This window comes from Coenobita brevimanus, chromosome 22 (assembly GCF_032717465.1).
Source record: "Coenobita brevimanus isolate Jiangsu-jjx chromosome 22, ASM3271746v2, whole genome shotgun sequence".
Classification (NCBI taxonomy): domain Eukaryota; kingdom Metazoa; phylum Arthropoda; class Malacostraca; order Decapoda; family Coenobitidae; genus Coenobita; species Coenobita brevimanus.
In genome coordinates, this window is record NC_136975.1 from 16,483,279 (window position 1) to 16,627,457 (window position 144,179).

Here is a 144,179-nt window from a genome sequence, read left to right on the forward strand (position 1 = left end):
GCAGAATACCGTATTCTTAGGTTAAAAGCAATGGCCGAGCATAATTCCTTTGCTGGGACCTCCAGGGGCAACCCCCATCCCCATGAGGGGCAGTACTCAGTGGTTCCACTCTTTCCAAAGCGTGCCGTGGTGAACGTCTATCAATATGCAAAAATTCACGGTCTTCAGTTAAAGAATTTTGTTCGTGCTTAACAACTTTGGCTGAGACCACAGGGGGCTGCTCTCCATGTGGGGTGCAGTCCTTAAAGTCCCATGCTTATATCTGGCACGATTGAAGCTGTAGTACTGAGCCAGAGTTCCTGTTCGTAGGTAAACAGTGAGCATGGAACTGAAAAAGTTACTACATGACAGTATTGTGATACCAGCTCTAACTCATGGAAGTGAAGCTTGGACCTTGTTGGAGGGACACAAGTCAAAATTGAGAGCTGTGGAAATGAGTTATTTGAGAGGAGCACGTGTAGTCATGTGGGGAGACAGATTGACAAATGAGGATGTGAAGGTTTTGTGGTGTGGATGTGGATGAGATAGGAAGTGTTAAGAGAAAACACACTGAGGTGATTTGGCCGTGTGGAAAGGATGGAGAGTGAGAGACTGACGAGGAGAGTGTATGTGAGCGAGGTGGAGGTGGAGGGGGAGAGGGGGAGGGGGAGGCCAAGGATGAGATGGAGGGATGAAGTGGAGAGGTATATGAGAAAGGGGGGTGTGAGTTGGGAACAGGACAGTGAAATGGCGGGGGACAGAGCGACGTGGAGGCAATTTGTTTGTGGCCACCCCGTATGGGATTAACGCATTAGGCAGTGGATGGATGAATGGGAGGTTAAGAAAAAAGAAGGTGCCTCGGAGGTCCCACCCTGTCTGAAACATGGCCCGTGGAAGGTCTGCCAATGTGTAAATTTTCGTTTTTCTAACACTCCTCGCATATAGCTTCCATCCCAGTTACTCTAGAAAATGCAGTTACGCAGTGAGTGAGCCAAGCCACTTAGACTGAAACCTAAAATTCCACTCACTTCCCACATTTCTAGATAGCTTGGGACTACTGAAATATTTACTAGAAGCAAAATTTTCCACTGATGTAACCGGGAGGTGAGCTAGACGTTTTGTTGACGTCCCTCAACTTTCCCATATCCTCCTAAAGGAAAATGGTGGACGGTGGGAAAAAAACAACATCAGCCTGCAGCACCACCTTGTTCACGTTCAGATGAGCCTGGGCCACAGCAATAGCGTCTGCACGTACTGTATCCCTTTTAGTTCTTGTACATAATGTACATTACATTATTATCATCAGACTACTTTGTTTTTAAATATTCTCATTAGACGTAATTTTAAGGCAATATATAGCTTTCATTAACCATTTCATTGCGTGAAACCCGTCCAAATCGAATAAAATTATCTGATGATGCAAGAAAAAGTCATAATCGTTCCAATCGCATTCCACAATTTATTAAAACCAGCGTTTGAGAAATATTCCTCCCAGGCTAACTTTTGCATTGATATCAGTGAAGTGATCGTCTCTGTTTGGTACCGTATCTTCCATTTCCTTCACTTGAATATTCCTCATTCAGCTTAATTTCTTCAGTACCCCAGCATTCTCGTTAATCACACAGAATTAGATATCGGCAAGGAAATTAAAAAAAAGAAAGAAAATGATCTATACCAAACTGGCTGGCAGCAGGATGTGCCCAGTACAGTGTGTTCCCGGCAATGTGTCCTAGCAACATGTCTTAGCTCCTTCACTCCGTGGACTGATCAAGCTTCGCCATATACTAGTATACGGCAAAGCTTATTGGTAAGCATTATTTTTATTTTTACTTGCACTTTTTTCTTAGATCTTGTTGATTTTATACAGGAAGGTACCTATGGTAATCCAAGTACTCGTACCAAATATTAATGGCCTTGTCCAAATTTTGAAGGTCATATTTTTGAGGGTCACACACTCATTTATGGTGCAAAACTTTGCATGTTTTATATTGAAATATCCCAGACACTAATTGAGATACAGCTATCTGGTTGAAAAGCCTATAATAAAAAGGTTTGTTGAGAATTTTGTCTGAATATTTTGCCATTCAACCAGTTGGAAAGTACCAAATTCAAATCTGCTCAGTGTTTTCTTTGTAACGTCTTTTAGAGAAAACCACATAAGCTGTGGCCCCTCTTGTTATCTGAAAGGAATATAGGCCTAGCTGCAGTTAAGCATAAAGTTAACCAGTTATTAAGACAAATGTAAAATCTATCCAAGCTTCATTTATATCTTCCACACCATTGTCTTCAGATCTTTTTGATATGACACAAGCTACCTTAGGTTAATCGGAGAACATTTTCCAAATATGATTGACCTTGAAGGTTGTAGACTTGTTTATGATGATAAAATCTCATACCTTAAACAATATAACAGTTGTGGCGAAGCTTCCTTATTGTGACTACACAATAAGAAAACAGGTAACTAGTTTTTGCTTTATTCTTGTAACTGTTATCATTATATTCAGATTCAGATAAACTCTTTAAACTGGTGGGGTATGATATAGCCCTCATTAACTCCTTCTCTATTAGGCTATGGGGCTCTCCTCAACTAGAAGCGTCTTCTAGGAGCAAGAACAAAATATATTACCAGAATGAAGGATTATTATTATTATTATTATTATTATTATTATCATTATTATTATTATTATTATTATTAGTGGTGGTGGTGGTGGTGGTGGAAGGAGTTGCAGGATGAGGAAGTGGGAAAATAAAAACAATAACAGCAGTAGCAGTAACAACAACAATATAAACACCTCATGCATGTTTAAGAAGTCTGCAAATATTCTGACCTCTAAAAACGGAAAGAAGACACATCCTATCAGCTTTTCCTGCCATTATGCGGTAATAACAAGCTAGTTTGGAATTGAGCAACTAATCTTAATAAATTTATGATGACATTTCGCAGAAGCACCGACTTTCTTTTGCAAGCTTAGTGTGGAAAGACATTGCATCTACTTCGGCTATCCCGGCAAAGTTACCTTTACATAATTTATGGAACGTGTAGATCAAGTGACTGGATAATACGCTGAGGTGTTGCCGGGAGCTGAATATTTGCCTATGATATTGCTTAAAACTTTTATGGTGAATGCTGGGTTTCGATGGCTTGGAAAGTATGTGAACGATTGTCTGTGTGTATGTGTCTATCGGCCCATCAGTCTTCCTACCTACCTACCTATCTGTCTATCTATTTATCTATGTATCCATCTATTTATCCATGTACTCAAGCGTCATTATCCAGGAGGGGGTGGCCACAAGCATTATGGCTTTCGTGTCATATTGTTCTCTGTCATCAGGTTATGTTCCATTAACTCATGCCAAACACATTCATACACCTCTACACCCCAAAACTATCGGACAAAGGTCAAGGTCACAGAGAAAGTTCAAATGTATAGGTGACTGAGAAAAGATAAGTAAAGCAGTTTTGATCTAATTTGAAACAATGTTGGTGGAAGGATTATGGGTTATGCAAGAATGAAGTAATTTGATTTTGGGAATAAATTATCGAAGGTCAGGGTCGCTGGACAGTGTCAAATAATAGACCCTTAAACCAGTTGGTGCTCGAAAGTTGTTGTATCCCTCTTCTTTATCATCGTCGCTATTCTTCTTCATCATCTTATTATTGTTATTAAGTTTTGCCATCTAAATTGTGTAGCTTCCTTTTTCGTCGGCATGATTAAGTTTCTCCATATGAATGCCAAAGCTTCATGTTTCTGCCTGTATTATTTTTATGCTTCTCCATATAAATGGCAAAACTTACTTTTTCGTAAATATTATTATTCTTGGCACTTGTATTCTTAGATCTTGATATTATACAGAAAGGCAAATACTTGTGCCATGTTCAAATGACCTTGGCCCATTTTTTGAAGCCCATATACTCATTTTTGGTGCAAAAATTGCATTTTTGAAAAAGAAGTATCTCAGAAAGTAACTGAGATACAGCTGTTTAGTCGAAAAACCCATGTTAAAAAGATTTGCTGAGAATATCGGCTGAATATTTTGCCATTTACCCTAGTCGAAAGTACAGAATTCAAATCTGCTCGGTGTTTGTCGCATATTTTAGAGAAAACCACAATAGCTGTAAAGCTGTAATTTCACCGAAATATAGCCAAGATCTCTTTTATCTGAAAGGAATATGGTTAAAGATAAGCATACAGCTACCCAGTTATTTGGACAAATGTAAATTGTACCCGTGCATTCTTCCACACCTTTATCTTCAGATCTTGTTGATATTACACAAGAAGCTACCTTTGGTTAATCTAAGTATATGTTCCAAATGTGATTGACCTTGAACTACTTTTAAAGGTCACAGACTTGTTTATGATGCCAAAATTTCATACTTTTTACCATAAATGGTTATGGAGAAGCTTCCATATTGTAGCTAAACAATACGCTGGCTAAACTGGTAAATAGTTATTATTCTTCTTTGCTCTTCTTCTTTGATCATCTATCTATCTATCTATAACCCGACGACCTAATCCCGCAAAGGATGGCCGAAGACAAAACGCCTCCATGTCGCTCTGTTACCCACCATTTGACTACCTTCCCCCCAACTCACCCCCCCCCCCTCCCTCATATACCTCTCAACTCCAGCCCTCCACCTCATCCTCGGTCTACCCCTCCCTCTCCCTCCCTCCACCTTACCTACATACACCCTCTTCGTCAGTCTTTCATTTTCCATTCTCTCCACATGTCCAAACCACCTCAGTGTATTTCTCCTAATCTTCTCAACCACATCCACATCCACCCCGCAACGTTCCTTCATTTCTTCACTCGTCAACCTGTCTCCCCATGTCACTCCACATGCTCCTCTCAAGTAACTCATTTCTACTGCTCTCACTCTTGACTTGTTCCCCTCTTGCAAGGTCCACGCCTCGTTTCCATATGTCAGGGGTAGGGATCACAATACTATCATGCAGTGACTTCTTAACTTCCATAATCACCTCCCTATTTCTCATCACTGCTTTCAGTGAATCAACAACCTTCCTTCCCTGCTGTACCCTGTCATGCACTTCATCTCCCAAAGTTCCAACCTTACTCATAACACTACCCAAGTACTTGAATGCACTCACTTTCTCCATATCCTCACTATCCAACCTCACTGTACGTTCTGTGACTTCATTCCTCTCAAACACCATAACTTTACTTTTGTTTACATTAACTTTCAGGTTCCTCGTCCTACACACTGTCCCAAATTCATTCACCGAACCTTGCAACTCCCATTCATCTTCACTCAACAATACTGTATCATCAGCAAACAGCAACACTGGAATCTTCCAAATCTCACCCTCATTCATTAGAGCCACCCCCACATTTACTGCCCTACCTTGCACCTCCTTGCCCAACCTTGCACCTCCTTTACAACCCCATCCATGTATATATTTAACTGCCATGGAGACATCACACAACCCTGTTCCAGTCCCACATTGAGATCAAAGAACTCACTCAGCTCACCATCCACTCGAACCGTAGCCCCAGCTCCTACGTACATACTCTTCACAGCACTCAACAATTTCCTCTCCACTCCATATATTCTTAATACCTTCCACATACCTTGCCTATCTATTGTGTCATAAGCTTTCTCCAAGTCCATGAAGGCAGCATACACTTCTTTCCCTTCTCTAGATACTTCTCCACTAAACATCTTAGAACAAATATCTGATCTACACACCCTTTTCCCTTCCTAAATCCCCCTTGTTCTTCTCCAACTAGCTCCACTGTCATATGCCTAACCCTATCAATGAGTATTCTACCATATATTTTACCAGTCACACTAAGAAGGCAAATACCCCTATGGTTACCACATACTTCTCTCTCCCCTTTTCCTTTGTATAAAGGAACAATTATACCTGATTTCCAGTCCTCTGGAACCCTTCCCTCTTCCCAAGCCAGTCTACTCATCTTCCATATCCACTCCACAACAATCTCACCCCCATACCTCAGCATTTCACCACACACTCCATCAATTCCTGGGACCTTTCCCAACTTGATCTTCTTTATTGCTTCCACTACTTCCGCCCTACTGATCTCTTCCTCCCTCCTCTCATCTCTCCTTCTCCCAGCCATTCCCCAACCACTTATACTCGCATTGCTTTCACTCTCTACATTCAACAAATCCTCAAAGTGCTCCTTCCATCTCCTCAGTTTCTCTCTCTTCTCCACCAACAATCTATTATTCCTATCTTTCACTCCCCTACTATTTCCCCATTCACACTGCCTTACTTTCTTTACCTCCTCCAAAACAATTTCTTACTCTCCCTCCATTTCACACTCAGATTCCTCCCAAACTCTTCATCCACTTTCTTCTTACTATCCTTCACCAGTCTCTTAACCTCCCTTCTCCTGCTCACATATACCTCTCTCTTCTCTCTCTCATCTTCTCCTCTTCCTCTACTCGCTAACCATTCACTATATGCCTTCTTCTTTTGTTCCACAGCTCGTTTCACCTCATCATTCCACCATGCTGTCCCTTGCACACCCTTGCATCTCCTCCTCACTTCACAAACCGCCTCACACGCTACTCCTATCTCTTCCGTGAATATCTTACAGACGTCTTCCACCCCTTCCATCTGCTCTAGCTCATGTCTTCCCAATCAGTCTTCCACTATGCTCTTATACTCTGCCATTTTTTCACTATCTTGCAAATTCTCCACTCTTTTCACAGGAGCTGTTTCCTCCTGTCTTCCCCTTCCTCTCCTCAACCATTTTCTTTGCAGCTTTACCTTGGCCATCACTAAGTGATGGTCCGAGACTCCATTCCCCCACCCACTCCACACTCTTGCATCCAACACTTGTCTTCTCATTCCACACACACGTAGTCTATCATTGCCTTTCGTTCAACAAGTTCACCATCCATCCTCCTTATTACTTTCCATGTATACCAGTGGATCATCTTATGCCGAAAGTAGGTGTTGGCTATTGCCAACCCCTTACCAGCACAGATGTCCACCAAAGCACTACCATTCCCATCTACTGCAGCTGGCACACCCCACTGACCAACCACTCCATCCACTCGTACATTCCCAACTTTGCCATTTATGTCTCCAATCAAAAGCACTCTTTCGCTCCTCTCAAATTTATCCATACATGCTTCTACTCTCGCCCCAAACTCATCTTTCACTCTTGCCACTCGGTCCTCTGTCGGAGCATACACACATACAATCGCCTACGCTTGTATACCTTCTTTCATCCTCACACATTCAATCCTTGCACCCACTGTTCCATACTCTCTTATATTCTCCTTCCACTTCTTGCTTATCATCAGACATACTCCCTCTCTTTGATCATGAGTATATTATATATGAAAGTGCCCAAGGGTAACCCACGTGCTTGTGCCAAATGTAAATGAACTTGACCTATTTTTGAAGATCATATTCTCTTTTTTATTAAAAAATTACATATTTTAAATTGAAATATCCCAGAAACTAATTAAGATAGAGCGATTTTGCTGAAAATCCTTTGATAAAAATGTTTGCTGAATAATTTTGGCTGAATATTTTGCCATTTAGGCTAGTGGAAAGTATCGAATTCGTCTGATCAATGTTTTGAAAACCCTAAACAGCTTTGTAGCTGCAACTTTCCGGATATATAGCTGTGATCCCTCTTATGATCTGAAAGGAATATGGTTACAGTTAAGCATACATTTAGGCAGTTATTGAAAAAAAAAAAAAAAAAAAAAAAAATTTACACATGCGTTCTTCAACACCTTTATCTTTAGATAGTGTTGATGTTACATAAGAAGTTCACCAGAGTCTTCAGATCATGTTTATATTATACATACCTTGATTACCATATTTCGAAGCGTCCTTTTTCTGGCTAAACAAGTGAAATAGGTAACTAGTTGTTATTTATAATTATTTTTCTTATTATTATAAGTAGTAGTACCAGAGGAAAACCATCTCTACTGTCAGGCCCTGCTGCAGATGTCGCTGATTGGACTGCGCAGTTGACCCACGTGCACTTTGGTGTGGTGAGGATCTGTCCCTTCTGCCCTTGGGGCTAAGATGCTAATGAATGTGTGTATGTGGATGAGTACATTGGGAGTGTGCCGTCCTGTCTCGTCTACCCCTCTTTTTTTGGGGAAGCAGCCTAGGTATATAGACAGATAGATAGATAGTAGTAGGGGCAATAGTAGTATGTTGTTGAGGCATGTTGAGAAATAAACTTTCTTGTGATGGCGTTTGTCACGTAAGAAGATTGCTAGGCTTCAGGGAATGGACAGTCCAGTTTATGTACATTCAAAGTATGATGTGTTATTATCTAGTTTCGCCATACACTGTATATGGCGAAGCTTATTGTTTTGGTATGTATCATTAAGCTTTGCTGTTTAAATGGCGAAACTTACTGTTTTTGTATTGTTTTAATTTTTGTACTTTTTTGTATGGTTCTTGACGATATTACACCTGAATGTATCTAAGGGTAAACCAATTACCGTACTTGTGCCACATATAATGTGTGTATGTGGATGAGTAAATTGGGAGTGTGCCGTCCTGTCTCGTCTACCTCCCTTTCTTTGAGGGAAGCAGTCTAGGAATATAGATAGATAGATAGATAGTAGTAGGTGCAATAGTAGTATATTGACAGCTATTTCGTTGAAATTTCTATGATAAAAAAGTTTGCTGAAAATATTGGCTGAATATTTTGCCATTGAGCCTAGTGGACAGTACCGAATTCAGATCTGCTCAGTGTGTTTCTTGTCGCACTTTTTAAAGAAAACCACAAAAGCTATAATGCTGTAACTTTACAGAAATATAGCTGTGGTCCTACTTATTAGCTGAAAGGAATAGGGTTACAAGTAAGCCTACAGTTAGTTATGTAGACAAATGTAAAATGTACCCATGTGTTCTTCCATACCATTGTCTTCAAATCTTGTTGTTATTACACAGTAAGTTATGTTAGGTTAACATAAGCACATGTACCAACTAGAAAGCACTCGGAGAGCGCATATCTCCGCCAATGCCATTGTTAGTAAATAGGATCTGGATCTAAATCCACGGAAACTGTGTGGAATAAGTAGGGTCCGGGTCCACCCCAAAATTTAATAATTTGTTCCTTGACCCTTGGTCCACTCTTCCACAAATGCTTTCATCGATGTGACACAATACGAGACGTTCAACCTTCTCCATGGGATATCCTCTCCACGGAACTATCCCTGCCCAGTCACTCGGGATGTAAGAACTACACGACTCATCAGGAGCTCAGGGGCTATTTCTACAGACGACTCAACACCCATGAGATCAAGGCTAGGCATCATTACTACCCAGATGGATCACTCAAGGAGGATGGTAATGCAGGCTGTGGCATATTACACTATGTGCACAACACTGAGGTCAACAAATGCCCCCTCAGGTTATCAAACGACTGCTTGATGACACAGGATAAACTACTGGGAATCGCAGCTGCCCTTGCCCTTGCAAAGAAACAGGACCTCCAGTCATCATCACAGATAGTCTCGGTGCGTTATAGTAGCTCACCTCCAAGAGACCTGAATGCACAAGACTCACCGAGAGGGCTAGCGTTTTCACAAGAAGAATGCAGGAAATGGGCAGGCAACTCCTAATATGGGTACCGTCACACACAGGCATCTCAGGCAACAAGAGAGCAAATCAAGTGGTGGACGAGGGTACCAAGAAAAGTAATGTAGACTACAAGTTCCTACTGCCTATCAGCAATCTGCAGGAAGCCACAGGGGTACTGAACCTTAACGCACACAGGGAACACATTCAATAAATGAAGATTCACCATTCCTCCGTATCAGGGTACTATGATAAGACAAAGGGTGTACCGCCTGAATACAAAGAAAGCGGCCTCAAGATGAGAAGACAACAGACAACCTACAGCCAAATTAGACTACAGTACAGACACCACTGGGAAGTGGCCTGGGAAATTGAACAGTTAGATACCAAGTGCAGACTGTGTCGACAAGACGATGCACACAATCTCTTCCACTACCTATACAACGCAGGGAATTACCGAACTTCAGATCGAAGTGCGCAGGAGCAACAGACACAGAGGCAGTGCACCATTTCACCGATCCTTAGAGGCTCAAGGCAATACTTGACAAACATTCCAGATTTGCACACTCAAGGTGAGTTAACTGTACTACAGTACATGTCATGTCAAGACTGTAATGTTGTTTACCCTATACCTGCATAGGTGACCTAGTACCTTATTAGCTGTGTACTTCCCTGTATGGGTCAAGGAATCAGTTGAATGGTCACCACTGATATGCAGGCAACCTAGTACCTTATCAGCTGAGAACTTCCAGTACGGGTTGAGGAAGCAGTGGAACGGTCACCACTTTTTAATGTAACCTGTCAAACAACAGTCTAGCAAACCACACATGTTCAAAGTTAGGAACACAGTATCAAGGCAACCCACTGAGGTAATATTCACCAGGTTGTGTGCCATTTGTGTACCCTGTTTACCTTGTGTATTAGCACTACACAATAAATCTACTGAATTCCTCAATAGAAATTCATTGGAAACTTTTGAGGATATTATGCACAGGATCCGGATCTGGATCCAAACTAATATTTAATCACCTTCCTTGGCCTTTGATCCAATGTTCCATAAAATTTCATTGAAATTCTCTGAGAACTTTTGGAGATATCATCTGGACAACAGACATACATAACCTCCTCCAGCTTCATTGGCAGAGGTAATTATGAATGACCTTGTACTACTTTTAAAGGTCACAGACTTCATTATGATGCCAAAATGCCATACCTTAAATACCATAAATAGTTACAGTGCAGCTTCCGTATTGTTTCTACACAATAAGTAAACAGGTAAGTAGTTATTATTTTTCTTTGCACTTTTTTATCTTAGATCTTGATATTATACAGGAAGATACCCTCGGGTAGCCCAAGTACTTGTACCAAATATAAATGACCTTGACGTATTTTTGGTCAAATACTTATTTTTGGTGCAAAAATTGGATATTTGAATTTGAGATATCTCAGAAACTAATTGTAACATAGCTGTTTTTTGTTGAGAATCCACTGATAAAAAAGTTTGCTGAGAATTTTGACTGAATATTCTGCAATTTAGAATTGTGGAAAGTACCGAATTCAAATCTGTTTAGTGTTTTCTTTGTCAAACGTTATAGAGAAAACCACAAAAGCTGTAATGCTGTAGATATACAGATATATAGCTGTGGTCCCTCTCGTAATCTGAAAGGAATATGGTTAAAGTTAAGCATACAGTTAGCCAGTTCTTGAAACAAATGTAAAATGTGCAAAGTTCAAAACACTTTCCTCCTAGTGACTTCGCCACTGGCTTATCAATTAATGTACAAATTATATTAAATGTCTGAAAAACACCTTAGCATAGTTTTGTTATTTTGTACTACTGAGCTAGCCTATATTTGTCAACAACAAAAATGAATAATTATGAATGTTGTGTTCATATGAAGTTTTTAGGCAGTGAACACCAAAACAGCATTTGAATAACTACAAAGACAATCAGTACCATAAATACTTATGGTGAAGCTTTCTTAATTTGGCTACACAATAAGTGAATAGGTAACTAGTTACTGTTATCATTAAGCTTTGCCAGATACTGGGTGTCCATAAATTTACTCTGCAGTAAAGTGCCACGTACCATGTTGCAATTCGTTCTACAGCAGATGCTGGAAATGTTCTCCAAGGGCCTGATGACATGTCTGGATACATTTCTTCATATTGTTGATGATCTTCTGCAGTGTGTCTGGTATGATCTGTTGAATGTGGCTGGAGATTGCTGCCTTCATCTCATCAACTGTGTGCAGATTGCTATCGTAGACCTTTCCTTTCAGTGCACCCCGTAGGTAATGGTCCGGAGCAGTCAGGTCAGTAGAACGAGCAAGCCAGATTCCACACGAGTTTATGCAATTGCCAAAGATTTCCTCCAAGAACTGGAGTGATGAGAAAGTTGTGTGTGCAGTTTCACCATCCTGCTGGAACCAGGCTCCATCAATTTCATGCTGAGTGAGGTGGCCTAGAAATGGTTCGAGAATATCGGTGTGGTAACGTTCTGTCTTTATGGTGTCACTGAAGAAAATGGGCACAGTTATGCACATACGAATTATGGCACACCACACCCCGATTTTATGATCATGGAGAGGCATTTCCTTTATTTCATGGAGATTTTCACTGCTCCACACACGACTCTTCTGGCTGTTCATGTACCCGGAAGGGTGGAACCATGCTTCATCTGAGAAGAAGGTTACATCAAGGATTTCCTCACATTCCTCAACAAGAAAGTTCTGAACCCAAGTACAATAGCTGACACGGGTCTGGTGATTTGTCTCCTTCAGCTGATGCACAAGAGATTCCCCTGTGTGGATGCATCTTCAACTTCGTCTTCAGAATCCTATGAGCTGTACTCTTTGACACGTGGGACTGTTGGGACAACCGTCCCACAGACTTACTTGAAGTCTGAAGTCCTGGATGTTGAAAACTGTTTCTTCTGAAGTGGAGGGCATGCTAGATTGGGGATCATCTTTTTTTTTTTTTTTTTTATGTGTCCGACTGTGGGCAAAGGCTTCAGGGCCTATATCTTGGGGGCAATAGCCTATCCCAAGGCCCAGTATTCCTCTTACACCTCCACATGTCACCACTTCGGCGCTAACACCCACCGTCCATATTGAATACATGCTAGGGCTGTCTCATACAGGACTGGTGGATTGGTATTAGCGGAGGTATTTTTACGACATGTCGGTGGGTCATCTGGTAGATCAGGAAAGTCTGCTTTTTATGAAATTCAAATCCTTAAACTGTCCCCTGCCCCAGCCACAGCCAGGATTCGAACCTGGGTCCATCAGGACTGCAGGCTGCCTCTCTACCGATTCAGCCACCGCCTCCCCCAACTGCCCTTTTGCAAAACTTGTTAACCCGTGGAGAGCGACCATGCTTCCGTAGGTACTGGGGCCAAGCGACGATTGGGCTGAAATTTCGAGTCTTATAGAATTGAATGAAACACATATCATAGTCTTGCACATGTTTGTGCGCATCGAGCAATATATATATATATATATATATATATATATATATATATATATATATGACCACATAAAGTCACGTGGTGGTGAGATAAAATGGCCAGAAGATGAACAGCTGGTGGCGCGAGCAACCCGCCCACCACCCGTGGTGATTGAGGTAGGTCATTGTCTGGGAAGAACAGCCTATATTTACCAAGGCATTGGCAAAGATCACGTGATTACTGTATCATCAACTCTCTCTCTCTCTCTCTCTCTCGAACTACGACAAACTACCTTTATCTTACCCACTGCCAACAAAGCATACATTATTATGCAATTTAGGCCTACTCGTAACTCTCTCTCTCTCTCTCTCTCTCTCTCTCTCTCTCTCAGAAAAATGCCCCTTATCTCTCTCTCTCTCTCTCTCAATCGTGTGTGTTTATGTGTGAGTGTGTGTGTGTGTGTGTGTGCAGATCCCATTTCTCTCCCCCTCCCCCCCTCTCTCTCTCTCTCTCTCTCTCGTGTGTGTGTGTGTGTGTGTGTGTGTGTGTGTGTGTGTGTAGATCCCCTAGCGCCTGGTGCAGGGTTGGCGGCGTCACGGTAAGAAAATTAGTGCACGCTCAATGGTGTCTCTACGTTCGCGCGTATTGCTAGCGTTATGGGGCAGTGCGTGGGTGGTGTCGAGAGTTGCCACCTGCCCCTATTTCCCACACAAATTTCAGCCACCTACTCCTAGTGACGAGGTTTTGGTACGCCTTTGAAAAACGCGCTCATTTGAGGCCTATTGCTTTTGACTCTGATAAGTCCCAAATGAGGCCTTTGGTTCTCAACGGGTTAATCAGAGATCGCACTGCATTACGGTGGGGAACTCGTCCATATGGAAGCTGATTTGCAAACGCTGAACATCTTCCATGATTTGATCACCGTTATGAAACACAAGCTCTGCCACAAAAACTCTCTTCAGTCATCAACACCAGTATCGTTCGGCCTAGACAGCTGACCCTACTGACACTTCCAATGCTATACTTTGACTCATTCTACGCACCAGTGCTTTGATGACTGCATGAACAGCTGCAAGAGTCTTGCCATGGTCACGCCGATCATCACGCCAATGTCTCACTAAGGTTATTATTATTATTGGGTATACTGTATATTGGATATTCCAGTGCACAGAAACTTTTGGGACACTCTGTATATGGCGAAGCTTATTGTTTTGGTATTTTTATTTTTCTTTGCACTTTTTTCTTAGAACTTGATGATCTTATACAGAAAGGTACCCTACGGTAACCCAAACACTTGTGCCAAATATAAATGACCTTGACCTTTTTTGGTCATATAGGCCAATTCAGTTTGGTGCAATTGCATATTTGGAATTGAAATATCCCAGAAACTAATTGAGATAGGCCTGCAACTATTTGGTTGAAAACCCTGTGTTAGAAAAGCTTCCAGAGAATTTTGGCTGAATATTTTGCCATTTTGCCTACTGAAAAGTATGACATTTAAATCTGCTCATTGTTTCCTTGCAACACATCTTAGAGAAAACCACAAAGGCTGTAAAGCTGTAAATTCACAGAAATTTAGCTGTGGTCTCTCTCATTATCTGAATGGAATATGGCTACAGTTAAGCATAAAGTTAGCCACTTATTGAGACAAATGTAAAATGTACCCATGGTGAAGCTTCCTTATTGTGGCTACACAGTAAGTAAATAGGTAACTATAGTCGTTCTGTTTTATGAAGGCAGTTTGGGTGGGGCACCCTAAGACCTCACACCACTAGCTCTGTTGCCACATCACCGACGCCACACACGTGTAATTATGCCTGCTCACCTCTGTCTCCCTCTCTCTCTGTCCTATTTTAAGTTAGTAACGACTTATGAATGAATTTTAAATACTCTGTATAGATGTAATTAAAAAAATCTATAATATAGTATAAATCTGGTAAGACTTGTCAGTGTTCCTTTTGCGACATTGTCAAGTGGAGTGACACGGGAGATAGCCTTGTGTGTGCGGCTCATACTCGGTCAGTCTCCCGCCATGGAAGCTTGCCCATCAAAATTCAAAACAAGGGAAAAAAAATAAAGGTAATAAAAACAGAAGTTCCGTAGTTAATATAAATATAAATATGAGAGAGAGAGAGAGAGAGAGAGAGAGAGAGAGAGAGAGAGAGAGAGAGAGAGAGAGAGAGAGAGAGAGAGAAGCACGTGTGTGGCGGCGATGTGGCAACAGAGCCATCAGTTTGAGGTCTTAGGAGGCCCCACCCAAACAGCCTTCATAAAATAGAAAGCCTATAGTAATTATTATTATTATTATTATTAATTATTATTATTCACAGATGCCCCCACTCCACATCTTTCACGAATCACATTATTTCATATCCTATCCATTCTCTGTACTCCACATACATTCCTCAGCAGTCCCATCTCCACATCTGTCACTCTTGACTTTTTATTTTTATGTCACATCATAGTCTCACCTCCATATGTTAAAACTGGCACCAACACACCTTCATGTAAGCCTCGTGCAGCTGCAACACTCAAGCCTCTTTTTCTTATCAAGGCCTTCATTGCACCGGCTACTTTCCTTTCTTATGTCACTCTATTTTCCACTTCTTTTGCTCATTTTCCTCTCTATTTTATCACTATAACAAGGTATCTGAACTCTCTTACCAATTCCAGTCTCTCTCCATTCATTGTAAAATCACACTGGGAGTCACCTTCTCTCTCAGTAACCATTACTTTACTCTTTTCTGCATTTACTCTCAATGCACGACGCTCACAGACATCAGCAAAATTCAGCACTAGCATACCAAATTCTTGTCTGGTATTTGTAAGTAGAACTGCATTATCAGCATACAACAAATATGAGATGTCCAATCCATCACCATTCATTACCAACGCCATCCCCCTCTCCATTACTCATGTTCTCTCATCACCCCACTTATATATATTGAACAACCATTTGGACATCACACAACCTTGTTGCACGCCCACACAGATCGTGAACCATTCACTTAGATGCCAATTTACCCTTACACATGCTTCACTTCCACCATAAAAACTCTTGACAGCACCTAGCAGCTTACCATCTACACTGATCATGCCCAAAACCTTCCAAAATCCGACTCTGTCTACTTTGTTGTATGCTTTTTCCAGATTCATGAATGCCATAAACACCTTATAGTCCTACTCACACGCCTTCTCCACTATCTATCTCACTGCAAATATTTGATCTACACATCCTTTGGCACTCCTAAAGCCACCCTGTTCATCACTCACTAGGACTTCTGGTATCTCTCATACTTTATAATAATTCTTCCATATACTTTTCCTACCACTCCCAATAAACTTATGCCAAGATAATTCTTGCACTCACTTCGCTCACCTTTATTTTTGTACAGGGGTACAATCACAGCCTTTTTCCACACTGCTGGCACAGTTTCACTCATCCATGCCTCCTTACAAATCTCCAACAAGCACTTCACTCCGCATTCTCCACGATACTTAATCATCTCTACATACACCTCGTCCACCCCAGATACTTTCCCATTTTTCAGCCGCTTCACAGCACTCTACACCTGTGCAAGTGACATGTTTCCTACCACTGCATGCCTTCTCTGTATACCCCCCAAACCAATCATGTTTACAGTGGCTCTGCTCTCTCTCCTCCCATTCATCAGGCTTTAAAAATATTCTTTCCATCAGGTCCTTACTTCATCCCCATGGGTTAATACTAATCACATACATCCTTCACACCTTCACAACTCTTTCAGTGTTCAGTTCTTCACTTCCGCATCTCTTTCCAGAATAACTTCGTATTTTCAGAGTGGTTTGCTTTCATTTTCCTTCATAGATCAGCATTTACCTCCTTTTTCCTCTTCACTAGTCTCTTTACGTGTTTCTTGCTCTCAATATATTCAGTTCTAATTTCAATTGAACCCTTGTCCTGTAACCACTCTATCCACTTCTGCCTCTTTTCTTCCATGCGTTCTTAACCTCTTCATCCAACCATAATAATAATAATAATTATTATTATTATTATTATTATTATCATTATTATTATTAGCTGTGGTAGGTGGGGGAGCTCACCATCCACTCTACACTAAGTAACAAGCCAAATGGTTTCCTGTACACCAGGAAACCATTTACTACGCTGGGTGGTAACCATGTAACCAAATTTGGCGCCTGGTGGTTTAGTGAGTAGTTTCGGTGCTCCAATCGGATTGAGTTGGTGAAGGGATGGTTGGGGTATATTGCTCACGTAATATCACTCAGGGATGAGTGAGGCTGGTCACTCTTATCTTAACCCCTGAAGTATTACTCTTATCTTAACCCCTGAAGTATTAATTTTGTCGATCGAGCTTTCTGCGCAATTTCTTAAAAGGACGAGCACAGCCGATCGTGCAACATCCACAAAAAACTGGTGGCAGTTGGCTCCACCCAGGCTGTGACGTAGATGGCTTCTAACCAATCAAAACTAAGTGTTGGACACACCGGAGGGGAGACCCAGGCCCGTATCCAGGCTGTGGGGGGTGTACCCCTCACCTCCCTCTAGCCACATCCCTCTACCCCTCTACCTTGTTGCTACCCTACCTCCCACCGTTTTTACCACCACCACAACCCCTCCCACACCCTTCTCATGCATCATCCCCTCCCATGTGGTTCCCCCCATGTGCTCCCCCACTCATGTGGGGGGAGGGTATTTTCCCCCCGCCCTCCCTCGATGTCCCTGTACTCCACTGGAGCCCTTCCTTTGTGTCTTATGGTGGTCTCCTCCCATCCCCCCATCCCCATAAACCCCCTCCTGGCCTTACCACCTCCCACCACCACCCCCCACCCCCTAGAACGCAGTATCTTTACCACCCTGGCCTCGAATATTTTGCCTATTTTTTACGCTTTATGGCGCGTGTTTTTGAATCATTACCTGTAATTTATTCGTCTCTTTGCATACATATATGCACACCATAGTTATTTTAGCTGTCTTTATTCGAAACCCACTCGAAAATATATATATTTTCTCATAGCTAGATTTGACAGCTCGGAGGGGAGGGGAGGGGAAGGGGAAAGGGGAGAGGGGAGTTAGTCGAGGGGAGGGGAGGGAATGGGAGGAGAGAGGAGAGGGAAGGGAGGGGAAGGGAAGGGAGGGGACTGGAGGTATGGGGAGGGGAGAGGATGCGAGGATAATTTTTACTATTTATCATATTTTTATTGGGGGAGTTCATGACCATTTTTCCTATCTAGATTTGACAGCTCTGTGGGGAGGGGAGGGGGGAGGGGAAAGGAGGAGGGGAGGTTGGGCGAGGGGAAAGGAGGGGAGGGGAGGGAAGGGAAGGGAAGGGGAGGGAGGGGATTGGAGGTGTGGAGAGAGGAGAAGAGAGGATAATTTTTACTATATCATATTAATTGAGGGGGTTTGTCACCATTTTATTTTTTCCAAACTCATTACAATGGTTTGTAACATCAATACACACCAAGAAAAATTGATTTTGGTGATTTTTATGTCTTTTTGTGAAGAAAACAGGTGAGAGCGGGGTGTTTTCTTTCTTGCCAGGGCCATGACGGGTAACTATTATCAACTATGACTGGCCATGGCTACTAAGGATTTCATGGGCAGTGTCCAACTGTTTTTTTTAAATAACGTCTCAACAAAGCTTGGGACAAGGATTTAACTTTGGCAGTGCATGTTTGAGACCCCGACCTAATTTGTAAAATTATGCTTTTGTACCAAATGTGTATGATTAAGGCATTTATAAGAGTAAATGTAGGGTAAACTTAGCTAAAATCGTCAGAGGCATGTAGCGAGACTAGCTTCGGTCACGATACAAGCCCCGCCCACAATTCGGAACGTGACGTCGGTGTGACGTAGTAGTAATCACCGACGCAAGTGGCAGTTCTGTCTTTATGTAAGCTGCTTCAGATTCAGTGCCTCAGGGTTACTCATATTTCTGAGCTGCGGCTGATTTTTAGAGTGACTGTACATCCCTCCAGACTCCCTATTAGTACATAGTATATGCATCGCCCTCTTACACATATTGTGACGTCAATATGACTTATTCACTTCTGAAGAGTAGTAATCACTGCCTGAGCCGGCACCGCTAGACGAGGTGATGTGGCGGCCGCCGACAGGCGAGACGTTACCAAACCGAAACTTCAGCGATGGCAAGCATAGATAGATTTCGCAAACATTCTTCTCATATAAGGACCATACTGAATGTATAGTAGGGGTGAAATATTACTTCGGTGTGTGTGTGTGTGTGTGTGTGTGTGAGAGAGAGAGAGAGAGAGAGAGAGAGAGAGAGAGAGAGAGAGAGTACAGTATGTGGGGGGGGGGTTAGAAAGATAGAAATGCCACTTGCGTCGGTGATTACTACTACGTCACACCGGCGTCACGTTCCGAATTGTGGGCGGGGCTTGTATCGTGACCGAAGCTAGCCTCGCTACATGCCTCTGACGATTTTAGCTAAGTTTACCCTACATTTACTCTTATAAATGCCTTAATCATACACATTTGGTACAAAAGCATAATTTTACAAATTAGGTCGGGGTCTCAAACATGCACTGCCAAAGTTAAATCCTTGTCCCACGCTTTGTTGAGACGTTATTTAAAAAAAAACAGTTGGACACTGCCCCTGAAATCTTTAGTAGATAACTATTGAGTCTAGGATGGTGGGGTTTGCGTTTTCAGCTGTGTAAATTCAACCTTTATATATCGGGCATAAAACTTTTAAACACTGAGAAAGTCGAAAAATAGGCCTGTTTTTGCGTCTTGGGGGTAGTCGAGGCTGGAGAATTGCGTACCCTAGGGTAAATGTCAGGACCAACTTGCCTAGCCCTGGGCTCCTACGCTCCTCATGGGGCGATGTGGGATTGGATGGTGATGATGATGATGATGATGATGAATTTTATCATTATTATTATCATTACCCGTCCCCACCCCGGAGAAGCTCAGGGACGAGTATTGTTTTTATTGTTTATTTGTTTGTTTGTATGTCTGCTAATAAGTGTAAGCAAAAACTACTGGTGCGATTTTGACTAGAATTACAGGGATGATAGGCTATGACCTTCTGATCACCTGACTATGTTATGCGCCAAATTGGGCCAAGGCCTAGGCTGTTGGTCCAAAAAAAATTATTAAAAAATTGTTTTCCCCCCATAACTTCTTTCAAATTCATCACATCAACATGAAACAACAACCTAAAGGTGAATCTTTCAAATCCGCATTCTATAACATGCCTCATTACATCAGGAGGGTCACCCCCCAGTTAGAGGTATGGGATCAGTGTCAGGTGCGTTGGGCCTAAAATTTCAAATGGGCATAAAATCATCAATTTTCACTCAAAATTACTCCATCTCTGACTAGATATCCTGTTGTGTTTTTACGTCAGCGCTAAAATGACTGCCGGGACGGGTTTGCTGCGCTATGGCACCGCTTCATGTTGTTATTGTAAGGAAGTATCTCTATGAACAACCTCCACATGTTTCTCATCTACGGTCTCGGGAGTCAGGTTCTTCACTTCGATATACCTCACCGAATTTAAAGTTGTGACACAACATACCACACAACACAAAATCAGCATCCAGCAACATACGACATCACTCTACAGTACACTAAGTCTCCTTTGCATACCATACCACACCACAACACACAGAATCACCCATCCACACCACTCCACACTAGAGTATAACAAATCACCCTCCCCAACCAAACCACACCACATTACACATGTGATTACCCTCCTACACCAAACCACATTATATCGTTCTCCCCACCACACCACACCACACCACATATAATCACCCTCCCACACCACACCACATATAATCACCCTCCCACACCACACCACATATAATTATCCCCCCACACCACACCAAATCATTTTCCCACACCATACCAAGGACATAAACTGGTGAGGCCTGAGACTCATACATCTAGTGCTCTTTATACTTTTTTTTTTTTTTTTTCAGAAGGAATGATAAAGAAATGAGGAACGCAAACTTCAATGGCTGCTGGTCCTCCTGTGAACAATAATTTGAGTCAAAGAATGAAAGGTTAGTAATTAGTCCCATATTATCCCTTTCAAACCAAGGGGTTAAGGTTAGCCCAACGTAATCCAGTACATTTAATGATAGATTTATAACAGATCTGGACTATTAACGATTCTACATGATTGACAGTCCTCGAGTAAGCATTTGGTGTTCGAACCTTTACAAGGCCGTCATTCCCACCGGGACATTCTAACCAATAGTCCTACATCAGGCCCCTCTGTATTACAACAGGGAATTCGTTTGCAAATTATGGTCTAGTTTTGTATTGCAGAAAACAGTGTGACCTTGTATGATGCACTATTTTAACTTGTATGCACTGCCTCACTTCATAAATTAAAGATACACTTGGCTAGAGAAGTTCGCGACCATGTACTTTGTATGTTTGTGTCAACTGAGCTGGTAATACTGTGTGGTGTAGGAGTAAGAGTAGTTGGAACATAGTAGAGTGACCTGAACTGTTAAGTAGATAGTCACTAATATAAGTCAAAAGAATTTTCACAGCTCAATTGACACAAATGTACTTGGTACGTGGTCGAGAACTCCTCAGGCCCGGTTTATCATAGTACACTAATAACCCAAATTTTACTGTGCACTGAGAATGTTCTAACTTGATTTCCATTCTTACCCCCATCAAAATATACAAGCACACACACACACACACACACACACACACACACACACACACACACACACACACACACACACACACACAGAGAGAGAGAGAGAGAGAGAGAGAGAGAGAGGAAGTTATTCTGAAAAGAGGTGTGGAAATGTGGAAGTGAAAGCGGAAAGAAATGTGATGGTGTGAAGGATGTAGGTGGTAGATTACTAGCCCATGGAGTTGAAGTAAGGACCAGATAGAAAGAATATTTCTAAAGCCTGATGAATGGCAAGAGAGAGAGCAGAGTGGCTGTAAACATGATTGGTTTTGGGGGTGTGCAATGAAGGAATGCAGTGCCAGGAGACGTGACTCTCGCACAGGTGCTGTGAAGCGGCTGAAAAATGGGAAAGCAGCTGGGATTGATGAGGTGAATGCAGATATGATTAAGTGCAGTGGAGAGAGTGGAATGAAGTGTTTGTTGGAGATATGTAAGGAGGCATGGATGAGTGAAACTGTGCCAGCAGAGTGGAAAAAGGCTGTGATTGTACCCCAGTACAAAATTAAGGTGAGCGAAGAGAGTGCAAAAATTATCATGTCATAAGTTTATTGAGTGTGGTAGGGAAGGTATATAGAAGAATGATCATAGAAAGTGTAAGAGAGATCTCAGAAGTCTTAGTGAGTGATGAACAGGGTGGCTATAGGAGTGGCAGAGGACGTGTGGATCAAATATTTGCAGTGAGACAGATAGTAAAGATAGCGTATGAGAAGGACCATTAGGTGTTTATGGCATTCAAGGATCTGGAAAAAGCATACGTCAGTGTGGACAGAGAAGGATTGTGGAAAGTTTTGCGCATGTACAGTGCAGACGAGAAGCTGCTAGGTGCTGTCAAGAGTTTTTAGGATGGTGATGAAGCATGTGTAGGGGTTCATGGGCATCTAAGTGAATGGTTCACGATCGATGTGGGCGACAAGGTTGTGTGATGTCCCCATGGCTGTTCAAAATATATATGGATGGGGTGATAATAGAAATAAAAACATGAGTAATGGAGAGGGGAATGGCGTTTGTAATGAATGATGATAGTTAAAACATGAGTAATGGACAGGGGGATGGCGTTTGTAATGAATGGTGATAGTAAAAACATGAGTAATGGAGAGGGGGATGGCGTTTGTAATGAATGTTGTTAGTAAAAACATGAGTAATGGAGAGGGGGATGGCGTTTGTAATGAATGGTGATGGATGCAATATCTCAAATTTGTTGTATGCTGATGATGCAGTACTGCTTGCAAGTACCGGACAAGAACCTGGTAGGCTAGTACAGAGTTTTGATGATGTCTGTGAGCGTCGTGCCTTGAGAGTAAATGTAGAAAAGAGAAAAGTGATGGTTATTGAGAAAGAAGGTGACTCCCAGTGCGATGTTACAGTGAGTGGAGAGAGAGACTGGAATTTGTGAGAGAGTTCAAATACCTGGGTACAGTGATAGAAAAGAAAGGAAAATGCGCAAAACAAGTTGAAAGTTGAGTGACACGAGAAAGGAAAGTCGCTGGTGCAATGAAGGCCTTAATAGGAAACAGAGGCTTGAGTGTTGCAGCTGCACGAGGCTTACATGAAGGAATGTTAGTGCCATCTTTGACATACGGATGTGAGACTATGGTGAAGCATGAAAATGAAAAGTCAAGAGTAAGAGCAGTGGAGATGGAACTGCTGAGGAACGTATGTGGAGTACAGAGGATGGACAGGATACGAAATAATGTGTTTTGTGAAAGATACGGTGTTAGGAAGTCGGTGGACACCAAAATCGAAGAGTGTACTGAGATGGTATGGTCATGTGGTGAGAATGGGTAACAATAGATTGGTGAAAAAGGTATATCTGAGCGAATCTGAAGGAGGGAGGAGGCGAGGTAGGCCAAGGAGAAGATATGGTGGATGAGTGTGTGAGGAAGAGGGGTTTGGAAGTCGGTGAGGCTAGGGAACTGTCAAGAAATCGAGCTGGCTGGATGAATGTTGTGAGGAGAAGTGCATGATCAGGTATTTGGCACCCCTTTTTAACGTGGCAGCGTCCGGACTGACTCAACCGGATATGTTTATGTGAAGCTAAACAACGTTGTGAATGTTGTTTGTGTATCAGGGGGCTTGAATGATGAGTGAATTGAAGTGTGGCCCATTGGATTGGGCACATTTGGGCTGTCTGGACATTGCTACGTCTCACCCTACCTTAGGGTGGGAGAGGAGATCCGGATGATGACATATATATCTATATCTTTCTATCTATCTATCTATCTATCTATCTATCTATCTATATATATATATATATATATATATATATATATATATATATATATATATGCAAAATAACCACAGGCGCTTTCGGAAATTTTTTCTTGGTATTTTTCTGACACTCCTTGGACTTACCCCAACCTAATGAAAAACAAAAAAGTCGACATCTATTACCGTTATCGTGAAAGCAACGAACAAACTCACAGACACACACACATACCCAGCTTGACTCTGTTGTTTAAATTAACTGATTAATTGATTAATTAATTTATTTATATTCCCTATTTTTTCCTACTTCTCCACCGTAGCAACTATTGCCAACCACAACTCAAAGCCTATTGTGCAGGGAGATGAGAACTCAGATGTAGAACTTTCTTGTATTTGGTCGAAAGATCTTTTCATTTTGGACATTCTGCAATTCTGCACATTCCTTCTCCTTTTAAATGAATGCCGTTCCTAAGGAGAAAAAAAAAAAAAAAAAAAACTTGTGCAGGAAGAAGAAACTCATAGTTATCTGATTTCTCGTTTTTGTTGTTAAAAGAAAATGTCCTAACATATATATTTTGCAACTCCTTTTGCGTGCTGCTTCAGTTTACAAACAACTGCTATTGATTTCTTGTTTTTGTTGTTCTCAGAATTTTCTTTTGTCATACTCTCATCTTAAATGTCAGGACCAACTGCCTAGCCCCGGGCTCCTACGCTCCTCATAGGGCAACGTAGGATTGGATGATGGATGGATGGATGGATATTTATTTTCCAACTCCCATTGCGAAATTCAGCATTTTACCAAGTACAACCATTGACATCATGAAGCTCATTCCACCGGATGAGCTACTTTAATTTTTTCTTGTTTGTATATATAGTTGCGATAGTTTAGCCAAATAAAGTTTTACCCTTCTAAAATATCGACAATTTACTTCACATCTGTACTCTTTCCCCTTCATTTACATCATTTTGCACAAAAGCATTTCTTTATCTGTTACGAGATGTCATTATTAGAGAGGGAACTGACCAAAAACAAATAGCTTCTTTGTCATGGTTGGCATATAATTTTCCTTCTAAGTCATCACCCACCTATCTCCTATTCCGCAAACATTGCCAGTCACAATAGAAACTGAGTCTGTTGCTGTCGTCCTGCATGGCACTTTTTTTTTTTTTTTTTTTTTTGCCTATCAACCATTGGGGCCGAAGCCCCTGATCATTAAGGCCGTATATATATATATATATATATATATATATATATATATATATATATATATATATATATATATATATATATATATATATATATATATATATACAAACACACATATTTTCATGCATACATACAGGCACACTTTCATGCACACGCACATGCTGTATATATATAATTTTTATTTTATTTATTTTTTTGTAATTTTATTTTATTTTTTTTCTTTATTTTACATTTTTTTTTTACCTTATAAAGAAAAACTAATCTAAAGACCCTAAAACTAATCACCTAACAGACAAATCGCTAACCTATACTAAATCCTACAGAGACAAATAGCTAGACCTACACTAATGGTAAAAATACCTCGACTAACAGAACACCATCGACTGCAGATATGTAATTCCTTTCTACATGACATACCTGCACTCATCATCTGGTGACTGCTGGTCAAGGCACAACCTAATATAGGGGACATCAATATATGAAAGGGAACCAGACGAGTCAGGAACATTTCCATATAAGTCAGCTGTCGGCCCTAATTAGAACAACTTAAACAAGGTGGTATAAGGTATTTACATAACATGCACAAAAAGAGAAGGACCTCTCCCAACAGACCAACATCGACTGCAACTGCCCAATATCTTTCTATATTGCACACTTACACTCATCAGCTGGTGACTGTCATTTGAGGAATGGGGTTTAATGTAGGGGACATCAATATTAGAGATGGATCAGTGGGAAGGAGGAACTATTTCAAATATGTCAACTGTCAACCCTAATTAATAGTACAATTATACATAATTACAATCAATAAAAACAAATCCATATAGTAAAAAAAGTCACATCACATCACTCTGATCAGTCCGGTCTCTCTCAAGAAAGCCATCAATTTATCAATCATAACAATGTCCCCATCACCCAGGATGGTGGAAAGGGTGAAGGGGACATCTGCTGCACTGCAGTAATTTATAAGTGAAGCGCGTTCATGAATAAATTGCCGACAGCGCAGGATGATATGACTGATAGATAACACCGCATCACAGATGTCACAGTGCGGTGGGAATTGTTTTTACATATAAGGTTTCATGTGTGTTAGGAAGGTGGCATTAACCCGAGGCGTCCCATCGACGTATGGGTACGATGCAACATTTTGCATTTGCCAGTCCCGACGATGTACCGGTATGTTGCGCAATTGCAAGGTTCATAATTTGCACAATTTTCAATTTTTGTGCATGATTTATCGTTCGTATACACGGGACACCTTCCTTTATTCCTCTACAAAATGCCAAGCAGGAACAATGCCTTACACTGCATAACCCCCCCCCCTGCACGCCATTGTCTCGGCAATTCACCTGTTACCAGTGACCTGGCCAATAAAGACATTCAGGGCCAGAGTGATTCCCCAATCGATGACAATGTGGAGGACAAAGTTTACACAGCATTAGAGGAAGAAACAGTCAGAAATGATGATCAGGAAATGTGGCAAAAAAAGGTCAGGTATGGTCATGAGTTAGTGAGTGAAACAATGCTTATAATGCCTATATTACTGTTTGAAAACCAATATACTCTTGTACTACATATAAATTTGTAACAAGTAAATAAATAAATACCGTTTATGAGTGGTGTGAAATAGTTACCCTCCCATAGAACTCGTTTTCTTTGGTGCCAGCCTGCTAGAAAACCCAGTAAGGTAAGGAGGTACTGCTACCTTTTTCCTCTTTTCATTTCTCTAGGGGAATTACTATACCTGACTTCCACTCATCCGGAACTCTACCTTCCTCCCAGGCCAATGTACGCATTTTCCACATCCATTCTACTACTATCTCTCCCTCATGCTTCATTATTTCACCACACACTCCATCAATTCCTGGGACTTTCCCCATTTTGACTTTCTTCATTGTTTCCACAACTTCTACCCTACTGATTTCTTCCTGTCTTCTCACCTCCCTCCTTCTCCCAGCCATTCCCCAGCCACTTATACTCGCATTGCTTCCATCCTGTATGTTCAACAATTCCTTAAAGTGTTCTCTCCATCTGCTCACTTGTTCTCCCTTCTCCACTAGTAATCTACCATTTTTATCTTTCACTCCCCTGCTAACTTCACTTCCACCCTGTCTTACTCTTTTTACCTCTTTCCAGAACATTTTCTTACAGTCTCTCCACTTTACACTCAAATTCCTTCCAAATTCCTCATCCACTCTCTTCTTACTCTCTCTTACTAATTTTTCACCTCTCTTTCTTTCTTCATATAACTCTCTCTTCCGCCTCTCAACTTCATCCACGCCCCTATTTCTCATCCATGCATTGTATTTTTTCTTCTTTTGTGCCACAGCCTGTCTCACCTCTTTATTCCGCCACGCTGTTCCTTGCACACCCCTCCGTCTTCTCTTCATCCCACACACCACATTACGTGCTCCACATATTTCTTCCGCAAATATCCTGCACACACGTTCCACGTCCCCCATCTGCTCTAAATCATATTTGCCCAATCGTTCCTCCACTTCTCTCTTATACTCTGCCTTTTTCTCATCCTCTTGTAACCTATCCACTCTCCTTACAAATACTCCTTATTCCTGTCTTTCCCTTCTTCTATAACCTCTATAAACTCTTGCATCCATTACACATTTTTGCTTCCTTTCATCCACACACACATAATCAATCATTGCCTTCCTTTCATTCAGTTCACCACCCACCCTTCTGATCACTCCCCATGTATATACCTGTGGATCATTTTGTGTCTGCAGAGGGTATTGGCTCTCACCAACCCCCTCCCAGCACAAATGTCCACTAACGCACTGCCTTTCTCATCTATCTCAGCAGGCATACCCCACTCACCAACTATTCCATCCACCTTCACATTCCCTACTTTACCATTCATATCTCCGATCAAAAACACTCTCATTCCTTCCAAACTTTTCCATGCACACTTCCACATTTGTCCAGAACTCTTCTCTCACTCTGCTTGCACGATCTTGCGTTGGCGCATACACACACACAGTCACCCAAATTTGTATTCCAACTTTCAATCTTACCCACACAATCCTTGACCCAACTGATCCATACACTCTTATGCTCTTCTTCCATTTTTTACTTACAACTATACATACTCCTTCTTTTGCCCTCTCATTCTCACATACTCCTGCACATATACCCCATCCATACTCCCATTCTCTCACACTCTCACCTCTCCATTTAGTTTCAGTTATTCCGCATACATCAACTTTCGCACCCTCAAGCACCTGGACAATCTCCCTCTCTTTCACCTCATCATTTGCTCCCCTTACATTCCATGTTCCAGTTATCATGTCCTTTGTCCGGTCCTTGGTCGTGATCTTTTAGTCAGTCCTTGTCCGAGGCTTATTGTTTGTCTTTTCAGTTAGTTGTTTTCCGGGGAGGGGCACTAACCATCTGCCAACCCTTTTAGTCGCCTTTTACGACAAGCATGGATACTGGGGGAGTATTCTTGAAAAAAACCCCTACCCCCAGGGGGTATATATATATATATATATATATATATATATATATATATATATATATATATATATATATATATATATTAGATATAATCTCTCTCTCTCTCTCTCTCTCTCTCTCTCTCTCTCTCTCTCTATATATATATATATATATATATATATATATATATATATATATATATGTTAAAGCTTTGTAGCCAGCATTTTTATATATGTAACTGTTAATTCTTGAAATAGGTGAGTCGTGTTAATTGAAGAGCAGGAGGAATTAAAGATGAATACAAGGAGTTGATCTTGATTTATTATCTTCAGAGAAAGTCTAAGTTGAGCAGCGTATGTATTACAGAGACTCAGTATTACTAAGTAAGCCTAGTTGGACTCCTCTTCTTATTCACTCTCTCCACTACCTGTCGATTCTATGGATAACCTCCTTCTGAGCTCTGCTTCTTAAATTCTGGTGTAGCAGGGGTCGTGTCACGTGTGTTATACTGTTGTTGACATGTTCTAGAAGCCTGTGTGTGAGTATGTGTGTGTGTGTGTGTATGTGGTCACGAGGCATTGTTCGTGTGCCTATCAAGCATTCCTTGAGTCAGAGTGTGTAAGCATGTTTACCATTGCTCGATTCTCACAGACACACTACCTATCTCATCCCCTGACTTGCTGCTTCTATCTGTTTGTCTATATATCTATCTATCTAACTATCTATCTATCCATCATGCTATCTATTATGATTTGTATTTATAATATGGAGTCCTGTCATTGCTTGGTTATGCCACTGGAGGTCCTCCGACAGCAGGTCGAACAAACCGCGCTTTTGGCGAGTACGTGTGATGTTCTTGAAACTCAATACCTCCGTTCCATGAGATGGGAGACCTTGGATCATGATGAGCATAGTTGACTTAGCCTGTTCTATTTTCCATTTCGCTAACTTCACTATTTCATCCACTTCCTTTGTGTTATGTGCTTGTGAAACATAGCTTCCTATCATGAAGTCCAGGGTTCTCATTGGTCTTGCGATATTTTCTAGATAAGAAGGTAATTCATATAAGTAATCCAGACTTATTTCAGTACTAATGACATCTTTCATGATTGACGTCGTGGCCTTTGGAGATATGAGGCATCCTTGCCGTACTATGTGTTCGGGGTCTAAGTGCCCATATCCTCTTGCTATGTAGAGGAGAATCCATAGCATAAGTCCCTTCATTGCTACCTACCGACAAAAAAATCTATAAATTTTTTAATACTGTATGGTCGTGCTGTGGTCGATGATAGTGATGATGTGCGTTACGGTTGGCTAACGTAGAACAATAACTTGACTATCATTCAGTTATAGAAGGAGTTTAAATCGATATTTAAATCTCATAAATGATGTACTGTAGATTTTATTGGAACAGTTGCACATATGTTTGATTGTTTGGTATATGACCTTAATTTATTTTTGTAATGATTGTTGTTTTTTTATTGGTTTCATGAGTTACGTTCGCTTGTTCGGTTGTATCCGAGGCTGAATAATTATTGGATAGTTCCCTTGAAACTCGTTTTAAATGGTCAATATGAACTTGTTTCTCTTCGCCACTTGACAGTGACTTAATTAAAACTTTGCTTTTATGTTAATTACTCTGTATGGGCCCTCAAATTTTGGGGATAATTTATTGTCTCTCGTATGAATGATACCATAAACAATGTCTCCTAAGCTGATATGTGAATCTCTTGCCTTTTTATTAAATGCCTCCGTCATTTCTTCCTTGGACATCGTCAATTGTTTTTTGACTCTTCTGTGCATGTCCTGGAATTCACGTAAACGGAGTTTAGAGTAATCATCGTAATTGTATATGGGCAGGCTGTCACCTTCTAGTGTTAGGACTCCATATTATAATTACAAATCATAATAGATAGATAAATAGACAGATAGACAGCTCTATGCGATCCTGGGAATGGGAAATGATCTTGCAAGTTACACTGAGGAAAAGCTGATGACAGATTACGAAGTAGCCAGTCAGGAGATGATGCAGTTCGTTTGTCAGCGATACACCAGGTGAACACACATACACACATACTCACACACAGGCTTCTAGAACTTTCCAACCACAGGGAACACACGTGATACGACTCTTGTTTCACCAGAATTTAGGAAAGAGAGCTCAGAAGGAGAGAGGCCATAGAAGCGGCAGGGAGTGGGAAGAAAGGCTTAGCAACTTGGAAGAGAGAGAGAGAGAGAGAGAGAGAGAGATAGGGAGATAGCTAGCGGGACTTTACTTTATACTTCGCCCTGTGTGAGACTTGTTAATATTTCCAAGACAAATAAAAATAGTCCCATACTATTCGTTATCTCTCCTTTGTCATTGCACGACAAATGGGAAAGAAGATTATCTACTTACAAAGCTACTCAAGTATAACAACCGCTCGTCCACAAGTCTAATATATATAACTTCTCTACAAGTAACTACAAAGTCTTTTTATGACATTTGGTGGCAGCGAACGTATACGAACCTCGTCTACGAATCAACAGTGAATTCCTACAAAATATCAAGATTGAAAACAAGAATACCTCTCACAACCAACAACTTACAACCAGCTCTTAACAGTATTCTCTCCAATCAGCCCCCTCCGTTTCCACGATCATCACGCTGATTTAGAAGTGATCACACGACGCCTTGCAAGTAGTTTAACAAAGTACTGATACAAACAATCTTGAAATTTCTATGACGAACCAACGAACTACAACCATCTACAATCATCCACAAGTAACAACTCCACGAGTCGTCTGTATAATCTTCTACACGCACCTACAAGTAGCGGCAGTCTTCATCCCACAACGAGTAAATCACAAGAGAAAAGGACCGAGAAAACATCGACAAAGAAAAACAAAACAAACAAACGAAGAATGAGACACGACTCATAACTCACAACCACCAGACCTCACCCTCCTCTCTCTGCTACATCCACCCAACCTCCACCGCTGACGCAGGAGTGAAGAGGTCAAGACAACGAAGCAAATACCAAGTCCATATTCACAACTCATCTTACTCACTCATCTTCACTCAAGTTACTCATCGTTACTCATTCACTCACCACACCTACCAGTGTGGGAAGTCGACGTCATCATGCGTGCTTGCTGAAAAGACGCCACGTCAGTCAACTCACCACCTGCACCATCACTAACACCATTCCCACCACGGTAAAAATTAGTGAGTTACATAGTTACTTCATTTATACAATACACAGTGATAGACAATAAGCTTCTGCACAAACATATAAAATGTGCTGTATAGTTACAGCTTAAATACACATACTTACTTCAGTTATCTGTATAACTCAAACACGAAATAATCACCAACAATAAATATTCTACACTGTATATATTCATTCATTTATTATAACATTTATTTACTACCAACGAGTGTTACCATTTATACCTACATAAAATACGTGTTTCATACATACAGCTATACATTATTATATCTACAAAGTGATAAAGAAAATATACCATCACAGTTACTCAGTGAGCGATTAAAAGAACTGTATTAAACATTTATTAATTAAAGCTACCTAGTGGAAACATATAAATTAAGTTACAAGGTAAACTAGAAAAAGAAAATGGCCAACACAAATGACGTTAGCAAGAGTGAACATCTTCAACACAATCGTGAAGACAATGATTTCCACACAGTGCTGACACATATTACCCACGATAGGTACAAGTGAACAACAAGTCAGTGTATATAGTTAATACTGTATATAGTATATATATATTTTTTTTATATAAAATAACAAAATATGGGGCTATATAATATTATTTTCAGTATTATCTGTGCAATATAAACTAAACTTTAAAAAAAGTACCCCAAGGAAATTAGCCAGTAATTATGCAACCATGAACAACATAGAAAAAGCGTACACAAGCAAAGAAAAACAAGCTATAGAAAATCAATACATACAAAAAAAAAAAAGAAAGAAAGAAAAAGTAAGAAAGGAAAAAGAGAGAAATAGAGTAAGATCACATATCAAACAAATGAAAATAAGTGTAAGTGTTACTACATATGCCAAAATACCACATAAACTACAAACAAAAAAGCAAATTGTTGACTCCACAAGCAAATGGCATGGCACATCATCACTTTCATCGACCGCAGGATAACCGGATTCATATGTCAGAACTGCAATTATTAAAATTATGTAACGACAAACGATTGCATTATGTTACACTTGCTACAATTATGTAACTATAAACGATATGTAACAATTATGTAACTCCATATTATAATTATATATGTAACGACAAACGATTGCATTATGTTACACTTGCTACAATTATGTAACTACAAACGATATGTAACGATTATGTAACGACAAACGATTGCATTATGTTACACTTGCTACAATTATGTAACTACAAACAATATGTACCATTTATGTAACAGTTGCATTAACAAGATGTAACTTTTATGTAACTTTAACTACAATTATAAGGCCAACACAATTATGTAACAGTTGCATTAACAAAATGTAACTACAATTATAAGGCCAACACAATTATGCATTACCACAATATTTTGTAACAATTCATAAAATGTTACAATTATGTATTACCACAATGCTACTACAATGTTATAAGTCATACAACTATACCACAATTCTGTATTACCAGTATCATCATACAAGTTAGGTGAAATATTAGACATTACTAAAGGGATAACTCAATATGTAATGTGTAACCTAGCACTATTGCCATTGCACAATTATATGCGTACGTCTGTTGTACATGCACGTCTTACAAAGTGTCATACAACAACCATTACATTTATTCAAATATGTATACAACTTGTTTAAAATGTAATATTACTGAATAATCACTATTTACTATAAATATTATATGTATATAATATTATAATCAATATTATGTACTAATAGATTAGCATGTGTTAATGATAATTGCTGTCGGAGGACCTCCAGCTGCGTGTCCCGAGTATATGTTAGGACTCCATATTATAATTACAAATCATAATAGATAGATAGATAAATAGACAGATAGACAGCTCTATGCGAGCCTGGGAATGGGAAATGATCTTGCAAGTTACACTGAGGAAAAGCTGACAACAGATTACGAAGTAGCCAGTCAGGAGATGATGCAGTTAGTTTGTCAATGATACACCAGGTGAACACACATACTCACACAGAGGCTTCTAGAACTTTCCAACCACAGGGAACACACGTGATACGACTCCTGTTTCACCAGAATTTAGGAAAGAGAGCTCAGAAGGAGAGAGGCCATAGAAGCGGCAGGGAGTGGGAAGATAGGCTTAGCAACTTGGAAGAGAGAGAGAGAGAGAGAGAGATAGGGAGATAGCTAGCGGGACTCTACTTTATACTTCGCTCTGTGTGGGAGACTTGTTAATATTTCCAAGACAAATAAAAATAGTCCCATACTATTCTTTATCTCTCCTTTGTCATTGCACGACAAATGGGAAAGAAGATTATCTACTTACAAAGCTATCCAAGTATAACAACCGCTTGTCCACAAGTCTAATATATATAACTTCTCTACAAGTAATTACAAAGTTTTTTATGACACTAGGAGCTCATATGGTAGTTTTTTATCTGTCCCAAATATAATGAAATGTGGTGCGTCACCTATGGATTTAGTTATACCACCTAATTCCTATATGAAAGTTACCATAAAGAGCAAATTATGGAATAGTACTGTTCTTGTCTTAGAAGAATTATGTAAAGTAAAGGGATTGTCAGTAGAAAACGCATTATGACAGATGAACGACAAAGGGCAAACTCAGATATTCATAATTAATCACATGTATGGGGAAGTACAGTTGAAAAAGGGGACTTGCATTTCTCCTTAACATTAAATGGTGGCAGCCTACGAGCCTACGCGCCTACCAGTCTTTGAGTCTACTAGCATACAGTAGCAATGACGAGTTGAGTTAGAGTGTGTAAGCATGTTTACCATTGGTCGATTCTCGCAGACACACTACCTATCTCATCCCCTGACTTGCTGCTGCTATCTGTCTGTCTATCTATCTATCTATCTAACTATCTATCTATCCATCATGCTATCTGTTATGATTTGTATATATAATAAGGAGTTTTCTACTGACAATCCCTTTACTTTACATAATTCTTCTAAGACAAGAACAGTACTATTCTGTAATTTGCTCTTTATGGTAACTTACATATAGGAATTAGGTGATATAACTAAATCATTGGTGAGATGGGCGGGAAAAACTGATGTATCAGTACTGTTACCTGGGTCTCTAATCATGGAGGCTGGGGCTGGTGGTGTGAGTGGATCTATACACTCATCTGTTTGTGTATGTTTGTTTAAGCTTTTAATATTACCAATTCTTTTTGGTTCTCTTTTACTAATTGGTGAGGGCTCTGATGGTATTTCCTCTATGAATTCAATATCAAAGTCTATTCCATTCATTTGTGGGAGTAAAGTTTTCTCTGTTCTCATGCATCTTAAGCCCAGTAACATATGAGCTTTAATTGCTAAGTTTTCAACAATATAGAAAAATGGAGAAATTGCTCTTGTAGTCTCTGTGAAACTGATGTTTAACCTTATCATACCTTTTACTGTGATTCTTTTTTTCCATCTACTTTATATAAATCTAAATCAGATTCTTCCAGAAAAGTTACTTTCTTCTTATTTCTAAAAATTCGATTTATTTCTTCTTGTGTTATTAAGTTCACTGGAGAGCCTGTGTCTAAAAATAAGGAAACGTTTTGATCCTCACATACAGCTGGTATCAAGATACACTCATTTCCCAGCATGCCTCCTATGTTAATTTTAGAATTGCTTTTCTTTATGTTTGTTCGTTTTTTGTCATGACTTGGTCTTCCCGCGACTTGAACATAGACACTAATTTTTCTACTGTTTTGCAGTTACTAGTCCAGTGCCCTTGGCACCTATGATGTCTACAGAATGGACCAAATCCTTGTGTCTTTTGTCTATCCTCTTTTGTTTTGATAAAGCATTCATTCCTAGTGTGTTCTGGGTTTGCACAATAATGACATAGAATGGACATATCTCTTGACCGTGATCTACGAGGTGACTTCCCATATTTAGTGGTTTCTGAGGCGCGAGATCTGCTTGGGCTGCGTAGAAACTTATGAAACTGCCTGTAGCGTGGTGTTTGTGATCGTACCCTTGACACATTTACTTGTTTGCTCTGCCTGCTTTCTGTTCGCGATCGATTTTGTTCTCTGTTTGGGGTAGTTGTAGCTGTTTTCACAGCTGATGCTGTCTCGACACTCTCATTCTACTTGAATTTGATTGAGTTTCAACAATCCCTGCTTTACTACACTGCATCTCTGCCTCGTTCATTAGGTCTAATAAGCACATGCCTGGGGTGTACGTGATCGTCTTGGCGATCTTAAGGATCCTATCAGGAGACATCAGCCATTATTTCACTGAGCACATGATTTGTAGTGTGCTCCCTTACAAGATCTACAATCTTATGTAATTCTGGAATTATACCTGGCAAGAAGTTCATACCTCCAGAAATTTTTTCCAAAAATTCGGTTCTAAATTCATCATATGTCTTAGCCCTGAGGAGTTTACCTGACCTGAATAAATCTCTTGCTGGGCATCTTTCCTGGCTTATGCAAGATGAAAATATAGCAATTTTCTCTTGTTCTTCTTTGACATGACGCTTGATGTAGATTTGTTCGTACTGATTGACCAATGAAATGACGTCAATACGATCTTTCTCTGTGCCAGAGAATTTTGGGGCAGTTTTATCTTCATGATAAACAAATATCTGAGCCTGATTTGTGGTGTTCATTTTCATTGGTTGCTCTGTTAATTTAACTTGGACTTGTTTATCATTGTGTGAGGGGATGGTGGAAAATGATTTGCCGGAGCGATGAACCCTGTTAAGTATATTTTCATAGGTATGCAAGTCAGAGACAAAGTCCTCACACGCTACATCTGAGGGGGTTTTTGCCACTCATCATATAGAACTGGCGTGTTTGTTTCTTGATCTTTAGTTTGTGTTGATGTTTGTACAATGGGTGTGTTGCCTTGGTGCTCTCCTAATTGTGTATCATCTGGTATTGACACGGGTGGGGGCAAAAATATCCCTGTCATATCATTTAGCTAAAAAGAACTCATGTTGCTAAGGTATGGTGTTATGAAATATTTTTTTTTGTTTATGTCCTGTACGAAATAGATGAGTAAATGAGTTGTAATAAATGATAGATAGTGAGTGTATAGGTGTATATATAGAAATAAGTAAAGGAGTTGAATATACCTAATTATAGCACTCAGAAGAAATGAGTAAGTATAATTACACCCACTTGATACAGATCGGAGAGGAGTGTCGATGCACTGTCGATTTCGGAAGATATGCAGGGTTGAATGAAGATCTCCTCTCGATAATTCTAGGGCTGTGTTGATGGACGATATTACTCAGGAAATTCCATGGCCTGGTGCATGTAGTGGTTAACAGCTGTAGTCACAGGCGAACCTCATCATAGAACGTCGAATTTCCAACTCAATACTGTGGAAATAAATGAGTATGAGCAGGAGCTATGTGAGTAATGAGTAGTGGGTGAGAAGTGCCTGGTGTCAGTCACACGTTGATTGGTGTGGCATTGTCTCAGCAAAACTTGCGTGGTGATGTCGTCTCAGCTGATACACATGGTGACATCGGCTTCCCACACTGGTAGCTGTGGTAACTGAGTAGCGATGAGTAACCTGGGTGAGGAAAGATGAGTAAGATGCGTTATAAATGTGACTCTGGTGTTTTGATGTGTGTCTTGACCTCTGCGTCAGCAAGTGAGGTAGGCGGAAGAGAGTGTTGTTGTTTTTTTATGCTTGTTGCTCTGGTCTTTCTTTTCCTTTACTTGCTTTGTTTTTTATTCTTCTTGCTGTTGGTTGAAGTTGCATGAAGATTATAGAGTTGTCTTGTAGACTTGTTATTTGTAATTAATCGTAGAGCTTGTTGATTCTCACTCGTAACTCGTCGTTGCTACTGTATGCTCGTAGACTCATAGACTCGTTGGCTCGTAGACTGCCACCATTTAATGTTAAAGCTTTGAAGCAAACATTTTTATATATGTAACTCTTAATTCTTGTAATAGGTGAGTCGAGTTAATTGAAGAGCAGGAGGAGTTAAAGATGAATACATGGAGTTGATCTTGATTTGTTATCTTCAGAGAAAGTCTAAGTTGAGCAGTGTATATATTACAGAGACTTGATATACTAAGTAAGTCTAGTTGGACCCCTCTTCTTATTCACTCTCTCCACTACCTGTCGGTTCTATGGCTAACCTCCTTCTGAGCTCTGCTTCGTAAATTCTGGTGTAGCAGGGGTTGTGTCACGTGTGTTACACTGTTGTTCAAATGTTCTAGAAGCCTGTGGGTGTGTATGTGTGTGTATGGTCATGAGGCATTGTTCATGTGCCTATCAAGCATTCCTTGAGTTAGAGTGTGTAAGCATGTTTACAATTGCTTGAATCTTGCAGACACACTACCTATCTCATCCCCTGACTTGCTGCTTCTATCTGTTTGTCTATCTATCTATCTATCTAATTATCTGTCTATCCATCATGCTATCTATTATGATTTGTATTTATAATATGGAGTCCTGATATATATATATATATTTATATATATATATATATATATATATATATATATATATATATATATAGATAGATAGATAGATATAGCACTCGTTCGCTAATTTTTCCTGTTTATTTCCCCTTGAAATATGCCGTGTGACCTGTTCTCATAATAAAAATATATGTAAGAAAGGAAGGGAGAAGCCTAAGTGATTTACATTCACCTGGAACTGCCTAATTTATTATGCATTGTCTAGATATCCTGCCAATCATTTCATAGTGTATATATTAGCAGCTGTCACCATGCTGTCATTGGCAACCCTTCACTGCCCCTAGGCCACAGCATTCAGTTTACTGTCGTCTTTCAAGATTAAACCACGTTGGATTCGCGCCTGTCCAATTCCGCCACTTTTTAGCCCCATGCAAAGGGCCCTGTGACCTCTACCCCTACTAAACCTAGTGTGTAGGGGTAAAGGGCTAAGTGACTCTGCTGTGCAACATGAACTGGCTAATGTATCAATGATAATGATGGACAGTGACTATGATCTTTCTGGTTACTCTAAAACAGTTCAAGTGGAAATGTAAATAATGTGTAAACAACAAGTGAAAGCAATGAATGTAAATATAACTGAACAATGGAAAATAGTTTTATAAGTTACTGCAAGTGACAGTGCATAACATAGTGTACATAAAATAGAAATGTAAATAATGTAATTAAAATAAAGAATATAAATAGAAATGTAAATAAGTAGTAATTTAAGAATATGAGTATATATACTAGGAGTAATGAAAGTGAAAGTGAAAGTTTCGCTCTAGCATGTATGATTACTAGGAGTTTGAAAGTGAAAGTGACAGCTTCACTCTCTAGTATACAGAACGAGAAAGTGAATGCCTGGAGTGAAAATAAACTTCTAGTACTGAAAGAAACTTATAGATAAATATTGTATATATAAATAAGTGTAATAAAGTACTAGAAATATAAAGTGTGAGTGTGTTTATAAATAATAAATGACAGCTTCTCCTCAGAATACCATTGGGAAACCAGCACGGGAGGAAAGCTCGTATGCATTCATAATTTACATTGCTTTCAGTTTTTTTTTTTTTTTTGGGGGGGGGGAATATGGATTCCAAACTACTTGAAATTCATAGAATAGTGTTTGTAGTTATAATATCAGGCAGTGGTAACCATATTACCGGATATCGGGAAGTGTAAGGTGGAGACTTCATTACCCAACTTCAGAAGTCTCCACAAGTCCTACGGTTGTCGATGAAGGCTCGAAAAACATCCCAGGGGAAAGCGGAAGGTATGTGCCTTAGGCATGTATAATATTAATTTTCTAGGACTGATAACTGATATTTGTCAAATATTTTTTAAAAGTCAGTCGGAGAGCAAATATCCTCACGGGACGCGCAAGGAGCACAAAAACAACCCCACGGTGTAAGGGTTAAAGACTACCTGTAACGAGAAATTACACTCTGGTGTCATCCTCTAAATAATCATCATCTACACCATCTGCTGCCTGTTAAGCTCCTGTAGAAATGTCTACTTCTAGCAGAAATAAGGAAACGGAGATCAATCAAGTCGTTCAGCTTTTTAGGTGCAAGTTTCCGTGGTCCGTCTTCTAGTTGTTTTATAGCATCCTCCCTAAGACTCTGGCGACATTGGCCTTTGTAGCACTGAAAGACCTATATTTTACAAGCTCCCTGGTACCCTTACCTCCATATGAGCAATTTTTGGCATTGGCCCTTCTCGCACTCAGCCCTATATACTGTATATATATATATATATATATAACAGCAGCAGCAGGCATTTGAGTGTTCACTGCAAGACCAGCCTATCCCGACCGAAGTGGGGATGATACAGCCAATGTACAGTAACTCTACCTAGTGGTTGGCTTAGCCTGTCTCGTAGAGATTGTATGTAGGGTAAGAAATGCTTGTAAGTGTAATTATGGCGTTGGAGTGGCTTTGGATATGTGTGTAGTCTGTGAACCACGTGTAATCGGCCCATGCAAGCCGACTGGGTGCAAGTATACCTTATAGTAAGGACTGGTTACACCACAGCACCCCTTGTGTCCGCCAAAACAGTATATGCCCGGAAGAACGGTCCCAAAGTTTATTACCCTGGCGGGACGCGAACCCTCGTTCTTCCATGTACAAAAACACACTTTACCACAGAGGCTACATATATATATATATATATATATATATATATATATATATATATATATATGTGTGTGTGTGTGTGTGTGTGTGTGTGTGTGTGTGTGTGAAGAAGAAGGAATCAAAGGCAACGAGCCTGCAAAACTGTTCCTTCCAAGAGATAAACAAAATACAAGAGAGAGCCAAATTCAAGATCCATTTATTTCGAGATGCCTGGACACACTGCGTTTGAAAGACTGGAGATCATAGGAAGCAGGAAATACAGACAGAGGGAGACAGTTCCGGAGTTGACCTGTTACATAAATGAAGGACTGGGAGTAACAGTAAACTCTTGCTTTAGAGAGCTGGACAGAAAAGGGTTGAGAGTTTGCCGCTAGACGGGTGCTGCGTGTCCGTCGTAGAGGTGGAGGAATGCATGCAGACAGTTCAGAGGAACAGTGACCATTGAAGTAGCGATAGAAAAAAGATAAAGATGCAATAGTGTGGCGAAGAGACAGAGTTTGAAGGGAATCAGTAAAAGGGGGAGACTTAATGAGACGAAAAGCCTTTGACCCCACCCTATTGAGAAGAGCTATATGTGGGGAGCCTCCCCACACGTAAGGGTTGTACTCCATGCGGGGGCGAATAAAACCCCTATATAGAGTAAACAACTGTGCAACGGTTAAGAAGGAATGGAGTCAGTTTAGCATACCCAATCTCTTGGAAACAGATTTTACAAGAGATGTAATATGATCTTTCCAAGATAAGTTCTGAGTAAATGAAACCCCAAGCATGTTCAACGATGATGTAGGATTAAGCTGAATATTATTAAACATTAGTGGGTATACCTGTGGAAGATTTTGTCAGGTTGATAGGTGCAAAAACTGAGTCTTTGATGCATAAAAAAAAAAAAAAGATTATTTTTGCCCCAGAGATACAAGCCAAGTCAGACATTTGGCATGCCATAGCCTCATCCCTTGTTTGTTGAAGTAACTGTTGAGATGGACATTGTGGGAATCGAATGGAAAGGTGAAGGGTGGAGTCATCAGTGTATGAGTGCATAGGGTTATATGTAAAGCTTAGAAGGTCACTGATGAATAAAAGGAAGAGTTGGTACTAGGACAGAGACCTGAGGAACACCACTGTTAACCCGTCATGTCCTGAGCTATTTCGCACCTCCGACACCCCCCCAATCCAAAGGTATTTTCGATGTTTTTTTTTTTTTACTAAAACCTCCGCTTTTGATAAGAAACATCAAAATTTCATAGAGAAATCGCTCACCTGAGGTTTAAAATACTCGATCCAGGTAGCAGTACCTCCTTACCTGACTGGGTTTTCTAACAGGTTGGCACCAAAGAAAACGAGTTCTATGGGAGGGTAACTATTTCACACCACTCATAAACGGTATTTACTTATTTACTTGGTACGAATTTATATGTAGATGAGAGTATATTGGTTTTCAAACAGTAATATAGGCATTATAAGCATTGTTTCACTCACTAACTTATCACCATACCTGACCTTCTTTTGCCACATTACCTGATCATCATTTCTGACTGTTTCTTCCTCTAATGCTATGTAAACTTTGTCCTCCACATTGTCATCGATTGAGGAATCACTCTGGCCCTGAATCTCTTTATTGGCCAGGTCACTGGTAATAGGTGAATTGCTGAGACAATGGCGTGTGGGGGGAGGAGGTTATGCAGTGTAAGGCATTGTCCGTGCTTGGCATCTTGTAGAGGAATAGAGGAAGGTGTCCCGTGTATACGTACGAAAAATCATGTGCGAAAATTGAAAATTGTGCAAATTAGGGACCTTGCAATTGCACGACATACCAGTACGTCGTCGGGACTGGAAATGCAAAATGTTGCAACGTACCCATACATCGACGGGATGCCTCGGGTTAATAGATCTAGGAGAAGAACTTTGGCCGTCTACAACAGCAGCAATAGAATGACCAGAAAGGAAGCTAGAGATGAAGGCACAGATAGAGGGATAGAAACTGTAAGAGGGCAGTTTTGAAATTAAAGATTTATGCCAGACACGATCGAAAGCCTTTGAGAGTCAAGTGCAATGGCAAAGCTTTCGCCAAAGTCCCGAAAGGAGGTTGACCAGGAGTCTGAAAGGTAGGTGAGAAGATCGCCAGTTGAGCATCCCTGACGGAACCCATACTGACAATCAGAAAGAAGGTTGTGATAGGAAAGATGCTTTAAAATTTTTTTATTAAGAATAGACTCGAAAACTTTTGAGATACAGGATGTTAAAGCAATTGGGCGATAGTCTGAGGGTTGGGAGTGGTCACCCTTCTTTTGGACTGGCTGAGTGAGAGCAAACTTCCAGCAAGAAGGAAAGGTACAAGTTGATAAACAAAGGCGAAAGAGTTTGCCTAGGCAGGGTGTAAGCACAGAAGCACAGTTCTTGAGGACAACAGGAGAGACTCCATCAGGCCCATATGCCTTATTAGTATTGAGGCCTGTGATGGCAGAAATTACATCACCTGAAGAAATTTTAATGTTAGCCATGAGGAAGTCAGAGGGGGGAAATGATGGAGGAACAGCACCGGAATCGTCTAAGGTGGAATTGGAGGAGAAAGTCTGAGCGAAGATATCTGCTTTATCAGTAGAAGAAATAGTTGCAGAGCCATCAGAGTAGAAAAGAGGAGGGAAGGATGATGAAGTAAAGTTGTAAGAAAGGTTTTTGGCAAGGTGCCAGAATGAGCGGGAAGAATTCGAGTTAGAGCATTGAGAGCATTTTGTATGGATGAAATTATTCTTAGCAGAGCGAAGAACAGACTTAGCATGATTCCGGGCAGAAATGTATAAAAGATGTGATTCAGGGGTGGGTTGTCTCCGGTACCTTTTATAGGCCCTTTCCTTGTTGCGGACAGCATTAGAACAAGCGTGATTAAACCAAGGCTTTCGTGCATTAGTCAAAGGGTATGAGAATGGAATGTATGCTTCCAAGCCCGAGAGAATAACCACCGTAATGCACAAGGCACACCCAGATGGCTCCCGGCCATGGAAGCAATAACTATTCCAGGGAAAATCAAAGAAGTACTGGCTTAGGGCCTCCCAATCCGCAGCTCCAAAGTGCCACAGACAACGTTTCTATGGAGGGTCCACAGGCCATACCGGAGTGATAGGACAGGTTAAGGTGATAAGGTTGTGATCAGAGGAGCCCAACAGAGAGAAAAGATTAACAGTGTAAACAGAAGGATTAGTTGTAAGGAAGAGGTCAAGTATGTTGGAGCTCTCTCCAAGGCGGTCAGGGATACAGGTAGGGTGCTGTACAAGCTGCTCTAGGTCATTAAGGATAGAAAAGGTGCAGGCTTGATTATCAGGTGGATCAGTGAAAGGAGAGGAGAGCCAAAGGTGGTGGTGAACATTGGAATCTCCAAGAATGGAGATTTCAGAGAAAGGAGAAATGGTTAGAATGTGTTCCATCATAGAAGAATGATAGTCAAATAATTTTTGATAGTCAGTAGAATTAGGAGATAAGTAAACAGCACAGATATATTTAGTCAGTGAATGACAGCAAAGCCGAAGCCAGAGTGTAGAGAATTCAGAAGAATCGAGTTCAGGAACACGAAAGCAAGATAAGTTGTTGCGTATATATACACAACAGCCACCTTTGGCTTTGAAATGAGTATTAAGAAAGTAGGAGGATACAGAAAAGGGTCTGCTGCCAGTTGCCTCAGACAGCTGAGTCTCAGAAAAAGAAAGTGGGGTTTAGAGAAGGAAAGGTGGTGCTCATCAGAGCGAAAGTTAGAGGAAAGGCCACAAATGTGGTAGGTGGAGGTGCTCACCATCCACTCACTTGATGTAGTGCTGCCCTTGGGTGTCTGTCCTTTCCTTTCCTCCTTCCTTCTTCCTTTCCTTCCTCTTCTGTCGTTTTTTACTTCATTCTTTCCTCGTCTTTCTGCCTATGGGTGACTTTACACTTCTATCTTTCCTTCATTCTTTCCTCTTCCTGCTGCCTATGGATGACTCTACACTGAGTAACAAGCCAATTGGTTTCCTGTGCTCCAGGAATCCATTTACTACGTTGGGTGGCAACCATATAACCAAATTATGGCGCCTGGTGGTTTAATGGGTAATTACGGCACTCCAGTCGGATTGAACAAGTGAAGGTTCATATCCAAGGGATGGTTGGGGTGTATTGCTCACGTAATAGCACTCAGGGATGAGTGAGACTGGTTACTCTCATCTGAAATGTCAGGACCAACTCGCCTAGCCCCAGGCTCCTGTGCTCCACATGGGGCAACATAGGAATGGATGATGGGTGGATGGATGGAATATATATATATATTTATATATATATATATATATATATATATATATATATATATATATACACACACACACACAGAGAGAGAGATTGATATGTGTGTGTGTGTGTGTGTGTGTGTGTGTGTGTGTGTTCTTACCTAATTGTTCTTACCTAATTGTATTTTTACAGGAATGAGTCAAGCTCGTACTCCCGTGTCTTAAACCATATTTATCGTACATATCCTTAAATTTGTGAATTTTTTGGCACACACTATTTCATTCGGTAGTGCATTCCATTGATCAATTACTCTGTTTGGGAAACTGAATTTCCTTACGTCTTTATCACCTCTCTTCTTATGCAGTTTTTTTCCAGTGTCCTCTTGCTGATGCTTCTCCATATGTTAAGTAATCATTTATGTCTATTTTCTCCTTCCCTGATATGCACTTATATAGCATTATCATGTCACCTCTTTTCCTTCTCTCCTGTAGTGTTGGTAGATTCAGTTTATTTAGTCTTTCTTCGTAGCTTAGGTCCCTTAAGCTTGGTATCCATCTTGTAGCGGCCCTTTGAACTTTTTCAATCTTGTCTATGTGCTTTTTGAGATGAGGACTCCAGACTACTGATGCATATTTCAGGGTTGGTCTAATGAATGATGTTATTATCCTTCTTAGCATGTCTTCATTTATGTATGTGAATGCTATTCTCATATTTGCAAGCAGTGTATACATGTTCCGTACCTTCTCGCTGATGTGGTCAGCCGGAGAGAGTCTGTTATTGATAATCACACCTAGGTCCTTCTCTCTTTCTGATGTGTATAGGGTTTTATTTCCTAACTTATAATCCCAATCAGGTCTTTTTCCACTTTTACCAAACTTGATTACATGACACTTGTCCACATTGAATTCCATTTGCCATGTATTACTCCATTCATGAAGTTTATTTAATTCTTCTTGTAGCTCTTTACAAGAGTCTGTTTAGCAATTCTCCTTTGTATTTTTGCATCATCTGCAAACATATTCAGATAGCTCTCATTTCCAGTGTTACTGTTTATATCATTTATATACACTAAAAACATGATTGGTGCCAGCACTGAGCCCTGTGGTACTCCACTAGTCACTTCTTTCCATGATGACTAGTTTCCTCTTAGTACTGTTCTCATTTCTCTTTTTATGAGAAAATTTTGCATCCAACAAAACAGTTTGCCTCGAATTCCTCCTTGATGGTACAGTTGCCATAAAAGTCTTTGGTGTGGTATTGTGTCAAAAGCTTTCTTGAAATCTAAATAGATACTGCCCACCCGTCCTTCTCTTTCCTGTATTGTGTTTGTTACTCTGTCATAGTAGCTCAACAGATTAGTAACACATGATTTTCCTTTTCTGAAACCAAACTGTCTTTCTGTTATCATACCGTGTTCTTCTAGATGATTTACCCAAGCTTTTCTTATAAGCTTTTCTAATATCTTGCTTACAACACTGGTCAGTGATACTGGTCGGTAGTTGAGTGGATTTTGTCTATTTCCTTTCTTGAATAAGGGGACAATATTTGCTTTTTTCCAAATATCAGGTAGTTTACCTTGACTCAAGGATTTCTTGAAAATTAAAAATAATGGTTTACTTAACTCCTTTGCACATTCTCGTAGTACCCAACATAAAATTTCATCAGGACCACTTGCTTTTCCTCTGTCTAATTTACTTAACTCCTCCTGTATTACTTTTTCTGCTATTTGTATATCTGGTAGTATGTGTGGACATGCATGTTCCACACAGTCCCTCTCAAAATTTTTTTCTTCTGTAAAAACTAATTTAGTGCTTCACAAATATCTTTCTCTTGCGTATAAGTGATTCCCTCGTCCGTAATGGACTGTATTATATCCTTTACTTTTGTTTTGCTTCTGATGTAGGTGTAAAACAGCTTTGGTTGATCACTACTTTTATTTATTATATCCTCCTCAAACCGTTTTTGGGCTTCCCTCCTTATTCTTGTATAATCGTTTCTTGCCTGTTTGTAATTATTATACGCCCTTTCACTATTGTGTCTTCTGTATCTATTCCACAACAAATCTCTTCTTTCTTTTGATTTTTTACATTCTGTATTAAACCATTTCTGTATTTTCTTATCTGCTTCTTTGTGCTGTGGGATGTACTTCTGGACTCTTATTTCATAAATTTCACAGAATTTTTTATATACAGCATTTAAATTTTGTCCTCAAAGCTCATTTTCCCAATCAACTTCTAAGAAATACTTCTTTAGGACTTGATAATTTCCCTTTTTATAGTTTAGGCTCTTTTTGTAACTTTCATTGCTGTTAACTATGTCATATGCTATCCTGGAGTTGTAATTTAGTACTGCATGATCGCTTTTGCCGAGTGGAGGGTGATATATTAAACTGTCAATATCATTTTCTTGCCTAGTAAATATTAGATCTAGCACTGAAGGTACATCGAGTCTTCTTTTTCTGGTGGTTTCCCTCACATGTTGCGTTAGGAAAAACTCTTGCACGAGATCGAAAAGCTTTTGGTCCCAACAGCTTTCTTGGCTAATTATATCTAGAGTATTCCAGTTGATATTTGTATTAAAATCTCCAGTTAGTATAATTCTTTCCGATTTCTCTTCCATTTTATGTAGTAATGATCTTAAACTCTGAATTGTACTCTCTGCCAGGTCTTCATATTCGTCTCTTTCCCATGTGTTTGATCTGGGTGGCATGTACAAATTGGCTACAATTACTTTACCTTCGGATGTGTTGATCTCTACTGCAATCAGTTCTACTTATGATGGTATATCTAGTTTTATTTCATTGACTTTTAGATTTTTCTTAGTTAATATTATAATTCCTCCTCCTTTTTTTAAATTTCTATCTCCTCTCCATATATTGTATTCCTCTAAATTCAGTATGTTATTGGATATCCTTGGTGTTAATTTTGTTTCAGTTAGGCATATTATTTGTGGTTCATTTTCTCTGACATCATCATTCATCTCTAGTAATTTAGATACCATTCCATCCACATTTGAGTACATCAACTTTATCATCTTGTTTATATACTTGTCATGACGGTTTTACTACCTTCCTCCTTTTTATTCCATCCTGTTTGTGTACCACTTTCGTACCTGCAATCCTATTACTTTGTAAAAAAAATTTGTTCTTCTCCTCTTCTGATCTTCCCTCATTTTTTGTTTTTGCTTATTCCCTCTTCTCTTTCATTAATTCCAGTTCCTCTTGTGTTAGGCATCTTTTTATCCATACATTTTTGAACTCCTCTTTTTCCATAAGATTCTTTGCATTTTTTAGTATCTCTTCCACAGTGTTTACACTCTGGAAAGTCACCTTTAGAGGTCTTGTCTTGCTTTTCTCGTATTTCCCTAACCTTTTGTGTTCCTCTATGTCTTTACTACAGATTTCCTCTGATACTTCTTTCAGTAAGCTCATTACATTTGCCATCTCCTTTTTGTCTCTTGTGATCTTGTTTTTTTCTTCTTCCTCTTCTATACCAGTGATTACTATAGATTTGTTTATATCTACTGAATCCCTGACTAACTTTGGATTGTTTTGGATTATTCTTTTCACTTCCTGTTTATTGCTTTTTTCCTCCACCCTTGTTTCTAAGTCTTTCTTTACTTTCACCATTTCAGCACACGTGGTTTCCACATCATTTTTGTAGCTTTGCACAGCTTCATTCACCTGTGTTATCTTTTCCTCAATATCACTGCTCTGGTCTATCAGACTGCTTACTTGCCTAATTGTCTCTGTATCATTTTTGAACTCTTCCATAACATTCTCGTGATTGACTACTGTACTTGCCATTTCACTCATTTTCTTCCTAAGTGTACTCAATTCCACTGTTAGTTCACTGATGTTTGTGTTTTTCTTGTTGGCCTCCCTTCCTAGTTTTTCTATTTCTTCCTTTTGCAAGTGCATCTGCTTCTTTATTTCATCATTTTCATTTTTGAAAGCCATTACTAGTTTGTGTACACGTTCAACCAGTGTGTGTGTGTGTGTGTGTGTGTGTGTGTGTGTGTTTTACAGGGAATTTTTATAACCAGTGATTTCATGAAATCACTAGTGAATTTGTGAAATGAGTTTAAATTGGGGTGGGTTACTTTAGGTTAATTTAGACTGCGATTAGGTTAGGCTGGGATAATGTAGGTTAAATTTAGGCTATGTTCGGCTAGGTTAGTTAGGTTAGGTTACATTAGATTGATTTAGATGATCGTTTAACACACCTAAGCGTTCATCAAAATTAATCTAACCTAACCTAACCTAACTAACCTAGCCTAACATGAACTAAACTCAACCTAGAGTGACCCAGCCTAACCTAACCACGGCCTAAATTAACCTAACCTTAATTAATCCATTCCAGTTTAAACTCATTTCATGAATTTACAAGGAATTTCATGAAATCACTGGTTGCACAAATTCCCTGTAACATATTAACGTGATATTGGCAAAATGATATTGGCAAATAATGTATCACCCTCCATTCGGCAGTATTAATTGTAAGTTCAGTGAACTGGCAGGGGACAAGGCGACATGGAGGCGATTTGTTCATAGCCACCCCTTACGGGATTAAGGCGTCTGGCAATAGATAGATAGATAGGCAAAACACTGTCAAATTTTTAAAGAATTTTAAGTAGTTGTATTAGATCCTCTAAGAGTCGTTTAATTTTTTCTTAGAGAAAACACATTTTGTTTGTTTAGTCGTTATTCACAGAGTAAACTTCGCATGAAATGGGCTAATTTTTGTGACTCTTCTTTGCACTCTCTCAAGTTTTCGCCCATAATAAGTTTCGGTGACAATTGTGGCACACCTAACTTTAGCCGAGCATTTTGCTTGCTTAGTTAATACACTGTTTTAAGATTTTCAGATCGTTGCTGGTAATAACTCCTAAAACCTTCTCGTCCTTTACCGCCGTCAGTGGGTTATCGAACATGCGGAGTTCAAATTTACTGGTTTTGTCACCAAAGTGCATTACCTTACATTAATCTACATTAAAATGAATCTTTTATTCATGGGTAATGCATTACAATAACAGTGGTTCATAGACTACGCTATTGCGGGTAAATGTAATTCCCTGGAAGAAGTCAAGAATCAGTAAATTTCAAGAATTAGCGAGGGGCTTTGGAACATAATCTTTGCTAATTTGGGGGGGGGTGTTCATTATTTATATATTAGTTTTACTTTAAATATAATTTTGTATATCCCATTCAGTACTACAGACACTTTCCAAACTTCATAAAATCACCAAGTGTTAATTGGAATTAAGTAAATAAAGTTATAATTGTAGTGAAAGAGTAACTAGAGATGATTTCTGTTTATCTCCTTGATTACGAAAAATATCACTCTAAACTTATTAAAATCCTCCCATGGTATCCAGAATAAAATGAAACAGATGCTGTGGTACTGAAAGGGATACAAATGATTTGCGTTTGAACTGGTGGAACCGCAAAGTTCAAGTAGTTTGTGGATTTCCAGTTGCTGAAGGTAATGGTGTGAGTTTGCAGATATGCGTTTGCGGACGTGAATTTTCGTTTGCGGTGCCCAGCTCTGATTGCCGAACATGTTCTGCATTTAGGTGTCAAAATATTCGTCCGGGAGGAATTTTAAAAATTCTCCAAAAGTCCGGAATTTCAGCTTCCATCACTTTTTCTTGAAAAATTAAATATACAGTGGAACCCCGGAATTCGTACGCCGCTCTACTCGTACAACTCGGTTTTCGTGCAGCTTTTTCGTCCAAAATTCTCTCCAGTTTTCGTTCGGCGACCCGCTATTCGCACTAACACGGCGTCGTAGGTGCCACGTGGTCACCAGTCACGCTTTGTCTTCAACCAGCTACACATCAGTCATACAGGCTTCATTAAACTTTGTGATAAATTATTTATTTTCATTAGAAAATTGTACAGAATCATGGGCCCTAAGAAGATTAGTGAGTCAGCTGGAGCTAAAAGAAAAGCAATGAGTAAAACAACTGAGCTGAAAAAAGAACTAATTGCAATGTTTGAAAGTGGAACCCATGTCTCCGATCTTGTCATTCACTATGGTATGGCGAAATCTACCGTTTTCATCCATACTAAAGAACAAAGAAGCAATAAAAAGGGCTAATGTGGCGAAAGGAGTGACTACTCTAGCTGTGAATAGGTTACCACTTAATGAAATGGAAAAACTATTGCTAGTGTGGATTATCACCACTCCTCCTCCTCTCCACATCCATCCACTTAAACCATCAGTTCTCTTCACTACAGGTAAAATGAAGTAAAATTATCATTTATATCATCTACAGGGTATATTTCTTTATTTTAAAGGTTTTATGTACGGATTAATGCAAAAATCATTGTTTCAAATGGAAAAAAAATGATTCGGTTTTCGAACAATTCGCAACTCGCACAGCCTCCACGAACGAACTGTGTACGAATTCCGGGGTTCTACTGTATATATATATATATATATATATATATATATATATATATATATATATATATATATATATTAGGGTTTCATAATGCCAAACCCCCAAAGTTTGTGTGTGGGGGGGGGGGCATGGCTTTTAGAGGAGCTATCCGGTATTTTGACTGCTCAGGCAGTGGCAACCCTAGGTTTACAGCCTGATTCTTGGCATCAGGGGGACAAATCTGACCTAACCCCACCGTGTACCCGAGGTACTGGAAATGGGCCTTCCCAAAGTCACACTTTGTTAAGGTGACCAGAGTCCCGCTTTTTGGACGTCCGTCCCTCTTTTTTAATTGTGACTAGAATGTCACGCTTTTTGAGCAAATTAGCTTTACTGTCCCGCTTTTAGAAACTTACTATTGCATTAGATATAACATGACCTTCTTTTATGAAATTAGGATGAATTAGAAGAATTATGCATAGTACTAACTAAATGAAACACCGAATTATTAAAATAAAATCTGTAATGCTCACTAGCTGGTAACTTTGGTCGACTCATTCACTGTACTGTACGGTATGTTTGGAGTTCATAGGAGACGTTAGTGTTTGATTAGCAGCCTCAGTTTGAGGTGTAAAGTAGGAGCGGTCGCTGTCACATTATCAGTATCTATCTGTCTATATATCAGTCTGGCTATATATCTATCTATATCTATCTATCTATGTCTGTCTGTCTATCTTCCCCTCTATCTATCTATGTATAGACACACACACACACACACACACACACACACACACACACACACACACACACACACACACAGAAAGACAGTTTGGTTTCAGAAAAGGAAAATCATGTGTTACTAATCTGTTGAGCTACTATGACAGAGTAACAAACACAATACAGGAAAGGGAAGGATGGGTGGACAGTATCTATTTAGATTTCAAGAAAGCTTTTGACACAGTACCACACCAAAGACTTTTATGGAAACTGTACCATCAAGGAGGAATTCGAGGCAAACTGTTTTGTTGGATGCAAGACTTTCTCATAAAAAGAGAAATGAGAACAGTACTAAGAGGAAACTACTCATCATGGAAAGAAGTGACTAGTGGAGTACCACAGGGCTCAGTGCTGGCACCAATCATGTTTTTAGTGTATATAAATGATATAAACAGTAACACTGGAAATGAGAGCTATCCGAATATGTTTGCAGATGATGCAAAAATACAAAGGAGAATTACTAACACAGACTCTTGTAAAGAGCTACAAGAAGAAATAAATAAACTTCATGAATGGAGTAATACATGGCAAATGGAATTCAGTGTGGACAAGTGTCATGTAATCAAGTTTGGTAAAAGTGGAAAAAGACCTGATTGGGATTATAAGTTAGGAAATAAAACCCTATACACATCAGAAAGAGAGAAAGACCTAGGTGTGATTATCAATAACAGACTATCTCCGGCTGACCACATCAGCAAGAAGGTACGGAACATGTATACACTGCTTGCAAATATGAGAATAGCATTCACATACATAAATGAAGACATGCTAAGAAGGATAATAACATCATTCATTAGACCAACCCTGGAATATGCACCAGTAGTCTGGAGTCCTCATCTCAAAAAGCACATAGACAAGATTGAAAAAGTTCAAAGGGCCGCTACAAGATGGATACCAAGCTTAAGGGACCTAAGCTACGAAGAAAGACTAAATAAACTGAATCTACCAACACTACAGGAGAGAAGGAAAAGAGGTGACATGATAATGCTATATAAGTGCATATCAGGGAAGGAGAAAATAGACATAAATGATTACTTAACATATGGAGAAGCATCAGCAAGAGGACACTGCAAAAAACTGCATAAGAAGAGAGGTGATAAAGACGTAAGGAAAATCAGTTTCCCAAACAGAGCTATTGATCAATGGAATGCACTACCGAATGAAATAGTGTGTGCGAAAACAATTCACAAATTTAAGGATATGTACGATAAATATGGTTTAAGACACGGGACAGTACGAGCTTGACTCATTCCTGTAGAGATACAATTAGGTAAGGTAAGAACACACACACACACCCACACACACCCACACACACACACACACACACACACACACACACACACACACACACACACACACACACACACACACACACACAAAACGCGCGCGCGCGCGCGTCCCGCTTTTAGCTCCAATAAATCTGGTCACCTTACACTTTGTCAGATTAAGATCTAGGTTGGCAGAGGACAGTCTCTGCAATACAGTTTCAGTGTGTTCAAGGTGTCTTTCCCATAAGTCACTAAAGATTACATCATTAATATAAATTAAGCATCTCTTAAGACCCCTGGTAACATTGTTCATCAACCTCTGGAAGGTGGCAGGTGCATTTTTCATTCCATTGGGCATAACTTTGCACTTGTAGGGATTGCCACCAACTGCTAAGCAAGAAATTTCGTGAGCCCTCTCAGTCAGGGGGACCTACCAGTACCATTTTAGCAGGTCAAACTTAGTGATGAACAGGGCACTGCCCATACTATCTATACAGTCGTCCACCCAAGGGACAGGAAGGGAGTCTGACTTGGTGAGTTCAGCTTCCTATAGTCAATATAGAACCAGTAGAACCCACCGTGTTTCGGGATCAACGTGATGGGGGAGCACCACTCGCTTTGGCATGGCACCACTAACCCCTGTTGCAGCGAGTAGTCCAGCTCTGCCAGCAGGATGGACTGCTTGTGAGAGCTGGCACAGAGTGAAGATTGTTTCACTGGCTGGGAGTCTCACACATCCACGTCGTGTTTGGCAGCCTCAGTCTGTCCTGGGATGAAGCCTCTGAAAACTTCCGGAAACTTCCCAAGGAGGGTGATGACTGAAGCTTGCCTTTCTTCTGTCAAATGAGTTTTTTTTTTTTTTTTATGCAAGAAAGAAGGAACCAAAGACCAGGAGCCAACAAACCGTGCCTTCCAAGAAGAAAAACGAAAACAATACAACAAAGAGCCAAATTCAAGATCCACTCATTTCGAGATGCCTGGACACAGTGCATTTTAAAGACTGGAGATCATAGGAGGCAGGAAATACAGACAGAGGGAGACAGTTCCAGAGTTGACCTGTTGCATAAATGAAGGACTGGGAGTAACGGTTCACTCTTGCATTAGAAAATAGGACAGAAAAGAGATGACAGTTTGTTGCTAGACAGGTGCTATGCAGTTGTCGTAGAGGTGGAGGGATGCAAGCAGACAGTTCAGAGGAGTAGTGACCATTAAAGCAGTAATAGAAAAGAGATAAAGATGCAACAGTGCGGTGAGGAGACAGAGGTTGAAGGAAGCCAGTAGCAGGACAGTTAGTGAGACAAAAAGCCTTTGACTCCACCCTATTGAGGTGAGCTGTATGTGGGGAGCCTCCCCACAGTTGTGAGTTGGACTCCACACAGGGGTGAATAAAACCTGTGTATTAAGTCAACATCTGTGCAGGGGTAAAGATGATATGGAGTTGGCTTAGCACACCTAATCTCTTGGAAGCAGATTTTACATGAGATGTAATATGATCTTTCCAAGATAAATTGTGAGAGAATGAAACCCCAAATATGATGATGCAGGATTGAGCAAGATATTATTAAATATTAGTGGGTACTCCTGTGGAAGATTTTGTCGGGTTGATATTAGTAAGCATCCCCCATGTACTGGGGTTGCCCTCCAGCCAGTAGGCTAAAACCCAGAGGGCCACCCTCGTCCTCCTTAGTCTGCATCGTAGGTATGACACATACTGAGCTCTGGGAGTCTATGCCTTCTCGTTGGTGGTACTCTCACCATAATCACATGGTATAGTCTGCATCCCCTCTGCTGTTTTGGTTTCCTAACCACATAACTGACTTCCTCTGCTCTCTTCTCTATAGTGTAAGGGCCTGAAAATCTAACCGGCAGAGGATGACCATGGGTCAGGATTAAAACTAGTATCTGATCTCCTGGGGAAACTCTCTGATTGCTGCTTTATGGGAATGATCATACCACCTCTTCACCTTCCCCTAGGCTGACTCCAAGTGAGTCCTAGCTACCTCCAAACTACAGGCCAGCCTTTCTTTGAACTGTGTAACTTATCCAAACAAATTAACTTGATCATTAGCTTGGACCCACTGATCCTTCAGAAGCTTGAGAGGTCCTCTGACTTCATGTTCGAAAATTAGCTGGAAGGAAGAGTAGCCTAGGGATTTATATGGGGTCTCCCGGGCGGTGAACAACGGCAGAGGCAGACCCTCATCCCACTTCCTGTCTTGACTAATACAAAACTTCATCATGGATTTCAGAGTTTGATGGTATCTCTCCAAGGCTCTCTGACTGTTGGGATGGTACACTGAGGACGTGATCTGGGAGATTTCTAGCTTATTTTGGGGACTGAGGAAACAGTTGGGATAACAAAGTTACTCCCCTGGTCCAACAGGACTTTCTTCAGAAGACCAAATCAAGTAAAGAAATTTCTCATCTCCTTAACCACTGCTTTGTCTGAACTGTTCCTTAAGGGGATTGCTTCAGGGTATTTGGTGGCCATGTCCATCGTAGTGAGATACTGGTGTCCCGAGAAGGTCTTAGGCAGAGGCCTGATAATATTAACAAGGACTCTGGTGAATGGGGCTCAAACACTGGGAGAGGAATCAAGGGTGCAACAGAAACAGAATTACCACCCTTACCCACCAAGTGACAGGTGTGACAAGACAGGTAATACTGGGAGACCTCTCGGCAGATTCCCAGCCAGTAAAAATGTTGCCAGATGCGGGACAGCATCTTCCTCACTCCCAAGTGCCCTGCTAACGTAAAGACATGAGCAAGAGACAACATTTCCTGTATACTCCTTGGGGACAAGTACTTAGTGGCCAAACTCCCACTCATGATTATGCAGTACATTAGGGGGTCTCCAGCAATGCATTAATATGTCATTCGCTGAGAAGTAATAACATGCAGACAATTCAACATAACTTTCTCCCTTATTCACAGCCGACTCAGTTAGAGCAGAAATCTCTGGATCCGACCTCTGTAAACTAACCAATCCTACATCATTAGCAGCAGGGGTAATCTGCCTCACAGTCACTCAACCTAGTAAATAAAGTATCTCCAAGGGAAACATCATCCTGGATTACAGTACCAGGTACAACACTAAGGTGACTAGCCCCATCACCTTCAAATTCAGCCTCATGGTTGGACTTTGCCGGAATGGACCTCGTCACATGACAGGCAGGGAAAAGTTTTGAACACTCTAGCTCCTGACTTTGGGGGTTCTGCAATACACAACAAATGGCGCTCACTCGTCCTCCCTCCAAGTCGTTACCTAAAAGAAAAGTGACCCCTTCCACAGGTAGCCAGTCTACAACACCCACAAGCACTTTTCCTTTAACTAAGTCTGGCTGGAGGTGCACTTCAACTAGGGGAACAGAAACATAATTAGCAATATCCTGTAAAGGCACATCCTCAAAGGGATCAGCTATATCTATTAAACCCAGTAACATAAGAGATTGTGAAGCACCAGTATCTCAAAGAATAGTGACTTCCTTGCAATGCCCATCAGCTGAAATAAATCCTTTTGAAATATAGTTATCAAATGCAGCATCTGGGAAGGAGTCACATCATTCAACACTTAGAGGGAGACATCCTGAAGGGATTTCATTATCATGGTCAACCACAGGCCGCACCACCTCAGGCATGCTGTCGTCAAACAGGGGCTCCACAAGAGTCTTGACATCAACTACTACCTGCTCCTCAGAGGCTTCACTACAAACGTGCAACTGCAAACACTAAACACCAGTGAGGGCACTCTTCCCACCAGTGTCCTGAAAACCCAAAGAATTCACAAATGCTACAGGCTTCGGCTTGAGCCTGCGCCCAGTCTTTTTCCTGGAGAACTCCTCAGTATGACCCTTCCTATTGCAATAGTTACAAAAACGTGTCTCTTTCCCTGACCTCTTATCTACATTGTTCACCAAAACTTTAGAAGCTCTGCTATACTATGGGGAGGAACACTTCCCGGAGTTGCTAAGAATCACTTTATCATTGTAAGAAAGGTTCACTAATTGCTTCGCTCTCCATCCTCATACAGTCTAAAGGGGCTTACAGTCAAAACAATTGACCACCGTATATATAACTGTCAGCAACACAGCAGCTTCAGCAAGGGAGACTACCCCTTTCCCAACCAAATGGGTGGCTACATCCCTAGAAACACTAGTGAGCAAGCTTTCCAAGATGGTAAGTTCCCTCAACTCAGGGAAGCTATTGATTTTCTTCAAGTGAAGCCACTGGTCTAAGAAGTCTGTGTCCTAGAATATCCCACATGTGTCTGGTCCCTCTGCCTGCTTGTGGTTTTAAACTTAATCCAGTAAGTATCTGGCACAAGCACATATGCCTTAAGATTTGAATCTTTACTAAGTCATAATTGGCACACTGATCTGTGGTTAATGCAATATAGTCCTCCTGAGCATTTCCTTTAAATACACTTTTAATAACATTCACCAGGAACTCTTTGCTCAAGAGAGGCAGTCTGCTACTCTTTCAAACATATGAAAATATTTAGTGACATACTACTCATTAAAAGGGAGAATAAGCTTGTTGTTTTTGGCACATCAATGACCTCACCATCTAAAACACATGAAGGAGAGGAACTGCTGAGCTGCTTAAGATGAAACTCATGATCCATTTCCCTCCATTTCATTTGGGCGTGCAACTCCAACTCTCTTAATTGAATTATTGACTAATTCAAGTCTTGTTTTACTACCAACAATGGGACATGGTTGCACTCCTAAAGAACTACTGTGAGCCAAGGTCCTCAATCTAAGGGCTCAGAGTCAACATTTAAGGCACTGTCATCAGGGTTATATAATACCGGCATTTCAGAGCTCTCTATGGCAGAGTCAGCATCTAGCAGCTCCAACTCAACTTCATCTTGTTCTCCAAACATAGTATGTAAGACTGCATTGAGTAGAATAGACTTGCTGACATTCCAATGGAGTCTCAGCTGCAGAAACTGAGCCATAATTTTGTATTCGGGTTTAGTGAGGCTTTCCACTGCACTTGGACTAGGCACAGATTCCAGAAATGCTCTAGCATCACTGTCACTAGATAGAACTATGATAGCATTTTTTAGGTTAGTATCGAAAGCTGTGTATCCTGACAAGTGGTCCACCCTGAGGAGGACAGAGACTTCCCCCTTTCTACAGGTTATAAAGAGGCTTGGCTCCGCCTACAACATGCACACTAGGGCACAGCCAATGTTGCCTCACCAGGGCAACCTGTCTATCTCATTGGCTCCTCACTAATCTAAATGGAGACGGGAATCAGTGGCTGGCAGATTTGCTCTAAAGGGGCTGAGTTTGACAGAATTCCCCCCTCCATGAACTGGTCACATGCTGTTCCCACTGACTCACACACCTGGGTGGCCTAGACCTGTTCCAGTAATGGGTTTGGCACCCTCATTAACCCCTTAAACGCAGATCGTCGCGTTTGCGACGCTCGCCAAAAAGGACATAACAGCGGAGCATCGCGTTTGCGATTCGAGTTAATTTTGAATAAACGCGGGCAAGGATGTTCCAGCTGGTATTGTCTATCAGTACCACCACCCTTTAGCTACAATTAGCATACTTTACCTTTGTACTACTGACCGTTGTTGCCAAGTATTGCGTTTTTTCCCCCTCCCCCCCCACCACGGCCCGGCCAGCCTGGCTGTGATACATGGCAGCGCTCTGACTGCTCAGAACTGTAAATCTGCGCTCTCCTTTCACAAGCAGTTTATGCTAATAGGAAACGCTTGTTTCCCCAGTTGTAACACTAGCTTTTTTTCGCACGGTTTGCCCCTGTTTAGCATCAGGTTACCGCAGGCTTTCAAAGTGACATTATGGCCAGTTCTAGCTCTTCCAAGTCAGTGCGAGCGGCCGACAGGAACGAGAATAAAGTGACGGGCGTAAGGCAGAATAAAAAGCACGCCACGGTGATCTTTTGGGAAGTAATATGATTGAAAATAATGTAGTATACATGGTTTTAGCTGTGAAAATGGAGATGTTTGTTGAGTGACGGGAAGACCGCCGCCGTGCTGCATGTCGGCTGTACGCTCCGTTGATATTAGCCTTATTTTCAGTGCTTATTGTACAAATACGGATTCCAAACTACCTGTACGTTGTAGTATAAAGTTTACTGTGACAGAATGAGGCTGTGGTAGAGGGGAAACCGGGTTGCTGGAGGTGTGACTTTGAAGATTTTGTTACCCAACTTTGCAAGTCTCCACAAGTCCTTGGGTAGTCCATGAAGGCACAACACCTCTCTCTGGAGAAAGCTGAATGTAAGTACTATCTGCCATACCAAGTATAATGTTCTAGGGTTAATCTCTGATTTTTGGCTAATATTTTCCTACAGGTATTCAGACCGCGATACAACCCCGCCACCCGGGGGGGGTCGGCTGTCCATGGCCGCGCATTAGGGGTTAAAAGGTGTAGTTCCCAGAGCAGCATGAAGATGTCATCATGCCTACCCCTAATTACTGGCTTAGGGCTGTCACCAAGAATCCATTCAGAGACAGGCAGTCCAGCAAAAGTCATCAAAAAAGGTCACTCCATAATCCTAAGATAGACAGGGCCACCAGTTACAGCCAGTTTGTATCTGGGAACCAGTCCATAGGGTGAACATGACAATATACCAAATAAATAAGTGGGAAGCCTGTTTTGTATGTCTACTTCTGCATCTAACAGCAGATCTGCTACCATTCCATTTTTTCTGGGGCTTTCCCTCTTTTCATACTGTTAAGAGAAATGTTTATTTCATTCGGTGTTACCTCAGGTATTTCACTTGTGTCAACTGAGAAGTTAGCTATTGCTACTATTGTCATTGTTGCATACAGTTCTTTGTAAAATTCTTCAACTCTTCACCATCCAATCTCTCCATTTGATGGCTTCATCATTCTTGTTTTTCAGTAATATAATTTGTTGCTTTCCTAGTGGTAATTTACTTTGGACCTGTTTCAAACTTTTTCCTATTCTGATGTTTTCTTTGATCTTATCAATGTTTCTATTTCATTTTTGTTCCCTGTATCACTTGTTTTTCCGTTACATCTTTCTTTGTTTCTGTTTTCGTCTCCTTTCTTTTCATGAGATCGAGGGTTGGTTTTGAATATTTGTTGGCTTTGGTTGTATTAGTTTTCCCTACTGCTTCTGTTGATTCTCTTAGCACTTTTATTAGTCAGTCATTCAACTAATCATTGTTGTGTATACGGTATATACGCAACGACTTATCTTGTTCTCGTGTTCCTGAACTCGATTCTTCTGAATTCTCTACACTCTGGCTTCCGCTTTCCTGTCATTCTCTGACTAAAAATATCTGCACTGTTTACTTATCTCCTAATTCTACTCAATATAAAAAATTATTTGACTATCTTACTTCTACGATGGAATGCATTCTATCCATTTCTCCTTTCTCTGAAATCTCAATTCTCGGAGATTTCAATGTTCACTACCACCTTTGGCTCTCCTCTGCTTTCACTGATCCACCTGGTGAACAAGCCTACACCTTTTCTATCCTTAATGACCTAGAGCAGCTTGTACAGCACCCTACCTGCATCCCTGACCGCCTTGGAGAGAGCTCCAACATACTTGACCTCTTCATAACAACTAATCCTTCTGCTTACACTGTTAATCTTTTCTCTTCATTGGGCTTCTCTGATCACAACCTTATCACCATAACCTGTCCTATCGCTCTGGTGTGGCCTGTGGACCCTCCAAAGAAATGTCGTCTGTGGCACTTTGGAGCTGCAGATTGGGAGGCCTTCAGGCAGTACTTCTTTGATTTTCCCTGGAAAGATTATTGCTTCCATGGCCGGGAGGCATCTGAGTGCGCCATGCGCATTATGATGGTTATTCTCTCGGGCATGGAAGCATACATTCCTTTCTCATATCCTCTGACTAATGCAAGAAAGCTTTGGTTTAATCATGCTTGTTCTAATGCTGTCCGCAATAAGGAGAGGGCCTATAAAAGGTACCGGGGCCAACCCATCCCTGAATCGCATCTTTTATACGTTTCTGCCCGGAATTGTGCTAAGTCTGTTCATCGCTCTGCCAAAAATAATTTAATCCGAACTAAATGCTCTCAACTCTCCAACTCGAATTCTTCCTACTCTTCCTGGCACCTTGCCAAAAACCTTTTTAACAACTTTACCTCATCATCTTCCCTCCTCTTTTCTATTTTGATGGCTCTGTAGCTATTTCTTCTACTGATAAAGCAGATCTCTTCACTCAGACTTTTTCCTTCAATTCCACATTAGACAATTCCGATGCTGTTTCTCCATCATTTCCCCCCTCTGACCTCCTCATGGCTGACATTAAAAAGTATTCAGCTGATGTATTTTCTGCCATTACAGGCCTCAGTACTAATAAGGCATATGGGCCTGATGGAGTCCCTCCTGTTGTTCTCAAGAACTGTGCTTTTGTGCTTACACCCTGCCTAGGCAAACTCTTTCGCCTCTATCAACTTGTACCTTTCCTTCTTGCTGGAAGTTTGCTCTCATTCAGCCAGTCCCAATGAAAGATGACCATTCACAACAATCTAACTATCATCCAATTGCTTTAACCCCTTAACCACGGGGCATCACTTTCGTGACGCTTAGGAGCAAGGGATCATACTGTGGGGTGTCATTTTTATGATTCTGTGTTATTTTGAATTCGCCCGGGTTTTCAAGTGGTGGCTTGTATCATCTGTCAGTACTACCAGTGTCCAGCTATACTCAGTTCTGCTAATGTCACCTGTACTCCCATCCACTGTTGACAATTTAGCCTTTTTTCTCCTGTCCTTGATTCTCCCCTTCCTTACCTCCCCTCCATTACCCTTTCCTCCCGCCTGACCAGCTGCGCTGCACTACACAAATCCTGGCCGGATTTTTCCACTCATTTTATCCATTGAAATGTGCCCTTTGCCCTATTCTTATACAAAATAATATATAAAAGAAAGAGAAAATGTAATTGATACTGCCATACATCTGGAATGGGCTAATTATCACCTGGCAACACGTTATGTGCACTCGTTCACTAATTATTCCTGTTTATTTCTCCTTGAAATATGAAATATGACCTGTTCTCATAATAAAAATATATATAAGAAAGGAAGGGAGAAGCCTAAGTGATAGTTACATTCACCTGGAACTACCTAATTTATTATGTATTGTCTAGATTTCCTGCCAATCATTTCATAACGTATATATTAGCAGCTGTCACCATGCTGACATTGGCAACCTTTCACTCCCCCTAGGCCACAGCATTCAGTTTCTGTCGTCTTTCAAGGTAAAACAATGTCGGATTCGCGCCTGTCCAATTCCGCCACTTTTTAGCCCCATGCGAACGGCCCTGAGACCTCTACCCCTAATAAACCTCATGTGTAAGGGCTAAGTGACTCTGCTGCGGAACGTGAACTGGCTAATTTATCAATGATAATGATGGACAGTGACTACGATCTTTCGGGTGACTCTAAAACAGTGCAAGTGGAAATGTAAATAATGTGTAAACAGAAAGTGAAAGCAATGAATGTAAGTATAACTCAACAGTGGAAAATACTGTAGTTTTATAAGTTACTACAAGTGACAGTGCATAACATATTGTAAATAAAATAGAAATGTAAATAATGTAAATAAAATAGAGAATGTAAATAGAAATGTAAATAAGAAGTAATGTAAGAATACGAGTTTCTATACTAGGAGTAAAGAAAGTGAAAGTGAAAGTTTCGCTCTAGCATGTATGAATACTGGGAGTAATGAAAGTGAAAGTGACAGCTTTGCTCTCTATGCTAGTATACAGAACGAGAAAGTGAAAATAAACTACAAGTACTGAGAGAAACTTATAGATAAAAATTGTGTATATAAATAAGTGTAATAAAGTACTAGGAATATAAAGTGTGAGTATGTTTATAAATAATAAATGACAGCTCCGCCTAAGAATACCATCGGGGAACCGGCACAGGAGGAAAGCTCATATGCGCTCGTAATTTACATTGCTTTAACAGCGTATATTTTTTTTTGGAATATGGATTCCAAACTACTTGAAATTCATAGAACAGTGTTGTAGTTATATCAGGCAGTAGTAACCATATTATGGGGTATCGGGAAGTGTAAAGTGGAGACTTCATTACCCAACTTCAGATGTCTCCACAAGTCCCACGGTAGACGACGAAGACTCAACAAACATCCCAGGAGAAAGCTGAAGGTATGTGCCATAAGCTTATTTAATTATAATATTCTAGGACGAATAACTGATTTTTGGCAAACATTTTTAAAAAGTCAGTCAGAGCGCAAATATCCTAGCGGGACGCGCAAGAAGCGCAAAAACATCTCCGCGGTGCCTGTATCTCAAAAGTTCTCGAGTCAATTCTTAATGGAAAAATTTTAACACATCTTTCCTATCACAACCTTCCTTCTGATCATCAGTATGGGTTCCGTCAGGAACGCTCCACTGGCGATCTTCTCATCTACCTTTCAGACTCCTGGTCATCCTCCTTTCAGGACTTTGGCAAAAGCTATGCCATTGCACTTGACATCTCAAAGGCTTTTGATCGAGTCTGGCATAAATCTTTAATTTCCAGATTTGCCCGCTTACGGTTTCTATCCTTCTATCTGTGCCTTCATCTCTAGCTTCCTTTCTGGTCGTTCTATAGCTGCTGTTGTAGACGGCCATCGATCTTCTCCTAGTTCTATTAACAGTAGTGTTCCTCAGGGCTCTTTCCTATCACCAATTCTCTTCCTTTTATTCATGAATGACCTTCTAAGCTGTTCATCTAACCCTATCCACTCATATGCTGATGACTCCACCCTTCACCTTTCCATTTGGTTCCTGCAACGTCCATCTCAGCAGTTACTTCAGCAAACAAGGGATGAGGCTATGGCACACCTAATGTCTGACTTGGCTCATATCTCTGACTGGGGTAAAAATAATCTAGTTGTTTTTAATTCATCAAAGACTCAATTTTTACACCTATCAACCTGACAAAATCTTCCACAGGTATACCCACTAATGTTTAATAATATTCAGCTTAATCCTGCATCATCCTTGAACATGCTTGGGGTTTCATTTACTCGGGACTTATCTTGGAAAGATCATATTACATCTCTTGTCAAATCTGCTTCCAAGAGATTAGGTGTGCTAAGCCGACTCTGTTCCTTCTTTACCCCTGCACAATTGTTGACTCTATAGAGGAGTTTTATCTGCCCCTGTGTGGAGTACAACTCTCATGTGTGGGGAGGCTCCCTACATACAGCTCTTCTCAATAGGGTGGAGTAAAAGGCTTTTCGTCTCATTAACTCTCCTCCTCTTACTGACTCCCTTCAACCTCTGTCTCTTTGCCGCATTGTTGCATCTTTATCTCTTTTCTATCGCGACTTCAATGGTCACTGCTCCTCTGAACTGGCTGCATGTATTCCTGCACCTTTACAACGGGCGCGTAGCACTCGTCTAACAGCAAACTCTCATCCCTTTTCTGTCTAACTCTCTAATGCAAGAGTTAACTGTTACTCTCAGTCCTTCATTTATGCAACAGATCAACTCTGGAACTGTATCCCTCTGTCTGTATTTCCTGCTTCCTATGATCTCCAGTCTTTCAAACGCAGTGTGTCCAGGCATCTCGAAATGATCGGATCATGAATTTGGCTTTCTCTTGTATTTTGTTTTTCTCTTGGAAGGAACAGCAACTGCGGGCTCGTGGCCTTTGGTTCCTTTTTCTTCACATAAAAAAAAAACAGTCAGCATAACTTAGAGCCTGGTGTCCCTTGGCTTTTGTCTGAGAGTTTCACATCCCGGTGCAATTGTTAATGATTTATTTTTTTTTTATATTGTGACGGGTGTAGTAAGTTACAGTTTTCGAGTTATTTATTTATTTATTTTCAAATGTGTCCGACTCTCAGCAAAGGCTTCAGGGCCTATCCCAAGGCCCAATAGTCCTCATACAAAGCTTCCACATGTCACCACTTCGACACTAACATCCACCATCCATATTGAGTGGTTGTTTGGATTGTCTCATATAGGACTGGTGTACTGGTTTTAGCGGGTGTATTTTTACGACATGTCAGTGGATCTTCTGGTAGATCATTAAAGTCTTCTTTTATGGAATTCAAATCCTTGAACTGTTCCCTGCCCCAGTCGGGATTCGATCCTGGGTCCATTAGGACTGGAGGCTTCCTCTCTACCAATTCAGTCACTGCCTCCCCTGAAGTAGTGTTTTTTTTTTCTATAAAATTACCGGGGGATTCTAACAGTAATATTGGTCTGTAGTTTTCAGGGATCGTTTGACTTTTCCCTGGTTTTGGGATTAAGCCTGTGGTTTCAGGTTTCCATTTAAGCAGGCATCCTATTGAGAGTGCACCATTTAATGCATGCAGTAGTAGTGGGAGTGGTAAGTTTTAACACTTTGCCATTATTATGTTACTAATTCCACTGAACTCATTTAAACAAAATCAAGCTTCGCCATATAAATGGTGAAGCTGGTATTCGTATTACTACTTTTCTTTACACCTTTTTTTCTTTGATTTTAGTGATATTATACAGGAAGGTACCCTAGGGTAACCCAAGAACTTGTGCCAAGTATAAATGACCTTGACATTTTTGGTGCAAAAATATTTGAAATTTAAATATCTCATAAAGTAATTGACATACAGCTATTTGGCTGGGAATCCAATGATAAAAAAGTTTGCTTAGAATTTTGGCTGAATATTTTGCCATTTGCCCAGGGGAAAGTGCCGAATTCAAATTTGCTCAGTGTTTTCTTTGTCACACGATTTAGAAAAAAAAAAAGAAGCTGTAAAGCGGTGACTTTAGAGAAATATAGCTCTAGTCCTTCTTGTTATCTGAAAGGAATAAGGTTAGAGTTGGGCATACAGGTTGCAGGTTATATAGACAAATGTAAAATGTACCCATGCATTCTTCCGGACCTTTTTCTTCAGATCTTGTTGGTATTACTCAAGAAGCTACCTTAGGTTTATATAAGTACATGTTCCAAATATGAATGACCTGTAACTACTTTTAAATGTCACAGGTTTGTTTATGATGCCATAATAATTTCATACCTTATGTACCATAAATATCTGTGGCGATGCCTCCTTATTGTGCCTACACAATAAGTAAATATGAAACTAGTTTTTAATGTTTTATGTCAAATAGGTCATTTTTTTCATTAACTCATTGTTATTCAAGTGGGACGTGTCTTTGTAATGGTATGAAGCTATTTTTTGTAAACTATGCTCCAGGTAGTTGTGAATTTCTGCTTCATTAATATCATCAAAATTTTAATTTTCCTTGTATGATATTCGAAAAATAATTTTTCTGTCTAATTCTTAAAAGGTGTAATTTCCTTAATTTCCATATATTGTCTTTCTCTGTTGATTTATTAAATATGGAACTGCTGGTTCCCTCTCATCTCATGTGCTCAGGTGAAGAGGTGCTTTTGGAGCTATGTCCAAGTCACTATGATGGCGCCTGCCCAAGATTCTCCTGCTGCATGTGTTATGAAGAGTTTATAGGGGATTTCATAGCGAAAGAAGAACGTGAGTATACTTGCTGTTTGTGTTCCGAGTTGACTGGTAGGCTTAATTTTGAAATTAGGAAAACCAGTGAGGTATGTAACAAATTAAGCGACAGGATGAAGGGTTGGGAGATTGAGGCTGGAATGTTGATTGCTAAGGCAATGCATTTAGAGAAAATGGAAGCAGAAGTGTTAGACATGGTAGATAATTCAGAAATTAGGATGGGTAAGGTTGACACCAGGCTAGATAATAGTAATGGTTTCCAGCTTCTAAATGGAAGGTGCAAGGCTAACGTCGATAATACTGATAGGACAGTAACTCTTAGGAATAGGTTTCAGGTTTTAGTTGCTAGAAGATGAATTGCATCATCAACCTAGCCTCAAATTTGTCAGAGATTCGTAGAGCAGGTATCAGGAGGAGTTTTGTGCTAAAGTTTCTAAGAGGGGGGGTTTGCTTTCCTGAGTGTAGGACACAGGGCATGACTTTTTGATGATTTAATGAGGAATATCTCAGAGAACTCAGTCATTCTTACTGTGCCATGGACTAATACTGTTGCTTTACGCAGGTCAGAGGAGATATTTAGGAAATAGGGACCTTATTATGAAGTTCAAGGAACGTTGTAAGAAGTTAGTTATCAGTTTTCGCTGCCCATGTATGTCGTTGGTTCTGTAATTCTCAGTAAAATGACTGGAGACAATTGTAGGCTGGTTGGTCTGTGCAGAAGAAAAGGATGTGATGGTCACTGATGTTTGGGACAAATTTAGTCATCACTGGAGTTTGTACGGTATTGGCAGCCTTCACCCTAATAGAGTAGGAAAAACTAGGTTGTGTAGGGTTCTAGCTTTACAGTAGGTACTGATAGATAGGTGGGAAGAGAGGCAGGTAATGTTGTAGCTGTTAACAATCCAGTCTCTGTTAATTGTGGTAGAGGAAGTGAGGTGAAATCAGATCACCACCTTAGTCTGGTACATCTGACCTCGCCTCTAGTGCAGGTAGACAATCAGGGGATTTGAAGGGGGAGGGGGGAATGTCACAACACAGGCTTGTAGGAGTGTTAGAATTTCGGCTGAGGATGTTAATGACTGAAAAGGGTTCATTTTGGTGTGTCTCACAGTCCTACTAGATCCAATCGCACTACTAGTATTATATATATGAATGCAAGAAGCATTATATCAAAGCAAGGCGAATCAATTAGCCATGCCACTGCCGAAAATCACAGTATATTTATGATTACAAAATCATGCCTAAATCCCAGCGATAAACCCCTTATTGGAGAAGCATTGCTACAAAATTACAATATATTTGAAAAATCGTGATTGCACAAAATAGATGGAGGAATTCTATAATGTATTAGAAACTAGATAAATGAAATACAGATGTTGAAACATACGATTTTCTGTATGTCAAAGTTTTCGCAGTGAGAATTAACCCATTCTTTTCGATTTAATATACAGACCATCCAAGCTGACGAGGAAAACGATAATTACTGTACGACGAAATTATATAAGCCATATAAAAAAGACGGCATTATTTGATGGGAAATGAAAAATTCGAATAATGACTTTAAAGTTAATGTGCATACAAAAAAGGGGACAGGCTGCTAGAACTGATAGACGATTCATTTTCAAGTCAGGCAGTGATAATACAGACGTGTAAAAACAATTTTCTCGAACTTGCCCTAGCAAGGGCAATAAATTGTTGAACGTAGAGGATGGAAGTAATGCGAGTATAAGTGGCTGGGGAATGGCTGGGAGAAGGAGGGAGGTGAGAAGACAGGAAGAAATCAGTAGAATAGAAGTTGTGGAAGCAATGAAGAAAGTTAAGTCAGGGAAAGCCCCAGGAATTGATGGAGTGTGTGGTGAAATGCTGAAGCATGGGGGAGAGATAGTAGTAGAATGGATGTGGAAGATGTGCAGATTGGCCTGGGAGGAAGGTAGAGTCCCGGAGGATTGGAAGTCAGGTATAATTATTCCCTTGTACAAAGGAAAAGGGGAAAAAGAAGTGTGTGGTAATCATAGGAGCATTTGTCTTCTTAGTATAATAGGAAAATTGTATGGTAGGATACTTATTGACAGAGTTAGAGAAAGAACAGAGAAATTAGTTGGAGAAGAACAGGGAGGCTTTAGGAAGGGAAGAGGTTGTGTAAATCAGATATTCATTCTCAGATCTTTAGTGGAAAAGTTTCTAGAGAAGGGAAAGAAGTTGTATGCGGCTTTCATGGATTTGAAGAAAGCATATGACAGGGTGGATAGACAAAGATTGTGGAAAGTGTTAGAATATATGGAGTAGATGGGAAGTTGTTGAATGCTGTGAAGAGTATGTACGATGGTGCGAAGGCTGCAGTGCGTGTGGATGGTGAACTAAGTGAATTTTTCTCTTTGAAACTTGGGTTGAAACAGGGATGTGTCATGTCTCCATGGTTTTTCAATCTGTATATGGATGGGGTAATAAAAGAGGTACAAGGTAGGGTAGTGGATGTTGGAGTGGCCCTGGTGAGAGAGGACAGTGTTTGGAAACTCCCTGTAGCGTTGTTTGCAGATGATACTGTGTTGTTGAGTGAAGACGAAGGGGAGCTGCAAGGCTTGGTGGATGAGTTTGAAAGAGTGTGTAAGAAACGGAATCTAAAGGTAAATGTAGGGAAGAGTAAAGTGATGGTCTTTGAGAGAGGTGAAGTCACTGAATGTACAACGAGGTTGGATGGTGAGGAATTGGAAAATGTGAGTACGTTTAAGTACTTGGGTAGTGTGATGAGTAAGGATGGAGGTTTGGAGGGTTAAGTGCTTGAAAGGGTACAGCAGGGAAGAAAGGTTGCTGGTTCTTTGAAAGCAGTGATAAGAAACAGGGAAGTGAGCATGGAAGTGAAAAAGTTACTACATGACAGTATTGTGATACCAACTCTAACGTACGGAAGTGAAGCTTGGACGTTGTTGGAAGGACACAAGTCAAGAGTGAGAGCAGTGGAAATGAGTTATTTAAGAGGAGCCTGTGGAGTCACATGGAGAGACAGGCTGACGAATGAGGATATAAAGGAGCGTTGTGGTGTTGATGTGGATGTGATAGGAAGCGTTATGAGGAACACACTGAGGTGGTTTGGCCATGTGGAGAGGATGGAGGGTGAAAGACTGACGAAGAGAGTGAATGTGAGTGAGGTGGAGGGGGAAAGAGGGAGGGGGAGGCCGAGGATGAGATGGAGGGATGGGGTGGAAAGGTATATGAGAGATGAGGGTGTGAGTTGGGAGCGGGGGAGTGAAATGGCGGGGGCAGGGCGACTTGGAGGCGATTTGTTTGTGGCCACCCCAAACGGGATTGAGGCGTCTGGCAATAGATAGATAGATAGATACTAGGGAAAATTTTAGCAATAGCGATCATCATATCGAGACTTGAAAATTAACAAAAACTGTAAGACCAGCATAAATAACTTCATAATCCTAACTTTCAAAAAGGTTCATTTTGATATGAGAAACGAAATTTCAAACCCCCAAACGGAATAAGTTACCACGGAAGGATAACGTCAAAGAAACATGGGAAATATTCATTGGTTCATTTAATGTCTATCGAACGTAAAACATACAGAGAATTATCCGAAGAAACAGTCACCCAGTTAAACCGGCCTGCGTATTGGAGAATAATGAAATCATTGGTCGCAAGAGAAGGTCTTATGTAAAATACAATCGTACAAGAAATCGTGATGAGTACTGAATATTTTAATTACGGCGACAATGGACAAAAGTTATATGGAAAATTGAACGTGATTACAAGGCGACAATTTTTCGTGTAGCAGAGTCAAACCCTACAATATTTTTTCATCATGTGAACATCAAGAAAAAAGTAAGAGCTACCACAGGCCCCGTGTTATGCTCGGAAGGCGATCTTGTCCATGAAAATCAAACAATAACAGTGACTCTGAACGACTCCTCTCCTAGTACTTTCACAAAAGAAAATAGTTTAACAATTCTTATCTCACAACCGGATTTCTCAAGACCAGATGGGAAGTTATCAGTCAAATGACAGGGCATGAAATGTTATTCTCTCTTCATAATATCCTCCAATATATATCACATGGCCCAGAGAAGATATCTCCTCACATACTGCGTAAATGTTAGACAGTTTTCCATATAACTAAAATGTTCAGTAAATCATTAACTGGATGTAGAGTACCTTGATATCACCTGTCTTTAAAAAGGGAGAAAAAGCATCACAAATTACCGTCCAAGAATTATTATGTCTGTATTTTCAGAGTTTTTGGGAAAAAATGTTAGTGATAAAATTACCATGCAGCTTAATATGCATAATATTATAATAGGCAATACCATGGGTTTCATAATAATAGATTATGTCTTGCAAATTTGCTTAAATTATTTACAAACATATACAGCAAGTGGGATGCCAAACATACCGTCTACCTAGAATTCCAGAAAGCGTATGGCAAGGTCCTCCATTGCAGAAATACGAAAATAACTACAAGCTCACAGCGTCTCTAAACAAAGTAACCCTTTGATGTTTATGGGTGTGGTGCAAAGTCCATTCACTCGTTACCATTTTACGCAGGCTGCATCTGCGCACATTTCAACCACTCGTTACCATTTTACGCAGGCTGCGTCTGCGCACATTTCAACCACTCGTTACCATTCGACGCCGGTTGCATCAAACGAAATGGCTCCTGTTTTTTTGGTCATGGAATGAGTTTGTATCCATTTCTGGGCGAGAACAAAGCACTACTTGCATCCCCGTGTATCCCTCTGCAGCGCTCAACTCAGTACACAGCATCGTCCCACTCCACCAGTCAGTGTGCTATGAGCGTTGCTCGTGCGTAAGATAATTCTTTTCACATCGCATAAATTTGGCCCTAATTGACCTACAGCAATTCTTTATACACCAAAATGTAGACAAATAAAATCCATATAACTTTCTCTCAGTAACATTTACCGTAACTATTCTATTTGCTTGAGAAAAAAAAAAAAAAAAAAACTGAGGTAAAAAAATAAAGTAAGGCATAATTTATATTCAGCTGATCTTTTTTACACCTCCATAGGCAAGTACATTTATTCAGGATTACGGTGAATTTTTTTTTTTTTCGAAGCCTATATAAGAGTGTAAGGATAAACTGTTTATGAACTATGGAGTGCACAGGAATAGTGCGGTGACGGGGGGGGGGGGGTCGCAGTGTATGGCTTTGGGCGTCCAGGAATGTGTTCCACGTACTCACTCACAGTTGGACGCAGCCTGTGTCGATTGGTAAAAAGTAGGTTAAGTTCATGGATTGGACAGTGATTAACTAATAGCAAGCAGCGTGTACTGATAAAGGGCGAATCTCACATTGGCTAATAGTAACAAGTGGACATCCTCAGGGGTAACTTCTAGGACCAGTTCATTTTACTATTTATATCAGTGATCTAAATGATGGACTCGCGTTTAAGGCAGCGAAATTTGCAGATAACACGAATTTTGGAGGTAAAGTAATTATGGATGCAGACTGTGAATCTATACAGAACAACCTGGATAAGTTAATAAAATGAAATGAATTATGGCAGATGAATATTTAAGTAGTGTGTGACTTTGATATAGGCAGCTGTTCCTGTTCTCTCTCTCTCCACAAGCCTCCACAAGCGACAGCTGTTATGATGCTGGGATTTACAGCTCATAAAGGGCTTAAGAAAGCTTAACTCAAAGCATGATCTGGTAATGGATCAACCCAGTACAAATAGACACAATGTATTACTCCACTGTGGAGGATAAAAGGTGGGTTAAATCTTTTGGTAACTGCTATCTCTAGAGTAGGTACACAGAAAACACACCAACACTATCCCTGAGTTTTGATTTACATCCATGACCCTCACCTTTGAATGATCTGCAGCGAAGTAGAGTCACATCTGCCCATCCCCAGACACGATATAAAAGCGAATTTTCATCTTTAATGGAACAGGCGATCGTGAGATAACAACATACAGTGAATATTAGTCTTGACTCAAGACCTTAGACAATTTATTGGTCTGCACCAGAGCTGAATTTTTTTTGACGCCTTCACATAATTTATGTATCTGTTCTGAGTAACACTGGGCCGGGCATTGAAGATATATATATATATATATATATATATATATATATATATATATATATATATATATATATATATATATATATATATATATATATATATATATATTTTTTGCCAGACGCCTCAATCCCACTTGGGGTGGCCACAAACAAATCGCCTCCAAGTCGCCCTGTCCCCCGCCATTTCACTGCCCTGCTCCCAACTCACACACCCCTCTCTCATATACCTCTCCACACCATCCCTCCATCTCATCCTCGGCCTCCCCCTCCCTCTTCTCCCCTCCACCTCACTCACATCCACTCTCTTCGTCAGTCTTTCACCCTCCATCCTCTACACATGGCCAAACCACCTCAGTGTGTTCCTCATAACGCTTCCTATCACATCCACATCAACACCACAACGCTCCTTTATCTCCTCATTCGTCAGCCTGTCTCTCCATGTGACTCCACAGGCTCCTCTTAAATAACTCATTTCCACTGCTTTCACTCTTTACTTGTGTCCTTCAAACAACGTCCAAGCTTCACTTCCGTACGTTAGAGTTGGTATCACAATACTGTCATGTAGTAACTTTTTCACTTCCATGCTCACTTCCCTGTTTCTTATCACTGCTTTCAAAGAACCAGCAACCTTTCTTCCCTGCTGTATCCTTTCAAGCACTTCACCCTCCAAACCTCCATCCCTACTCATCACACTACCCAAGTACTTAAACGTACTCACATTTTCCGATTCCTCACCATCCAACCTCGCTGTACATTCAGTGACTTCACCTCTCTCAAAGACCATCACTTTACTCTTCCCTACATTCACCTTTAGATTCCGTTTCTTACACACTCTCCCAAACTCATCCACCAAGCCTTGCAGCTCTCCTTCGTCTTCACTCAACAACACAGTATCATCTGCAAACAACGCTGCAGGGAGTTTCCAAACACTATCCTCTCTCACCAGGGCCACTCCAACATCCACTACCCTACCTTGTACCTCTTTTATTACCCCATCCATGTACAGATTGAACAACCATGGAGATATGACACATCCCTGTTTCAACCCAACTTTCAAAGAGAAAAATTCACTTAGTTCACCATCCACACACACTGCAGCCTTCGCACCATCGTACATACTCTTCACAGCATTCAACAACTTTCTGTCTACTCCATATATTCTTAACACTTTCCACAATCCTTGTCTATCCACCCTGTCATATGCTTTCTCCAAATCCATGAAAGCCGCATACAACTTTTCCCTTCTCTAGAAACTTTTCCACTAAAGATCTAAGAATGAATATCTGATTTACACAACCTCTTCCCTTCCTAAAGCCTCCCTGTTCTTCTCCAACTAATTTCTCTGTTCTTTCTCTAACTGTCAATAAGTATCCTACCATACACTTTTCCTATTATACTAAGAAGACAAATGCCCCTATGATTACCACACACTTCTTTTTCCCCTTTTCCTTTGTACAAGGGAACAATTATACCTGACTTCCAATCCTCCGGGACTCTACCTTCCTCCCAGGCCAATCTGCACATCTTCCACATCCATTCTACTACTATCTCTCCCCCATGTTTCAGCATTTCACCACACACTCCATCAATTCCTGGGGCTTTCGCTGATTTAACTTTCTTCATTGCTTCCACAACTTCTATCCTACTGATTTCTTCCTGTCTTCTCACCTCCCCCCTTCTCCCAGCCATTCCCCAGCCACTTATACTCGCATTACTTCCATCCTCTACGTTCAACAATTCCTTAAAGTGTTCTCTCCATCTGTTTACTTTTTCTCCCTTCTCCACTAGTAATCTACGATTTTTATCTTTCACTCCCCTGCTAACTTCACTTCCACCCTGTCTTACTCTTTTCACCTCTTTCCAGAACATTTGCTTACAGGCCACTTTACACTCAAGTTCCTTCCAAATTCCTCATCCACTCTCTTCTTACTCTTTCTCTTACTAATCTTTTTATCTCTTTCTTTCTACATATAACTCTTTGTTCCGCCTCTCAACTTCTTCCACGCCCCTATTTCTCATCCATTCACTGTATGCTTTCTTCTTTTATGCCACAGCCTGTTTCACCTCTTCAGTCCACCACGCTGTTCCTTGCACCCCCTTCTGTCTTCTCTTCCTTCCACACACCACATCACATGCTGCACATATTTCTTCTGTAAATATCTTACACACACCTTCCACGTCTCCCATCTGCTCCAATTCATATTTGCCCAATCGTTCCTCCACTTCTCTCTTATGCTCTGTCTTTTTCTCATCCTCTTGTAACTTTTCCACTCTCCTTGCAGCTACCCCTTCCTCTCTTCTTTCCCTTCTTCTATTCCTCCATCTTACTTGAGTTCTAATTCTGGCCACCACCAAGTAGTGGTCAGAAAGTCCACTCCCCCAACCTCTATAAACTCTTGCATCCATTACACATCTTCGCATCCTTTCTTCCACACACACATAATCAATCATTGCCTTCCTTTCATTCAGTTCACCACCCACCCTTCTCATCACTCGCCATGTATACCTGTGGATCATTTTATGCCTGAAGAAGGTATTGGCTATCACCAACCCCCTCCCAGCATAAATGTCCACTAACGCACTCTCATTCTCATCTATCTCAGCAGGCACACCCCACTCATATATATATATATATATATATATATATATATATATATATATATATATATATATATATATATATATATGTGTGTGTGTGTGTGTGTGTGTGTGTGTGTGTGTCTGTGTCTGTGTGTCTGTGTGTATGTTTGTGTGTGTATGTGTGTGTGTGTGTGTGTGTGTGTGTAATACTCAAGTAATAGGAATAGGAATATATCATATTCCTTTTTAAAGGCCATATCTTATAAATGAGATATTCGTCAGTCCTTATCTATCCTGTCTGTTTCTGACTTCTCCAAATCCATGGAGGCCAGATACATCTTTCCCTTTTCTAGAAAATTTTCTACTAAAGACTAGGAACTTTTCCACTAAGAATATCTGATCTACACAACTTCTTCCTTTCCTGAAACCTCCCTGTACTTCTCCAACTAAATTCTTAGGTATTTCCCTAACACTGTCAATAAGTTTTCAAACAAATCCTCTTCCTGTAATAATAAGAAGACAACTGTCCCTATGATTAACACAATTCTTTTTCCCCCTTTCCTTTGTATAGGGGAATAATTATACCTCAATTCCAGTTCTCCAGGACTTTACCTTCCTCTCAGGCCAATCTGTGCATCTTCCACACCCATTTCACTACTATCTCTCCCCCATTCTTCAGCATTTCACCACATACTCCATGATTTCCTGTTGCTTTCCCCATTTTGACTTGCGTCATTGCTTCCACATCTTCCATCCTACTGATTTCTTCTTCTCTTCTGACATCCCTCCGTCTCCCAGCCATTCCCCAGCGCCTTATACTCTCATTACCTTCATTCTCTATGTTGAACAATTCCTTAACCCCTTAAGCACAGGCTTGTTTTGGCTCGACTTGCGTGTCCCGATGGGTTAATCGCGCTTCGACAGACTCTCTAAAAATATTTGCCAAAAATCAGTTATTAGGCTTAGAATAATAAAAATACGTACGCATATGGCACATACCTTCAGCTTTCTCCTGGTATGTTTGTTGAGCCTTCGTCGAGTACCGTAGGACTTGTGGAGACCTCTGAAGTTGGGTAACGAAGTCTCCACTTTACACTTCCCGACAACCCGTAATATGATTACCACAGCCTGATATTATCACTAGAAACACTATTCTATGATTTTCAAATAGTTTGGAATCCATACTCCCCCCTAAAAAAAACTGTGAAAGCAATGAAAATTACGAGCGCGCACCGGTATGACCTTCCCACTTGCGCTCTTCCCCGCTGGTATTCTGTCATTTATTATTCATAAAAACACTCACATTTTATATTTCTATTACTATATAACACTTATATATATCTGCAGTCTTTATCCATAAGTTTCCTTCAGTAATAGTAGTTTATTGTCACTGTAGGCATTCAATTTCTCTTTCAGTAAAATGCGTAGCATTCACTTTCTCGTCCTGTATACTAGCGTTGAGAGCGAATATGTCACTTTCACTTCCACTCTTATAACCCATAGTATTGATACATGCTAGAGTGACACTTTCACTTTCATTACTCCTAGTATATATACTCGTATTCTTATATTACTACTTATTTAAATTTCTCTTTATAATTATTCTCTATTTTATTTACATTATTTACATTTCTATTTTATTTACACTGTGTTATGCACTGTCACTTGCAGTAACTTATAAAACTATTTTCCACTGTTCACTTATATTTACATTCATTGCTTGTACTTGCTGTTTACACATTATTTACATTTCCACTTGTACTGTTTTAGTCACCAGAAACATTGTAGTCATTGTACATCATTTTCATTGATAAATTAGCCGGTTCACGTTCGACAGCAGTTACTTAGCCCTTTACCCCTTTCCACACGAGGTTTAGGTAGGGGTAGAGGTCACAGGGCCCTTTCATGGGGCTAAAAAGCGGCGGAATTGGATAGGAGCGAATCCGACGTGGTTCCACCTTGAAAGACGACAGTAAACTGAAAGTGGTGGTGGTGGGCTGATGGTCTAAGGGCAGTGCAATGCTGCCATTCTCAGCGTGGTGACGGCTGCTACTATATACACTATGAAATGATTGGCAGGAAGTCTAGACAATACATAATAAATTAGGTAGTTCCAGGTGAATGTAAATATCACTATGGCTTCTCCCTTCCTTTCTTATATATATTTTCATTACAAGAATAGATTATATGCATATTTCAAGGGGAAATAAACAGCGAAAATTAGCGAACGAGTGCACGTGAGGTGTCAGGTAATAATTAGCCAATTCCAGGTGTATGGCACTATCACTTATCTTATTTCTTTTTTGTATATATTATTTGGTATAAGAGTAGGGCCTAGGGCTTATTTCAATGGATGAAATCAGTGGAAAATTCCGGGGGAGGTTTAGTTAGCGCAGCACAGCCGGGCAGGTGAGAGGAGAGGGTAATGGAGGGGGGGGTAGGGAGGGGAGTCAAGAGCAGGGAGAAATGGCTAAATTGTCAACAATGGATGGGAGTACAGATGAGATTAGGAGTGCTGACTAGTGTTGAACATTGGCAGTACTGATAGATGATACAAGCCACCACTTGAAAGCCCGGGCGAATTCAAAATAACACAGAATCACAAAAGCGACACCCCGTAGTATGATCCCTTGCTCCCATGCATCACGAAAGTGACGCCCCGCGGTTAAGGAGTTAAAGTGTTCTCTCCATCTGCTCACTTTTTCTCTCTTCTCCACTAGTAATCTACCATTTATATCTTTCACTCCCCGACTAACTTCTTTGACACCCTGTATAATTCTCTTAACCTCTTTCCAGAACATTTTCTTACATTCCCTCCATTTTGCACTCAGTTCCTTCCAAATTCCTCATCCACTCTCTCCTTACTCTCTCTTACTAATCTTTTCACCTGTCTCTTCCTCTCTACATATAACTCTCTCTTCCGTCTCTCAACTTCCTTCACACACCTGTTTCTCACCCACTCACTATATGCTATCTTCTATTGTGCCACAGCCTGTCTCACATCTCACATCTTAATATTTATCCAATAGCTTTTCTACTTCTCTCTTACATTCTGCATTTTCTCCATCCTCTTGTAACCTCTCCATCTTCCTTGTATGAACTAATTCCTCCTGTCCTTCCCTTCTTCTATTCCTCCGTTTCGATTGAACCTTGACTCTCACCACCACCAAGTGGTGGTCAGAAAGTCCACTCCCTCAACCTCTATATGCTCTTGCATCCATTACACACCTTCTCATTCTGTCATCCCCACACACATAATCAATCATATCCTTCCGTTCGTTCAGCTCTCCACCCACCTTTCTCATCACTTGCCATGTATACCTGTGGATAATTTTATGTCTGAAGAGGGTATTGGCTATCACCACCCCCCTCCTTACACATTCACAAGAGCACTGCGATTCTCATCCACTTCTGCAGACACACCTCACTCACCAACTACTCCATCCACCTTCACATTCCCTACTCTTCCATTCTTATCTCCAAACAAAAACACTCTTTCATTTCTTTCAAACTTCTCCATGCATGCTTCCACATTTTTCCAGAACTCTTCTTCCACTCTGCTTGCACAATCTTGTGCTGTAGCATACACAAACACAATTGCCCACATTTGTAGTCCAACTTTCAATCCTACTCACACAATCCTTGAGCCAACTGATCCATACCCTCTTATATCCTCTTTCTATTTCTTGAACACAACAATATGCACTCCTTCTTTCTCTCTCTCAATCACACCCGCTCCCGTGCATATACCCCATCCATACTCCCAATTTGTCACACTCACCCCCCCCCAATTTATTTTCAGTTAACCCACATAAATCCACTTTGCTGTCGCAATCCGTACCATGTCCTTTGTTCAGTCCTTCATCGTCATTTGTTGGTCAGTCCTGGTCCAAGCCTTCTTGTTCGTATTTTTAGTTAGTTGTTTTCCAGGAGGGGGCACTAACATTCTGCCAACCCTCTTGTTGTAACGTAGGGAACACGTGTTGGTTGGTTATAAGATTACCACCCCGTGTTTTAAATGATTCCATGGTTTACAGGAAATCATTTGGCTTGCCACTCAATGCAGAGCAACCCTACAGACATATTACTGCTACACTGAGTGGATGATGGGCACCCCCACCTACTGTACCTCATTCCCTGTAATAACTTTTCTGACACCTCTTGCTTAAAACACGTAAAAGTCAAAAGGATCGATAGGCCTTGCTTTCGCAGTCTTTGGTACCATAATTATATGGAGTATCAATGCAGTTTTAATACTGTTTTGTTGGCTATTACTGGCATGATTACTTGGCACTATTTTGTGAAGTATATAAGTATCACAATGATCTTTTAAGGAATATTATATCAGTGTCTTGGCATCACTTTTTGGAGTGTTATAGCAATATCTGCATTATTTGGTAGAATATTATGTCATTACAGTATCTAGATATTTTCCCTTAACACCTTTCTAATTCTCTAAAGCGTGGCTGTTAGTGCTCACAGATTTCTACAGAACACCATAATTAGTATCTGAACTATTAACTTATCAATTTAATTCCTCATGCTTTGCCAGATTTCGAGTATTTTTATAAGCTTTTTAATAATACGATTTCTCTTCTTTGATTATATTCGAAAAAGTCCCTTGTGCTTTACTTCCTGTAAATTTATTTTCACTCTATCCATTCCATCAACACTCTGGATATTTCTGTCAGTTTGTAATAGTGCACGTAACTTTTTCACAGTACTGAGTTATAGGAAGACTTATCGGCACTGTCTGCACTTGTCCCTTTCCACTGAATTTTGATACAAGGAAATTCACTTGATCTACTATGCATTATAAAGTTGTGGTACGTGGGGAAAGTGAACACAGTACTAACATACTTCTTTGTAATATAAGGAGAATGTGCGTACAGACAGACTTGATTATCTCACTGTGTCCAGGTTGATTTTTCATCAATGACCCCCCCCTCCAGATCCCAGAAGATTTTCGATTTTTTTTTCTAAAACCTCCGTTTTTTGAGAAACATCGAAAATTCTGAGAGAAAGTGATCACCTGAGCTTAGATATGTCCGGTACAGGTGACCCTACCCACACCTGGTACCGTGTTCTATGGAGCCCCACTCCAGAGAAGACGTTTTCTATGGGAGGGGTAACTATTCCAAACCACTCAGAATAGGTTAATATCTATTTATTTGGTACGAATTTATATGCAGTACAAGAGTATATTGGTTTTCACACAGTAATATAGGCGATACAAGCGTTGTTTCACCCATGAAACACATCAACTTACCACACCTTCCTAGGCAATGTTATCTCCTCCTCATTTCTGATTGTTTCATCCTCTGGCACCATGTAAACTTTGTCCTCCATATTGTCATTGATTGGGGAATCACTCTCGCCTTGAATTTCATACCGTGGTGTGATATGTCTTTACTGGCCAGGTCACTGGTAACAGGTGAGTTGCCGAGACAAAGGCGTGCGGGGGGGGGGTGAGGTAATGCGAGGTAAGGCATTGTCCCCACCTGGCCTTGGGTAGAGGAAGGTGTCCCGCGTATACTTACCAAAAATCACGCGCAAAATTTGAGTAATGTGCAAATGACGGACCTTGCAATTGCAGGGCATTTATATACGTCAATGGGAGTTACAGTGACAAAACGTTCGGACACATATGTATGTCAGTGGGACAGGGTGGGTTATACTATCCTCACTGGGCCTACTGTACAATGAGGCCTTTGGACACTGTCTATTTAGCCAAGCCTGTCTCTACTTGAAACTGACATAGAAACACGGATCTTATGTGTGTTCTTCTTGACAGTCAGCCTCAGTCCTCTAAACACATTCACATCTTTACTAAGGGTAAACGATTCATACGTTTATGTCACATGATGAACAGTTCTGTTGCATGATTCTCTTGATAACCTGCTTTCTACATTTTGCCCCTGTCTTAATACATATTTTTGTCAATTCATCTCTTCAACATCTTTCATATACATCATTAGACAAAAGTCTGAAATGCTTTTACGAATTTCGTTTTTCTTCTTTGAGAAGTTAATAGTTACAAAAGTTGGTGTATGCCTTGAAAGTCACAATCCACATCCGTTCATTTACAAAAACTAAGAATGTCCACGTCTTTCATTATGTACTGTTTGTCACAAATATAAAACCCTGATTCTGAAGACTAATGAACATTTATACATTATTACCCTCCAACTATTGACCATTTGTCCTTGGTTTAAAATGAATGGTTCTGTGAGATTATTCTTTTCTGCATGAGTAAGCTATCACTCAACGTCAGATACAGTAGGCTACTGACCAGATGTAAACAGCAATACATACTCTGGTTACCAATCAAAGTGGAGGTGACTATTATTATTTAAAATCGGTGAACATTTTTTTTTTGTACTAAGGGGAGAAGGTAATTCTATAAACTATATACATGAAACGGTTTTGTATCAGTGGGAAAAAAGTTCAATCTGAATAATTCCATCAATGAAAGAGGAAATTTGTTTTCGAAATATCATAGACAAAACTACTTTGTTATTTGGTTTCTGGTCCATTTTTCTTTTCTACTTACTGGTTTTCTCTGTCAGCCACACAGTTCCATCTCTACTTATTCAGCTAGCTGGCGTGGAGTGTTGGGGGTGAATGTTGGCCCCAGCATGGAGCTTTAGTGGCACCACCTGAAACAAAGAAAATCAGATTGGACATATCATGATTATCTCCATCACTCCATCCCTTATTCCGACCATCAAGACTGGATGAGGTTAATTCAGTAATTAATTTAGATATAAAACAAGCTGTAATTTCAGACTAACCGAGGATACATAATTAAAAATCATTATTACTGGCCACCATTAACAGCATTACGACATCTGGAACGAGGCTGAGAAATATTAGTATCAGCTTTTGGTCAAGATATTAAAATGTTTACGATGAACACCTTCACAGTCTTTAGAATACCAAGGTTTATATCATTCACTGGTTCACACCAAGGGCCGTACTCTATTTTGTAATAGGTGCTTTATGATATCTCTTCTGCAGCAATTAATTTAGCAATTCATTTTCTGTCTCCTGAAATTTTTATGGCATTAATTATTGCAATATAGTGTCCATCCATAACGTACAACAGGATAATGCGTTATAATGTGTAATTGATCATTATGGAAGAGGTGTTATGAAATATCCAAAGCCAGTCAAAATATGACTATAACATACATTCGGACATTGCTCCCCCAAATTACCTAAGCTGATTAAGATTCGGAAGAAAATGCTTGCATGATTCTGGAATGAAAAGCAGTACCATATATTTTGCTTTGTTTAATACCAATTGTTCTAAAATGCTTAAAAGATGGGTGTGTAGAGTTCAATGTCAAGACAAAAGATGGCAGGAATTTCACACACACACACACACACACACACACACACACACACACACACACACACACACACACACACACACAAACACACATACACACACACACACACACACACACACACACACACACACACACACACACACACACACACACAAACAATTATAACGGAGGTTGTATTGTAAGTTGTGCTCGACTTCATCGGAGATTTGTGGGATATATTACACCTCAGGATCTTGCTTGTTAGTGACAAACTGCATCGATAAAAAAATAACATGCAAGAGAACATCAATAAACACGGGCAAATTAAATGAGATGTTATAGACTGAAGATAATGCTGAATGCAGCCTGGCTGATTATGTGCAGTAGAGAGATGATTCTGAGTCTTGGTGATGCGAGGGTAGGGAGATGAGGAGGCGGAGTTTCTATCTGATGATATGCCACTGGTAAGCTAGGTAGTACTGAAAGGGGAATGGAGAATTAGGAGAAAGATGAGAGGTCAGAGTGAAAGAATAAAAGTTTTAAAGCTAAGAAAGACAACAGTAGCAGATGATTACCAGTTTAATATAGAAGTCAGTGCATTGAAAGGAATTGGATCTGAGATTTGTACAATGCGTATAGGAAATGTTTGGCTAGGGTGGCTAAGGCAGTATGTGGTGTTGCAAGGTAAGCAACAAGTAAGTTGGATGCAGAGCTTATAGGGATGCAGAGAAATAGGGAAAGAGGTGGCTAGAACTGATACATGAAAGGACGCACATGAAAGTAATAAACATATGAAGCGACTAGCAAAGAAAATTAAAACAGAGGTAAAGGAATATCTTGGAAGAAAAAGTAATGAAAATCTCTCTGAAAATAGAAAATTATACTGGAAAATTATATCAATACACAGAAATCAGAGTGAAAAAATGAAAGTAGGAAGGAAGAAAATGAAAGAATAGGCTACCAGCTAATAGACGTGAAACAAGGTGGAGATGGAAAGAATATTTTGAAAGGTTGATAAATGAGAACAGTGGAATAACATTAGTTAACAGGACTAGGTTTAGTGAAGTACTGAGAATAAACTGTTGTGGCGGGAATTTTTACACCAGCAAAAGTGGAGAATGTGGTGAAACGGTTCAAAAGTGGGAAGGCATCAGGCGTTAAAGAAATATATGTAGAGATGATTAACAGTAATGGAGAACCTGAAACTATTTGTAGGAAATACGTAAAACAGGCTGGGAGGAGTGGAACTGTACCATACATGGTGAAGGTTGTGCTTGTGCCCCCATAGAAAGATACTGGATGTCGATGTGAGTGCAATAAATAATCATGGTAGAAGACTGTTGAATTTACTAGGGAAGATGGTATAAGCCGGTTGAATTAACAAGAAAAAATGGTATAAGTCAGTTGAATTTACTGGCAAAGGTATTAGGAAGATTTATCACGGAGGAAGTAAGAATATATCTAGATGACTGGTAAGTAACGAACAGGGAAACTTTAGGAGTAGTACGGAATGTGTGGATAAAATATTGGCAGTGAGACAAACATTGATGAAAGCTTGTGAAAAGTATAGTTAAGATAGTTTAGAGAGAAGGTGACTCACGGTGTGATGTTCTGATTAATGGAGAGACTTTAACTGGTGAAATGGTTTAAATACATGGATGCAATGATGCCTCTGGAAAAAAATAAGTGGAAAGTACTGGGACTCAGAGAAGGAAAGTGGCTGGAAGAGGATTACATGAAAGAGTTTTAATACCCAGTGGCGTATGGGTATGAAACTCTGCAGTGGCATGAAAAGAGTCAAGAGTTATAGCAGTTGAGATAAGATACTTGAAAATGATGTGAGGATTGAGGAGAGTGGAGATGAAAAGAAATAATGTGATACGTGAAACAGCTGAAGTAAGGAAGTCCATGGACAACAAACCGTTATTAGATAGTTTGGTCATATGGAGAGAATGGATATAGATGAGGTGGTGAAAAGGGTATATGGAAGTGAGTTCGAAGGTGGAAAGCTACGTTATAGGCCAAAAAGTAGGTGACTAAAATAGGGTAAGTGAGTGTGTGAGAAAGACGAGTATGGACGTGATGAGGCTAGACAACTGACACAGGATCCAGTGTGTTGAATGAACTTCATACAAGTGCATGGGAAGGGCTTGCCATCCCCTTTTTATTCTGACATGCTTCCGAATGACTCAGCCTGATAGGTAAATATCAAGTTAAGTGTAGACAGTGGTGCCTATTAGGTGAAAAGAGGATTCCAGGTGCTAGAATAGTAAATGAATGAGTGTGGAGCCATTTCATTGGCCAAGCTATTGAATAATTCTCTCACCTGTGTATTTTTTCCTTTCCCTGCCTTTCTGTACCATACCGCACCTCACATGCTGGTGGAAAAATGAAGAGGGACGATGACGATAATGATAATGATGATGATGAAATCGCAAGGAGGAGGTGATGTGAAAAGTATATCATCCAGGATACGGACCAATCACTCACATCACCACCACAAAAACACGTTACACGCACACACACTATCACTCATCATCACGACAATCATGTCAATACAAGCACGCACGCACCCACACCACATTTACCACCATCACCATCACACAATTGTAGTACTACAGTAACATCGAATCTACACTACCATCACACTGATACCACAACCACACCACAACGCTACAGACCATGCTTACACCAAAACCCCAACAACAGTATCATCACACCCACACCATGCAACCATCCACGCTACTAGCACAACCACACCATACTTTTACAACCCACCAGCATCACAGTTTAGAGCCACACCACGATCCCAACTACACACACACACACACACACACACACACACACACACACACACACACACATATATATACTTGCATGACAGGCAGTGTCGCGCACCGAAATCTAAGCAAATTAAAACCTTCCAAAACAGATGACATACTCGGAGATCAGCACACGAGGTTCAGCAAACTGTTATTAGTGAGAGTTACAACAACGAGGCATTGTCAGGTAACCAAACAGCAACACAGTATATTTTCGTGTTCACAAATGGTACGGGGGACTTCGCAGCACCTCCTGTTCAGCGATTTTTGCCTCACTCACAGGATCGACCAAATACAGTGCTTGTCCTTAGCTCTGTCACTCACTCACTCACGGGTTTGTGAACTTTCTTGAAAAATGGGAGCCAGGTCTTACTGGAGGAGTGTTATGAACATGAAATTTTCCCCAGTGGTAGAACTTTCCCTGAGCCAGGGTACAGGCAAGTTGGGACCACCAAGGGCAGCCCGCAGACAGAGGCAGTGGATCAGGGATGTCCCGCCCAAAACCGTTAGGCACGGCCAGTTTTTTACCCGGGAACATTTTTTTTTTTGGGGGGGGGACAAACTGAAGAGTTTCACTCGTGCTAGGTAATAAACATGGTAGGACCTCAGAGAGCCACTCCCACAGGGGAGATGCCAGCCCCCAGTGGTCTCGGCCAAAGTCGTAATGCATGGGCAACTGCCCAATGATTTTAACAGTAGAACATGAATTTTGGATACTGATCATGTTCATCTCAAACACGCTTTGTGAGATGTGGAGTCGTAGAGTTACTATCTGGATTTCAGGTTATCTTTAAAAAACTCCGTATTCTTACTGGATGGTTTATTGAGAAGCCTACAGCATTGCACCTACAGAGTGTACTTGCTTTCTGAGTTTAATACAGTCGTACAGGGCGCAGGTAGAGAGTTTCCTTGATGTGTTGCTCAGTGTCACCCCTCAGCTGTTTACAGAAGGTATGCTGTTCTCAACCCTGACTCACAGATGGATCAGCACATAACATCCAGTTGCTTAGTTTTACATTTCTCCTCCTCCTACTGGTGAATCATATATCTCTCAATTTTTTTTTTTTACTGATATAGAGATTAACAGACGACAATTTAAACAGTAAAATAACACTGATATAAGTGGATGATAAGAAAAATATATGATAATACATTCTTTTAATTATAAGAGTATACTAGTTAACAGGGAAAATATCTACCTAATTTAATTAATGTACATACAAAACATAGAAACAATATTGATGTTATAAGTGAATCATAAAAATATTATATGATAATATATTATATTAATAATAAGAGTACCGGAATATTGGTTAACAGGGAAGATATCTACGGTACCTAACTTAATGTACATGCTATGAAAATGACATCATATTGATATATGTTACAGTGATTATAATTACATAACAGGTGGTCATGCAGGGATCACCATGGTATCATGAGAAAATAAGGTCTCGTCATAACTAAACAGTGTTCACATAATAAGCGGGTGTCCATACGTCTTCACACTAGTCAACACTGTATAGTAAGGGTAGAGTGTACTGTGGTTTGTTCATTTTATCATAATTTATATAATTCTTACAAATGAAATGTTCATATGGATGATATTTGTAAAAGAAAAGAGAGTATGAAAATTATTCCTTGAAGTTGTTTTCAATATAGTAATTTAATATTGTAAGAGATTAATAGAAATATGTATTTAGCTTATTGCTCTGCAGGTAACAGGAACATTATTATTGAATGGCTCTAAATCCCACCTATTTAATAACATGTACTCCAGGACTTGGTGTGAGCTGCAACTGATAGCTGGTGGGGGTGAAGAGGGCACGTTGCGGGTCACCGGGTCACTGGAGGTTTGACAGTCTGCTGGATCATTGGCCGGGACGATCTGATGACGGCAGGGGTGGTGGCAGCAGACAGTTTTAATGGCAGCAGATAAACTTATTGACAAGCTGATTTGGATAATGAACAGGCTTAGTTGGTGACAGATATCAACAGACGCTTTGTGGCAGACAGCAGGGATAGTGGCGGCAGATTGTTTTTAGCAGCAGGCAGTCTTAATGATGGCCTTGGCAGCAGACAGACATACTAACAGACTGACTTGGATGACGGGCAGGCATAAGGATGTCAGACGTAGTTGGAGACAGATGGCAGACAGTCAGTATATGGGCTACTGGATTGAGGGTAGACAGACTTCAAATAAGGTGTGTTCTGTCCCACTACTTTCACCAAAATGTGAAATGTCGGCACGTAGAGTTATTATCAGGATTTCAGGTGATCTTAAAAATCTCCATATTCCCATTATTGAGGGGCCTAAGGTGTTACACCTATGGAATGTAGTTGCTTTCTGACTTTAATACAATCTTATAGGGTCCAGGTAGAGAGTTTCCTTTATGTATTAAACAGTGTCACCCCTCGGCTGTTTACAGGTCTGCCATTCTCAGCCCTGACTCACAGTTGAGTCAGCACGAAACACTAAGTTACTTACTCTTACAGCTTTAGTAAGGGTGGCAACTCCGAGGGTAAACCCTAACAGGGGTGGGTGCAGCCCATCGGGGTCTCAGTAAAGCCATTACGCACAGCCATTCTTCTTAACCTAGTAACAAAAATTTTGCATGGTGGTGATTTTGCATGGTGGTATGCATTTACCCTGGTCAGATTTAAGAAAGGTTGTGACTCCCGATGACCACGTTCCATGGGCTGACGGGGCGGCTCCCAGATGGAACAATGCCTTTTTTTCTTTTTTTTTTTTTTTTTTTTTTTATGAACATGAAAAGTTGAAGAATATTAGTTGCTTATTGGGACTTTTTTTTTTTTTTTTTTTTTTTTTTTTTTATAGACAGGATGAGACGAGAAAAGCTTCCCCCCAAGGGGGGTGGCCCACGGAGGTCCTGGCCAAGGCCTTCGTGTGTGGTCACGATATTCAACATACGAACACGAAATTTTTCATATTGGTAGATGCTTACCCCGGCCACGTTTTAAGCCGGGTGAAACCCACGATGGCTACATTTCACAGGAGTGGACTGCCTCAGAAGGGAAAGCCCCATAGTAATTTACAAAAGAATACAAATAAAAGTAAACATCAGCAGAATTAGTGGTCCTTTTGAAGTTGTTTGATGGAAAGAATATCGTGGCTCTATCTAATTCTAGTAGTTGAAAATAAGGACAGGAAATCAAGAAGGTTTGCCCCCGAAAATTAACCCTCCAGCCAATTCCGGCAGGAAAAAAAATGAAAAGGACCACAATGTACCACAGGAAAACTGCCATGGAAATTTCACAGGAAAGACTGAAGGAAAATTAACATTGATTTCAAACTACTGTGATGTTGCTGCAGTCACCATGAAAAAGAGGAAAACTAATATATGTTCTTTTTTTTTTTTTCATTATTATTCAGCTGTGAATGCATTAAGGTGGGGATTCAAAGCTAGATACTTATCTAAGTGACATTTAAATGTTGTTCCTTTTCTACATTCTACCACATTCCATGGAAACTTGTTCCATATGTTGACAACCCTGTTATACAAAAAATTATTTTTGCTTCGTTTGAATCGAGACGTTTGCTGATGATTTAATACCCAAAACCTCCTGGATAAACAGGATGGTCTACTCTGAAGTACTCATTGACTACCATAGTCATCTTTAAAAACCTTGAATTCATCAATAAGATCCCCTCTCAAACTATGTTTTGATATCTCAAACAGGTTTATCTCTTCCAAACATTCCTCATATTATTTGTTTCTCAGTCTAGGTATCATTCTGGTTCCTCCTTTCTGCTCCCTCTCTATCTTCTCTATATTTTTCATGTAATATGGTGATCAAAGCTGAACACAATATTCCACATGCGGATACATAGGGAAATTGTACAAGAAAAGGATGGTATTCTCCTGTCTGAATTCAAACACGATATATTAATCCATCTATAGCCAGACGCCTTAATACCGTAAAGGGTGTCCACGATCAAATAACGTATATGTCTTTCTTTCCCCTGCCTTTCCGTTGCCCTTTCCCCAACTTACACTCCCCACTCTCATATACCTCTCTACTCCATCCTTACATCTCATACTCGGTCTACCTCTCCCTCACCCCCTCTCCACCTCACTCACATACACTCTTCTAGTTAGTCTCTCATTTACACTTGCTATCCTCTTCACATGGTCAAACCACCACAAGGTATTTCTCCTAATGCCTTCTATCACAGCCACATCAAAAGCACAATGCTCCTTCACATCCTCATTTGTCAGTACAATGTCTTCATGTAACTGCACCTGCTTCTCACATATAACTCATTTCCACCGCGCTCACTCTTGACTTCTGTCCTTTCAAAAAGGTCCAAGCTTTACTTCCATACATAAGACTGGGGATCACAATGCTGTCATGCAGTGACTTTTTTTTTTTACCTCCATGCTCTCTTCCCTATTTCTTATCACTGATTTCAGTGAACCAGCAACCTTTCTTCCCTGCTGTATACTTTCAAGAAATTCATCCTAAAAACTTCCATCCTTTCTTATCAAAATTCCCAAGCACTTAAATGCACTCAAGTTTTCCATTTCCTCGATATCCAACCTCACTGTGCATTCTAGGGACTCCACTTCTCTCGAAGACCACATCATTACTCTTCCCTACATTCCCCTTTAGATTCCGTTTCTTACATACTCTCCCATACTCATTCACCAAGCCTTGCAGTTCCCCTTCCTCTTCACTTAACAATACAATGTCATCTGTAACAACAGAACAGGAAGTTTCCAAACGCTGCCCTTTCTCACAAGGGTTGCTCCAACATCCACGGAACTACTTTGTATCTATTATGTAACTCCATCTATACATAAATTGAACCAGCTTGGAGTCATGACGCATCCCCGATTCATTCCAACATTCAGATAGAAAATTTCGCTCAATTCACCATCAACATGCACTGCAGTCCTCGTGTCCTCATACACTCTTTTCGTGGTATTCAACAGCTTCCCATTTACTACCTTTTTTTTTTTTTTTTTTAAATTTTCCATTTCTTGTCTCGCCACTCTGTCATATGCTTTTTTGAGATCCATGAAGGCAACATGCAATTTTTTTCCCCCTTCTAGAGACTATTCCACTAAAGACCATACAATAAAGTCTTATTTAAACAACCTTCTCCCTTCCTGAAAAATGCCTGGTCTTCTCCAACTAATTCTTCGGCAATATCTCTAACCCCGACAATAAGTGTCCTATCATATGCTTTTCCTATTACACTAAAAAGACAAATGACCCTATGATTACCACACACATTTTTCCCCTTTTCCTTTGTGCAGAGGAACAATAACTATTCCCGACTTCCAATCCTTCAGGACTCTACCTTCCTTCCAAGCCAATTTGCACATCTTACATATCCATTCTATTACCATCTCTCCCCCGTGGTTCAACATGTCACCACACACTCCATCAATTGCTTGGGCTTTCCTCATTTTGACTTACCTCACTGCTCCCACTACCTCCATCGTTCTTATTTCTCCCTCTCTTCTCATCTCCCTCCTTCTCCCAGCTATTCCCCAGCAACTTATACTTGCGTTAGTTTCATTCTCTATGTTCTATCCAGCTGCTCATCTTTTCTCCCTTCTCCACCAGCAATCTGACATTTTAACCTTTCACTGTCTACTAACTTCTTTATCAACTTGTCTTAACCTCCCACCAGAACATTTTCTTACATTCTCTCCACTTTACCCTCAAACTCCTTCCAAACTCATCATCCACCCTATTCTTACTCTCTCATACTAATCTTTTCTCTTCTCTCCTATCCTCTGGATATAACTCTCTATTCCGTCTCTCCACGTTCTCCATGCCTCTGTTTCCCAGCCAGTCACTATATGCTTTCTTCTTTTGTGACACAGCTTGTCTCGCCTCTTCACTGCACCATACTGTTCTTTGCACCCACTTCCGTCATACCTTCACCCTACATACCACCTCTTATGCAGCACATATTTCTTCTGTGAATACCATCCATGCACGTTCCACCTGCCCCATCTGCTGCAAATCGTATCTACCCAATCGTTCCTCCATTTCTCTCTTATATTCTGCCTGTTTTCATCCTCCTGAAACCTTTCTACTATCTGTATGGCCTGCTTCTTCCTGCCCTTTTCTCCTCCTATCCATCAACCACATTTGTACCTTGACTAGCAACACTAATAAATGGTGGTCAGAGGGTCAATATCCTCATCCTCTGTATATTCTCGCATCCAGCACATTATCATCTCATTCTCTCATACACACACACACACATTATCAGTTATTGCATTCCGTTTTTCCAGCTCGTCACTTAATCAGTTATTGCATTCCGTTTTTCCAGCTCGTCACTTAATCAGTTATTGCATTCCGTTTTTCCAGCTCGTCACTTAATCAGTTATTGCATTCCGTTTTTCCAGCTCGTCACTAACCTTTCTCATCACTCGCCATGTATACCTGTGAATCTTTTCGTGCCCAAAGAGGTTACTGACTCTCACCAATCCCCTCCCCTCACACATGTCCATCTGAGCATTACCATTCCCATCCACTTCTGCAGGCACACACCCCTCACCAACTACTTCCTCCACCTTCATATTCCCTTTTTTTCCATTCTTATCTCCTATCAGAAACACTCTCACTCCTCTCAAACGTTTTCATGCATGATTCCACATTTGCGTAGAACCTATCTTTCACTCTGGCTGCATGGTCCTCTGTTGGCACATAAACGACCCAATTGCCTTCGCTTGTATTCTTACAGTCAGTCTTGCCCACACAATCTGCAAACAGACTGATCCATACTCTCTTATATCATCCTTCCATCTCTTGTATGCAACAATACATACACCCTCCTTTGTCCTCCCATTTTCACCTACTCCTGCACCTATACCCAATCCATACTCCTTCTCTTACACACCCTCACCTCTCCGTTTGGTCTCTGGTCTCAGCCAATCCACATGTTTAATCTCTGGTCTCAGCCAATCCACATGTTTAATCTTTTGTATCCCTAAGCACCTGAATATTACCTCTCTCTTTTACCTCATCAACTGCACCCTTCGCACTCAGTGTTGCCATCCTCATCATGTCCCATGCCTGGTCCTTGGTTGTCACCAGTAGGTCCAACCTGGTTCAAAGCATTTTAAACACTACCTATAAATCTAGCTAGTTTGTTAGCTTTCTTTATTGTTTGGTGTATAGTCGACTTAGTTAAAAATCATTATTTATTATTATTCCTAAACTATTTTCTTGATGTTGGCTACACATTCAAGTTCCGCGTTATTTACAGTGTAAATAAAGTTTTCATCTTTACTCCTAATGCTTTGGACTTTGTAATTTGTCAATATTGAACACGGTTTGATATGTCTGAGCCTAACTGAAGAGTTTATTAAAATATCTGAATCATCTGCCAGATGTTTGGGGTATCTGTTATGTTAAGAATTTAACATCATCAGCATATGTGGATATTTTACTCTACACACCATCGTCATTGATATCTATAAATTATACACAGTACAGAACCCAAACCATCCTACGGCACACCACACGAAACAGTGATCCAGTCCATATTCTTCCTGTTAATAAAAACTGTTTACTTTCTGTAAGCCAGCTTTCGGTCCACCTTAGAACACTGATACTGTACACTCTATGTTTCTCAAGAAATATCTTTTGGGGAGCTTTATTGAACTCTTTCTGGAAATCGTGCTAGATTACATTAACTGATTAGTTTATCATACATGTCAACAGTAAAACTAAAGAAAGTCAAACGGATCTGAAAGACATGAGTGTTCTTTCTTAAATTCTTCCTGTAAGTCTTTAATGAGATTTTTTTTGTCCAAAATGCCTAACTATTTTATCTCCAATTATGGTTTCTAACAACTTTCATACAACTGATGTTAAACTAATTAAACGGTAATAGCCGACATGTGATTTGTTGCCTTATTTTGTTATTGTCCAGTAATGTAGTGCAGTGCCATTTCTGAGTGATTTGTTAACTATTTGGGATAACCCGGGCGATATTTCATTTTTCATTTCCTCTGGAAATTTTCCCATATTAAGATGTGTCCTGTGTGATCACGGTAAATGCTTAGCCTTTAAATTAACTGCCATAGAAACACAGGATTTAACTACAAAATGGTGAATTAATAGTTCTAAATGGTTTTGAAATCTAAGAACTCGATCTCGTTTTGTTTGTTACTGGTTCCTTATAAGATCATTAAATAAAATGTTACTACATATGATGTCATAGTATTTTTACATAAAGTGGGATAAATAAGGATAAGTTATAGTTTATGGAACTAATATTCCGTGCGACGAAATGTGCTAGTTGACATTTGCTGACGTGGATTATTATAGTAAGAAAACAGGCTGCAGTCCAATATTATTAATGTTAAAAGTTACTTTAGTTTTTGCATAAATTTAATTTCAGCTCATGCAGTTACGTTTATGTTGTCAATTTCACGAAGTCATAAATCACGGTTTCTGTAATTCAAGTTAATATTCAAAGTATTAGTAGGCAACTTCCATTCTCCAAATAAGGTCGGAGATAGCGGCCATTCACTCACTCACTGTGAATGTGAGAGAGAGCTTGGAAGTGTGAGGACCTAGGGATGGCACCTTTGATCCAGTCTTATACCATCCAGAAGAAACGCTATCATGGGATGCAGCTTGTCCTCATGCAGGGTTCGACTTCTCAACCTCTCAAGTTTAAAAAGCGAAGTCATTCTATGTTCACTGGCCAACAAAGTAGGATACTTGCTTAGAACCTGGAGATATAGAGAAAGGTAAGTTGGCCGTTTCTACTCAGTTCCTCAAGAAAAGTTTACTATAGTTGCTTTAAACTCTTGGAGATATTACTATCTGGCTATGGTGTCATGTTGCTCGTAAGTTTACTGCCTGCAAAGAATACATCTCCACTATTAACCAAGATGTCGACAATTAAGTTATATAGATTTGTCTACATGAAAGGGCACAAGCAATTTTGCACAGTAGTAAGTTCCCGCTCTTCATCTTTTAGTCTTCCTCGGAAATAGTTATTTCTTCTATGTACTATACTGCAAAGGCAGGTGCAGCTACCAAAGGTGTTCTTTGCCTTATTTTTTCCAAATTATACATTAACCTTTACACGACAATGACGTCCTTTTGATTTTTCAATGTTGCTATTGCCGGAAGATTTCATCCCATTTATGTGAGCAATTAAAATGTGTAAGGGATAATGAAAGCTATAACTCACCCACTCACTTCATAAAGTGCTTTGTGGATAGAATAAAATCATCATGAAAGTGCAAGAATAGACAATAAGCAAAGTACTCAGGCAGTGAATGTAAGATGATACATTTGCAACAAACAGCTGAGAATGAGGTTACGAGAGAGAGAGAGAGAGAGAGAGAGAGAGAGAGAGATGGTAATGGTGGTGGTGGTGGTGGTTGTGTTGCAATATTAACGTATTCATCTCGGGAATGGAAGAACCCATGTTCGATTCCTAAACCATTCAGCGGCTGTAGTTGCACACACTACTGGCAGTTCCATGACCCAGAGACTATAGTATGCCTTGACACTATGTGTACTTACTCTGTGTACTCACCTGATGATTAAAAAAGGGGGGGGGGTGATTAAACTGCGGAACACAACGTATGATACAAGCCACACCAGAATTAAAACTAAACGACCACTTAACTGTAAATCAACAATATTATACTGCAAGATGTCACCGTGAGCGCTGTCAAAATAGCAAAAAAAAAAAAAAAAAAGTACAAGATAATTATATAAAACAAAAATATTAATGAAATAAAGCTAAATGATTTACAGAGAAACAACTACACACAAAAGATGAAGATGATAAAACTAATTCGTACAACTAACACGAAATAGGTAAATTACACCTGCACAGTGATACAAACTCCACCGAAATTAAAATCCAAGAGCCATTTACTCTGCCGTGGTTGCCTGAGGTACTCGTTTCCCCTCCTAATATCGCACAAACTCGGGGCTGGAAATGAAAACTCACAGGCTCCTGTAAACCTCACACAAATAAAACTGTATGGGCCTTTCTGGAGTACCATACTATCGGTTAAAGTGAAGGGAATACGATCCTTCACCTGACTGATGATTCTTTGTGCTGAATAAAAATAATTGTAGTCAGTGAGAAAAAAGTAAGACGTAAAGAGTATATTGGAAAAAAAATCACAAAACAATTAAACCCAGCCGAATCCAAATCTGAACTTGATGAAGGCAATAACAATCCTACACAAAATACACTGAGACAGTGATACGAGACATAAACAAAACGGAAATGAACGAAACAGACAAACTATAATACCAAAAGCACCGAAATCAAATCCCTCCAGTCCATTCAATGGACCGCCTCGGGTAATCGCTTCCCCCCTAACATCGAAGCAAACTCGCCTCTGGAAATTAACCATCTGCCGAACTGACCCGAATCTGCACAAGCCACGGATTGCAGATGGGGCCACCGTGTGTGTGTGTGCGTGTATGTGTGTGTGTGTGTGTGTGTGTGTGTGTGTGTGTGTATTTCAGGAGGTACAGATGATTAACCATATGAGGGAGTAATAAATCAGTGTGTGTGCGTGTGTGTGTGTGTGTGTGTGTGTGTGTGTGTGTGATAGCCGATGACTTTGGAGGCCAGGCAAGGGTTCGTGCAGAAAATCCCTCTTCACTTATCCGCAATTTAGCCTGACGTGGGAAGTGAATTAGTGTTGTTTACGGGCACTGGCTGTGTGGTTGGGCCATGTGGAGAGAATGGAAAATGAGAGATTGACCAGGAGACTGTGTGAGTGATGTGGAGGGGAGACTGGGAGGAAAAGACCGAAAATTAGGTGAGAGGAAAGAGTGGTGATTTAATGTATATCATTAAGGGGAGGTGTGGCTTGGAGAGTACGCATCCTGATGGAGAAAGGCAGACTGACATGGTGTCAATTTGTTTCTGCTGGAAACAAGGGAATTTGCTTCTGTCTTTGTATTTTTATGGTCAAAGGACGGCGTCCCTTCAGCCTGGGTAATACGCCTGCGACAGTGCACTGACTAGGACAGACGCTTCATTAACCCGTCATGTCCCGAGCTATTTCGCACCTACGACACCCCCCAATCCCGAGCTATTTTGGATTTTTTTTTTTTTGGCTAAAACCTCCGCTATTGTTGAGAAACAAAGGAAAATCACCAAGAAAGGGCTTACCGTGGTCCATAAGTGGTCGGAACCTGTGAGGTCCCCCACGCCAGGTACCGTATTCTGTCACTGACGTGTGAGGTGCTCACATTTTCTATGATAGGTAATTTTGGGAGACACAACAAAGAACACCTCTGCATTTATTAAATTTGAGCTAATAAACAATAACAATAACAATATAATGGTTTTCAATGACATATATATGAAAAATAAGCATTGTACCTTCGCGTTAGCATAGCGAGTTTGGCCAGAGTGGTAACACGTTATGTGCTAAGTTTCTTGTTTCAGTCAACATATAAATTTTTCTACTTGTATAACACTGTTTCAATGCCATTTTACCATTTGTACTGTATGTAAATGTTTTCAGCTGTTTTCTTTCATTACGATGACATGTAGCATAAACTATAGCGCACATCTGCTTACTCAGTGCACTCGCTATGACTCGTATCTCAACATACCATATAGGTTATCACTTTCATAGTATTGTTTTCTTTACATTGAGCCTTTCCTCCACCACTGTAAATGTTTTCAATTATTTACATTCATTACGAGGGCATAGAGCAAAATGCTACCGCATATTCAAGTAGCATGCACACTCTCTACCACTCGTGTTTCAATTTCTACTTTATTTCTTCACTCCCAATATACTTCCCCCACTTACATTACACCCGTTTCCACCCTATACTGCACTTTACATATTTACGAGCCTTATTTATTCCACTGAGCATCAGAATATCGCACCAAAATACCCTAGCAATGAATGTTTCGACTAAGATAATATCCATACACTTACATACTAATTTTCCACTTATATTACACCCGTTTCCACTTGTATACTCCTATTTACATATTTACAGGCTTTATTTATTCCATTGTCAGAAAATCTTATCAATATACACTTGCTAGGAATATTTGGACTTAAAATAAATATCTGCACTTTCAACTTATATTACACCCATTTGGAATTTTCATACTAATATTTACATATTTACGGGCCTTATTTATTCCACTGAGCGTCAGAATAGCGCATCTACATACACTTGCTGGGAAGCTTTCCACTTACCAAATATGTATGCCCTTACAGATTTTTCCACTTATAATACACCCGTTTCCACTTCCATACTACTATTTGCAGATCTACGGGCCTTATAATTACACTGATCGTCTGTTTGTCACATTTCTTTCTGAGTATCACCGTCATATCGCATTCACACCATATTACAAGTGCATCAAGGTGTGATACTGAAACAAGGGTGAATGCAGAGACCCACATCACACTCAACGCACTGGTAGCAGGTGTCTTTTCTCTGAGTGGTGGGTTTCACCCGGGAATTGCTACACACATGACACCTGCGTTGGGGCCTAGGTCTATTTGGCTGGGGAGGTATATGAGTGGGGAAATGGTGGGCGGATATTCTCAGGGGAGTTTGGGGGGTTGGGCAGTGCGTATGTGGTGTTGGGGCCTTTCAACCGCATAGCGGGCAAAAATCTCACGTGTAAGTTCCCTCACAAACCCTTCAAAGGTTTCCAGAACTCCTGTTGTCATGGCGTGCAGGTGGTGGCAATTCAGGGCAGTTATATCTAGCAGGTGAAAGAAGAGCTTCTTGTACCACTTCATCGTGGTCCTGGCACACTCAGCACTGGATATCATGGAGTCTGACTGGTTCACCAGGCGCATGTTGATGTTGTAATCGAGGACACACTCAGGTTTCCATATGTGGCGCCTGTTCTCATTTCGGTAATCCACGGACTCTGTACGATGCATAAAGGGGCGGTGAACCGTGGACAAGAGGCTGACTTCTCTATTGTGGTTCCACACTGTTGCTAGTATATTGTTCACCTGGAAGAAGACAACCTCATTTTTGTCAAGTTTTCGCCCCACCTTGACCATGTGACGCTGGTTCACCTTGACGGTACCACAGATTCCCGTGTCATGCCTGTGTAGATAACAAGCAAGAAGAGGGCTAGTGTACCAGTTGCCCAGGTAAAGGACGTGACCATGATGAAGGTAGTCTTCTATCATTGTCTTTACCACTGCTCCAGACAGTCCAGTACTCCAATCTTCTATTATTACTGTCTGTGCACCGGTGTACAAGACTATGTCTTGCACATAACCAGTCCTACAGTCACACATAACAAAGATCTTGAACCCAAAACGGTGCCTTTTGCTGGGTATGTACTGCCAAAATGAAATATTGCCTCTCCACAACACGAGACTCTCGTCTATGACAAGGTCTCTATAGGGATACAATGAGGAACGGAATGTTTGTCTTAGGTGATCAAAAACCAACCTAATTCGCCTCATCTTATCTGTGTCATTTGCATTTGCAGGATCATCAGCATCGTAAAAGTGGAGGCGACTTGGAATTTGCTGAAAGTGAATACGGCTCATTATTTGGCCAAATATTGTTGTCAGCATAATAGGGTCCCTTGTCCAGTATGCCGGGATTCTGTTTTTTTGTACAATACCCATCAAAAGTACCAGGGCAAAAAATAAAAACATTTCTGCAAGGGAGACAGGGTAATCATATTTGATAGAATGCCTGCTACTTGTGCCCAGTCTTTCACTCTCACAGCACTGGCTGCTAGCGAAAAGGTTTTTTTGGTACACTATTTGTTCCAAAGAACCCTCACTGAAAAAAAGGTGGAAAAAATCCAGCCTGGTGGAATCAGAGTCAATTCCTGGAGCAGTGCAGCTAGCGTGCCCCTGCTCAGCGAAGGGGTGAATGATGGGAGAAAAATCACTGCCATCCTCCCAATTCCATGACACAAATCCCTCGTCCCCGTCGTCGCCTTCGTCTGGGTGGGGAGGAGATGCTGGTGGGGGAGGTTGGGGAGGAGGAGTGCAGAGGGCTTCCCCACTCGCACTCCTCTTCTCTCGGCCTTTACCCTTTCCCTTTCCCTTACCCTTGTGGCCTTGTGGAACATTAGGGGGCTATAGGGATGAAGTCTGGGAATATTGGGGAGCATAAGACGTGCTGGGGAGTGGTTCCTCCCCACCTTCCCCCTCCATCACAACACCACGTGATTCATCACGCACCCTCACTCGCCCACGTGTCTGGGAATACTGGGGAGCATAAGACGTGCTGGAGAGTAGTTCATCCCCACCTTCCCCCTCCATCACAACCCCAAGTGATTCATCACGCACCCTCACTGCCCCACGTGATACGCCCCACTGCCTCACACCACCACGGAAGAGCGATGACTCACTCCCGCCACTCTCACTTTCTATACTCACTCCTGCACTTTCCATTTCACTCCCCACTCCCTCCACGCCACTTCCGCCCTCCCCAAACAAAAGACTAGGCCCATACTTGCTTGTACAACGTGGTGTGCTCTCGGGGCCGCGATGGGTGATAATCTCTCAGCCGTACCACGTGGCAGCATGTCCCATGGCTCCGTCCTCCTCCTCGTCCTCATCCTCGTCCACGAAATCGGGGTTCACATCACGTAGGGGCTGCCGAGAGGATGTTGCACATTGTGCAGGTTGGCCCTCACTAGCAGCATGATAAGTCACGTAGCGCCACTTCCTTGGGGACAGGACCTCATCATCACTGCTGCTGGTTTCCACCTCCTCTGGTTGGATATAATCTTTGTCCACAACCTCGTCATCCGGTGGGGAATCACTGTCGCCTATGAAGGCATCCAGGGCGGCTTGGATTTCCTCCTCCGAGAGACGTCTGTGCGCCATGTCTGACCAGGGCCACTGCTAACAGGTGAGTGACCGAGCCGAGGGTGAGCTCTAGTCGCGTGGGGTCGCTGAGTGTCCCCGCCTGGTGGCAGGTAGGGGAAGGTCGAGTGACCCTGCGTACCGAAAATCAAGTGTGCATTTTGAAAATTGTGCAAATTTTGCACCTTGCAATTGCGCGACGTACCACTATGTCGACGAGACTGGCAATTACATAAAGTTGCAACGTAGTCATACGTCGATGGGATGCCTCGGATTAAAGATACCCTCTTTCCTCTGTACTGATTCAGCTTGTCGATACTCAGGGCCGAATTATTAAGAATGACAGCACGAAGATATAACAATGCCACTATTGTTTGACGGTAATTTGCAGAAAACCTGTATCTGTAAGATGTGTTGAGCCTGCACCCCACATTACGGATGTGGGATGTCAGCACTGATACAGAAAGGCCAAATGTAGTGTATTATTTAATGTACCTATTTCTTCATAATTTATCATCGAAATCGGGCCACTTGGAAGGTGGTGGTGGTGGTGGTGGTGGTGGGGGTATGATTAAGCGGACAGATATATCGTCTGCTCTCCGAAAGGAAGCTATTTCCTCGCACACTCGAGAAACAAACTGTTTTAAAAATTAAGCTTCTCAAACGCTTATTTTTAGGTGCAGGATATTCTGTAGAAGACACCCTGTTCGTCTATGTCTTACAAGTGATAATCGGATGTGAGATGCTTCACTGCTGTTGACTATAGCGACATAGAGAAGCCACACCACACCACGCCATCCCCTACCACACAATGCAAAATCACTCTCTCACACCACACCACATAAAGGGCATTAACCGAAGGGTCCTGAAGCTCCAGCGTCTAGTGAATCTGCACATGTTCACATGACGTACGGCATTCCATAAAAATACCCCCGTTAATGTCATCACACTATTCCTAAATGAAAGCTGCAGCATATGTGTATATTCAATACTGATGGTGGGTGATTTGCGATGAAGTGGTGACATGTGATGGTATGTGACAAGTAGGTGGAATGATTAGCTGACAGAGCTAAGATGGATTAATGGCCTTTGAAACATGTCCTAACACAAATCGACATTAGCCCAACTAACCCTAACCGGACCAGCGTTCATCACAAATGTCACTTTCACAGCATTTATCACATCGGTTACTCAATTCTACTACCTTCTTTCTAAACCTCCATCTCGTCGTACACGTTTCACTACTCTCTGGCTGATGTCGAAGGAGACCTGGCTTGAAAACTTTAAAACGTCACTCTAAAGCTGAATAGTATCATCTGGAGGCAGCAAGAATAAGAGAGAATTTAACTAACTTTTGCTCCACTTATCAAATCTTCCTAACTCCATTCTTCCTAACAATCTAAATTGACCCCACGAGTTCAAACGATAACCTAACCCAACTTGTTCTGCCTTAACTTTCTTGACAAACTTGATACAAAAAGGAAATCTGCCTGAGAGGAAGCCATCTTGTGCAACGCAGCAAAATGCTAACCACTTCACAGTCAAGGTCTGAATGAACTCTTTTGTCGCCATCGTCATCAATCATCATCTACATCATCCTTCTCAGCACCACCATATTTCCTCTAATAACTCATCTCCATCGTAATAATTATTAACATCATCTCCGATATCGTTATCAGTAAGATCAGATACATTAATATCAGTATTACTATCTGTGTAACTATGATCATCATCGTTATCAATATCAGTCATCACACTCCTTACCCAAGGTTGAAGATAAACGTCAGGATAATACAATAACAGAATATATATATATATATATATATATATATATATATATATATATATATATATATATATATATATATATATATATATATATATATATATATATATATATATACAATATGTGTGTGTGTGTGTGTGTGGTAAACACTGTAGATGGGTGGACAAAAACACAGAATAGAAAGACAGATAAACTTGGACAGACAATTAGATACATAGACAGAAAAACAGACAGACATATATAAGTAGATGAACTGATTGGTACTGATACAATTAGTCATAATAAGTTTTAATCATAGGGGCGCTCACCATCCACTCACTCCATGTAGTGCTGCTTTGGGTGTCTGCCGTTTCCTCTCTTCTTTCCTTCATATTTTTTGTTTCCTACATTCTTTCCTATTTCTTCTGCCTACGGATGAATTTATACTCCCGCTTCTGTCTTTCTTTCCTAGTTTCCTTCGTTCTTTCCTCTTCCATCTGCCTGTGGGTGACTCTACGATGAGTGACAAGCCAAATGGTTTCCTGTACACCAGGGAACCATTTACCTCGCTAGGCGGCAACCAATTAACTACATATTGGCGTCTGGTGGTTTAGTGGGTAATTAAGGTGTCCCAATCGGATTGAGCCTGCGTAGGGTAATATCCAGTGGGTGGTTGGGGTTTATTGCTCTCGTAATGCCACTCAGGGATGAGTGAGGCTGGTCATTTTCAACTTAAATGTCAGGATCAACTTGCCTAGCCCCGGGTTTCTACGCTCCTCATTGGGCGACATAGGATTGGATATATATATATATATATATATATATATATATATATATATATATATATATATATATATATATATATATATATATATATATGTATATATATATATATATATATATATATATATATATATATATATATATATATATATATATATATATCATTATCATCATCATCAGCCATTACAAGTCCACTGCTGAACAAAGGCCTCCTGCAACCTTTTCCACGAATTCCTTGACTGAGCCAATCTTTGCCACGTTTTCCCTGCAAATTTCTCTATCTCATCTCTCCACCACCTGTCTGGTATTTTTCTGCGACACTCACAATCTCTTGGTGTCCAGTCAGTCACCTCTTGCTCCATCAGTTATCCCTTATTCTTGCTATATGGCATGCCCACCTCCATTTCCGTTTTTTATAACTTCTTTAATATCTATGACTTTAGTCTGCTCTCTCACCCAAGTTTATTTTTTCCTGTCTCTTAAAGATATTCCAAACATTGACCCCTCCAGTGCTCTCTGAAAACGGATTAATTTATTTTCCATCGATTTTGTCAGTTTCCAGGTCTCACAACCATACTTCATAGCTGGAATTATACATTCGTTATATACTTTTCGTTTCATACAAACTGGCAAGCTACTTTTCAGAATGTCTCTATGTTTACCAAAAACTTTCCATCCAACTGTAATGCGTCTTTTTATTTTGCTATCATGACCTTTCGTTAATTTTAGTATTTGCCCCAAGCAGCTGTATTTCCTCAACTTATTCAAGAATTTCTTCACTTATTCTGATGTCACTCCTTGGTGTTTGTGGATTAAACATTACTTTAGTTGTACTCCGGTTCATCTTTAGTCCTACTTTGGGACTTTCTCTGTTAAGGTCATTTAACATTTCTTGCACTGCCTCCTCTGTTTCTGAGATTAGGACAATGTCATTTGCAAATCTTAAATGGTTTAGCTTTTCTCCGTCTACGTTCACTCATTTGTTTTCCCAGTCTAACTTTCTGAAAATATTTTCTAGGCATGCTGTAAATATTTTTGGTGAAATTGTATCTCCCTGACGAACACCCTTCTCAGTCTTAATCCTTATGTAATTTAACTGTAGCAATTCCCTCTTGATATATGCTTTCGAACACTTTTACAGTGTTCTCATTTACTCCTTTTTCTCGCAGTTAATTTATAAATGCTATATGCTCCACTTAATAGAAAGGCTTTTCATAATCAACAAAACATAAGCACAGTGGTTTATTATATTCTGTACTTATATATATATATATATATATATATATATATATATATTATATCTATCTATCTATCTATATATATATATATATACAGTAATCACTCTAATATCCGGACGCCCAATATCCGAACATCCCCACTAACCGAACCTTATCGTCCTGGGATCAAACATTCCCAAAATGGTCCGAAAATCCAAAAAAATTGGGAAAGAAATAGATTTTTTGCCGTCCGTAATTTGAACTTGCCGCGCGCGCCGCGTGAGAGCATTGTTTTGGTTCGTCATTCCTCTGACGTCCGATAGAGCGCCGCTCCATCCTCCCCACTTCCCGCCTGTCTCTCACCGCGACAAGAGTCACCGCTCGACGTGAGTTTGCGGCTGTCTTCAGAGTCTTCTGTAGTCGGTACGCCATCACCACTACCCACCGATGCACCCCTTGGACGCCTGCCAGTGATACTCTCGGGCTCTGACAGTGAATAAACAGCAAGAACTTCTCCACTAGACCACACGGGAATTTTGAGTGTTGTGCAGTGAAAAAAACGGTGTGTTGTGTTAAGGTTTTCAAGTTGGGAGAAAAGACTAAGTAGAAAAGAAATTTAACGTAACTAACCTTCTTTGTTTTGGCTTTGGAAACTTAAAAAAACTTGGGAAAAGTTAATGTGCAACACTTAAATTTAATGGAACATTATTTGGACTAAAGTGAACACTGTGAAAAGAACGGACTTCTGTGTGTTAGTGACTAAGTTCAGTGCAAGACTTCAGGAAGAGTGTAGTGCAAGTGCTTCAGGAAATCGTTCTTACTGTCAGAGTCCGAGAGGAGGCGGTTATTCATCGAGGTGGCCAGGGACTTGCTGTAAGTAGCCAAAATGTTTCATGTTGTACTATTTTCCATACTATATTTACCAGAATGTTTCATATTGTATTTTTTCCCATACTATACTTACCAAAAAGTGTCATACTGTACTTCTTTCCATACTAAACTTACTTCATGCATGTGCAGTAGGAATGTGTTTTTCAGAGTTCGGTTAGGTTCGGTTAGGTTAGGTTCGGTTAGAGTCCATAAGTACCAGAATGTTTATTAATGTATGAACATACTTCTAAACCCACATTTTATGTGTCTATTGCATTTATTTCAGTCATTTATGTGCCTTATTGGTGTGATTTGGGTGTTAAATAGGTGCTATGCATGTCCGGAGGGAGTTGTATAGGTGTTTCTCTGTGTTAGGGTCCGTAAGTACAAGTCCATAAGCTGGGGCCCAATATCCGGACAAAACCAATATCCGAACCTACCGATGGCTCTATTGATCCGGATATTGGAGTGATTACTGTATATATATATATATATATATATGAAAAAAAATTATTTCTGAACTTTCACTAAATTCTTTTACCGAGAAGACTGTGAAAATAAGTGATGAAACATGTAAGGCAAGCAAATTAAAGCATTTACACATGAATTACACCGCCACCTGCGTGGTGTATATGTCTACACCATAAAAATAACTATCCCCATGTGTGTGTGTGTGTGTGTGTGTGTGTATGTGTGTGTGTGTGTGTGTGTGTGTGTGTGTGTGTGTGTGTGTGTTTGGTAAGTTGCAAGTCATCTTATGCAGGTCACGGCTCGGTGGCCAAGTGCGTTGTTTGATGGATTAGTGGATGGGAGGACAGGTAGGTCTGGTAGGGTGGGAGGACAATTAGGACTGGTAGGGTGGGAGGACAGGTAGGACTGGCACTGTAGGATGGGAGGACAGGTAGGACTGGCTTTGTAGGGTGGGAGGTCAGGTAGGGCTGGTAGAGTTGGAGGACAGGTAGGGCTGGTAGGGTGGATGGACATGTAGGGTTGGTAGGGTGGGAGGACAGTTAGGACTGGTAGGGTGGGTGGACATATACGGCTGGTAGGGTAGGAGAACAGGTAGGGCTGGTAGGATGGGTGGACAGGTAAGGCTGGTAGAGTGGGTGGACAGGTAGGGCTGGTAGAGTGGGAGGACAGGTAAGGATGGTAGGGTGGGTGGACATGTAGGGTTGGTAGAGTGGGAGGACAGGTAGGGCTGGTAGGGTTGGTGGACGGGTAGGGCTGTAGGCAAGTTGAGTGGAGAAGGAGCAGTTGTTGGGGCAGGTGGGGTAAGTTTATGATTTTTTTTTCATGCATGCAAGAAGGAATGAAAGGCCAGAAACCCGTGAGATTGTTCTCTCCAAGAAAAAAAAAAAAAACAAGGTAAGAGAGGACCAATTTAAGATCTGCTCTTTTCGAGATGCCTGGACACACTGCGTTTGAAAAACTGCAGGTCATAGACAGCAAGAAATGCGGATTGACGAAGACAGTTCCACAGCTGACCTGTGGCATACATGAAGGACTGGGTGTGATGCAGCATATTCTGAGTCCCGACTTCTCGGGTTCATGTACGGTGCAACCTTGGGTTCTTTGTTCTCGAGCGGGTCAGTCACACAGCAAGGAAGGAGAGTCCAAATACAACTGGTCAAAGGCACACTTATATATTAACGATAGACAACTACACACACACCCGTGATCAAAACTCTGGGACATATAATAACCAGATAATCTCAGAAGGCTAGCCCTTACAATAAATATCTCCACAGGTTCAGGAAGTTTGACCTTTACACAGTATTCTACCTCTCCTTACATAGGATAATTTCCACACAGTGTCATACGTATGGTTCACACAATACACCAGGTGCGCTTGGTCCCAGGTATATAACAAAGGCAGACGATACCCTAGCTATCTTTATGCTACATGTGCGTTACATAGGACGAGAGAATACAGCATTCACGATCTATCTGCGTGTGGGGACAGAGGTGGGGAGGGAGAGGGGGGGAGTGGTGATATAAACTTCCTTACGAGACAGAAAGTTGGGAGTATACCTCATATATCACTTTCTACTCACTTCATATGGCCAACGCAAAAAGGAGGGAGGAAGGGGTGCGGCACCGATGCTGTCTGTCCGTATGTAACACTGGGGGGGGGATAGTCACACTTGGGGGTGGCCCGTGGCCTAGCACCACACACTCCGCGCGTGAGCTTATTGGTGAGGAGTTCACTATTCCACACAGGGAGGTAACACGGGGGGGGAGACACTGGGGCAAGGGGGCGGGTCCACTGGGGTAGGGGCTTCCCATGCACAAGGGGACAAACAACCTCAGAGTCTTTTACTCATCGAACAGGCGGAGAGGAGTGCTCGGGTCATGGGCGGCAGGAGGCCATGCGCCGGGAAACACAGGTGGTGGCTGGGTGTTGGGGGTGGGCTATCTGGAGTGTATACCAGGGCTAGGTCGCCTGTGGGGTCTCCATGAGTCCCATAGGAGTTGGTGGGCGGCGTGGTGGGTGGCCCTCTTTCTGTAGAGGCCCTGGGTGATGTGGGGCTCTCTGGACTAGGGCCGAAGAGGGCCAGGAGGCGCGCCGCATGGTGCTGGCCCTTAGTCATTGTCCGGGTACTGGGGGCAGACCTGGGGAGGCCCAGACCTAGGGTCGGCTGTGGGGAGGGTGGCACTCTGGCTGAGCTACTGTCTCGTCTGACAGGGGCTGCCATCAGGGAGGAACTGCGGCCATCTGCTCTGGGGGAGGTCCAGCTACTTCAGCAGGCGTCGGGGGAGGCCTGCTGACTCCGGGGGCTGCGGTCTTGTCTGCGGGAGAAGGCCGTCAGGACTGGACTGCGGCCACTTGTCCTGGTGGAGTCTTTCAGCAGCTGGCGAGGACAGGGCTGCAAGGACAGGACACCTGGCCTTGGGGACATCATGCCCGGTCTGGTCTCTGGTGGGGTTCCTGGAAGGGAGCAGATACCACCCTCTCAAGGAGAGAGGTACCCGTGTGGTACCTAAGGCAGAGTGTATCCCAGGGCCCGTCTTCCTCCTTGGGAGTTTTTTTTTTTTTTTTATGCGAGGAAGAACGAACCAAAGCCCATGAGCCCGCAGTAACAGTTCCCTCCAAGAGAAAAACAAAATACAATAGAGAGCCTAATTCAAGATCTGATCATTTTGAGATGCCTGGACACACTGCGTTTGAAAGACTGGAGTTCATAGGCAGCAGGAAATACAGACAGAGGGAGACAGTTCCAGAGCTGACCTGTTGCATAAATGAAAGACTGGGAGTAACAGTTAACTCTTGCATTAGAGAGTTAGACAGAAAAGGGATGAGAGTTTGCTGCCAGACGGGTGCTATGCGCCCATCGTAGAGGTGGAGGAATGCAAGCAGACAGCTCAGAGGAGCAGTGACCATTGAAGTAGCGATAGAAAAGAGATAAAGATGCAACAGTGCGGCGAAGAGACAGAGGTTGAAGGGAGTCAGTAAGAGGAGGAGAGTTAATGAGACAAAAAGCCTTTGACTCCACCCTATTGAGAAGAGCTGTATGTGGGGAGCCTCCCCACACATGAGAGTTGTACTCCACACAGGGGTGGATAAAACCCCTGTATAGAGTCAACAATTGTGCAGGGGTAAAGAAAGAGCGGAGTCAGCTTAGCACACCCAATCTCTTGGAAGCAGATTTGACAAGAGATGTAATATGATCTTTCCAAGATAAGTCCCGAGTAAATGAAACCCCAAGCATGTTCAAGGATGATGCAGGATTAAACTGAATATCATTAAACATTAGTGGGTATACCTGTGGAAGATTTTGTCAGGTTGATAGGTGTAAGAACTGAGTCTTAGATGCATTAAAGACAACCATATTATTTTTACCCCAGTCAGAGATACGAGCCAAGTCAGACATTAGGTGTGCCATAGCCTCATCCCTTGTTTGCTGAAGTAACTGTTGAGATGGGCGTTGCGGGAACCGAATGGAAAGGTGAAGGGTGGAGTCATCAGCGTATGAGTGGATAGGGTTAGATGTACGGCTTAGAAGATCATTGATGAATAAAAGGAAGAGAGTTGGTGATAGGACAGAGCCCTGAGGAACACCACTGTTGATAGATCTAGGAGAAGAACGATGGCCGTCTACAACAGTGGCTATAGAATGACCAGAAAGGAAGCTAGTGATGAAGGCACAGATAGAAGGATAGAAACCGTAGGAGGGCAGTTTGGAAATTAAAGATTTATGCCAGACTCGATCGAAAGCCTTTGAGATGTCAAGTGCAATGGCAAAGCTTTCGCCAAAGTCCCGAAAGGAGGATGACCAGGAGTCTGAAAGGTAGGTGAGAAGATCGCCAGTGGAGCGTCCCTGACGGAACCCGTACTGACGATCGGAAAGAAGGTTGTGATAGGAAAGATGCCTTAAAATTTTTCTATTGAGAATTGACTCAAAAAATTTTGAAATACAGGACGTTAAAGCAATTGGAAGATAATTGGAGGGTTGGGCGTGGTCACCCTTCTTTGGGACTGGCTGAATGAGAGCAAACTTCCAGCAAGAAGGAAAGGTACAAGTTGACAGACAAAGGCGAAAGAGTTTGCCTAGGCAGGGTGTAAGCACAGAAGCACAGTTCTTGAGAACAACAGGAGGGACCCCATCAGGCCCATATGCCTTGTCAGGACTGAGGCCAGTGATGGCAGAAAATACATCAACTGAAGAAATTTTAATGTCAGCCATGAGGAAGTCAGAGGGGGGAAGTGATGGAGGAACAGCACTGGAATCGTCTAAGGTGGAATTGGAGGAGAAAGTCTGTGCGAAGAGATCTGCTTTATCAGTAGAAGAAATAGATACAGAACCATCAGAGTAGAAAAGATGAGGGAAGGATGATGAGGCAAAGTTGTTAGAAAGATTAAGGAGCGGGAAGAATTCGAGTTAGAGAGTTCAGAGCATTTAGTATGGATGAAATTATTTTTAGTAGAGCGAAGAACAGACTTAGCATGATTCCGGGCAGAAACGTAAAGATGATGTGATTCAGGGGTGGGTTGGCTCCGGTACCTTTTGTAGGCCCTCTCCTTGTTGCGGACAGCATTAGAACAAGCGTGATTAAACCAAGGCTTTCTTTCATTAGTCAAAGGATATGAGAAAGGAATGTATGCTTCCATGCCCGAGAGAATAACCTCCATAATGCGCAAGGCACACTCAGATGGCTCCCGGCCATGGAAGCAATAATCATTCCAGGGAAAATCAAAGAAGTACTGCCTGAGGGCCTCCCAGTCCGCAGCTCCAAAATGCCACAGACGACGCTTCCCTGGAGAGTCCACAGGCCGTACCGGAGTGATAGGACAGGTTAAGGTAATAAGGTTGTGATCGGAGGAGCCCAACGGAGAGAAAAGATTAACAGAGTAAGCAGAAGGATTAGTTGTGAGGAGGAGGTCAAGTATGTTGGAGCTCTCTCCAAGGCGGTCAGGGATACAGGTAGGGTGCTGTACAAGCTGCTCTAGGTGATTAAGGATAGAAAAGATGTAGGCTTGTTCACCAGGTGGATCCGTGAAAGGAGAGGAGAGCCAAAGGTGGTGGTGAACATTGAAATCTCCTAGAATGGAGATTTCAGAGAAAGGAGAAATGGATAGAATGTGTTCCATCATAGAAGTAAGATAGTCGAAGAATTTTTGATAGTCAGTAGAATTAGGGGATAAGTAAACAGCACAGATATATTTAGTCAGAGAATGACAGGAAAGCCGAAGCCAGAGTGTGGAGAATTCAGAAGAATCGAGTTCAGGAACACGAGAGCAAGATAAGTCGTTGCGTATATATACACAACAGCCACCTTTGGCTTTGAAATGACTATAGAGAAAGTAAGAGGATACAGAAAAGGGTTTGCTGTCAGTTGCCTAAGACAGCTGAGTCTCCATTAGAAAAAGAAGGTGAGGTTTAGAGGAGGAGAGGTGGTGCTCAACAGAGCGAAAGTTAGAGGAAAGGCCGCGAATGTTGCAGAAATGAAGAAGAGAGTCAGACAGTGGTTCCAGGCACCTCGAGTCGTCACCGGGAGAGGGGCGGATGGTGGGGGCATTTATGGTCCCCCCCCCTTGGGGACTCCGAGGCTTGGTGAAGAGATGCCATTTTTTTTTTTAATTTTTAATAGGAAGTGTAGTGTGTACTGTGCATGTAGTTTGGTGTAGATAGTTAGAGAAATTTGTACTGGAGAGCATGCTGGCCTACTCTCTGTGTAACTGAGACACTGAAAAAGTTCAGCAAAGGGGGATGGTCAGGAACTAGTCCTGAGGGCTGATGAAACGGGAGCTCCAGCACTCCCTGTCATCAGCTTTCCATCCACCTCGGGAGTACTGCCCTGCTCGACTGGTGCTACAGTCTTCTGCCGGTGAAGGTCATCTGGTGGACGTGCCGACATGCCGGCTTCCGAAGGTTTTTGGCAGAGGGTGGCTGACCGACGGCCCTTCCACCCACAGTATAACTGATGGGTGCTACTGTGTCGCTGCTCCATTGGGGAATAGCAACCCTTGAGGCTCCTCCTGAGTCCTCTGCTAAATAGATGGCCGATCCAGGGGACTCAGCATCCGAGGGTTTGCTTGGGATCTTGCCAATCCAAGACCCACCCCGATTCTGGCAAGTGTTCCCTCCACTGATGTGTTGTGTACTTTTACTGTACACTGCCCGGTGGCTTGGCTGCAGGAAAGAGGGACGTTGGGTCACAGAGGAGATACGTTGTTTATGCCCGGAAGGCTCAGCAGGTGAAAAGGGCCACCCCATCATCTCCTTGTGGGGTGGGGGTCACCTCCCTGTACCCTTCTCCTAGGGTGGTGGTGTCTGGCACGCTCCGCCGAGCCGGTATTTCACTGGGAGTAACGGTTATCTTTTGCATTAGAGAGTTGGACAGGAAAGGGATGAGAGTTTGTTGCTAGACAGGTCATACACGCCTTTCTAATGGTAGAGGGATGCAAACAGACTGTTCAGAGGAGCAGTGGATGGGATGGTCAAAGTAAATGCAGCGAATGGGTGGGATGAGGGAACAGGGTAGGATGCAGTGGGTGGGGAAGAGGGTAGGATGCAGTGGGTGGATAGGGTGGAATGAGTTATTGGGTGGCGAGGATGAGGTGGTTAGGTGGGATGGGTATGTGGGTGGAGTGGATGGGTAGATGTGTGGCTTCTCAGAGGGCAAGCTCAGGAACACAGGCCTGCTACAGTGAATGAGTAAGGTGGCATATGGGTGTGCTAGTTGGTCAGTGGGTGTATGGGGAAATTTGTTCAGTGGGGGATAGGTCCATGGGAAAAACAGGTCCATTATTTAATAGGACGATGTGGGAAAAGTTCATTATTATATACATCATTAAGGGAAGTGGGCCTTACTGAAAACACTGAGGGACTGTAAGTCCATGGAGAAAAGAGGACCATAGATGGGAAAATATGTTCATGGAATGAGAATAGATCCATGGGAAGTCATTCAATAGAAAATATGTCATGAAGGAGAAATAGGTCAATGGCTGAAAATTGATCCCTTGGAGAAAATACGTCCATGAGGGAATTAAATTCATGGAGGAAATAGATCCATGGTGGAACTAGGTCCATGGAGGAATATAGATCCATGAGGTAAAAAGAAAGATCCAGGGCAGAAATGGGTTCATGAGGGAAGCTTGATCTATAATTGCCCCTAAGGGGTTGTTCCAGAGGTTTCTCTGCACCAATATTGTGTCTATGGGCAGAGATTTATTATGTACTAAGTTGTGCGGGCCTATTCTTCAAGTAGGGCATTTGTCATCCGTGATTCCACCCAGCCCAGATCTATGCTGGTAGCTGAAGAGGGATGGGTAATGTTCTTATGGGCTCTGGGTAATGTACAGCTCCGGACAGATGAAACGGCTACACCCCATCCACCAGCGACTTGGTTTGGTGGTTCTGGTAACAGTGGTTCTGGTAACAGTTGCAGGTGGAGGGAGGAGGGATGTGGGAGGGTGAGGAGGGGAGAAATGTGGGCGGAGCTATACAGGGGGTAGTGTGGGAGGGTGAAGAAGCAGCACAGTCTGGCTGGTGGGAGGGGGAGACGAATGGTTGGGTAGCGGAGACGAGAGTCTGCTGGAGGGTAAGACAGGTGAGTGTGATTAGATGAAAAGAAATTACAAAAAATGAATTATTATAATATCTGCTGCATATATTGCATTTTATCTACTAAATAAAAACAGTCTATTATTCACCACCGTATTTGGGTATCCTACTCATTATTCTTATCCTTTGGATATTAGGCAATAAATAAAGATATTGGACGGTCTTTCGGACCCGAACCAATTTTTTCATAACTTTTTTCTTCAGCTATTTCCGTATTCCTATTATCCCTCGTGCTTGAAATCCCCCTTTTTATCACTTTCTCCTGCGCCCTACATTTTTTTTAGGCATAAGGCAGTTTAACTTTCTCTTTAAATAACCATATTTGTCAACAAATATTCCTTTCATTAATCTATTTAATTACCTGTTTTCTTTCTGATACAGTCTGTGGTATATATTAGTTCGCTTTACAAATACCCTTCCGTCACAGCAAGATTAACTCCATCAGGACAGATTATCATTACTATATCATACTTATCATGTATTATAGACGATAAGGATATCTCTCTACCCATTTATCAATTTATATCAGTTATATCATCTACCGAAATGTTCCGAGACGCAATAACGGCGACATGCAGATCTATAAAAATTATTGTCAATAAACGGGGTCTCGAATTATTACTGTCCATTAGAATTTACTTCAGGTAAAGAAAATTTTCCTTTCTTCTCGTTCCCTTGCGACAATTATCACCGTCGTCATCCATGTTATTCCCTTAAGCGCTACGACATGGCATCATCCATATATATATATATATATATATATATATATATATATATATATATATATATATATATATATATATTTATATATGATCAGGTATTTAATTTTTTTCAGGTAGCACGGAGGCAGTTTGAGCTTTGTGGTATAATAAATGATAATTTGGTTGTATATATTGTTTTTATTATCTTTGCCTATCATTGCCATGATGAGAACATAATTCTGAAGTTGAGCCTAAAGCACTGTTTTCAATAGCCTATGGAGAGATTCATGAGAATCACGATGACTACCAGTACTGTCCTTGTGGTCCTTAATGTGTTATACATGGCGTTCTGCACAGTAATGCTGGACGTAAGGAGGTAATGCATGAAACCTATAGTCCTTCTGTTTTATGAAGGCGAAATGCTGTGGCTGTGATAATTACGTCAAGAATGCGTATCTGCCAACACTTTCATTCTAAATAACAAATATCGTAACCTTCGTCATAAATTTCCAGTTATTCTTTTCCCGATGGCAGTTTTTTCCACTTTCATGTAGTAGGACTGTAGGTGATAAGGGAGAAATTCCTATGGCACTAAAAGTTTGTAAGAAGTAATGAGGTTAAAAATATGAGAAAGAATAGATAAACAGTACTACAAAAGGAAAGGAGGGAACTGGTAGCGAGTGAAGGAGAAAGCAGGGGGGAGGATGTGTGAGGTTGCCAGCCTACTTGAGAGAGACTGCAATATATGCGTAAATTTAGACCAAATTTATTCACAACGTCAAATAGCGGCGCCAATTAAGGTGTAACACCCATTATTAGACAAATGCATATTGAAAGAAAACAGGTAATTAAATAGATTAATGAAAGGAATATTTGTGGACAAATATGGTTATTTAAAGAGAAAGTTAAACTGCCTTATGCCTAAAAAAAAATGTAAGGCGTAGGAGAAAGTGATAAAAAGGGGGACTTCAAGCACGAGGGATAATAGGAATACGGAAATAGCTGAAGAAAAAAGTTAAGAAAAAATTGGTTCGGGTCCGAAAGACCGTCCAATATCTTTATTTATTGCCTAATATCCAAAGGATAATAATAATGAGTAGGATACCCAAATACGGTGGTGAATAATAGACAGTGTTTTTATTTAGTAGATAAAATGCAATATATGCAGCAGATATTATAATAATTCATTTTTTGTCATTTCTTTTCATCTAATCACACTCACCTGTCTTACCCTCCAGCAGACTCTCGTCTCCGCTACCCAACCATTCGTCTCCCCCTCCCACCAGCCAGACTGTGCTGCTTCTTCACCCTCCCACACTACCCCCTGTATAGCTCCGCCCACATTTCTCCCCTCCTCACCCTCCCACATCCCTCCTCCCTCCACAATATATGCAGCAGATATTATAATAATTCATTTTTTGTAATTTCTTTTCATCTAATCACACTCACCTGTCTTACCCTCCAGCAGACTCTCGTCTCCGCTACCCAACCATTCGTCTCCCCCTCCCACCAGCCAGACTGTGCTGCTTCTTCACCCTCCCACACTACCCCCTGTATAGCTCCGCCCACATTTCTCCCCTCCTCACCCTCCCACATCCCTCCTCCCTCCACCTGCAACTGTTACCAGAACCACTGAGACCCAAACCAAGTCGCTGGTGGTTGGGGTGTAGCCGTTTCATCTGTCCGGAGCTGTACTTATGTTAGCCCACCTAGATCAGCTCGATCTTATCCATTTATGGAAACCTTCAATGGGTGGATGTCAGGAAGGCGGGCTTGTAATACAGTGTTCTGGTTGAGGTGTTGTATTTCCCTGAGTGTGAAGTGTACACTATATGTAGGTATTTCTTCATTGTTAGTGTTGGAGTGTCTGGAGGTACGATATTGTTTTAGAGGCTTTGATAATGTTTGTGTGACAACTGCTTATTGGCTTAAGTGTGCTGCATGCCATGTAATGCCAGGAGTGTTGTGTGCTGGCACGGCCTGTTGCATAGCAGTGCTTGCCTCCGATATCAAGGTAATCTCTGACAGAGAGGAAGTTATATTTAGAGTGTAAGTAAGTGGTGGAAGAAGTTTTGGTGCAGCCAGCAGTGATACTTAGGGTACTGTTTTCCACAGTTCACTAGATGTTGTACTGAGTAATAGATGGTGGGAACCCATGCAAAGGAGGAATAAGACATTACTGATTTTGTGTACTTTTATATTGTAAGGAGAGTGTTTATTTTTGTTGTCCAAAGTCTGGTTTTGTGGTTTCCCTGGGTGCATTGACTCTGGACGTGCACTGCCTTTTGATGTCTATCAGGAGGTCCTTGAAGGTATATCTAGTGTCATATGTCACCACATGGATGTAAACGGAGGATGTGTGTGGCACATTTGTATTGTTAAGTGTTATGTGAGTTGGCTACTTGTGTTCATGTTTACTGCTGGTGATGAGTTTGGTGACGTACTTGGCTGATGCGACTGTCAGCCTAATGTCCGCTATCTAAGTTTGCAGTGTTGAGGTAGTCCTGTTTCAGTGTGCAGGCAGTGTCTGTAATGTGGTCTGTGGTTATTGTGATGATGTTAAATGCATATGAGGCAATGTTTGTAGGATGCTGGGTTATGGGAATAGTACAGTATGCATGTATAGGCTGACGAGTGAGGATAAGAGAACAGAGCATTGTGGAACTGTTAAGAATTTTTTTTTTTCTCAATGGCTTGCCCTGAGATGTGCTTGTTTACCAGATAAATAGTTATCAGGCCAATGTTTGTTGTTATTCTTCATGCTTGCATTGTAACTGTATTTCTAATGTTGTACCACCCTGGAAAAATGACTGTCTTGTTTGTGTTTTGACTTAGTAGATGATTGGTTCTGGGTGTGTAGATGTATGAATTATGTCTGATAATCAGAGTCTGTTGTTCTTACTTAAATGTGCTTGCATAATTTTATCTTTACAGGAATGAGTCAAGTTCGTACTGTCCTGTGTATTATACCATTATTATCATTCATATCCTTAATGTTTTGGTTGGTCAGCTGATATGTCTACTTGGCCGAGCTTTTTTTCGCTCAATCTGCACCGCGTGGTATTGCCCAAGTAGACACAAGGCTGATCTCCCTCCCGTTTTTTGTGCCTACTGTTACGTGTAATACCTGCATTGACTGATTGCTTGATTGTGTGCGTGTGTAAAGTGGGGAAAAGTGGGGTGAAAAGGGGGACTTTGGGTGAATGTCCAGAACCAAATTCCATTTTCCCCATAGGTTTAGTTATTTGTATGGCACGGTTTTCTATGACGTAGGCACAGTCCAGAACCAATTAGCCACACCTTAGGTGACTTGACTGTATATATACATATATATATATATATATATATATATATATATATATATATATATACACACACACACACACACACACACACACACACACACACACACACATACATACAGGGTGTTTCAAAACGATGGATCCAATTTCAAAGCAGTATATTTCAGGATGGCAACATGTTACAGTTACACAAAAAGTTACAAACGGTTTAATGCGTAATTAAGTTTTACTAACCATTTTATAAATACTCTATATACCTTCCACTTGCTGTATGGACAACATTGAGACGATAGTTGAATTCGCTGCAAATGCCTTTTAGGGTGTCATCTTTCACTGAAGTCACCACTGCCGTGATTCTGTTTTTGAGGTCATCTAGATTAGTCGCTAATGGTGGCACAAAAATAGTGTTTGACGTATCCCCTTAAGAAAAAGTCACAGGGTGTAATGTCTGGGGATCTTGGGGGCCAAGAGTGTAGCGCCAAGTCTTGGGGTCCCATGCGACCTATCTAACATTAATGCAGTGTGTCATTTAGAAAACATTGAACCTGCAGGTGCCAATGTAGCATCCAGCAGTGGTTATTTGAAACTCTATGCCCTGCCCATTCAAGTGGTAAGAGTTTCTTTCATGGGCGATTCGTGGTTGCAGAGATATAGCAATTTCAAATCTGGTCCATCTTTTTGAAGCACCCTGTACTGTATATATATATGTGTATATATATATATATATATATATATATATATATATATATATATATATATATATATATATATACACAGTAATAACTCGATATACAATACCAATAGATACGATTCCCCAGATTAACCCGCCGCGTGCCAGTGCCATTTTAAAACAGTCTGACATAATTCCACGGCCAGTACCAGTGCCATTTTAAAACGGTTTAAAATAAAAAGCTTCACTGTGACCGCCTTTTTCAAGATTCGCAGGTAAACATTGGCAGGCACGTAAGGTAACTGTTCCTCTACGATCCCCCAGTCTGTCAAGGCCATACACTCACTCACTCCCCCCCCTCACACTTGCTCTGCCTCACTCTGCCTGTGTGCCTCACCCAGTGCTGTACATAGTGAAGGCATTTTGTAAGTATTTTTATGTAAGTGTAAGTTGTAAATATTTTCTTGTAAGTGTAAGGACTATATAGTGAAGTCAAGTTGTAAATACCTTCTAGTAAGTGCCAGGACTGTACATAATGAAGTCAGGTTGTACCTATCTTCAAGTAAGTGTAAGATAATGCATTCACAGTGAGAAAGACACGCAAATTGTGATAGATGCTGAAGTAAAAAGTAATCAAAAAAGTGTACTGAACATTGCTGTGCCTTCCCAGCATAAATACCTGAGTATACCTTACATAGAAAATGGCTTTCTCTCATGTACATGGTGATCGTAAGAGAGCAGCTCTACCTGTACACGAGTATGCAGGACTCAATAAAGCTCATTTCCGAGCCTCGGTGAGCATTTTAATGGCGAAATTCGTTGTTTCCACATCAAATTCTATCACTTTAGCCAAAAAAAAAAGGTCAACATATGACTAGCACTGTGGTGACCCATAGGGCTAAAAATAGCCAGCATGCGGTGGGTTAACGATGAAGGTAGATATTGCATCATACTCCGCCTAACGATAGCCAAACCATGGTTTAACGATGGGTTTTGATTTTTCTTACCGATTTTGATGATACTTAAGACTAAAATTGTGCGTTTAGATTGATTTATAAACTGTTTTTAGACTTTGATTAATGTGTTGTAGCCATAGGTGGGGTGAACATTGTCATTTTGGAGTAGTTTACAAGGCTTGATTTTTTCCATACTAATATTGGACGATATTCAGATCTGATTTGTTGGTTTTAGTGAGTTTTTTACATGTGTTAGATTACCTTCCTTGACAGCTGTTAGGCCATTTAGATTGCCTTTAAACCTGTTTTTGGGCTCATCTGGATGGGTTTTGGGCTTGGTTTAGGGGGAAAACCCAAGGCTAGTAAACGGTCAACACTGAAATACATGTTATAAATCCCCTGTACCCCTCCTAATGATGGGGTTTTACCTAAACAATTAGATCGTTTAACTGGAATATTCCTGTGTGTGTGTGTGTGTGTGTGTGTGTGTATATATATATATATATATATATATATATATATTATATTATAATATATATATATATATTATATTATATATATATATATATATATATATATATATATATATATATATATTATAATATATATATTATAATATATATATATATATATATATATATATATATATATATATATATATATATATATATATATATATATATATTAGCAGAGACTTCAATTCACCGTGAAGAGATGTATGCAAACTAAACACAGGAGAGCACTTTCGTATATTACATCTTCAGACAGATTGAGTCATAAACGTAAAGGGTAGAGGTCTTTTATGCACACCCGCAGCAGGTAGTGACACACAGAACAATGGATGACCTGAATTTTTACCTGCGGCTTAACTTAAGGTCACCTGCAGCATGGAGTGGAACACAACAAAGGATGACCTGAATCTAAAAATGCACGTGACAAAAGGAGGAGGGAGTAGGAGGGGAGGAAAGGGGAGTGGGAGGGAGGGGGAAGTGGGAGGGGAGGAGGGGAAGGGGGAAGGGGAGAGGGGGGAGGGAGGAGGGGATAAATACTGCTGCTTAACTTAAGACCTAGGGGATTAATGCTTGGTGAGTCCCACACAGGTGTGACTACACCACCAGGAGATGACAGGGAACAATCACGTGTTAGTCTGGGGGATATGCTTTAAAATTAATTCAGTTAAGAATTTATCACACTTAAAATGATCATAGCTCATGTTTACATTCTTTTCATATGTGCCAGAAATTAGACAGGATTCTATTACATTTCTTTCATCTAAGCTTTTTGATATTGCTAGAATCATGGAGCCTGTCCAGTCAATATGGTGATCACTGGATGCTTTGTGCTGAAATAAACCACTATTCTGTTGGGCTGTCCTTACACTGTATTTATGTTGTGAGATTCTAGTTTCCAAATCTTTTCTAGATTGTCCTGTGTAAAATTTGTTACAGCTTTTACACGGGATTTTGTAAACAACCCCTGAATTACTGAAAGGGCTGTTCTTAATGAGGGTTTTTTTGGATGGTGTTCTCATATTGAATACTACTTGTACATTGAGTTTCCTCAGTATGTGAACAACATCAAGAAAATTTTCATAGAAGGGGAGGACAAGGGTTCTTTGAATGTTCAGGCGATCTGGCTTATTGGTTTTCCCTTCAAGGAATCGTTTCTTGGCTGTATTGTGGCACTGAGTTAGTATGCTTTGTGGATATTTTAGCTTCTTTCCAAATCTCTGAATCATTTTTAGTTCATCTAAAAATTCTGGGTCTGAAATTCTATATGCTCTTAGGTACATGGATATGAACACAGATCTTTTTACATTAATATGATGGTTTGAATAGTAATGAACATATGACATAATATTTGTGGGTTTTCTGTATACCTTAGTCTTCAAAACATTTTGGTCCCTGATAACTTTTACATCCAAAAATGGCAATTCATTATCCATTTCCATCTCATGAGTAAACTTAATCGATGGAACTAACGAATTTAATTGCAGGAGAAATTCATCAATGGGAAGACTGTTAGGCCAGAAGCACAGGATATTATCAACGTATCAGAGTAAAACTATGTTTTGCTCCTTTATGGAGGTCAGTAAATGTTTCTCAAAGTATTCCATGTAAGTATTTGCCAGAACATTCAAAGAACTCTTGTCCTCCCCTTCCATGAAAATTTTCTTGATGTTGTTCACATACTGAGGAAACTCAATGTACAAGTAGTATTCAAATATGAGAACACCACCAAAAAAAAACCCTCATCAAGAACAGCCCTTTCAGTTATTCAGGCGTTGTTTACAAAATCCCGTGTAAAAGCTGTAACAAATTTTACATAGGACAATCTGGAAAAGATTTGGGAATTAGAATCTCACAACATAAATACAGTGTAAGGACAGCCCAACAGAGGAGTGGTTAATTTCAGCACAAAGCATCCAGTGATCACCATATTGACTGGACAGGCTCCAAGATTCTAGCAAGATCAAAAAGCTTAGATGAAAGAAATGTAATAGAATCTTGTCTAATTTCTGGCACACATGAAGAGAATGTAAACATGAGCTATGGTCATTTTAAGTGTGATAAATTGTTAACTGAATTAATTTTAAAGCTATATCCCCCAGACTAACACGTGATTGTTCCCTGTCATCTCCTGGTGGTGTAGTCACACCTGTATGGGACACACCAAGCATTAATCCCCTAGGTCTTAAGTTAAGCAGCAATATTTATCCCCTCCTCCCTCCCCCCTCTCCCCTTCCAACTTCCCCTCCTCCCCTCCCCCTTGCCCCTCCCTCCCACTCCCCTTTCCTCCCCTCCTACTCCCTCCTCCTTTGTCACGTGCATTTTTTGATTCAGGTCATCCTTTGTTGTGTTCCACTCCCTGCTCTAGGTGTCCGTAAGTTTAGCCGCAGGTAAAAATTCAGGTCATCCATTGTTCTGTGTGCCACTACCTGCTGCTGGTGTGCATAAAAGACCTCTACCCTTTACGTTTATGTCTCACTCTGTCTGAAGATGTAATATACGAAATTACTCACTGTCGCTCCTTTCATTTCTCCTGTGGTTAGTTTTCATATATATATATATATATATATATATATATATATATATATATATATATATATATATATATATATATATATTATGCAATGGTACCTCGCATTTAGCATGTTTCAAGTTAGCGATTTTTACGTTCAGTGATGGGTTAGAAAAGGTACCAATCCCTCACATTTAGCTACTGTCTTACACGTTTAGCAATGTGGGACGTGAAATACCTTCCCCGTCTACTACCAGACCACAATTGTTATCATTGTTCTGAGCATCTGGAGACCTTGGGTGCTATATTTTCTCTCACAGTGCCGAGCATTTAGCATTTTTTGCTGGTGAGGAGATGTACAACCATATAGTACTGAGTCTGTATAATGTATTGCTAATACACTGGGCTTCATTTTCAACACATAAAATAGGAACTCGGGGGTCATAAGGGTGACTTTGAGGATGGGCACAGACTTAACTGACACTTTTCCCATATTAAGTACACTTCACATTTAGTGATTTTGTATTTAGCGATGGTTTCACCAGACTAATTAAATCGCTAAATATGAGGGACCGCTGTATATCTATCTATCTATCTCTCTATCTATATCCATTGTTACGGAACAGAGAAAGATAATGTACACTTTAAGTGAGAATACGAAGAGTCACTACTGTCCCGTAAAGTTCCAGGTTCAAAACAAAAGAGTTAGGTAAAATTACAAGTTAAAGTTTAATGCTTAAACTAACAACAAAACATTCAGGACTCATAAGGATAATGTAATGGCAAATAAACAGGTTAAATATATGGTTAACTGCAATAGCCTCTATTAACACAAAATTAGCATGAGTAAATTTATCTAAGTCAGCCCTGATAAAATGAGATACCAGATAATACTCAGTGAATGCAAGATAAATTATTACAGATACAAAATAATATTAAAACTGATGGACATAAAGATCTCTACATGAATTACAAAAACTTCACTAGGCCTACAAATTAAACTTATGCTATACAGTACAAGAAAAAATACAAGTTATACTCAAATTACACACAGCTGCTAGATGTTTGGAGATTTCTTGAGCACTCACAATAATAATAACTGTACAGGGGAGGACAGAGATGTGAACAAAATGAGGAGCAGATCTAAGTGGCAATGATGCAGAGACTGAGCTCATTATATAGGGGCCGGCAGAGCTTGATACAACTTGTAAGAAGGACGCGCAAATGAAGCCATGGGGACAAAAAGCTGAAAATCCCGCTCTGAATAACAGAGAGAACGACTTACTCTACTATAACGGTAGAAGGGGGGGACTGAGGCAGAACACGCTCGTGATCAAACATGCAGCAACTGTGCGTTAAAATTACACAAAGGATGATGAAATCATAGGCTATGTAACACCTCCCCACAAAGAAAAAAGATATTTACAAAGGAAATTTCTTATTACTCTAAAACAGTCTGTATATGGCATTACAGAACATACAAAAGTCTTTCCTAGTGTTACAAAACATGAGATCTCCCTAGCACGTTCAGTCATAGGTACTTGCCAGTATCCCTTTAACAAATCAAACTTACTTATGTACCTAGCCTTTCCGATCTTGTCTATGCAATCTTCCACGCGAGGGAGAGGGTAAGTGTCTGTTTTGGTTATCTGATTAACACGTCTGTAGTTGATGCAAAGCCGCTGTGACCCACCTGGCTTAGGGACTAGAGTGACAGGAGAACTCCACTTGCTCTGACAGGGCTCAATCATCTTGTGGTCCAACAGGTAGCCAAGCTCCTTCTGGATGAGAGGAACTTTCACTGGGTTCACATGGTAAGGAGGCAGTTTAATTGGCTTTGCGTCTCCAACATCGACATCATGCATCAACACAGTGGTTCTTCCTGGAGTAGCACGGAACACTTGCGGGTACTCCTGCAGTAATGCTGAAAACTCCTGCCTTTCCTTGGGAGGTAGATGAGAAAGCTTAGTCTGGAGATCATTCATGATATCAGGATTCTTCCCCAAACTATCACTCAGGCTCATACTGCATGGGAGAGCTTCACTTGCAGACTCAGGTGGAACAGCTACAGTGCAGACTGGATTATTTTCGTCCCGCCTGTGATATAACTTTAGCATGTTGATGTGACATAGTTGCTTGTTCTTTCTACGATCTGGTGTGGCGATGACATAGTTGACATCACTGAGTTTCTTCTCCACGAAATAAGGACCACTAAACTTGGCTTGAAGAGGTTGCCCATGAACTGGTAGCAGAATCAAAACCTGATCTCCTGGCTGAAAGTGGCGTAACCTGGACTTCTTATCATACCAAGTCTTCATCTTCTCCTGAGCAGCTCCTAAATTCTCTCTCGCCAGCTGTAAAGCAGTGGACAGCCGTTCTTTGAACTTCATCACATACTCCAGCAGGTTGACGTCATCTTCCTCTGACAGCCAGCATTCCTTGAGTAACTTAAGGGGTCCTCTTACTTCATGGCCAAACAGTAGTTCAAAAGGTGAGAAGCCCAGTGATTCATTTGGAGATTCTCTTGCAGCAAACACAACGAATGGAAGACCTTTATCCCAGTCTTTCTGATGTTCCAAACAGTATTTCTTGAGCATCGATTTGAGTGTTTGATGATATCTCTCCAACGCTCCTTGGGTCTGGGGATGGTAAGCTGAAGACGTGATCTGGGTGATGCCCAACTCATTCAGAGACTGCTTGAAAACGTTTGACATGAAATTACTTCCCCGGTCTGACTGTACCTCCTTGGGCAGACCAAACTTTGTGAAGAACCCTAGCATTTCCTTAACCACGTTCTTTGCTGAGATGTTTCTAAGTGGAATGGCTTCAGGATAACGAGTAGCCATATCAATCATGGTAAACACATAAGAAAATCCTGAAGAAGTCTTAGGAAGAGGGCCCACAATATCCACCAACACACGGGTGAAAGGCGCCTCAAAAGAAGGAATGGGAACTAGAGGTGCAACCTTTTCTGTCTGATTACACTTCCCCACAACTTGACAGATGTGACAAGACTTACAATACCAGGAAACATCCCTGAAGATACCTGGCCAGTAGAAGTGTTTCAAAATGCGTGCCACAGTCTTCCTCACTCCAAGGTGTCCTGCCAAACTGGAATCATGAGCCACTCGAATGATATCCTGCCTACAAACACGAGGGATGACAACTTGATGTACAACCTCCCATTCACAGTCGGCTGATGCTGTTGGGGGTCTCCACTTCCTCATAAGTACTCCTGACTTTACATAATAACAAGTAGAAGCACCGGCTGACTCTTCTTCACTGTAAGCGGAGTTAGCTAGACCTTTCAACTCAGGGTCAGCAACCTGCAACTCAACCAACTCTTGACGAGACAAATTATCAACACTACGGGGTACTGCCTCATCTGGTGAGTGGTCCAAATTAGCAAGAAAAGTGTCAGCTAGGATAACATCATCATCATCATTATCCTCTAAATCACCAGTAACTTTAGACTTAGCCCTAGTGACAGCACATGCAGGGAACACATCAGGGACATCACAATCCTGGGCCGCAGCCACTGGCTCACTAGACAACTGAGGAGCTGGACACACTTGACTTCCACCAATATCATTTCCAAGTAAGAAAGTTACACCTGACATTGGGAGTGCCTCAACCAACCCAACCATAACAGAACCATTAACAAAACCAGACTCTAAATTCACTCTGCACAGAGGGACAGAGAAGTAATTATTCCCTACACCTTGTAAGATTACAGTTTCATCAGAGGAATTAACATTAGAGCCTAGAACACTGGTCAGCATAAGGGATTGGCAAGCACCTGTATCACGATATATTTGAACTGATTTCCTGTCATTACTGTCCAGAGGACTGACAAAACCATCAGACAGGAAATTAGCACATGAACTCTTGAGAGTGTCACCCACGTTACTGCTCAAAAGAGGAGCTCCATCATGAGAATTTAAGTTACCCCTCAAAGCAGGTTCAGTTAACTCAGTTAAAGAATTCTGGGAACTCTCAAGAGTGGACACTAGACCAATTGACTGAATATTTAAAGACTCCTTTTTCTTCACATCACGCTGTCTCCTGAAACATCTCTCCGTAGTATGACCAAGCTTACTACAACAAGTACATTTACTTTTCTGAAATCTAGAGGTGAAGCTGGTATTTACTTCCTGAGAAACATCATCTTTATTTTCTTTCCTGTTACCTGTACTCTGAGTAGAGGCAACGTACTTACTCTCAGCTTTCCCTTTTTCTCTAGAATATCTCTTGTGAGTGAGAACATACTCATCAGCTAAAACTGCAGCATCAGACAAATTATCTATTCTTTTCTCATCAAGATATAGGCTTACATCTTTACTAATACACCTTTTTGAAGTCCTCCAGCAAAATCATCTGCTTAAATTTGTCAAAATCAGAATCCACATTCTTAGAATTTAACCACTGCTCTAACAGATCTTCTTTGATTTTTGCATACTCAACATGGGATTGCTTATCTTGCTTGTAAGTTGTCCTAAATTTTACTCTATAGGCTTCAGGAACAAGCTCATAGGCCTTAAGAATCAAGCTCTTAACTACATCATAATTATCAGACTGATCCTGAGGCAAAGATGCATAAGTTACTTGAGCTTTACCGGTGAGAACAGTTTGAAGGAGTACTGGCCAATACTCCTTAGGCCAATTAAAACCTGTAGCTACCCTCTCAAACAACTGAAAATACTTTGTTAAATCAGATTCATTAAAAGGAGGGACAAGTTTAACATTTTTAGCCACATCAAAATCATCAGAGCTAGATGATCCAGTTCCACCTTGTTTCATGCGATACTCATGGTCCGCCTGAATCCTATCAATTTCAACTTGTGCCTCAGCCTCCTTAGCTTTTGCCTGAAATTCAGCCTCCTTAGCCTGTGCTTGAAATTCAGCTTCCTTCACACGAGCCTCCTGCAGGGCTAGCTGTAACTTAGCTAATTCAATCTGCGTTTGCTCATTTGGAGGAGTTACATTAAACAAGCTTTCATTAGTCATGTCAACAATTTGATCTTTAGAATGATGAGAGCGAACAGCAATTCCCAATTGTTGAGCAACAAGCTTAAGTTCATTCTTTGTTCTGTTTTCTACATCACACACTGTTTGCACATTTGACAAAAAATCTTTGGCTTCATCAAGCGTAGTAATAGTAGACATCATGAATAAGTAACAGTCACAAAATATCAAGCAATATCCTTATGATAATATCCTGAATATCCTGATGAGAGGTCGCCAAATTTATGTTACGGAACAGAGAAAGATAATGTACACTTTAAGTGAGAATACGAAGAGTCACTACTGTCCCGTAAAGTTCCAGGTTCAAAACAAAAGAGTTAGGTAAAATTACAAGTTAAAGTTTAATGCTTAAACTAACAACAAAACATTCAGGACTCATAAGGATTATGTAATGGCAAATAAACAGGTTAAATATATGGTTAACTGCAATAGCCTCTATTAACACAAAATTAGCATGAGTAAATTTATCTAAGTCAGCCCTGATAAAATGAGATACCAGATAATACTCAGTGAATTCAAGATAAATTATTACAGATACAAAATAATATTAAAACTGATGGACATAAAGATCTCTACATGAATTACAAAAACTTCACTAGGCCTACAAATTAAACTTATGCTATACAGTACAAAAAAAAATACAAGTTATACTCAAATTACACACAGCTGCTAGATGTTTGGAGATTTCTTGAGCACTCACAATAATAATAACTGTACAGGGGAGGACAGAGATGTGAACAAAATGAGGAGCAGATCTATGTGGCAATGATGCAGAGACTGAGCTCATTATATAGGGGCCGGCAGAGCTTGATACAACTTGTAAGAAGGACGCGCAAATGAAGCCATGGGGACAAAAAGCTGAAAATCCCGCTCTGAATAACAGAGAGAACGACTTTACTATAACGGTAGAAGGGGGGGACTGAGGCAGAACACGCTCGTGATCAAACATGCAGCAACTGTGCGTTAAAATTACACAAAGGATGATGAAATCATAGGCTATGTAACACCATATATATATATATATATATATATATATATGGAGCCTTTGTGGTACAATGGTAGTGTGTGCATTTTCGTACATGGAAGAACGAGGGTTCGCGCCCTACCAGGGTGGTAAACATTGGGAGCATTCTTCTAGATACGTACTGCTTTGGTGGACATAAGGGGTGCTGTTGTTGAACCAGTGTCACGTACTATAAAGTATGCTTGCATACAGTCGGCTTGTGTGGGCCGATTACACTTGGATCACAGACTTCACACACATCCAAAGCCACTCCAACACTACAATCACACTGACAAGCACTTCTCATCCTACATATAATCTCTATCAAAAGTCTAAGCCACTTGTTAGAGATACATAGCCTGTATCATTCCCACTTCGGTCGGGATAGACCAGTCCTGCAGTGGACACTCAAATGGCTGATGAAATTATATGATATTAGATATATATATAGATTCACATTATTACCAGTCGCAAGTGTGAATCTGTTATTTTCAATTTGATTGTGTGTCTGTCTGTGTTCTTACCTAATTGCTCCTACCTAATTGTATCTTTACAGGAATGAGTCAAGCTCGTACTATCCCGTGTCTTAAACCATATTTATCGTACATATCCTTAAATTTGTTAATTGTTTTGGCTCACACTATTTCATTTGGTAGTGCATTCCACTGATCATTTGCTGTATTTGGGAAACTAAATTCCCTTACGTCTTTATCACCTCTCTTCTTATGCAGTTTTATGCAGTGTCCTCTTGCTGATGCTTCCCCATACGTTAAGTAATTATTTATGTCTATTTTCTCCTTCCCTGATATGCATTTATATGACATAATCATGTCACCTCTTTTCCTTCTCCCCTGTAATGTTGGTAGATTCAGTTTATTTAGTCTTTCTTCGTAGCTTAGGTCCCTTAAGAGTTGCAAGCTCATTTCCTTTTTGGTTGATACTCGCTAATACACTTCCTATCTCACACCCTGGCTTAGTGCTTCTATCTATCTATCTGTCTATCTATCTGTGAGTTGTATTATTATAATACGGAGTCCTGACATCGCTCGGTCACGCCAGCTGGCGGTCCTCTGACAGCAATCATCATTGACATAGGCTAATCTATTAATACATAACACTGATTATAAAATTATATAGACATAATATTCATGATAATATTGTACTGGCCTAATAATATTCTAGAAACATAATACATTTTAAACAAATTGTATACATAATTAAACAAATGCACTATAGTTAAATTCATTATAGAATATTGTATAACATATAAAATGTGTATGCATAACAGACATACACATATAATTGTGCAATGGTAATACTGCAAGGTCATTACATTACATATGGAGTTATCCCTTTAGTAATGTCTAATACTTCATCTAACTTGTGTGATGATTCTGGTAATACAGAATTGTAGTAACATTGTATGAATTGTTACACAATAACTGTGGAGGAGAAGGTGGTAATATGGACCACTTTTTTGTTTCAAGCAAAAACACCAATTTTAAAGGGAAAAACTTCATCAATAACCGTCAGAAGAATTGACAAATTTGATCTTTATAATGCATTCAGTTATACTGAAAAAAATATATATAATATATATATAAAACATTCAAATGCCACAAATTTTTATTCAAGCACTTCCAAAAGAGTGGGTCTTGGAAAATGGGGTGGTATTATGAAACTAATGGGGTGGCAATATGAAACAATTTTAAAAATAGCAACAAATAATATTTTTTTTTGTGAATACATAAATAATAATTTTTCAGTGAAAATGTATGTTTAAGAACAGAAGTCACAAATGAAAATATCATTTTCACACCCACTACACAAGACATGGGCCAATCCCTGACACAGTACACATTGAACCCATAGTTCTCCTCATTTGGACCTCCTGAACTTTTCTGAACAAAAAAGACAGTCTGCATCATCTCTTCCAGGATTTGCTTCTCCCACAATTTCTTCTAGCGAATTTGAACTTCCAGAAGACAGACTAATTCTCTCTTCTTCTTCAATAGAACTTTCATCCTCATCTCTGTCTTTTTGAAAAAAAAGTTTCTGTTTTACTTTTCTCACTCTTTCCTCCACCTCCTTCTTTCTTTTCTGTGTAGGCCTGGTTGACAGATACTTTCAGAAAAAAAAAAAAAAAAAAAAGAATGGTGGTAATATGGAACAAGGTAAAAGGAATGGTGGTAATATGGAACACGCTGTTCCGTAATGCCACCCAACATCATTTTTAAAATGAATTAGAGGAAATTCTAGGCTAGAATTTTTTTCTAGAAAACTAACTATGCCATATTAACAGGTGATCTTATGACTAATCAACACACTATATATCATAGTCCATATACATCAATTTATATAGGATAACAAGTTTTTAATTTTACCTGAAAAAAAGTTTCACTGAGTGAAAAGTAAACAATATTCTCTCAGAGCACCTCACCTCGAGTGACTGATTCCAGAACATTCTGGTGGCCTGCGAGGGAACTAATAGTTAAGTTTGATTCAGTTACCAATGGATGGCAGCACTTTTTAGCTGAGATAAGGCCTGTTTAATATTACCACCCTGTTTCATATTCCCACCCTCTTCCCTATTGTACATAACTGTATAGAAATTGTTACATAGCGTTTGTAGTTACATAACTGTAGCAAGTGCAACATAATTCTAGTAACTCTTCAGTAATATTGTAGTAACATTGTAGTAATACATAACTGTAACACTGTATGAATTGTTACATAATTGTATTGTTACATAATAATTGTAATGTACATAATTGTATTGTAATTGTTACATATCGTTTGTAGTTACGTAATTGTAACAACTGTAACATAATGCAATCGTTTGTCATTACATGATTGTAGTAATTGCAGTAATATTGTAGTAACTGCAGTCCTGACATCGCAGTCCTGCGGTCGATGATAGTGATGATGTGCCTTGCCACTGGCTCGTGGAGAACAACAATTTGTTTTTTGTTTCACTTATAGAAGGAGTTTATGTGGTATTTTGGCATTTGTAGTAACACTTACACCTATTTTCATTTTTATTATGTGATCTTACTGTATTTCTTTTTTCTTATGTATTGATTTTCTATAGTTTGTTTTTCTTCGTTTGTCTATGTGATGATAAGAATTTTTATCCCACCGGTATTCACCAGTGTAATGATAGTGATATTTATATTCTTACCTGTTGTGGGTACGGTTCAATTCATCCATGGATATACAAGTGGTACTCGACTTAGTATAACAGTTTATAGTAAATATTTATGAAAAGAAAGAATTGTGGTAGCGTTTGTAGTTTTTGGCCGAGCTTAGATTTAATCAGTACCACGGGTGGTCGTCGTTCCCTCAGCGAAGGAATCTTGAATTGGAAGGGGAGTGAATTTGGCTTGAGGACATAATCTCCTTGATTAGGTACACTAATAAAGAAAAGAAAATGATATATACTTTACTCTGCTTTAATAATTCTGTTAATCTCCACAAAAACATTTTTAATTACATGACCCTTTTTAGTATGAGAGAAGATTGTATATGTTACCAAGGTTTTTGGGTGATCATTCCTCTAACATTATTACCAGACGAAAACAATTTGGTACACGCGAGGTATGGAGTTGTTGTACTTTACTTTCATTTTGGCCGTTACTCTTGGGCTCAACAATAGCCTCAAGACAGGGACATTTTTTCGGGCATGAATTGTCTGTTCGGGCTGGCATAGCCTCGAACCAATAAGAATGATTACTTGTGTACATCTTTCACCCATATAATATATTCTCCTCATGTAATTTTCTAGAATCCCACATCGTCAGTATTATTTACAGTTCATAATCAACAATGCTATATAGTCATTAGAAATACATAATCTCTCGGGCTTGTCTAGCCTCGAGGAATAATAAAAAAAAAAGAAATATAATCACCAAGAATACCCAATCACTCGGGCTTGTTTAGCCTCGAGGTACAACTCAAATATTACATTGTTGCTCACAACCACTAAGTTCCCTTCCACGCTCCTGATTTTCTAACATTTTAATATTAAAGAAAAAGAACGGTTAATGAATTTGAACTCCACCACTCCGCTACAAGATCACATCACTTTCAAATATCTATTCCTTATCTACAAAAAAAAAGTTCACTTGATAGGATCAATAATACCATATCAACTACTTTCGGTTTGTAAAATAATTCGTGGGTAGTGTAAGTGTGTATGTAAGAGTCTATGGGCAATACCACGAGAAGGCCTCGTGCACACTTTGACGTCACCGGTATCTGGGGACTGAACGAACGTCCATTAGATACGACGTCTGGGGCTCGAGTGACTACGTTAAACTCTCAACAATATTACTTCATATAGTCCATAATAAGTAAGGATTAAACAAAGAAAAAAAGGGGGAGAAAGAAGAAATGTGGACGGCTCACCTGAACGAACGTCCATTAGATACGACGTCTGGGGCTCGAGTGACTACGTTGGGCAGCCACTGCTTAGTCAAATGAGATGGTGTTTTTGAAATATGGTGGGTTTCAATTCTCTTTACAATTTATTTAGCAGTGTACCCATGACGCCAAGACTTTTGATTGAATTGGGGAAAATTTGGGATTTATTCCTTACTTAATTTAGATACTGTTTCTATCACTATCTCAATTTGAATCTGAGAGCAGCTCATGCCATCTAGTGACGGCCAAGATAAAGAGAACTTTAAATCCTCACAAATGACATTATTTAGGCCTTTTGGACTGCTAATCTTACATACTTGTGTTCTAGCAGCTTCATTAGCAAACATTTCACAACTGTTACGGAAAGAATTGTATATTCATCATTATTCTGTTTAAGGTTTAAACTCGGCGCCCGGCAACGACGCACAAAGGAAGGGGATAAGCTGCACGCATATGTCTTTCATTACTCGGCCAGATGGGGAATTCCCATAGCTCAACATCCACAATTACATCACCTACTGCATAGATACAGAGATACATACATATAAAAATAGAGTTAGCCCTACGGTAATTATTAATATATGAATTACTACTTAGGATAGGAACTTATAAACTAATATTCAGGTTACACCCTAACTTAAAATTACAGTACTACTAAACATATACATGAATATCAAATGTGTGGCACTACACGGCTCCCACGTTCGGAAAACAAATTTTACCCAAGTCAATTTTCTATGACATGTGCATGGATGGAATGTTGTTACTCTGATAACTGCTATGAACACTTTGAATTGGAATGCTTTCCCCACAATCGGTGGCACCTGTCGGTCCACATTAAACACCTGATGCGTACCTCGGAAGGTCGCTTACTCACTACATTAGGAGGTATGATCACTCATTACTCGAGATGTTATGAGGGAATTTATGCCCCAGTCAGCCTCAGGTTTTGAAGGATAGCTTGTCGCTCACCTGAGCTCGACAGGGTCTCTCGAGATTGAGACCACCACGGGAGGCGCTTCCTTACACTCTTCCATTCACAATCACATTCACTCAGTCCTTTTGTTTCCAGCTTTCCACCCGCAAGAGGTGAGCGCTCATTCTGTCCTGAAGACTCCACTACCTCACAAACCGTGCTAACTGTAAGGTGAGGGGATTAATTACTCCCCTCGAAGTAAGGCACTTCCCGGTTCCAACAGGAACTCTTCTCTCTTTCCCTTTTTACACCCTCTCCTCGGGGATGAGTCCACCCGGAACATAACTTTAAGCAGTTATGTTTCACAACATTCGTCACATGCACTTATCCACTTTTCTAACTAACACTCCTCTATGAGCCTCCGAGGGGCATTCCTCACTCGCGGTGGCAATCGCTCATCTTCGGGCTCCGGGGCGAGCTCCTGTTGCAGCGGTTCTAAGAGCCATTCCTCGGTACCGTAATATGGTTTTACCTTTTCAGCAGTCCTTTGTATTTTTTTTCCACTAAATACATTTTCATTTATGTAAACACTTCCATCTAGTAGCACTTCAATCACTTTATACGGGCCGTCCCATTTGGCATTCAGTTTTCTACAGGTACCCGGCTGTATGGTCTCTTTTTCTGCCCACACCAAACTATTGACTTCTACCTTCTGGGCTCTCCTCCGCCTGTTGGCCACCTCCCGGTATCGCCTCGTCATCCGTTGGTTCGTATCCTTGATGAAAGTGTGTGCTATCGCCAGGTCGTCCTCCTCTGCATCCACAGAAGGCAATAAGGTACCAATGAGGCGAGGGGGATGGCGTGAGAAGAAGGCATAATAAGGTTGTTGTCCCGTGCTCGGGTGCACCGCTTGATTTATGACGGTTTGACACGATTGAAGCAGCTGAGGCCAACGTAAGGGATGTCCATTGCAGAGAGATGCTAGGATGCTTTTCATAGTCCGATGCATCCTTTCAGTGGTGGAATTTCCCTGGGGATGATAAGGGGTGACGTAGAACAAGTCCACCTGGTTCCTCCGGCAGAACTTCTTGAACTCTCCACTCGTGAACTCTCTGCCGTTGTCCAGCACGATACCTCGTGGCGTCCCAAAGTCGGTGAAGTATTGCCCAAGACAGTGTATGATGTGTTGTGTATGTTTATCCCTGATGGGATAATATTTTACAAACCTACTATAATGATCTAGCACAGTAAGGACATAGCGGTAACCCTGAGATCCAGCAACCATATCAGTCAAGTCAATCCCGATACGTTCCAATGGTTTGCTTACAGGCGGGAAACCTTTCCAAGGTTGCTGCAACCCAGTTTCACCTTTGAATCTGTGACAAGTGGGACACTGTTTCACATACTCGCATACATCTACCTTTAGATTTGGCCAATAGAATAGTTCTTCGGCTTTCTTAATAGATTTTTTCTGACCTAGATGTCCTGAGGTTTCATGAGCGTGTTTGATAGCTTCTCTACTGATTGACTTAGGAATCACCAAACAATATTGGATGCTACCATCACTTGTTTCACGGGCAAAATATAATAGTTCATCAATCAATGCGAACTGGCTCAACATAGCTTTTGGTAGTCTTTTAGCAGGGAGCTTCTCACTGAGCAAGTACTTAACTAACTCATCCCACATGGGTTCTTCTCGTTGCTTAGCTCTCATCTCGTCTTGACTAAATCCAAGCCAGTTGGTTTCTGAATGGTGGAATAACACTCTGACAGGTCTAGAAAGTTGATCAGCGACTACATTATATTTACCCTTGACGTACTGCACGTTGTAGTCGTACTCACGCATCTCGAGAATCCATCGGTTCATACGTGGGGATTTGGTTTTTCGCTTAAAAATGCTAGTGAGCGGTTGATGGTCTGTCAAGATAGTAAAGTGGGAACCCCACAAGTAATGGTGAAAGTTGCGGCATGTGAGAACAACTGCCAATGCTTCTTTGTCTGTTGCGGAATATTTCCTCTCGCAAGGATTGAGCTTTTTGGAAAAGTAACCAAATGGCAAGCTGGAGTTGTCTGGTTGGATCTGACTCAATACGCCACCAATATGAGTGTTGCTCGCGTCGGTGGTTACAATGAATGGTCGAGTCACGTTGGCTCTTACCAATACTGGCGCATTCACTAAGCTTGACTTCAATTGATCAAAAGCGGATTGACACTCATCTGACCATTCGAACGCAACTCTGGATCTGGTTAAGTTAGTTAGGGGAGCTGCTATTTTTGCGAACGAAGGTACGTGTTTTCGGTAGAATCCGCACATTCCAAGGAATCTCCGTACTTCTTTTACTTTGGTGGGTCTTTTCATTTTGTTGATAGCCTCTATGTTTTTTGGGTCCGGCGTACTCCCGGCCGCTGAGATTTTATGGCCAAGAAAGGTCACTTCTTTTAACCCAAAGGTACATTTGCTTATATTTACTTGGCCCCATTCTGTGAGAGTAAAGTGAATAGTTGCTGAAAGCGACTCAACAACATGGAGAAGTCATCAGTCCAAATTATCAAATCGTCCAAATAATTCTTTACCCAGCCTTGCTTCAACAATGGAGTAAGAATGTCCTGCATTCGTCGGGAAAATATGGCTGGTGAACATTTTAGTCCGAATGGTAAGCGCCTAAATCTGTAAAGTGTGACTCCATCACTGAATGTGGTTAAATCACGACTTTCCTCGTCCAACATGATTTGAAAATATGCCTCACGCATATCAAGAGTCACAGTAATTATGACCTGCGGCCTGCTCGACTAACTCTTCCAGTCTGGGCAGTGGATAGATATCCGTGGCTAGGTGTTGATTCACGTGGCGATAATCTAAACACATGCGCTTGCTGCCGTCCGGCTTGTTAACTAATACAATAGGAGATAACCAGGCAGCTGTTGATCTTTCAATAATTTCTCTCTCTTCCATGTCTTGCAACATTTCAGCGATCACCTGCTTAGCTTGTTCAGGGTATCGATAGATCGGTCCACGGCTGTGCTGTGGATCTGCTACTTTAATGTGAACGGGGGGACCGCTGATGGTTCCTAGTTCTCCTTTTTCCAAAATGAAGAGGGGATCGTGTTGCAGAATTACGTTAGCTAATTCTTCTTGTTGAGCTGAATCTAAGTGTGGCCATGTCTGTTCGTCAATTAGCTTTCGGAGTCGTTGAACACGAGTTCCATTTTCATCTGTTCGATCACTGGTAGGGATCGGGCCATTATGGATTTTGGTAACTGAGTTGACTGTACTTACAGGAGGGTCATCAATGATTTCATATGAGCCTAGAATGGTACCTATCCGAAACAGTTTGTCTTGTTTGGCTCTATTATTAAGGGGCAAATAGACTAGGCCCTCTGAATTCACCTGTAATAAGTAAGGGTGACTATTATGACTGAAACGTGCTTGTGGGTAAAACAGTAAAGTGGTTTTAGGCTCCTCACTCACTGGCACGGCAATGAATTTGGTTTGATATGGGGTGAGTCTCTCTACTGTTACGAGATTAATTTGCTTCAGCTGTTGAGGGTTCCTGACGGCTCTGATAGGTGTGGCCTGGACTCGTTCAACTTTTCCTTTTCGCCGCGGAACGTAGTTCACGACGTACGGGGCTCCTCCCCACATTAGTGCTCGTTGTGCACCATTCCAGATCAACGGAGATTGTCCGAGGACATCACATCCCAACAACATTTCAGTAGTCAAGTAGGCGTTCGGAACGACTGGACACCACTGTTGATGAACCTTCTCATCTCCCACTCTGATATCTACTTTGACCATACCCAGGATACGGAGTGGCGCTCCTGTGACTCCCTGTAATCTCGGTGGATTTCTCCTCGTGTTTATTTCTGTTCCTAACCGCTTCACGGTGGCCTCTTTAAGTAAGGTATATCCACTCCCTGTGTCAACAACAGTTTCCACGATTTTATTATTCATGCTGACACTTATTGTGGGCGATGTTATACCAGCGGTTAGTCAAATAGCCTGATGGGGGAACTTTGTTTGAGTGGCGGTCTGCCTCGCATTTGGACTGGGTGGGTGAAATCTGTTATTGCCCCGCATCGCTGCACTGCGGTTTATGCGCCCTGGGCAATCATTACTGCCTCTACGACATCCCAACCTACGGCAATCAAAACAGTGGCCTGGTGGTGGTTTGGCCCAACATTCTTGCAACGTGTGTGAACTCTTCAGACAATGACTACAGTATTTTCGCCTCAGTGTTTCAGGAGTAGATTGTTTTTGATTGAGTTGCTCTAAATTTGTTTTCAAATCCATTAATTGAGCTCTCAATTCAGTCACTTCCTTGTCTGACTCGGATTGGCAGTTATCATGGGATGGTCTTGGTGGATTATCAACTACATTGGTATCTGAGGGATCTTCACTTTTATTGTCTCTATCTGGCATTGCATTAACTCTGGTGGTATACCTCTCTTCGAGAAGCTGCCTTTCATTTTCGATCCTGTCAATGAATTTACGGAGTGGATATCCGTCATCAAGGTAACCTTCCAATTTTTCCCTAGACTCGAGCGGAAGACCATACCACAGTTTCTTCTTGATCCGTTTATCTTGCGAGGGAAACTTTTCTTTCGAGAACTTTGTTTCGAGAGCCGCATGCTTACACATGAACCTATGTACAAACGCCTGGGATGATTCCTCCCAGTCATAGGTCATGTTCTCTAACTATTGCCAAGCTCGATCTACACTCAGCTCGATGGCAAACTCCGCATTCAAGAATTTTTTAAGCTCGGGCCATGACAGTGCAAAATGTTTCTTTTGATAATTATGAATAAAAGTGGCCAATTCAGAACCCATTCGACTCTTGGCAACCTGGATTCTAGTTGCGTTGCTAGTATGAGTTTGTTCCACCGCCTCACAAAACATTTCGAGGCGAGATGTAGCTTCTATCCCTTGCAGCTGATTCAATTCCAAAATTGGGATATCGCGCGGTTTTGTGAGAAAGTGGTGTGAACTCATAATGTGTGAACAAGGGGTCGAGTGTGAAAGTAGCGTCCTGTTAGTAGCACCGAACTGTTCCTCAGCCTCATCCAATTGAATGGTTACATGATCTCGCCCTACTTGTGATGGACGATCAGCTTCCGGCTGTGTCTGAGCAAACAACTGTCCATATAGAGACATGATGACCCTAATGTACTATTCTTACTCACAAAAAAGAGGAAATTAAATGTTGAAATAGTCTCTCTTTACTTTAAATAGGTCTAATCACTTCCATCATCTCTGTAGGACTCAATAATTCTGACAAATTTGGCATCTGCTTGTTCTCTCACTTCACCACTCCAGTGTACTCCGTCCGCCAGGTTATAACTATAGTAAGCCTTGTTAAATTGCAGGTTCTTATTTGGTAATTTTCGACGAATTTTCTTATTGATCGAGTTCCTTACTGTGTTATAATCCTCAGATGAGATAGGAGCACTTGCTCCCTGGTACACTCTTGGTTCTACCTGACAAACAATCACCGTGGCATGGCATTGTTCCTCCAGCTCCCTGGTAACATTCTTTATTCTATGGAAAATCTCTTGGGGGGTGGTATTTTCATCAATATCATTACTTCCAATCCATAAAAATATAAGATAACATTCCCACTCCAATACTGAATTTAACCGAGAGTCCTGAAAGAAATTTTTAACCTTGCCTCCGCTTGCTCGAAAAATTCTGATTTCTACTTCCTGCACATCGAGTTGCGGAGGTATTTGGGAATGACCAAGCAATGCTACCCTTAACATCCTCACTACTTTTTGCGCTTCGCTTCCCTTCACTTTCTCACCAACGCCACTAATTTGGGAACGATGAGTATCCCACCACTACTGCCACCAGTGTAATAATAAGAATTTTTATCCCACCGGTATTCACCAGTGTAATGATAGTGATATTTATATTCTTACCTGTTGTGGGTACGGTTCAACTCATCCATGGATATACAAGTGGTACTCGACTTAGTATAACAGTTTATAGTAAATATTTATGAAAAGAAAGAATTGTGGTAGCGTTTGTAGTTTTTGGCCGAGCTTAGATTTAACCCGCGCCGTCCCGAGGACGTACTTCCACGTCCTCACGTTTTGTCACAGCTAATCCTGAGGACGTACTTCAACGTCCTGCAATTGCAAGGTTCATAATTTCCACAATTTTCAATTTTCGCTAGTCATTTTTGGTACGTATACACGGGACACCTTCCTCAACAAGATGCCAGGCAGAGACAATGCCTTACCCAGCATGACCTCCTCCCCCCCCCTGCATGCCCTTTTCTCAGCAATTCACCTGTAATCAGTGACCTGGCCAGTATAGCCATGTCATGCCACGGTACGAAATTCAGGGCCAGAGTGATTCCCCAATCAATGACAATGTGGAGGACAAACTTTACATAGCATTAGAGGAAGAAACAGTTAGAAATGATGATCAGGTAATGTGGCAAAAAAAGGTCAGGTATTAGTGAGTGAAACAATGCTTATAATGCCTATATTACTGCTTGAAAACCAATATACTCTTGTACTACATATAAATTCGTAACAGTAAATAAATAAATACCGTTTATGAGTGGTGTGAAATAGTTATCCTCCCATAGAACTCGTTTTCTTTGGTGCCAGCCTGATAGAAAACCCAGTAAGGTAAGGAGGCTCTCCTACCTGTAATGAGTATTTTAAACCTCAGGTGAGCGATTTCTCTATGAATTTTCAATGTTTCTCACCAAAAGCGAAAGTTTTAGCAAAAAAAAAAGGGTCGAAAAATGGTCGGGATTGGGGGGTACCAGTGGTCAAAAAGTGGTCGGGATGGGGCGGGTTAATCAGTACCACAGGTGGTTGTCGTTCCCTCAGCGAAGGAATCTTGAATTGGAAGGGGAGTGAATTTGGCTTGAGGACATAATTTCCTTGATTAGGTACACTAATAAAGAAAAGAAAATGATATATACTTTACTCTGCTTTAATAATTCTGTTAATTTCCACAAAAACATTTTTAATTACATGACCCTTTTTAGTATGAGAGAAGATTGTATATGTTACCAAGGTTTTTGGGTGATCATTCCTCTAACATTATTACCAGACGAAAACAATTTGGTACACGCGAGGTATGGAGTTGTTGTACTTTACTTTCTTTTTGGCCGTTACTCTTGGGCTCAACAATAGCCTCAAGACAGGAACATTTTTTCGGGCATGAATTGTCTGTTCGGGCTGGCATAGCCTCGAACCAATAAGAATGATTACTTGTGTACATCTTTCACCTATATAATATATTCTCCTCATGTAATTTTCTAGAATCCCACATCAAGTCAGTATTATTTACAGTTCATAATCAACAATGCTATATAGTCATTAGAAATACATAATCTCTCGGGCTTGTCTAGCCTCGAGGAATAATTTAAAAAAAAAATATATAATCACCAAGAATACCCAATCACTCGGGCTTGTTTAGCCTCGAGGTACAACTCAAATATTACATTATTGCTCACAACCACTAAGTTCCCTTCCACGCTCCTGATTTTCTAACATTTTAATATTAAAGAAAAAGAACGGTTAATGAATTTGACTCCACCACTCCGCTACAAGATCACATAACTTTCAAATATCTATTCCTTATCTACAAAAAAAAAGTTCACTTGATAGGATCAATAATACCATATCAACTACTTTCGGTTTGTAAAATAATTCGTGGGTAGTGTAAGTGTGTATGTAAGAGTCTACGGGCAATACCACGAGGCCTCGTGCACACTTTGACGTCGCTGGTGTCTGGGGACTGAACGAACGTCCATTAGATACGACGTCTGGGGCTCGAGTGACTACGTTAAACTCTCAACAATATTACTTCATATAGTCCATAATAAGTAAGGATTAAACAAAGAAAAAGAGGGGGAGAAAGAAGAAATGTGGACGGCTCACCTGAACGAACGTCCATTAGATACGACGTCTGGGGCTCAAGTGACTACGTTGGGCAGCCACTGCTTAGTCAAATGAGATAGTGTTTTTGAAATATGGTGGGTTTCAATTCTCTTTACAATTTATTTAGCAGTGTACCCATGACGCCAAGACTTTTGATTGAATTGGGGAAAATTTGGGATTTATTCCTTACTTAATTTAGATACTGTTTCTATCACTATCTCAATTTGAATCTGAGAGCAGCTCATGCCATCTAGTGACGGCCAAGATAAACGGAACTTTAAATCCTCACAAATGTCATTATTTAGGCCTTTTGGACTGCTAATCTTACATACTTGTGTTCTAGCAGCTTCATTAGCAAACATTTCACAACTAGGTTACGGAAAGAATTGTATATTCATCATTACTCTGTTTAAGGTTTAAACTCGGCGCCCGGCAACGATACACAAAGGAAGGGGATAAGCTGCGCGCATATGTCTTTCATTACTCGGCCAGATGGGGAATTCCCATAGCTCAACATCCACAATTACATCACCTACTGCATAGATACAGAGATACATACATATAAAAATAGAGTTAGCCCTACAGTAATTATTAATATATGAATTACTACTTAGGATAGGAACTTATAAACTAATATTCAGGTTACACCCTAACTTAAAATTACAGTACTACTAAACATATACATGAATATCAAACGTGTGGCACTACATCTACGCTTTTTCGGTGTTATCCAAGGTTGCGTAATTGCTGGTTAATTCCCTTGGGACCCTTTTTTAAGACAGTTTATATTGCACAGATATTATTGAAAATGATATTATATAGCCCCATATTTTGTTATTTTATATAAAAAATATATATACACTATAATTATACAGTATTAACTATATACACTCACTTGATGTTCACTTGTACCTATCGTGGGCAATGTATGTGTCAGCATTGTATGGAAATCTTTGTGTTTACGATTGTGTGCAAGATGTTGTTTATTCTTGCTAACGTCATTTGTGTTGGCCATTTTATTTCTTTTCCTGGTTTTCCTTGTAACATCATTTGTCTGTTTCCACTAGGTAGCTTTAATTAATAAATCTTTAATACAGTTCTTTTAATCGCTCGCAGAGCAACTGTGATAGTATATTTTCTTAAGTACTTTGCAGATGTAATAATGTATGGCTGTATGTATGAAACACGAATTTTATGTACAGGTATAAAATGGTAACACTCGTTGGTAGTAAATAAATGCTAAAGTAAATGAATGAATAAATACAGTGTAGAATATTTATTTTGGTGCAAGTATTTAGTGACTGAATTATGGAGGTAACTGAAGTAGGTATGTTTACATAAGTTGTAACTATGCAGCACGTTTTATATGTTTGTGCAGGTGTTTTTTGTCTACTACTGTGTATTGCATAAATGAAGTAACTATGTAACTAACTAGTTTTTACCGTGGTGGGAATGGTGTGAGTGGTGGTGTCACACACGAGTTGACTGACGTGGCGTCGTCTCAGCATACACGCACAGTGACATCGACTTCTCACCCTCTTGTAGCTGTGGTGAGTAAATGAGTGAAGAAAAGGTGAGTAAGATGAGTTGTGAATATGGGCTTCGTATTTGCTTCGTCGTCTTGACCTCTTCACTCCTTGCGTCTGCGTGGTGATGTTGGTGGAGGTAGGGGGCGGTTGGAGAGAAGGGTGGTGGTCTGGTGGTTGTTGCTGTGTTCTTGCTTTTCATTTGCTTGTTTTTTCTTTCACAATTTATTATCGGACTTTTTTTCTTGTGATTTACTTGTTGTGGGATGAAGAATGTCACTACTTGTAGGTGCGTATAGAAGATTATAGAGACGATTCGTAGACTTGTTACTTGTAGTTGATCGTAGATGGTTGTAGTTCATTGGTTCGTCATAGAAATTGGAAGATTATTTGTATCAATATTTTGTTAAACTACTGGCAAGGCGTCGTGTTACCTCTTCACCTCTACATCAGCCTGATGATCGGGGAGACGAAGGGGGGGTTGGAGAGATTACTGTCAGGAGCTGGTTGTGAGTTGTTGGTTGTAAGGAGTATTGTTTGTTTTCTATCTTGGTAATGTAGACTCAACTGTACACTCGTAGACTCGTAGGCTCATAAACTCGTAGGCTTGTAGACTCGTAGGCTTGTAGACTCGTAGACTCGTAAGCTTGTAGACTCGTAGCCTAAACTCGTAAACTTGTAAACTCGTTCTTCTTGCTGTATACTCGCTTGTGGATACTTGATCATAGAAATGTAGTTTCCTGATGGTGTAGAATCAACTGTAGAACTGTAGCTGATACTGGTCACAGTCTTGTCTGCTTTTGTAGAAATTCACTGTACATTTGAAGACGAGGTTCGTACTTCTCCTGCACCATATCTTATAGAAACTTCGTAGGTGCTGGTAATGAAGTTTTGTAGATCAGTTATACATATATTAGACTCGTAAGTGTAATCCGATGATACAGCATTTTTTGGCCCTACTAAGATCCTTTCCACCTCTTTACTTATAAGATGTTGGAGGGAAATGCCCTCATCCAGACACATTCTGCTGGCTGATTATGCAAATGCCCATTAGACCCGTGGCTCTCCCTGAAAAGAGGACGTTAGACTGCAAAAAAAGTCAGTCTTATCTTGCAGTCCACATAGTTCACGAGCAGATGAGCCAGCGGCCTGAACATTTACAGCTACAGAGTGTGAAGAGAGACTTGATGAAGGACCTGATTGTGTGGAAATTATCGTTCTTATCAATTATCACAATCTGAACATATCTGCATGTAATTCTGGTGGTCTAGTGGTTAGAATGTACCAACTGGAGCTGCGACAGTGCATAGATTCTATACCCATGAGGTGATGTGAGGTCCTAATGACGTAAAACCATCTGTGAAAGCAGAATAATCATTATTACTTCAATATACTGGATTACGTTAGCCTAACCTCGGACCCCTACATTTGAAATGGAGTGAACGTGATGAACTATTACAGGTAACACAACTCTCATCTGAACAATTCCGTCCACTACGAAATCAAAACGTGATGAGTAAAGTTGGTTATATCAGAACTCCTCGCAAATATCCCACTTCAGTTTCACATAACTGGTTTATTAGATTTTTTTAATACCGTTGGTTCACTATGATGATATGTTTTATTTCATCATGGAGCCACCCAATATTTTTATTTACTTCAGGAGAGACTTTTCGAACTGGACGGGTTAGACACAGCCTGCATTAACCACTCATTCATTAAGACGTTCCCTTATCCGAAACAAAATCCTGTAAATCGGCAAGAATTAAATATATAATACGTTAGTAGACTGAATGGATATATTTTATATTCCATACAAGGTTGCTTCTTTACTTCATTGGGATGTCTCTTTCTTTGCACAAAGTCTTGGCGATTGTACTTAACACACGATAAAACTCGCATAATACGAGTAACAAGGTTAACAAAGACTCTGTCAAATTCTTCCAGTCGGGAAGGTGTCTTCTAAGTTCAGTAAAATCGTGT